The sequence below is a fragment of the Gavia stellata genome, chromosome 12 (assembly GCF_030936135.1).
Source record: "Gavia stellata isolate bGavSte3 chromosome 12, bGavSte3.hap2, whole genome shotgun sequence".
Lineage (NCBI taxonomy): Eukaryota > Metazoa > Chordata > Aves > Gaviiformes > Gaviidae > Gavia > Gavia stellata.
This window is the reverse complement of record NC_082605.1, coordinates 11,423,903-11,558,450: the sequence shown is the minus strand read 5'-3', so window position 1 is coordinate 11,558,450 and position 134,548 is coordinate 11,423,903. Positions and strand designations below refer to the sequence as shown.

Sequence of the window (134,548 nt, the reverse complement as noted above, 5' to 3'; positions counted from 1 at the left end):
TTCCTTCCTTCCTTTCCTTCCTTTCCTTCCTTCCCATTCACAGATGACCCTCCCAGCCGCGGTCTGAGCCAACATTTCTCCAGAGTGGGGGCAGCCCCTGCGTGCACCCCATCGCCTGCCTGGGTGTTTGAGATGAGGAGAGGCACCGTGTCTGGGAGCTGCCTGGCCACAAGAGTGGCACCCAGCTGTGGCAGCGACCGCTGTGCTGCGCAGCTCCTCTGGCATCAATGCCTTGTCCTCCTCCGCCGATGAGAGAGTCCCCCTGTGCTGCTCTGTGATCGGAATCTTCTTGGGGTCATGTTTGGCCTGAAAAACTGGATTTTCTTCGAAATGAAGTTGGAAGACGCTTTAACACAAGTGAACACATGTTTCAAGCTTCATCAGGAGGCAGAGAAGTAAAAACAAGCTAACCCATGAATCCGTACTTGCTGGAATACTGTCTTGGTACTGTGTATTATTACAAATGAACTAACGTGTGCCTTGCAGAAATACCTTGTGTGTATATTTATACAGGTAGATGTTTGTGTGGACATATGTCTATATGCAGAGAGGGAGGGAGATTTCAACACTACGCTCTGGGGCAGATACTTTTTTCTTTTGATTTGTCCTGTATGACGAGGATCTTTCCATCCCAGCTCTTCCTTTGCTCGCTAGATGCAGATATAAGGGAGGAGGAACAGTGTCATTGCTTTTTTGGTTCTCTCTAAGCAGTTGCAAAAACACAGCATTGAATTTTTTCCACTGTTTTAAAAATACTCTTCCTCCCTCTTTATAATAATTCACTGCAAGGCTGGACTTAAAAAGACCCTGTTTATTCAGCAGCAGAGGTCTTCCACTGCCACATACTTACTGTTTTATCATAGAACTGCTCAGAATATTTTGCATTTGAAAACGCAGCCTTGACAAATGGAATGAATTGTAATGGCATTTGGTTTCTCTATTTTTAGCAAAAAAGATGTTGAAGAATGTCTCTCCAACCAGAATATGGCATTAGGCTCCGTGAGTTTACAGGGAGTTGCTTTGTAGGCAGGAATAAAAACATTAGGAGCATAGTTTAAACTGTAAAGGTAAATAAAAGTTGGCTGGCCTTTACGGGTCTGATGCTGCTCTTGCTGGAATCCGTGATAATCCTTAATGGAAATTTAATCTCAGCACAGATTATTTATCACATCTTTCAGGGCCCTGGAAGCGTACTGTGGGACTCTGCAGTGGACACTTGCCGTTAGTTTTTTGGAGCATCCTAATAGTAGGGGGAAGCGGCAGCTCTGGCCACCGGCTGTTTCGCTCAGGAAAGGTCTGTTTAAGCCCAGCTTGCAAAAGCAGAAGGGTGTGGGGAGCGGTGGCGCGGGCCCTCGCTGACATCAGTGGACAGGCAGCGCATGATGGGGTGACTAATGAAATCTGAGGTCTGCTTTGGGGTAATCAACTTTATCATGGTCTCATGTGATGATATGTTCTTGGATTCCTCCAAATCACGGGCTATTTATGAGAGATCCTGGCCATTTGGGACACTGTACGTGTTCTCTGCTCGACGCATTATTCAGCAACGGCTTGCTTTGATGGTAAGAATCGGAATTAATATCAAATGTTTATCCAACATCTGCACAGTTTGCTTAGAGCAGGAATCGGCCATGGCTGAGCATTCAGCCATGCAGTCTTTGCAGGTGGAAGGGCTTTTCTCTACCACCGGCAGATTGTAGTTCAGTTATCACCTCTCCGAGGATCTGTGCAACCAGAAACACCATCTTTTAAAGATTTTAGTGGTGCTGCTAATACACGAGGAGCACTGATTTTTTCCCACACTACAACGAATCCCACACGAATGACTTTGAAGATGCATCACATCTCAGCAGAAACGTGTGGTGAAAAGCCAGCAAGATGCCTCCATCCTTTCCAAAGGCTTCTGTCAAAGCCGCAGCACCCTGAAGGTTTGTACCCCAGGGCTGTCAAAGCTTGGGAGTTGTCAGGGCAATGGCTTGGAAAAGGAATAACTGGGCCATGGACTATAGTACCCAGCTAGCTTTAGAAATTTATCAGGAGATTTTAAATATTTACAAGTTTTTGGCACATAATAGCCTTATCCAAACACAGGACAGCATTGTGCACTGCAACAAAAGCCATGTGCAACAAATGCCATAAAATAAATTATACCACATTCAAAACACTGTGCAGATGCTAATCCTCGCAGCGCCGCGGGGACACTCGTCCACTAATCCAGCACTCAGCCAGTAACGTTACAGCCAGAGAAGCTGAGGCTCAGAGTAGTTAAAGGTTTGGTTTTTCAGAAGCCACAGGCACCATAACTCGATGGGATTTCATGACTAAGTGACCACAAACGGCATTGCCGTGCAGCCGGCAGCACCGATCCTGGCACAGCAATCACAGCCAGGTCCCCGGGAGCAGCACCCGGTCTCCCACGTCAAAGGTTTCCAAACACACCACGCATTTTCTTCCCCTGGTACTCTATTTGCTGGGTTTTAAAAGACAATAGAAGTGTTTCTTCTCGATTGATGAAGTAGTCATCACGCCTCTCCTTTCATTACCATCATCTCTACCAAGCGAAGCAAAACCGAATCAAGTCATTCAAGTCAAAGCATGAATTCAATGGATTGCGTCATGGATTGCATTTTCCTTATTCAGCAGCTCTATGGAAGGCGAAGAAGTTCTGCATTATACAAATATTGGCTAGGACATTTGATACAACTTGTTCTGAGTTTTTCCATCTTCTTTTTCCTCTTACCTCTGTTATCCAGGGAAGAGAGCAATACAAGAGCACGCAGCAGCGGTTCAGTCCAAATCAGTCAGAGGGATGTCTTCAGGCAGAGAAATCTCTAGAAATACGCTGAAAAATACAAGACTTGTCCTGGAATTTGTATTGAAATTTATCATTAGACTTTATTAGTCTATTTAGACAACAGTTGCTTGTAGTAGCAGTTGTGCCTGGAAGAATATGATTTTTCTTCTGTATATAGAGGTCTTGCTGCATTATATATGTATATATATGTCTTCCTGCATTATATATGTATCCAGAAGCTGAAACTGGTGCCAAAAGCAGCCATCCATCTGGCAAACACAGTGCTTTGCCAGAACTTACAGTGCTGCTGTTGCTTTGGATCCTGGAGAGACTCGCAGCTGGAATTTAAAGCTCTGGTTTTGACACAGGCTGTAAATGGCCCAAGAGCAAGGCTGCTCGTGCTTTTTGCTATCCTGTGGCAGCTGAAATCAGGAGAGACAACCAAACTGGAATTCATTCAGCACATTCTGGAAGAGCAAGGACAGGGCATTCCCCGGGAGTGTGTCTCATTCAGGAATTCACCTCGTTTCTTTGTCCAAAATGCCCTCGCTGCTTGTTTCTATGGAAATGCTGCAAAGTTCATCTATTTTTCTGATTGATAAACTGCTGCAGGGTGTTTAATTTTACTTCTAATTTGTGAAGATGGTTTTAAGTGAAAAAATGTATACTCACAGCCATGGATAGGCATCTCTATCTTTGCAAAATGCAAATAAAAGTTGTGTTGGTACCTGAGGAGGATGCCTGGCGGTGCAAACATCCCCATAGCAGCGCCTGCTCCCAGCCAGAACCCCCACCGAGCACCAGGAATGCAGCGATGGCCGCGCTGTGGGTGTCCGAGCAAAACACAGCTTACCCAAATAAATGTGACTTGACATATCAAACACGAAGTTGAAAAATAATTTGAAATAGCAACTCATTTTTAAAATAACTCAGGATCTGATTTCATGACCTGGGAAGTCAGATCCTATACAAAACCACACAATGCTCCAGTGTGCAGCTAATCACAGCTTCCTGCCCCTATCAGATACCGCAGGCACAGGCCTCATTAGACATTTTCTCTGCTTACTTCCAGCTTTACCTACGGCTTGTGTTTGCATTCAGAGTAACCGGGGCTCTCTTCCTGAGATGGTACGCCCATTTTTCTCAGGGTTTGGGCTTCTTTTCTTGTGCTTTTACTCTATGAGTTGGAGGTCGCAGGAGTGATGGTGTAAAATCAGCATAAAACATCTCACATCTGCCAGATCTCGTGGACTCCATGAAATTCCAGGTGTTCCCTGGTTACCCTTCAGGAGTTGTTTTAACCTAGGCTACAGATGAATGGTTGTGTTTGACGGCAGAGGAGCGGCCAAGCTCCTCCTTGGGACAGCTGGATGAAGTGGAGGAAGGAATGCTTTCCAGGGGAACAGTGTATATTTTTTAAATAAACCAAAGCCCTTCTGCATGACATAAACAAAACTGTTGACCTACGTGCAGCCAAAGGGGGAGGTCGTTCGGCTCTCCTGGCGCACACCCCGGGATGCGGCAGCCGCACGGATGAGAATGCCAGTGCACGGAGTGAGTGAAAACACGCACATCCCGGCTATTTCAGAAGAAAGGCACAATGCTGCACAGCACTCGTATCTACCATCCCCATTGCAGTGTTCTCACGATGGTGAATAACCAACCGAAAAAACGCTTTAAGTGGATTTGCTTTCTGCAAAAGGCTGAAGTCACTCTCCTTTTTTTCTTTTAAACATTCCTCACAAAAATAATTCCCAGGCAGAAATCTTGCATAAGAAGCCTTAAGTCTACTGACTCATTTTGAAAGCTACTTTATTAGCCCCTACACGGGCTGATAAGCCTTGGCTGGCACGTAAGGACACAAGGGCCGTGCATTGTTCTGCTGCTCAGCCTGGTGCGGCACTGGCAGCCTGGTCTTGATCCAGCCAAGCAATTAGAGAATTTAACTTCCTCCATAAATGCTTGTATGTGTGAGGCCATGTATTTGGGGGTATTTCTCTGCCTGAAAGGGAGCTAACCCTTTAAACATGTTGCAGAACCAGAAGGAATGGCAGAGGCCTCTGTGGGCAGCATCACATTGATTTGGGTGAGAATTAGGAATAATAAAAGATGGAAGAAAGGCACTTGGGCCTCGCCAGCAATCAGCAGCTTCAGTCCACCATTTACCCCCCTGCAGTTGTTAGTCAGTTCTGCTGTTAATAGGCTGCAGCGTAGCAATGTCCCGCAGCTGAGCTCTGCCCAGCAACACCCCGCCAGGAGGAAAGGCAGAGGCGGGTGCGCGGGTGCAAGAAGCACCAGCTGGGGGGAAAGGGCAGGGTGTTGCTGCTGCCCCAGAAAATAATGGGAGACACCACCCTGGGGGTGGGTGGGAAGAAGGCGGCAGCTCGGGAAACCCTGGGCTGTGCATGCTGGCACAGCCCCCGGCACAACTGAGGGGCTGGGTGGCCAGGGATGGCTCTGCAGAGCTTGTCTGGAGAAACCAGAGATCCCAGATGGGAGAGAACAGGGCAGGAAGAAAGCTGAGCAGATCACCCATCCCCACGGCATGATCTGTGCCTTACCTATTCCCAGGAGCTTGTCTGGGAATAAGCTTTTCCTAAAAACTGTGAGATCCCCTCATGGGGACCCCTGCGCTGCTCTGGCTCTGCCCTTGTCTTGCAGGGCAAAACCTGCAATTCTCGTGATCCTGCTTGTGTCGCAACACTGATTCCTGGATTTTGCCAAGCAGCTCCAAAATCACCAACTAAAAAAAGTGTAATCGAAGGTACGCTACTGGGAGAAGATGGCATCAGAAAGGTGTTACTGGTGGAGCTAGCTGGGCAGCTGGTGCCTCTTGCTCCTTGTGTGCCTGACAGAGACCTGAAACAGGAGATTATATCAAGAATGAGCCTGGTCACACGCTGTCTGATTGAAAAGGACCAAAAAGTAAAAATAGATCCTTTTCAATCAAATAACAGTGCATTTCAATGGGCAATTCAGTCATACTGCTGTAGTTGGCACTGCACTTCACATCAGCCATCTGGTACAGTGCTCCCAGCGAGGAACCGGGTCTTTGTAAATGCATTTGGCTTCTCTGCAGGTTGAAACATCAGCAGCGAGGCTGGTACGACACAGAGGGGGAAAAAGAAGCCCTACCAAGCCCAGTCCTGCTAATCAGAGTAAGAGCAAAATGTAATGGGGGAACAGGGCTGAGGAATGGCTTGAGATCCTTTTTTGAGGGTGGTCGCCATGCCTTTGTCCCAGACCCCCCCATTGCTGCAATGGTGTTGTTAGAGAAGGAAGAGGGAAGACCAAGATACAGATACAGCAGCCTCAGGTAAGCAGTTTTATCTTTACAGCCACAGCATAACATGGGTTGCAGCAGGATGGAGGTGATCCAGCTGGGGCCAGTTGTGCTACCTGCGAGGCCCCTGGGGGCCTGGCAGCGGGGACCCCACCGGTGCCCGGGCAGGGCTGCAGGAGCCTTGCAGAGCTCTGGGTTATCAGCGCTGCCCTCTCAGAGGCACTGGCTGCTTGCACAGGCACAGCACGGCAGCCGCTCAGATGCCTCCGATGGCCCTTGTTTGCTTTTGGCCTCTCTGAGGCTCGAGCCCGGGGAGGGAGGTGGCAGCAGCTCCTCTGGGGACCAGAAACCCCCTGGTTTGCAACACATGCCAGCAGGGCCAGGCGCACCCACAAGAAGCGCCCTTCTGCTTTCCTCATGGCAATGGTCTTCCAGATACATGTCCTTCTTGTTGGACTTTGTATGTAAAACTTTTCCTCCGCTCTGCATAGACTTCGGTCCTTTTGGCACCAGCCATCGCTAGCTGGCAAGCTCCTGGCATGACTGTGTCTCAAAGCGTTGGGCTGAGCGGGGCGTGCGCCAGAACACCCACATTATCTCCGTCTCTCTGGGAGCAGGAGCTGGGAAGGCTCAGCAGCGAAAGCCTTCACTCCTGTGAGAAAAGCACAAACCTAACCATTAACACAGTGGTGCTGCCGGTGCCCGGCTGGCACGGGTTCCACGGTGCCACCACAGCCCAGGGCCTGGGAGCTCTGTACAGACGGATGAGCCATGCCCTGCCCCGTGACAGGCTGGTTTGGCCCCACAGGAGCCTTCCTCCTGCTCCTTCGCCAGCCTCAGCGGTGGCGTGCCTGCCCACATGCAAGCCTGGGGAGGCACTGGCTCACTGTGTTTTCTGTAGTCCTCACAGCAGCAGCGAATTTTCCTTCTGCAAAGCAAAACCCCTCTCCCTGGTTGCTTGACAGCAGCAAGTTTCCAGTAGCAAAGTGGGGGGCGTGATGAAGTGGTTGCAAACCGGTGAAGTGCAACTGGAAAACAGCTTTGTCATTTGTACTCCAGGCTGGAAGGCTCAAGGCGAGAGAGCGGTGGCGGGTGCAGTTTGCAGTTTCCCTTCCTGGCAAATCCCAACCCCTTTGACAGCTCTTAGAAACACTAACTAGCGCAAAGCCCGTTTAGCCGCTGGCCCTGGGGGGCGAAGGGGTGCGGTAAAGGCAGTCACTGCCCCCGAGGGCACTTCAACCCGGGGCAGGATAAAAGCCCGTAAGTGACCTGAGGGTTACAAACGAAGCCGCGCAGCACAGTTCTGCCGCGTGCGCGCAGCCGGGCGGGACACGGCGAGACAGCCACCACGAGTGGGTGCCCCAGGCAGGCCCGAGCCCGCGGATGCAGGGCTGAGCCGGGCACTGGCAGGGCGCCGGTGCCCGCCGCGTGCCCCCGGAGCGCGGCCGGCGGTGGGAAGGGGCAGCCCGGCTCCCACGCTCCACGCCCCGCGCCCGGGGCGGGCGACCCCCCCCCGCAAACATTTGACAATGCTGCCACCTACTGCCGCCGGCCCCGCCGGCCCCCGCGGCCCTGCCCGGGGCGGGGGGGGGGGGGCTCCCCGCGGGGCCCTGGCTGGCCCCCACCCCGCCCTCACGGCTGCTCCTCGCCCCGCTCGCGCGGGGCGCCGGCCAGCTCCCGCGCTCCCCGCGGGAGAGCAGCCCCCGCAAAACCGGGGAGAAGTTTGGGTTGACGAACATCCCCGCAAACCCGCAGCGGGGAAACCTCCTGCGCCCGGCGAAGGGCTCCCGGAGCCTCGAGAACTGCCGCGGCGTGGCTGGGTGGGAGGCAGGGAAGGGGATGCGGCCTGGGAATATCTCCTAATGCCGCAGGAATGCGGTTATGTCATGGCGAGTCCCCCACACGCCCTGCCACTGCCTCCCAGCCATCCGCCGGCACGGCGCGGCTCGCCGAAAGCTCTGGGAAGCATCGTCACCGCTGAACTGGAGGCATAAATTTCTGCTGGCAGGGCTCCTGGCTGCCAAAACTTGTAAGCCGTTAACAACTGCTTGCTGCGACAAAGTTCCTCCGACATTTCCCATGTACCTGTCCCATTTGTGAGAGCTGCGGGCCGGGGGGGAAATGGTTTTTAAAAACCGTCTCATTTTCCTTACGTAGTTGAGCATTACCGGGGCGGTATTTCTGACTGTGCGTGAATCCTTCCTGCCGAACTCACTGGGCATGACGCACCCACGGGAGGGGAAAGCATGCCCGAGACGAGGGCGGCTGAAGTCGTCTTCTGCTGAGCTGCTCTTTCTGAAGATTTATGTTTCTTTTTTCCAGCTGAGGAGCTTTATTATTACAGAAAGAACGTAAGATTTTTATGAGTGATTTTACAAATTAGTTTCTCAAATTGCTTGCAGCAGCACAAGGAATGTTGCAGTCATTACAGTTCATAGAAAGTATCAAATGCTCCTGTGCTGCAAAGTTCTTCCTTGTGCAATAGAAACGAAGCAGAGTTGCCCCTGATGCGTTTAGATGTCTGACCCTGAAACGCTCACTGTTCATCACCTCTGCACCGTAACCCTATGGCCACTCGTCCTGCCCTTGTGCACATCGGAGGAACGAGCCGGGAGCTGAACCAGCACAAACACAGCTACAAACATGATTTTATAAACAAATAACTAATTATTTCCATTCACTGCATTTAATTTGGGCTCACGCAGAAACGCTGTTCATCCAACGGTCCAAAATATGTCACGTATTAGGAGCTAAAGAGTCCAACCCAAGGAATGAGTCATCACCCAGTGGATGAAATCCCATATCTTCATGGCTGCTCATAAATAAGACAAGCTCAACTTTATAGTAAGTCATAAGTAAACAATGAACTATATGAAAATCAGAATCAGCTGTGTTATAACTGCACGGGCACGGTGCCCACGCAGAAATGAAAAGCGAATGTGATACCATCACCGTTTGGCTGTGGAGGCTGAATTTGGGTCTGAAACTCTTAACAGGGGTTTTGATGCGTGTAGCAGGGCGGTCGGACATCCAGACCTTCAAGGCCGCTGCAGATGCCTGTTTGCAATAAACAACACATTATCCCCACCATTACCACTTCTGAACGCAGCCTCAGATCCCGACGGGCAGATTTTCTGAAACTGACGTCTGGTATCTTCCCGCTACAGCCCAACATCTCCAGGCGGTGCTCCCACGTTCTCGCAGCCCGCTCCTGCACCGGCGCTCTCTCCTGGGCGGGAAAGAAGGGCAGCAAAAAGCTGCTCCTTCACCCTGCAATGAGCATCAGTGCATCCCGTGTATGCCAGATAACCGCTACCCCGCGCACTGGGCTGGATTCACAGAGCTGGCTGGGGGTTTTTTGCGGGGGTTGGTTTCTTAATAACAATTTAAACCAGTGCTGTGAGAGAAGGCAGGAAAAAGCAGAAAATACTGATTAACCTCCGCCTCGCTGTAAAATTAACAGCAAATAAAACTCAGCATTTAAAAAACTGCAAGCCTGGCTGCACCGCAGACAGCACGGCCGAAGGGCTGGGTGAGAGAAGACACGCTCCCGGCACGGGGAAATCCTCCGGCGAAGGGGCCACGAGCAGCAGGGACAGCTGAAGCCACCTCCAAGTTTGAGCTCCATTGTCCCCCCCGGGAGGGTCTCCCTGTCCACAAGCAGCTCGTGGGCTGCGAGCCAGCTTTGCAGGGGCATTTACTCCAGTAAAAGCATCTTTCTGCTCCTGAGGAAGAGAAGTGTTTTGCCATCTTGTAAAGACTTTGAGAAATGAATGTTTTTCTCGCCCCTCTTCTCATATCCTACTTGTGTTCGGGTTAATGGTGCAGGCGGGATACTCATCCCTGGAGCATCAGAGGAAGCAGATCCTTGTATTTTGGGGAAAACCAGGATGTGCTTGGGCAGTGCTGGAGGGGAAGCGGCAGGTAGACAAGATTGACCATCTCAGGGGATTTTCAGTTTTCATTAGCGTGGTACCGCGCAGGAAACCATTACCGGCAGAGGCATCCAGAACTGCTATTGCCCAAAGAGAGCGCTCCGGGGATAGATGCCGGAGAGAGGAGCAGCCTTTGAAGACTTCCAGGTCCGTGTGGGCTCGGTGGTGCACTGTGGAGACGTCCTGCTGCTCCTTCGCCCTAACCTTCTCCTCTTCAGTACAACAGAGCAGCTCAGGCTGCCATTAGAATAGCTATAGGGCCAAGACAGTAGCTGTCTGGCTATAGGAAAGGGAGAGACCAAAGCAGCTCTTCCCTGAGAGAGCAAAGCTCCAGCATCTGCCAAAATACACAAGGACACAGACTGCCTTGTGACTGCCCCTGCAGAGCAGGGGCTGGGGCAGATCGGGATATCCATTCTATCCATCCTGCTAGTGATGTGTCTAGAGATGGCGGGGGGGGACCTTTAAGATGCGTCAGAAGAATGAAAGCCCAGAAGAGACACAAGCCTGGTCGCCGTCGCTCAGTCCACCCCAGGGGATTCAGCATCTCGCGCTGGGGGACGGGGCCTGGCTCCCTCCCTCCCCCTGGGGCATCCCCACCACCCCGCCACCTCCGACTGCGTTTCTCTAAAACGCTGGGAACGGCGGGGCCCTCTCAGGACTCCACAGATGATTCCCAAGTCCTCTCAGGAGACCTTCAAAGAGCTCCTCTGGCTCCCTAGCTCCCTGACGGTGCTCAGCCCGAGCAGCTCCGGCAGTCAGCGGGACTGGGCAGCGCCACGACCCCGGTGCAGGCTCATCCCGCCCAGCACACACTGAATGGGAAAGGCATCTGATTTTCTCAACCCCATTATAGTTGCGATAGGGCAAAGCACACATGTAATCCAACCAGAGATGTGACTGCATAAGCCCAAGTACCTACCTTCTGTGCAAGCAGGGTCCTCCGCATACATTCTCTTTTTTTACACCGGAAAATTATTGTACCTTGTTAATAAAGTTCTGTAAATGGATGAATAATTTCCACAAAGGAAAGAATGTAAAACTTGCGTCCGCGCAATGTTCCTTTTAATCAAGTGATCTTCGTAATTCTCCAGAACAAACGGAACTTCATATTTTCCATATGTAACCATCTTTGTCACCCAAAGCACTTTGTATTCAATAAAAATACCAGCTTTCATTAGAGAAAAAAACCCTTCTGGTGCAGAGTTTTCCTGGCATTGCACATCTCTGGTTCCCTCACTCAACATGTTTAGAATTAAATCACAAAACCTTAACTCACCCTCTAATGATCTGTTTGTTTCCAGATTCATATTCCCACAATATGTTTGCTGACAGCAGTTGGGCTCTTTGACAAAAGACAAGGAATTTTTCCCAACGATGTATATTTGCTTCGTTCTGGTGCATTACAGGGGAAGGGTGCAGGCTGTATGAGCTGTCACCAATACCGTGACTGTAAGACCAAGTGTAATTTATGTAGTACAAACTAAATGTTTATACTAAGTGTTCTTTGTTCCGAACATTATCACTTCAACATTCAGCTTTTTATGAAGAGAGCTGTGAGAAAGGTTGAGCCCTATTTTGAAAGGATTTTTAAATTTAGTGTTGCTATGAGTTGGAGCCAAAATCCCGATGCATACGGCTCTCAGGAGGAGGATGGTAAACAGCTGCTCCCCTCAGTTTCAGGCACTTCAAAACCATTCTTTCTGACTTTGTATTATGTGTTAGAACAGAACAAAAGCAAACCAATTCTTGAAAGGATACGTTGTTTCAAAACAAATCTGAAGTGTTACACCCCAAATAATGCTGGATGCAGTATTTTGACATTATTGCGCCTTTCTTTCTCCCACCCTTAAAATAATCCCTTCAAATTCATACCGATTTCACAAAGCACTTTGGTATCAACAGAAACAAAACACGCTGGGATGAAATCCGGTCCCACCAGTATGTCGTCAGCCTTTCTCCCCCGCTCATTGATGGATGGGGCCAGGAAGGTGTCCCCACCTTGGTGCCCACACACAGCCACACTCAAGGCAGCAGCCACAACAGGGGATTATTTAATAAACTGGTGACACCCAAACACAAAGTAAACCTATGTCTGTAATATCTGGAGAGCCTTGGGAGTGATCTCTTTTAAAAGGTTTCTCTGCCAGAAGAATATTGGACTGTGTTAGTGGCATGAATAGTCTCATCCCATATCAACGTGCTGGAAACCTGCACCCGGGTGTGGTACCCACCACTCAGAAAAGACAACCAGAAAAGGGAGAGTGGCGAGGAGGATGGCTATGGCACAGGAAACCCACCTTGTAGCAAAGGGCTTCGGGAGTCCGATCTGACGCTGAGAAGGTCAAGGCCAGACGTGGTCATGGGCTGCAGCACCTGCACGGGGAAGAGCGGTGTCAGAGGCGAGGGGTCCTCCCTCCCCAGAGGGAAAAGTACTCGCGGGCAGAAAGCTGCAGCTAAACAAAGCCATGCGCTAGGGAAATGTATTTTCAAACAGGAGCAACTTGATGTTGTGAACGACTAACTGTACCCTCGTCCACATATTGTGGTGGATCCTCCACCACTGCATATGGAAAAATGAACGTCAGGTGTTTCTCTAAAACACACGTAATTCAAATAGGAACAATTTAAGGTGGTTGTCCCACCTGTTATATTGTACCTCATCACTGATTTCACAGTCCCTGTTTCCTTGGGGGTAATTTGTCCTACGAACAGCGATCATGAGTTTTACTCATAGAAAGAATTAATAGTACTTCCATTTTTACAGCAACTAGAATTATTCTTATTTGCTTATTGCAAAATCTTTTAGACGCAACAATTTGGTTTATGTGGAGAAAGGAAGTCCTTTCTGTGGACTCCCCTTTGCTCCCTGCTGAGATGATGACTCAGAAGACTGCAAAGTCCCGCAGCAGCGCGAGGGTGTTTCTCTGGGGTGTGAAGCTGACCCTCCTTTATTACAAATAAGAGCTTTATGGCACAGGCATTGTTCTGCTTTACCAGTGCCCTGTTTTCGCAAGGTATTTAATGACTAGGCTTTCAACTGCAAAAATACAGGCTGAGATCAGGAAGGCAAATGACCTTTGTGCTTGTGATTGCATGTTCACATTGTTGCGCTTATTCTCCTCACTAACGTATAGGTATCCCTTTTTTTGTTGACACGCTGTATTTAATTTTAATAGGCTTTTTATTGTATTTAGAAATGTAGAGGAAAATAAAAAAAACCCCAAACCATTGTTCTCCCACATGTTTGTTTTCACTACAACTACTAAGAGGAAAAGCCCTTTACAAAAACAGGATACAGCAGACTCCTCGGCACTGCCGCACTGTGCACCCCCGCACACTCGCACACTCCAGGCACGGTTGCAGTGGTAATCAAGAGTCCATAGAAAGTCATAAATAAACTAAAAACATCAATGGGAGTTTTATTATCCACTTGAATGGGAGTAGCATCAAGTCCCCGCTGAATAAACGCCACCAGCCTGGGCAGGTTCCGCTCCCCTTGGACGCATTACCATCTGCCTACAGGCATTTTTCCCTGCGACTTCGGTTATGGACAGCGAGGGGCAGACGGGGATGTCCGCAGGGCAAGCCCCACCATTGCGGGAAGGCGTCGAGCCAGCGAGCCACATGGCAAAAGCTGTAGCATCCAGCATCCCTTCCTGGCTGTCCTAAGAGACGAAACACCAGGGACCCATCCGCTATCACCTACATCAGATGCTGCCCGGCCACAGGAGATGCCCCAAATCCCCCGTCGGTCCTGCTGAGCAGCCGCAGGCTGTCTCTGGGGTGCCCTCAGATGCGGGGCTCCCCGCTGCCTTTCTACTAATGACTTTTCAGAGCTCCTTTCTTAATGTATCCCACAGCCTCCTTTCCCCCCGCTCGGATTATTGCTTCCCCTACTTGGTTTTCGGCCGGTCGGCAGAGGGGTCCCCGGCTGTGCCAGCAGCCCCTGGGAAAGGCGCCGGGGCCAAGGCAGGAGGACTCGCTGCAAAGCACATTCCTGTGGGCTGTTGTTAAGAAGATAATAAAAATTGCTGTTTTCTTTCTCCCCACATGTTAGCATTTGGAGGAGCTCATGCTTCCAAAGAATAACACTGACTTGTTCTCCATGATACAGAAGAATAAATCAAGCGCAGTTACCAGAAGATCTGCATTTCTGTAATCAAGAGCCTCATCTCTGGCCAGAAAGTACCTTGTGGGAATCGGGTTGTAGCGACTGGGAGGCCAGTAAAGAGCACTTTGAGCTTTTCCGACTCTGAAACACGGTGATTGCAATTCCATTTGCCTGGTCAGAAACTACCGCTTAGCAGCCGTCCGCCTGGCAACCTCCTTCAGACACCATCCCAAGATCATTTAAATTAAAAAAAAAAAGTGCCTCAGATTTTAAGAAAATATATTTTCTGGTTCCTTTCTAAGGAAAAACATTTAACACCATAAGGGCTGAGAGTATTCTTGGGGTGAGGGGAATGATATACTACTTCAGTTTCAATTTTACAGGGATGTGGTTCTACTTGTTTTTCTTTGAACTGAGTGTAATCCTTGTTTCTTTGCCAGAAATGTTCACGACTTTTGATTCAACCTTGATTTCTGAACAGAAATTATCATTATACTGTAAAACGATTACATTTTACAATTCAAATTATATGATAAAAGTTTATGCAAATCCTTAGGTAAGACTACACCACTTTATTACTGTAAAATAAACATCCAAATTACTGATACAATGTCTTTGAACCAGCGAGAGTTCGGTATCATTCAATAAACTGAAGAGCCAGGGAGACAACACAGACTTAGCACAATAGGCTATGCCTGATATTACTAAGAATCAGACCATGATGTTTTCAGCTCAAGGCAAAAAAACCAACTTCCATTTATACCGAGAAGATCTTTCATTATTTAGAAACTGTAAACTGATATCCCACGCATTTTCCATTTATTGGTAAATAGCTGCCCATCATCAGAGGATGGGGTTAAAGAATATGGCCATCATTCCTTCCTTGTCAGGGAGAAATAAACCCACAGCATCCTCCCTTGCTGCATGCAAGGAGTTCAGTTACAAACCCATGTTGCTCCCGAATCCTCAGGATCCACCGACTGGGTGTCCCAGAAGGCAAGAAATCTCACTTCCCCAGGGGTTGTTAGGAGCAGCTCCCTTTGAGCAACCCCTTTTCTGAAAGGGGATCAGGGACAACCCTCCCTGCGCTCCCTCCATCCCACGGACCATCGCACCATTGCACCCTGCCGTGTCCCGCCAGACCCAGCCCGGGGGGTCCCAGCGGGGCCAAGGGCAGTCCCGCATGGCGCCCAGCCGAGCACCCCTCGCACCTACCGGCTGCTGCTCCCCGCCGGCCGACCCGCGATGGATGGAAGTGACGGGCTTGGGCTGGGGAGCTGCTGCTGTCCCAGCAGCGGGAGGTCACCAGGCTGCTGGTTTGATCTTCAGCTCGTTTTCCATCTGAGAAGTTTAACTCCTTCACGCCCTGGAAGGTGAAATATCGGCAGGGCCAGCTGCACCGCCGCACTCGTCCCTTGCCAGGGACACCGAGCACACCTTGCGCCAGGCTGCCGAAGGCGAGGACGCGCACCTGAGCGAAACCAGGACGTGGGGGGGGTCGGCATGGGCGGTTTTGCTCTGAGACTTGGGGGTAAGTTTGCTGCAGAGAAGACCACGGTGAGATCTTCCTCTTAACAACTTGCACCCCTCAAGCTCTGTCCCGAAGCCTCCTATATTCCCACGCATTCCTGTGGCTGCCAAATCGCTGCCGGAGACCCCAGGGGCTTACACTTGGGAAGGGAAGGGGAAAATCTTTGACAGCAGTTTTTTCCCTTTCTCACCAAGCCCCTGGGAAATTGCAGGGGGTGGAAATTGCTTCTGGCAGAGGAGAAAACCAGATCTGCGAGGGCGCACTGGGAGGTGGCCCTAAAACATCCTAGCCCCAGACCTGCTGCCAGGAGCCCCCAGCCAGACCCAGCCTCGCCATGCCCACTCCTGGGCACCCACCTCCCTCCTGGCTTTGATCAGAGAGGGGTTCCTGGGGATGGGGACGGTGTTTGGTGGTCCAGCTCGAGATGAAAGGGCGTTTACTCGTGCAAGAGCAGAGGGAAGAAGATGCCTCTGCTTGGCCCTCGCAGCCCACTGGGTTGCCAGCTCCCTGTGCACTGGCACCGGCCCCGGCACATGGTACTACCACAGTGCATAGGACGGGGCAGGGCCGGCCACCAGGAACTCAAAATACTGCTATTTCCAGCAAGATGCATAAAACGGTTATGTGATGATGTCAGCCCTGACCTCCGTGTTCCTCTTGCACTTCTCTGCTGTACAACTGTTGAGTGATGGAAATGCTTTCTGCATTTTGAGCCTCTGCTTTCTGTCCCCCATCCCCTGCTGCAGGCTCGCTCCCACCTTCAGCCACCACACGTGCCCCATGCAGACTGTTCAGAGTTGGCAGATGGGAATTTTTAGGCTCCTGCCCCCCCAGGAAACTAAGCTAAATCTGGCCCCGGCAAAGGCTTCTTCAAGCACCAGGCATGAAATCATGGCTCAGTATGAATCCCAGCTCTCGGAGCTGCTGTCACACGTGGTCTGCCCTCTCGCCCGGCTGCGGTGGCAGTTGGAGGAAAGGGACAGGCGTGAAAACTTACCGGCCTCCTCCGCAGCAGGATGTGCTGGGTGGGCAGGCGGCAGGTCGTCACAGGGAAGGCCACGCGTGGCAGGGACAGGAGCATTTCACGGGGGCAGCAGGGCCAAGCTGTGGGGGAGGTTTTCTCATAGACTCGACGCACCCTGGGGTGTTGCAGTGCCCCGTGGACACCGTGCACGCTGGCCCGGGCACACTGGCTGTGCTGAGCCCAGCTGCTGCCCACCCCTGCTTAACCTCCGCACCCTTCCAGCACACGCATCCACAGGGGTCCGTACGGGTCCTCAGCACTGGCGACAAAGCGCTCAGAGCAAACAACAAACACGAGGCTCCTGCAACGCGGCTCTGACACCGGCATGTCACACCTCGCATCCTGCGGCTGGGCTTCACTTGCAAGGTCCCCAGGGCATGGGCTTTGCCTAGACCCTTGAATGAATCCAGGGCATTTTAGCCCCATATAAATAATATGAACCTCAGCCAGCTACTCCAGGGTGGATGCACTGTCAGTGTCTCTTCCTGCCCAGGTGATTCCCAAAGGACCATCGGCGCATGCCACGGCCACCCCCTTGAGCACCCAGATACCCTGAGTTACACAAATGGTGACTTTTGTTCCCAATAATAGGAGCCTCAATGAAAGAGGAGCCTGAGCAAGGGAGAAGGAGGGGAGAGGCACCTCCCTGCTCTTTTTCCCCAGAGCAGGAGGCTCTGACTGCACCGCTGTAGTTCCAGGTGACACACAACATCCCCAGGGCTTTGCTGTCGATGGCACGTGAGACGACGGCCAACACGTAATCCCCATGCAGACACCCTTATTGAACGGCTGCAGCAGCTTTTCATTCATCCCAGAGATCAGCCCTGCTATGTGACTTGACTTAAAGGCCAACATTTAAGATAATTTTTCAAACCTTGCTGTGGAGGGAGGGCAGCTTTGGGGCTTTGATTTCAAGTATGAACAATGTAATTATGGATAATGATGCCTCTCGCTGCAGCGCAAGCAAGAAACCTTTCTGTGTTTCATAGCTGGTGCCTGTGTCCTAAAGTAAAAGAGGGTTTCTGCTTTCATTACAAAACATATTTGTATTTCAGCCTAAAAGGCCTTCTCATCTGGGAGCTCTCTAGCGGCCAGCAGTCTCTCCTGCATCTGGTGTTACTTAGCCAGCAATTTTTCTTCTGCATTGCCTGGGGGCCAAAAGTACTCCCCAAAAGGCGAAACATGGGTTAAAATTGTTTAGAGAACAAAACTCTGTTAGAACGTTTTATTGGAGTCCAGGGAAATTACTTTTAAAATACATACACATAATATTAGCAGCAATAATATACTTTTTAGAAGTCCACTGTAAAAGTAATGATGTTTCAGAATGGAGCCAGCGTTTCAAACCCATCTGTACAGAGATCACATCAGATGCACGGCTTATGTTTCCAGTTTCCGCGGTGTGAAAGAAAATACGCTGCTAAACGTACTTACCTTTAGCTAATATGTTTGCTAAACTTGGATAGTTTGTGTAATTGCTTGAACTCAGAAAGCTTTACTTTCACAGAAAGCAAAAACCAGGGTTTTTTTCATTTACAGGCTTCTCAGCTTGCCTCAAAACCACCCTTCTCAGTCCTTACTGGGTTCTGCCACTATGATGCTTAAATCCACTGCTATTTTTAAATTATTATAAAGTGACAAATTAATCTAGGACACGAATAGTGAACGCGGGACCTGTCCCAGCAGCCATCTCACAGTGTTACACAGCAAACATTTAGGCTCACCTGGTTGACATCAACCTTCCATCTTCCCCTATGGTTAGGCGAGGGATGGAGGTGCCAGGGATGGTGCTGGGATGGGCAGTGTGGAGCCACGCCGGCCACCCTGTGGGACCCTGCCCTCCGCCAGGCACCGGCGAGATGGGGTTACCTCCACGTGCATCTCTTGTGAGCAGAAGCGAGGTCTCCTATTTTTCACCTCCCCACGAGGAGAGGCCCAGTGGGCTGTGGGCACTGGGGGGGCCGTTCAAGGAGGTGCAGTCCCAGCTGATTTGGACCGTGCCCAGGGTACACCAAGTCCAAGCACGTTATACATTGTTTTTGCTTACGGTTACCTGCCCTTGATGGCATTTTCTGGGGGGAACGGGAGCTCCAGGGCACTGTTCCCATCCGCAGAAAGATGCCATCAGTGGGGGTACAGAGACAAGCGGTGCGGTGGGGATCTGCTGGCATGCACACTCTTAAAGCTAGTCTGAGATTTCCACATCATCTTAAAAAAAAGGGTAAAAATATAAATTATAAGAATAGAACAATCAAATCTGAGCAAACAACACTAATGGATTTTTTTCCTCATTTCTTAAGCCACCTCCTATGTTTACAAATGAAAGAGAAACATCCAGAGGTTCCTAGTTCAAGATCTCATTTCCTTGTTAATCAGAAACGCCCTGAACACTTCTCATTCTCTGTTTTCAGATGTTGCCTTCTCACAGAAATTACCATCTAAAGCATTAATCTTTTTGTTAAAAATACACCTTTTCATTAAAAAAAGTTATGTTGGTTTTTCATTCTTATTACAGTCTTACGTTTTTCTTTTCTTTCTGATATGGGAACAAGCATTTTTCTAAGCGTAAAGAAACCCTTCTCAGAAGGGGTGGAGGTATGAAATATTTCTAAGATGCAGTTTTCTTTGATTTCCAAAGAATTTGATTCAAGTGCTACAAAGCTGTGGAAAATAATCCCAGTGAGAGAGGAGTAACAGAGAGTCGGGTTCTTCCTAAGCCTCCGATGCCCTTTCAAGTTGGCCTGAAAACCTCATTGTTAATCAAAATAATTGCATGAGAACCAATCAGGAAATCCTGAAACATTCAAAATGAAAACTTGTCATTACAAATTCACCATTGTGGCTGAAAAACAGATTATCTCTGTCAAAAGCTGTGGGAAAGTTTGCTTTGTAGCAGTAGGGGCAGAAATAAATATTTGCCCAATCTGTTTTGTTTATCCTAAAAACATATATACATGTGCAGCACTTGAGTTAAACACTATTTTCTTTTCCCCCATGTGCACATCATTTGAACTGCCCATGTGAGGAGCTTTGAAAGCGTCTCTCCCAGGAGTCAGGGAGATGGCTCGACGCCAGCGAGTTACTCAGACAGTTACGCCGCAGCGGGGCAGGTTGGGCTGCTTTGAATTTTAAGCCTCATTTCTTTGGTCCCACTTCTGAGTCCATTTAAACGTAGCTGACCCCTTGCTGTAATTTAAAGCAATTTAAAGCAGACGCACAAAGTACCACTGAAAACATACCTGTGCATGTGTTGCCGGTAAACATCGGGCACATCTGCGACCTCCCGGCACGCACGGGCAAGGCTGGCGCTTGCTGGGGTACAGGCGCAAGGTGAAGGGGTCCAGGGTCTGTTTCGCCAGGGCAGCATGCACGTTCCCCAAATTACAGTATTTAAACTGTTTATGAAACTGCGTGTTTTCTCGAGGAAGAGTGGTGCTGGGGATGACCGAGTTGGTGGAAGAGCTTGACCCCATGTGGGGACCGGCAGTGGAGACCTCCTCTGCAACAGGTGCCAGGGATGTTCCCGGTTATGCCAAGGTACCCAGCACCATGTGGCCACCCCATGTTGGCCCTCGCCACCCCGACTACCACCAGCGCTGCCAGCTCCTCTCCTGTGGATCCCCTTCCCCGCTAATAGGGATCCTGGGGGCTTCTCCCAAGGGGTCCTTCCCTCCCCAGGGGTTCAGCATTTTCACCAATTTCAAGTCAAGTGACTGCTCAAGCTAGGGCCCAGCTCGCTTGGTTCAAAACACAGTCGTTTATAGCCCTGTGGTGGTCATGAGCCTCTCCTGTACGTACCCTGAGAACAAAGTCCTCCGCGCCGACCGCCACTTTTGTAGGGACACGGTCAGAGTTACAGATGTGAAAGGTTTCCGGTCTGGGCTCTCTTTTGTAACAGCTGTTTGCAAAGTCAGTGGTGCACTTTGTTTTAAAAAAAGGGTCCATACTTATAAACATGTCATTTAAAAACGCAGTTATTTAAAAAAAAAAAATCAGAAAAATAAAAGGAAAAAAATTCCAGCCCAGTGGTCCAACCCTCCTGGTCTGCTCCCCTGTGGCAGCAATACTGAAACAGGTGAAGAGGAGAGAAAAACAAGGGCTAGAAAAAGAACGAATGGTCACCACATTTAAAAACACCTGCTGGAAGTGACCACAGCAGAAAATAGTTCAGAACATTTTGGAAAATACATGGATGATGCCCATAACCCACCACTGCTCCTGAGGGGGCTGGGGACCTCCAGGCACTTCACCCCAGGACCCCACCAGAGCATCCGCTGATCCCTCTGGCATCACATGAAAGTGCAACAATCCTCCGTGAGGTACAAAGATCCTTTCAAAATCTCTTCTTGCCTGAAACAACTCACAGCTAAACAAAAGTACGGCTTATTTTGTCCGGATTTAGCAAGTCTTGCCTCTTCGTCATCTCAGGAGATCGGGGTCTTGGTGCTTCTCCCACTCGAGTCATCGGGAATGTTGCCACAGGCTCCAGACGGAAACCAGACCTTACCCTACATGCTTCTCTGTCGAGCTGACACCTTTTAATTTCCTAGTGCCTATCGCAACAATACATTTGCCAGAGCTGAGCACTACTGGAAGTAGAACAGGAGAGACGGCAGCTTTCTGCTGCTGCGCAGGCAGGTGATGATGCTCAGTTGCGATTGCTGTGGGTCCCTCCGAGCTCAAACCCCCCACCCACAGCTAAAGAAACTGTGCTGGGACCCCCCGCGGTGGGGCCTGAGCTGGAGGGGCCACCTGGGACGCCCCCAGACCTCCAGCTCCGGACCTGTGGTTGGGGTTTCTCTTCCCTGGCCACAGGGCAGCACCGCAGGTGTGGTACGTGTTTTAGGAATAAGAAATTCTGGCATTTCACTCCAGCTCTCCCTCTCGGCCCTTGCAGCGCAGTGAAGGGCTGGCTCACCCCAAAGCGCTGCAGCCGGGACCGACCAGGCCTGCGAGAGACACAAGTTTGCACAGAAGCACCACCGCTTTCACGCGAGGAAGATGACTGGTTTGACACAACGCTCTGTTTCTGCGTAAGAAGCAGTGGCAGCTACACCTGATTCCCTGCATGGTTGAGTTTACTTTTCAACCCGTTTCTGTAGGGTGTAGCAGCGAATTTTTGTAAAACCATGGAAGCAGACGCATGCTGGGTGCATCCCCTCACAGGACCATCACTTCTGGTGTCGGAGACCAGGAGCACTTCCAGCCGTCCACCCTGCTGTGCTGCAGCTGGTGACCCATCAAAGCCAACCGACCGCTCTGACCAGCTATTTATGCCTCCACGTACACAGGTATGGGTCTGCCCCAGAAGAACAGGCAGAGAAGGCGCACTGCTACCAGCGGCAGGCACCTTCTTCTCACCCCTTGGAAGAAATGGAGAAATCCAAAGGGAGTCAAGGACACCTTAAGAGAGGAACAGAAACTGACGGGGAGCTGTGCTGGGAGGGAAAGAAGCCGAGGAGTAAGATAATAGATGAATAACATGTGCAGTGTAATTAATCTAGATTAGTTTTTATTTTATAGCATTAACAGCCCGCAGTCACAGCATGCGGCGATCTGGCCCTGCGAGTTCCCAGCCTTCGCAGTGCTGGGCCGGATCGCCCGGCGCTGGGAGAGCTCCAAGCACGGCGTCAGCGTGCAGGAAGCGGTGCTGGTGACTCACCGGCTGCATGCTTGCTTGGAGACTAATGAACTAATACCCAGCACTCTGGCCCTTTCCACGGCCCCCTTCCATTAATCTTCTGGTTAAAAAGCGCAGCAGTTGCTCATGGGGGAAATTCCCGCAGAGCAGAAGGATTTGTGCGGGCAGCCCCCCTGCGCCGACCTCCTCGGCAGCCCTCGTGGAGCCAAATGTCTGACTCCTCCGACGCAGCAGCCGCGCTCAGGAGCCGCTGGGATTTATGGCTCTTCCTCCCAACTGCACTTGGAGGCTGGGTCTCCCGCAACGCATGCCGGGTGATGGGGGTTCAGGCTGCAATTCGCATCTCGGGGATGAAACGCAGAAGCAGGGTCTTGCCCTGGTGTCAGGGAGCTCACGACGACATCTTTGCTCCCATAAAAGATTTATCTTGGCATTTTTTGGCAGATTCCACCTTCCGTAATAGCAACTGCCTATCTGAAGTGCTCGTAGCCATCCTCCCCACCCTCCCATCCTCCCCCTCATACAAACTCCGGAGATTCGGGGTTTCGCTTTCCCTAGATTAAAAGCTGCCGCATACTGTCCCATCACCAACATGTACTACCCCTAAAGAGCCCACATATCGTTGTGCCTGGAGCAGTAAGAGAGCTTTCCCAGCCTCAAAAAACTGAAGCACTGTTGCAAGTTGTTTGTTAAAACTCCTGAGACGCAAGAGCCGCACAGTGCCACGAACAGCAGGAAAACCCAAGATCCTGGAGACAGGCTCCATTGGTGAGCAACGTGTGACAGAATTTGATCAGTGCTTCCCTTTTCATCCAGCACAGACTGTATTCAACATCGTATCTTCATGGGGAAAACTCCTAAATCATGGAAAGGATGGCAGAGACCTGCAACTGCAGTCTTTGCCCCAGAGGCTTTGCAGCCTTGGGGAATGGGACAACCAGCGCAACCGGGGACTGGGGGTCCAGTTACCACACCTTACCAGTTACTCCATCCTTTGACTTTATTTTATATTCGTTATTTCTTCAATATAATAGAATACAATTTATTTTACATAATGTATACAAACTATATCACAATGCTTTACAGAGCAAAGCATGAATTACATGGTAAAAACTGGGAGAAAAACGATGAGGTCCTCTGCAGTGCCAAGCCCCGTTTTCTCCCTGTTTGGTGACCTCCCAGGACACCCTCGATCTACTGGGAAAAACTCCCACCTGACTAATGACTGGCCCCAAGGAGAACCTGGCCCATCACCAACGTGGTCGCTCCTCTCCAGAGCACGGGCAGGGCTGGAGCCCCGCTGCCGCTGCCGCCTGCCCTCGCTGCCGGGCCCTGCAGCCAGCCTGAGGACTTGTCGCATTTAACCTCCTCCGGTTCTTATCTCCATTTTTTCACAAACCATAAAAAGCAGCTCTTATTTTTTTTTAAGCAACATTAATTATTCCCAAAGTAATTACTGCAAACTCAGGGAAAAAAAACCCACCTCATTCTTTTCTCCGAGGATGAGCTATGTTTTGCGTAACACATGGGTGGCCCCAGATAAACCGCTGGGTTTGGCAGTGCCGTTTGCTGCCTTTGTGAAAGCAGTAAATCCATCACAGCTCCACAGTAACAGAGCTGGGGCAGGATGCAGACCTGTCTCCTCTGACAGTCTCTTTTTGTAGCTGCTTTATGAACACAGCTAGGAAAAGCACTCACAACCACCATTCATGACATTATGGGATATTGTAAGTGACACAGGTCTCTAAGACCTAGCAATGAGAGTACCGACAAGGGGGAAAGGGAGGGTTTTGGAGGCTGGGAGAGAGCGGGGTGGTGGACAGCAGGAGCTGCCAGGAGTTGGGGGGGTCACACACACACACACACACACCGGGGCAATTGCAAGGACAGACAGAGGAAGGCTGACCTTACTGCCAGAACAAAAGTTTTAAGTTGAATCCCTAAAGTGATCCCTGTAGAAATCCTGAATGAAACATACGCATCTATGCAAATACACACACACGTGGCAGCAAAAGGAAGGTACTGGCTACGGCTTCCCCCAACGCCTGCGTTACTGCAGAACATCCCGCTGCGAACAGGGCGCTATTTTAACAAATATTTTTAATGAGTAATAAGAATAATAAACCACCCATTTTCCATTCGCTAACCTAATGGAATAAATGTACAAATTCACAGCATCTGTACAACAATGTCACGTCCAGAAACTTCTCCAAATATGGAAAGATCACGATCCCGTCCTGAAAGAGCAAAATCGAACACACCCATGGCAGAACTGATGACAATGGGCAGAAAAAGAGCCAAGGAAGGCGTGTAGGAATAAGTTTCCCTACAACGCTTAAATTAGAAACATAGGTCAAATATACATTTGATGGGTAGGAAAAAAATGGTTAGTGGACAAGAAACCAGAGAGTTTTCCTAACTTCAGAGTCTACCTCCTCTCCTAATCCCTTTCATTCCAGTTCCACATCAATGAATCAGACTTTGACCTAAAACCTTTGCAGCAGCAGATTTAGCCAAATGCTTGAATTAAGTATTTCGTATAAAAATCTATTTCCTTTTCTTAACAGCAAAGTTTCCAACTGGGAAAAGAGTTTGAGGCCCACATGCTTTCTAAGTTTATAGAAATAGAAGTTTCTCTCTTGCATCCCATCCCTCATAATCTGGAAAAGATACAGCCTTACACATCAAATTCTTTTCCAGAAGCTCAGCAGGATATTTGCTTAACCAGGAGGAATCCTCTACATCTAAACAATCCTTGAATGATCTCTCCATTTTTGACCACGCTTCCTGTAGTTCTTGAAACCACTTCAAGGACGACAGGTCTCTGCTGACTCTGGTGGCTGCTGTTCAGCGTTCCAGGAATTCCTCCTCACCAGGACCCAGTGCATCGGCGGCGGCTCTCCTGGGCCCAGCAGCCAAGGGACGAACCTACCTTGGCTTGACTGCAAGGTCAAGTGCTACCGCGAGGTCATTCCAGCAGAAAAAATAAATAATCTCAGACCCTGCCTGCATAACTGCACTTACCAAGAAACCTCCAGAACAACCCAACCAAAAATCCCCCATGTCCCTCTCAATTTTATAATATATTTTATTATATAATCTCTGGAGCAGACCAGCCGTGGCTCATTGAGTACGCGCAAATTAAGCCTACGTAATGGCCTCACGAACAAAAGAAACGCATTGCCAGGTTACATGTGGCCACACTGGCAGATGTAGGTGAACTATGGCTTATGTTTTCAAGAACAGACTAAGACTTGGGGGATAGGAGCAGGTTCTGCCTGACTAATTTTCCTTTTAATCAATAGAGGTACATGAGCTTTTATCTCTCCTTAAGGTTTGGACATGATGCACAACTGATAAAGATGGTAACTGTAATCTCAAATACTGAAAGAGCGAAGTGTTTATTAAATAAGTACTGGCTAGTCCATACAAAGCTTCTCTTCCAGAGGAGACTATGATTAAAAACCATTTAAAGCCTAAATAGGACTTTGGTGACTGTGTTATGGTCCCATTTTCTTAGCCCATCAGTCATCACTCTTGGCTCAGCTTATGAGCAGCACCCATTTCTCAGACCACGGAAAGGAGGCCGTATCTTCCCTACAAGCAAGCAGAAGACCATCACGTTTAACTAACAATGGAAGCTTTGCCTGTGGAAAATATCATCATTTAAGTTTCCATATTGGTGGCATAACTGGAATATCTAAGTAATCGCGTGAGTGTTTTCTTGGACTAGTTTTAAGATTACTGCATAAAAGGAAACGCTTTGAAGTTCTGGCAAAAATGAGAACTGGAACTGGTGGCTTTATATCCTGCTGGGCCTTTCAGGGGCCATAGGCATACATTTAGAGCAGCAATTAGGTCAAGCTTTTCTGTTGTTCTCAAGAAATGTTTCTACAATTCTTCCTTAACAAGAGAGAAAAAGGAGGTAGCTCTCCCTGTTTCGCTCCTTGCAGAGGGCGGCTTTACATGATGCTCTGCAAATGCACAAGGAAGGGCTCGAGGAGCACAGGTAGGCCAGGCCCACTCCTACAAAGAAGCACGTGCCAACAAAACCTGGAAGCGTTGCGGAGTTGAAGTGAACGCATTGTGTGGTCTGCATACATGCAAAGACATCTTCCTGCCCTCTCCACCACGTAGGCATGCTCCAGCCACGGGGAAGATGTCCTGCAGACCTCGTCCCGGGAGTTCCTCTGAACCTCTGCCTGCGGCCTTACGTTCTTGCGGGAACATAGGGCCACAATCAAGGCGAAGTCACAACACAGACCCTCCTAAACTACCCCGATGCAGACGGCACTCTATCAGAACAGCTTTCGCTGCCCACAGGATCAATTCCTACCTGCCGTGTCCTGCTGCCTCCATAAAGCAGTTAAGACACATAGAGCAAAATCATACACAAATTATTTTGGTGGGTAAACAACAACTACTGGACAAGACACACAAAAAAAGGCAAACATTTAATACTCTAGTGTAGCACCAGTTAGCTTAGAATATTCTTTTTGCTTTACCCCCCCGCTTCAATTGGATCAGTACTTTTTAATACAATCTTTATCACATCTTATTAAAGAAAACATTACTCAATTCTGTTGAAGCAAAATAGATTGCATTGCAAAGTATAATTTCCTAGAATTTCATGCTCATGGCACACTATCACGCTGATTCCTGTGCAAATGGAGATGTGTCGAGTTTTGAAGGACACAGAAGATCCTGCTAAATACCCACCAAATAGCCTTTCTTCAGGAAGTGCTATACGTAGATATAAGGACCACTGAAATAGTCCGGAAAACATAGACCATATCCTAACGCAGTGATGCTTCAAACATGTGCTGAAGCCCATAAAAATAAGTTAAAGGCTGTGTTGACAGACAGGATGAAGGGAAAATCTGTTTCTGGGATTAGTAGTTACAAAAGGTCTTCCAGATTCTGGAGTAATCACAGGATGAGATTTCCAGATGGCTAACCAGGACCTTAGTAAGACCAGGGAAGAAACACGCATCCCTAAAGTTACCAGGCACAGCAAATCTTCTAGATAAAAGGGATCTCAAGGGTACTCCTGAGAATCGTCACATGAAGGCGGCACCCAAAATCCTCTCCAAAACTGGGCAAAATCTCCTCACCTTCCTGGAAGCAGGAGGAGTGAAAACTGCTTCTTGCCCCATGTCAGCCAGGACACCAGCCCTGGGCACACCCACGCCGATGGAGGGGCACGCTGAGCCCTCTGGGGAGGACTTGTTTGGGGCACTGCTGTAAGACAGACAACTGTGGACCCAGCGAGGAGCTGGCGTATGTTTGTGAGATGCCCCAAAGCATCTCACTTCTGCCCCCATGCCAGCTGGGCTCATCTGCTTTTATAAAAGCTGCTGTTTTGGGATGAGGGTGAAGACACTTGTACGCTCAAAATAAGACACGAGGTGCCATCAGGGAGTTACCCCTTCCACTGGGAGCTGAAAAGACAGAACATCTTCAGATGTGGTCTTCCTGAGGTTTTAGTGAGACTCAGGCATCAGAGCAAGCGAAACGTGACAGGAGCCATAAAAAGCAAGTTGGTGGCCTCCTCCAAACCACCTCGGCAGCACCGGAGCCCTTCACGGGGCCAGGCACCATGCTGACAGGTCAGCCCATGAGTGCTTCCCCCGCTCCGGCTGACAGCTAGGCAGCACTGCGAGCGGCAATGGGAAAAGGCAACAACCGGATGAGAGAAATCAGGAATCTGACCCAAAAGTTTGCTGAACCAGCCCTGGCTTAAAGCCAGGGAGAAGTGGCAACAGCCACTATGCAAGAAAGGTTTGGGAAATGCTGTTCTGCCCCTGGAATAATGCAACATTTGTCTTCATGTACTGAGAAAACAGTTCAGAGGGGACAGCAGGTACACAGGCTTAGGACACAGCTGGAGAATATTAGGACATGGCACCCCCCATTTGTGTGCCAGCACAGTTACGCTGCACAGCTTACCCGGCAGACAGGGCTCCTGCTCATTAACAGCATCAAGCAAAGTCCTCTGTCGACGAGGGGAAGGACCCCGAGGCTGGGCCACAGGGGGTGGCAGAAAAGCTTTCTCCTGAACTTCAGGAAGGGAAAAAGGTGAAGGCACGGGCTTACGGATAAATGAGCCTCACTCCAGGCTCTCCTGGCTCTGCCCTCCCCAGGAGTGCTGTAACACCGGCCGTTCGCATGGCATGAGGCCAGGCTTGAAAACAACTCACTGAAAACAATCACTAGTGTTTGCTAAACACTCTTCCACTTTTTAAAAACAAATAAACAAAAAAACCCAAACAACTTTCAGTCTTCTGTCCTCGCATGACTAGCACAAATGAAGTTGCTTACTGACAGCGAGAAGAGAGGCACACTGAGACCATGTCCTTGCACAAAGGCAGGTGCTAGGAAATGGGGAGCATGTGTTTACTTTCCTCATGGCAATTCACTACAGGACCAATTCTTTTCAGTAAATATGGCATAGAAAATCCAGGTGAGGAGAAAACAGGGTTTTCTCTCTCCAGCAAGCAGCGGGCAGATCAGTGTGTTGCTGCCAACGTGCAGCTTGCACAGAGGTGGAGCCTGCCAGTCTGCGGCTTTCCCCTTCGAGCAAGTTACCTCCCGTTCAGGTACAAAACCGGTGCAAGAACCCAGCCAGACCAGTGCTCTTGGCTGCCTACAGGACATCTTCAAAAGCTGAATGACAAGCTGTAAAGCAGATGTTCACCCTTGGCAGCAACTACAGCCATACTGTGGTGTATCATTTTGCTTTTTCAGCTCTGGCCAAAAAGGATGCACATTTCCTCCATGCTGTGTTATGTAGAAGAGACTGAACCTGAACGCGGCGATATTTTCTAATAGACATCAGCAAACTTCTCCAGTAGGAAACAAAGCGCTTTACTGGCAGTTCATCAGTACCCTGAACACCACCACTCGGAATGACTAACACATTGAATCCCAGAAATGAGACAGTCGTTACCGTTACTTTATGGTTCAGGCATCATTAACAAAAGGCTTTTGGAGGAGTGCAAAACCAGATTTCTGGAGAAAGCTGGAAGAGGACAAAAGAGCTGCCTGTGCTTCGCATAGCATTCCCCAGCAGGCTGCAAGCAACAGTTTTCACATAGTTTAAAAGAAAAAAGTAATGAATAATTTTTGCTAATAAATTTGAAATGGAGTAAAGTCAGATTCACAGAGCTGATTTGGCTCAGGACACAGCATCTTTCTTAAATATGCACACTTGAAGATCAATCACATATATCTGATAAGGACACTGTTCCTGAAATTTTTTCTCCCATAACTGTTTAAGGTTCCTGTTTTTCAATAAAAGATGACGTCATTATTTATATTAATAAAGGTAATAGTGCTCAGATCCAGGAAACCAGTCTCTTCCTTCTTAAAGTTTAGTAACCATGTTAACTTTCTTACCAGGTTGGAGAGTGTTAAGAACTGGCCAGGGGATAAATAGAAACATAGAAAGACGAGAAAGGTGCAAAAGTGACCCAAAACACATACTTGACACATATCTCTCTTGTTCTTAGAAAACTGGCTAAGTTAAAAGTGATGTAGTTCGCATTGCTCTCACTCTGTCCATATTAGGGAGATTAAACTTCCACACAGGAGAGCTGCAACTGAAAAACATTGCCATTATACTAAGCACAAATAGCTTTTTCTTGAATACCGAGCATGCACGTGGCCTCCCCTCTCCCCCCCCAGCTTACATTTTATGAGATACTGGACAGTCAGAGAAAACTCTCCTTCCATATGTTCAGGATGTTAAGATTTCAACCTCTTTGCAGCAGGAAAATAAAGTCATCTTCTTTGTAATGCCACAGCACTGAGCACACACACAGCACTTAAACAGTAATGCATGAACCGATCTCTGCCATTGCTGAAAACTGCAGGGATCCCGTAGCAGGTCTTGTTCCTGTCATGTCTGCAGATGCTCTGTTAAGGACTCCAGGGACATAGAGCAATTACTAGGGTTTGTTTCTGCTTTCCAGGAGCAGTTCTGTTTAGGAGAGAATAGAAAGGGATTATTTTTACCTTATAGTTTGGACTTAGAGGGTGTGAACTGACTTTTTCTGCCCACAGAGATACATCGTCGTAACAACTCAGTATTATAGTGCCTTGTAATGGGGGTTCCTTCTGAGCCGTGTACACAATCCCAAGGGCTAAGGCGGGTGCAAAGCAGGGCCCAATTAGCAGCCCAGCTGGGGGCCGCCCAGTCGAAAGGACTGCTGCATTTAGGCCACACACTGAGGGCTGCCTGAAGGTTTTTTTTCTTTTGTTTTGGGGGGCTTTGTTGGTTTGTGGGTTTTTTTTGAGTCTGCTATACTTGACATCTGCTTCTGGTAAAATTAACAAACTCTCTCATTTTATTTAACATCAAACATAGATTAAAACAGTACTGTGAACTGCATTGTCTGAATCCGCGGGATTGTAGGAAGTATCTATGAAGCATTTTCCACTTGCATGTGTATAGAGAACAAAACATTTAAGTGATGATAATTTTTTCCATATATATTACGTACATTATTATATACAAGAGAGACAAAACAAAACTAGAACAAAGATTCTTTGAAGTTTCAAAAGAATCTTTGTCTATCTTAGTCATAGGGATGGCTTAAGCAAAGCTCCACGGATGAGGCAATGAATGAGGCGACAGATGCATCAAAGGCATCTCACTCGTAATACACGATTTAGTCAAAGCAATACTAAGACCACGCAGAGGACGTGCCGACACCAACATCGTTCTTCTTACAGCAGACGATGTCCACATATCTTACCTTCTCCTGACGTAGTCAGGCACAGGTCTGCCCTTCGTTGTGCCCTACAACAAGTTCTGGCACTTTGACCAGCGGACCTGCTGTTACCAAGGGCTGTGCTCACACCTGCAGTGGCACAGTGCCATCACAGCAGCGTACACATCTCTGCTCTGCAAGATGATCTCCACCAAATCTTACCCCACAACATTTCCAGCAGCAGTGATTGCCAGGAGAAGAGTTTTTGCTAAGAGAAGAGTTTTTGCTTCCTGGAGACTTCAGTGACTAGAAGGGTGTCTCTAAATAAAACCCCCTGGACGTAACTGGCAGCTACTTTCTTTATTGTTCACCTGCTTAACGCTGCAAGCGAAGCTCCACGTCGTCTCTGTGTTGTTGCAAAAAGCAGCAGTCGCCTGTGCTCGGGGAGAGGGAGGCCCGCGGGCCGGCTCTCGCGGCGGTGGAAGGTGCTGGCCTCGCGCAGGCGAGAGGAAGCCGCGGGTCAAGCGGGCCCGCGGGTCAATGCCAGGAAGGGGAAAAGAATGGAGCAGGCTTCCCACGAGGTTCAGGCATAGGGCCGGAAGGCAGAGGTTGTCTCTAAGGCCCCTCTCTCGCGCAGCGCGTTAACCAGCGCCTTCCACCGCGCTGCAGGCCAAGTCGTGCAGGGCCAGCTCCTCCCTGCACAGGGCAGCTGGTGGCTCGCGGCTATCCACCGCCATGCCGGCTGCGGGTGGGGGCAGCAGGCAGGAACAGAGAAGACGGGGACGCTCTCTCAAGGCCTGAAGAGTACTTTTCTCCTCTGAGGTAAAACCCGCATCCTTCCCAGAGCTGCTCACTTTGCCCTTCCCTTCCCGATGCGCCCCTGCCCCATGCCTCTCCATTGCATCGTGTGGGAACTCTCCCCCAAACACACAGTTTCCCCCCCATTTCCTTCCTCTCGAGACACCTGGAACTTCCTCTGCAGGCTCCTGCCACCCCTCACGGTGACATGGGCCAGGCCACATCGCCCAGGGCAGCAGCTTATTGTCTACGAAACCAAAACAACCCCACATACAGCACAGGGCTGCTGGGGTGCTGCATTAGAGACAACACAACTATGGACACAAAGGCTTTTACACACTGGAGATGAGAAGTAACTTACTTCAGCAAAAATAGCCTGACATATTTGAGGAAAAACAGAAGCAGCAACCACCAGTGAGGAATCCCTCCAGAAGGCTGTAGGGGAAGTATTTTCCATCATGAAACGTGTGATGAAATGAATTTGAAATTTGTGTTTCGACATCTCAAGCTGTTAGTAGAAGCTCCTTGCTTAAAAGTCAGTTTTGCGTGCAATAAGCAATGCAGCACAGAAACAAAAGAAAAAAAATCCTTTCCAGCTTCAATGCCAGCTTAAAACTTACTGGGAGGCAGCCAATACATTTAGGGAAGCTTTTTAAACTCCCTCGTGCAAACTAAGAGACACCTCAAGGGAGACCTGCGTGCACAGCAAACACCACACGTCTCAGCTCCAACTTCACCCTTTCAACATGCTGAATTTTAAAAGCTCGAAATAGTTTTAGTTTTACCTGAACCTATCCCATTAAAACTGTATTGAGAAGCACAAAGCTTCATTCTGCTCAGAGACTGCATTGGTAAGTTGAGTTTTATGCAATGCTCTGCTACACCAGGCAGAGCTGCAGCACTGTTTCTGCTACAGTGTTTGCTGGATTCAAGAAGCCATGCGAACACACAGCTTTGCTGGCTCATGGGACATGTACTTGTAAAATAGAAAAAGTTTCATAAATACACTTAACGTAAATGCTGGACTCCAGCTGAAAGCCAGCCCCACAAGGCAGACCATAGTATATTGAGATGCAAGAGCAAGACAGCGCTTTCCACTGATGGGCAAGCGTTCAAAGCGTGGTGACGTGGGTACTGCTAACTCCTGGGGTTCAGTTCTCCCACTCTGGACACTTGCACATGCTGGAGTAGATGTAATCATGTTTAATGAAATCAACCCTAGATCCCACTTCTCCAAACCCACCAGAACCCACATCGCAGCGAATCATCATCTCGGCTTGTGCGAGTGCAGAGAGCTGGATGCAAGCAAGGCCATGATGTCTGCCTGAGTGTGCAGACAGCTGCCACTCCATGATGGGGCAGCAACAGCTACGACCAGTGGAAAGCGACCCACTTGACTCCAAGACCTCCATAAATGCAGCGCTGAGCTTGAGCTGCTTTTGAACAGGTAAGCTACCCGCATACAAGATTTGGATAGCCATAGATCTCTGAAGGACTGGCTTTCCCTTTTTCACATTTCAAGGGTCCTTTTTTTACTTCTTTTCAGCTTCATTAGTCAGAAGCAGGAAGGGTGAAGTGGTGGTGTCCCTAACCAGTGTTAACAGGATGTGACTCTACCCTGAGTCATCATCCTCTTCCTCATTTGGAGATGGCTGCTCGCACCTGGATCACTGGACACCTATGGTAATACTCCTCAGGACAGATAGACTGCTGTCCAAGCTTGCTCTTCAGAGGCTGCAGGAAGCAACCTTCACATTAAACATTTATAACTTTATATTTTCACAACATCTTCGCGACCAAAAGAACTGAAGATCTCCAATATGTGCTCAAATCTAAAGAGTAACATAGCAGTTTTCTGATGAAGTATCTGAGCCGGCAGATCTAGCCAAAGCCCTACTTACAGCCCAAGAAATTAAAAAGTTAACCCATACAACTGCAGAAGATGACTAAATACCCAATTATTGTTCTTTATTTTAGAATAAAAACTTACCGTGTTCTAATAATCTCCAGTGAAATGTTATTTCATGGAAACTGGAAACCATTCACGTTAAATGAACAGCACTGTTACATGAGTCCATGTGCATATGAGTAGAACTGAGGTGCCTCAGTTGAGAAAGATCTCTGCCAGCACAGCAGTCTCATCTTCCATCTTGGTATACATTACATCAAAGGCTTCACCGATGAATTCCCTTGCATGTCTAAGGGCGGTCAGTAGCAAAGATGCCCAGCAGACCCACATTCCAAGCAGATGCAACATTCTACATATCTGACAAAACAATTCAGTTCTGACCAAAGAAATATCCCAGAAGCACTCGTTCTGCTGGAATTATTCCAGTATTTGTTTCTTAATTACTGGGGGAAGCATCAGTTTGGGGCAAATAATTTTTTTACCACTCTCTCTAGATTTGAAATGAGAAACACCATGTAAGTCAACAAAGATTTTTTTGCTATTTGTCTAAGTCTCTTCCTGACCAGGGGCATGGATGTGCTAAGGAACACCCTCGCTCACTGCATAAGGAGTCTTTCACGTATAGTAAGGGAAATTGTTAATAATTTGTTATTGGCTGGGACATAATTAAGGAATGTATAAATATGATACTACCCTGCAGGTGCACCATGGCAGCAACTTCAAATTTACTATTTAAACAGATGGATGAGCGCCCTTTAAATTTGAAAGTATTGGCAGCTAAGGAAGAATGACAATTCAGAGAAGTCTGCAGAGGAAGGATGTACAATTGCTGCAACATGCAGCACAGACACACCAACACCTGGCCAACCCAAGTCTGCAAGTGCAATTAAAAAAATCACTGTGAAGTTGCTGGAGGCTACATTTTCACTTACATGCCATTACAATAACTATGAAGTGGAAAAAACTGAGCAATAAATGTCTATTACAATGCCCAGCTACAGCTGGATTACAGTCAAGGTCTGCAACAGAAAAACTGCTGATCAACTGTGACTGCTACACAAACAACAGAAAACAAACCACCTTTAATATCCCACCTAACCAGCCTGTAATACTGATACTGAATCTTTAAGAATGAGCAAACCTTTTTGCTCACCAGTTTTCACTTTTAGTATTACACAGAAATAAACTAATTCAGTGTTTGTCTCTCTGTCTAAGAGAAAGTGCTCTGTGCCAGTATTTGGAAGATGGAGACAGTAACTTCGAGACAAAGTTAATGGTAGATGTTAGGTGTGATCTCAGCTACCAACAGCATCCCATGAAGAGCAGCTAGACAGACGTATTTAACACTTTTGTCTTTTTTTTTTTTTCCCCTCTCCAAAAAACCCAAACATCTAATGCATCTGGTAGAATGTTTTAATGTTAACTCTGATTTTAACTTTCTAAACAGAGAAACAGAAGAGGCAAGTTACCTAGGCTCTGACACCAAGACTTACCACAGCCTAGAATGGAACCACGCTTACTTAAATTACACCCTGGGGTGGATCCAAACCACACAACAAACAGGGAGGACATTTCCCTTCCACAAACTGCTCGAACTTGCTGAAAACTACATAAGTGACTCAGTGAATGTCCTTCTCCTGAGTCAGCACTGAAGCAGAGCTCCAGAATTGTATCTGATTTACAGTGCAGGTTAAAGACTGTAGGATTGTTGGTCTTCTTAAAGGATGATCTGTGAATGATACCCTGAGGGTGTCTGGTCACTAGAAAACACGGAACTCTTGTACAAACCGAGGTTACGCTCATACCCCGTGTTCCCGCACTTCTCTCCCTGGGTTTGCATGCAGAGCTGTTGGAGCACTGCTTTATCACATCACACGGAGCAGGACAGGTCATTTGGTTGTGAACCCTATTTGTACAGAGTAAACAGGTAAATAGATTCCAATGTCAAAGTAAGTTTTAGTTGATTTCATTAACTAGTAACTTGTCTTCTACGGCAATAAAACAGAGTGTGGCAGGTTATTAGAATATTGAGGACCGCTGAAATTTGGAGTTAGGCTGAATAAAAGACTATGTACAATACAAATCAGCTTTCTGTTGTGTTGTAAATTTATTCTCGTAATTTTCACCATTTATTCATCCCAAAAGACATATTGCATATTTGGAACATTTTTAAATAGGAGCCACTATATTATTCAAGACAAGTAGTTTTGTCACATCAAAGCTGATGACATACCCATTAAAAGTATTTTCCAGAGCAAGAACTCCTTACAAGAACTATAAATAGAACATAAACTTCATAAATGATCTAGCATGAAAAAATTAAAACAATAAATCCATTCTATACTGAAGGCAGTACTTTACCACTCATAGTACGTGTGTGGTGTTTCAAAAAAAACCCACAAACCAATTTCCTAACAGAGGGTATCGAAACAAATCTGGGCTAGCCTTTGGATAAATTTTATTCCAGTAGAACAGAATGAATTGATCACTTAACCCTTTTCTCTCAAGTTACTGATTGATATGATCCGATAAGAAAAAGTTACTTTTAGTTTAAACTAAGCTTTGTCCATCATCATCAGATAAAATGAAGAGATTACATGCTTGGAAGCACATCCACATTTTCACTGTATCACTTGACACCATAAGAAAATGTATCTCCATACGAACATCTCCATTCCCATAGCTGAGAATTATTTAATTGAGAATCTCAATTACACCTCCATTCTCACGGTTGCTAAATGCCAAGTAATCATGATCTATTTTACCACATGCAAGCACAATCTCAGAACAGCAATGTATACACATGCACACACCCCCTCAGTGTGTTAGAAGTGTTACATTTCCAGCACTGGGAATAATGCTGACCCAAACTGAGTAGACTGAAAAATTTAAACATAGTCACATCAATAATTTAGAATCAGAAATGCCTTATAGAAGGAAGCGGCAGTAACAGGCAACAACATAATGGGGCTGAGGGAAGAGAGAAAAATGTATGGTCTTGGGAAAAGGCCTGGTTTTGCTTCACCTTAAGATCTAAGCAAATCACAGAGTAATCTATGGGAAGCAATCAGTACAGAATTCAACAATGTAGAATAATTCATGCCTGTAAAAGCATTTATAAAAGTGAAATTTTGAAGTTTTAAAAAAAATGTGAATAAGTATTGGTGCTATTAAACCAAGACTTCTGTAAATCATTTGACATTCCTATACAAGTGATCACTACACTACTATCATTGTAACTAATAATCCAGATGAAAAACTATCTGACAGATTGCAAAAACTAAGTGAAGGAATTATTCTATGAATGTTTTCCCTACTGTCCCGCAGGGATCTGGTTTTGGCTCACTACCATTCAGTGTATGATCAATAATCCAGAAAAGCTTCAGTAGTCATCCCTATTAAAACCTGAAGGGGAAAAAACCAAACCATTGATTAAGTGCTGAACAGTAATGGGAACAGGTTGCTGCCTTGGACTGCTTGCCTACAGTGGTTTATACTGAACAATATTGCAAAGTCAGATACCACGGGGCTGAGGTGATGTAAGGAATGCACAGATTTGACTCACAAGATTAAAATCCAAACGCTACAAGTCAGCAAGTCCCCAAAAGGGTTCTGGTAGACAGCCAAATAGGAATAGCAGAGCAGGATATAAAGCTTAATATCTATTTATATGATGTTAGTAAGATCATTACCGTAAGGACATGTTCTGTTCTGGCATCTACTCTTCAAAAAAGAACATTCAAAAAATTAGAAATAGTTTAAAAAGCTGACAACAAAAACTAGAGGGATGAAGAAAAAAATTAAGAAATTAAATCCATTCATATAAAGAAAGATTGGAAGGTATTACATATAAGGTAAGATTTGGAAGGTCAAATCCCTGGATCAGGACAACATTTGCAGTAGTAGAACATCCTCCAAGAGAGAGATACTGAAACCCAATGGTTGGGAGCCAAAGCGAGATGAACTCAAACACAGGGTTTTGTTTTGGGTTTTTTTTTTTTGAGAGGACAGTAGTTGCTCAAGTAACTTACCTACAGAGGTGACTGATTCTTTTTTTGAAGTTCTTAAAGCAAGACTTCTTTTTTTCCTAAAATACATGCTTAACTTCTTGACATTATGCTTCTGATGTTGAAATCAGTCGGTGAAGTTTTATGACAGTGATATCCAGGAAAGCAATCAGATAGGAGTTCCCTCTACCTTTACCAACAAATGGAAAGGTGAGCCTCTGATGGCCCTTACCACCGAAACCTTCGTTTCAGTTCCTAATTTGCCTTCTACTTCTGGGAGCCTTTAGTCCAATACTGGTAGCGCCCACCGTTTTTAAAGCAGTAGTGGTGCAACCCTCTCTCCAAGCAGAAGAACCTGGCTCTGGGGGCAAACCTTTGCTCACTAATTTGAATGAGTTGGCACAAACTAAAAACCCAGGAAGGCAGGAAGAGCTGGGAGACCCATACTGCAGGCCAGTTCCCCACCAGAGGAGAAAGAAAGGAATTCTGTGTCCAGAAGCACATGCAAAGAAGGACGGGGTGAGTAATCAGATGGATCTGAGGAATTCAACGCAGCTGTTTGCTGGAAGCAGTCACTCTTCAGATCTAGAGGTATATGCTTGAGAGACAGAGGGAGAGAATATTGCTTCTAATTCTTTCATATGCCCAACTGCTATACTAACAGAGACTCAGAATCTTGAGACACTTGCTAATGAAATACTGATGGTGGCTGAAAAGCCAAAGGGAAAAAAGGCCCCTGGTGGAAAGCAGCCAGCCCCAGTTGCAGAGCTAGTGCAAACTACAGTGGCTTCCCAAAAGCCATTGTGGCGACCTGGTCTTCTAAAGCACTCAGATGCTGCTGGTGGAATGAGTCTCAGCAGCGGATTTGTCACAGAGAAGATTCAAGCTGAAGAAATGATTCTTGCAAGTGGCAGAACCCTACAGATTATAGCAGGAAACATTCCAAATCTTATGTAAAGCACACTGAAAATTTGAACAGATAACATTTCAGAAAACTTGATTAGAAAAATAACTTAGGAATATACCCCCAAAATACGTGCACAGATGATCACCGTTGCTTCAGCCATCAGTCATTTGATACTACATCTCACCAAGACTGTTTTATGAGAAAACTTTGCAATGTTATCGCGCAGGCTCACAATTCCCTGTTTAGCACCGACAAATCCAGAGACTCTGCAAGAAGGATGAGGTTAAGACTCTGGAAGAACGCATTTAATTGAGCCACAAGCAACAGGAAAATTACACTATATTTTTTACTTATTGTATATTTATGTTTTTAAATAAAAGGCCTGCTGTTGTAGTCCCCATGTAGGCAGAATTCTTTTAGACTTTAAAGAAAAGGTGCCTCAGTCAGGACACCAGGACAAAACTGAAGAAGTGTTCAGATGTTTTATTATATTAAATCTTCCAAATTGCACTAGCAATTGATAAAACAAATCTCAGACTAATTTTTCTAGTATGTGGAACCTTTTTAAAACCTCAAACTCAGTGCAAGCTCAGAGCACTTATTTTAGAAGTAGACTTAGAGCATCTTACACATTTGTGAAAAGCTGCTCTTGTTACAGTAACTCCAAGGCTTAGCTAATCAAGCCTCACAACTAAAAAGAAAGAACCTCAATACGAATGTAAAAGAGCACACACATTTACTATAAACAAACACAACAAAAAACCAGAGAGGTCTGTGCATAGAGTGCTTGCAAAATAACTCCACTCGCTGCTTTAGTATCAAAGCACTGAAGAACAGCAATTTCCCAGTTATCCAATCCTTCTCCAGGGATTCTCACAACGAAAGAGTGAACTGTGCATTTTAGCTCATTCCTGATAATTTCGAACATGCAAATGTCAAGAACCCCTGGGAAAGGCACTGTTATTAGGGAACCACAGGTATACTTGTAAGCACAAACCCCCATGCAATGTGTACTATGCACCTGTGTATATAATATAATTATGCACACATGCACATAATTAAATTAAAAATCTTTCTCCTTTAACACAACCATGTTGGGTCTTGAAATTTCAGCTCTCTGATGCTCTAAAGATTTCTGAAAACACAGCATTTGTCTTTAATACAAGAACAAACTTGCCACAGGCAGCGTTGCTCAGTATGGGGCACCAACTGGCAGCGCAGACCCGCACCGAGGTTGGTCCCAGGGAGCTCAGCACCTTCCCCGCCCCAGCCAGGAGGGACCCCTGCTCCACCAGGCTCCACTCCACCTCCTCACACCATGTCTACATGCTACCCTCAGGAAGGAGGGAACAGAATCCATTGCAAAAGAAAACGGTAGCTGAAAGAGGGACAAACTGGGAGCTCAAGATGCTAAAGAAGAGAGGAGGCATCATCAGCCTCCTTCCCCCTAGAAGGGCTTTCCACTATTGCCCTGCTACCTGTGGCCACTGCTACTCCAATCTCACAACCCCTGCCACAGGCTCAATCCACCCTTCAGCTGTGACACTTGTCCCCCCCACACCATGGCAATATGCTCCCAAGCCTGCCACGGCTCTCTCCTCCCCCCGTTCTTTCCAAAAACCACGGAGAGGAGAGAGATCAGCCAGACAAAAACTTAAACCAGTGCCAATGTGAAATACAAGGTAAAAAAAAAGGTCTTCTGCTATTACTGGACATGCTGCAGACATTGTGCCTAGTAACTGTGGCAATATCTAGCGCAAAAGAAACTTAGCATGAATATTTTGTTTTCAAATGACATTCAACTCAAACATGCATAGGGAGAGTAAAGTTATTTTATTAAATCATGCACATCACGTGTGTTAGTGCAAATAGTTTAATCTGTACTCCAGAAATTCTATTGTATTTTTATATCTTTACAAAATAGATTTAAAACAATTATTTACTTTAAAAAATGTAATTCTGAAGTTAAGCATTTCAGAACAATATTTGCAATAACCTATATACAAGAGGTACTAAGTACCACTGGCATACGAGTGTTCTGTGGTTGGGTGGCTTCCTGCAACTGAAAAGGATGAAATGAATGAACTAAATGACAATATTTATTTTCTACAAGTCACTTGTGGACTATTTTTTCCAACTAATAATCCTCCCATTAGCAAATCCCATGTAATTTAAGATAGAACCTTTAATTAAAGGACAATGACCCTTAAAACCTCACAAAGTAAATTATATACTAAATTTCTATTTAAATACTTAAACTATCTGTCGATTGCCATAACATTCTTTAAAGCCAATTGAATTGCTGAGATTACCTCCCTATTTTGAAATTTCCTTTAGCAGAGCCATTTTACTTGACCATTGTTTAGCATATTATTTAAGTCTTTAATAAACTTTTTTGACAGAACTGTTGAGCTGAACAAGACAACTACAGTCTACATTTAATTCAGCACTAACTACAGTGATTCCCACCAAAAGTCAGCAAATAGCAATAGTTATAGTATTTAGATAAGGAAAATAAACTTTGTAATGGGGACCACTGCATCATACTTACAGCCATGTAATGAGGATGCATAAAATTTTACTACCAAATTAAAATCATCTTCACCTGACAATACTTCATCAGGTATATGATTCCAATTTTGTAGTATTTTACGTATCATAGATTTTTCAGCTAATCACAGACGTATTGTAGCAGTTCTCTTAATAAAGTTACATCAACAAAAGCTTATCTAAAGAGCTTCTCCAGCTCAAGTCAGAAAGTATCAAATGACTGAAAAAATAAATTGATAACATGTGATATGTGAAAAAGTATTCATACTTTTAAAGAACGCATCTCTTTAAATATATGAAATTTAATAAATTACATTCAAACTAAAGTTAACGTAAGTTAAGTTGAATCACTGCACTATGTCCATCAAATGACCAAGTACTTGCTCCCAGAAATACCTTAGTTCACTCAAGAACACACACATGCTTACACTCACACACGCGCACACTAAATACTCTAGGCTGATGTTCACCATCAATATCTCTATCTCTTTAAGGCTGGATATGAATTTTGTTTATTCCCAAAAATCATTAATAAAGCAATCCTTATCAAAGAAAAGATGCTTCCTTCAAAAGGCGTGGTAAGAGAAGTTTTCTTAGGTCTTGTTCCCAACAGCTCAGTGACTAACAGCAAGTAAAATGGTATACTAGTTTTTTGGGGTGTTTTTTTTGTTTCGTTTTGTTTTTTTTTTTTTTTTTTTTTAAAAAAGGGGGTACTGAAAGGCACTGAGCACACTGCATCTGTTTTCCAAGTATCTGCACGATTACTTGGCTTGGGTGTCCAAATCAGAAATGTGTTTTTATTTTAAATCTGGCAATCAGATTCTAAAGTAAGTGTCCACAACCCTAGCCATTATAAATAATTTGGTACCAAGAAGCCTACTTTAGGCCACCATTATAGTATTCAGAATCCCAACATACTAATTTAAAACTTGCATGAAATTGTAAGCAAAAGTATTGCTCACAGTATGATGAATCACAATTTTATTCCCTCTTTATAGACAGATACATTTTATACAGTTTAAAGCAAATGACCCTACTGCTGTTCTCACGCAGATCTGTGCTGTATTAAGAGGTAAAAAGGAAGAGAATTAATCTGTTTTCCCTCAGTATATGAATGTTGCCAGCTTCTAAAGGGAGGACGGTGTTTGGATTCAACAACAGTTCTCATGGAGAAGCTCTGGTTAGGCCTGGGTACAGCACCACGGCTGTTACAGCAACCAAAGCTGCCATCACAGGCATCCAAGGCCATTGTCTCTGTGTGGAGAGAAAAAAAAAATCAATATCATATTTGTTCTAATTCATACTAATCAGTTTACCCCGTGGTTCCTGAAAGTCTTGAGTACCTGTTGATAGGCATCACTAAAATGTTACCCATGAGCCCTACTGCAGACTAGTCCTGACTTAAAACACCACAGTAAACCGTGTTTCTCTAGCAAAGGGAACTCCACAACTCTTCGTGACTGAAGATCACCAGGAGAACTTTTGGCATTGCCGTATTTCCAGCTTCATTACCGCTTGCACCTCAAAGAAATCTGCTATTAAACATGCGAGGGCTTAAGATGTTCAAAATATTGCTTGTGCCAAGTAATCTCTAGACACAAGTTTATGCAGTACTGGCATCTTTAGCTTAGCTTTTGAATGTTTAAATCCAGTTCTATGACGTTAGTTTGCAGCAGATCCTAACAACATTGTTTCTAACGGACTGTCACAACTTTTCATGACAACAACAGCATTTTAAGAGGAGGACACACTGAGAGACATTAGAGAAAATGCAAGCTGAGAGTTCAGAATACAAACCAACCACCTATTTCTCATCTTGTCTTTTTTTCAGTCTTCTTCATAGCAATAGTGAGAAAAATCGAAGTGTTTAGAGCCAGAGAGGAATTTCTTAGTCCATAAATAGGAACCAAAGCTTGTTGATTTTTATTATTATTTAGAGGCAAACTCTTCATTTTTCACAGTTAATTAAGCAATTAAGTTTTCTTAGAGACCTTAGTATCGCAGCATTGTGCAAAAGGTAGCCCATTTGCTAAAGACAAACTGAGACCAAGTTAGAAGAGGCACATTCAGAACCACTTAGAATGAAATTTGTTGTTAGAATTAAAGAAATCACACAGATGTTAAATGATCAGTTGATTGCTTAGCTTGTCAGTATCAACAGAATGGCATATTAAATGAAGGGTTTGCTTCAGGTAAAGAAATACCTGTGAGCATTTCACCATGCATCTCATACAGAAATGGCACACACAGGTGAGAGGGACAAACATACATTGACTGAACAGTAGTGCTTGTACCTTTCGCTACCACAATGGGCCGTAACACCAATACAGGAAAGCCAGGATTAGGCCGATGAATACGGCTGGGACGGGTTGTAATATGGAAGGCTAAAGAAGGGAAGGGATATTAAAAATCACTTTGTGCTATAAATCAACCAGGTAAAGATGATTTAGAGAGGGGAAAATAAGTCAGTGAGTTCCGTTTTAATTGAATGTATTAAAGACATCTAACACAATACAGCATTATCTAATCTGGTATACAAAGTTAGTACACCATTCTACTCAAATGAACAGGGATGTTTAAAAATAAAGGGAAGTAAGCAGAAAATGTTCTAAGAAACCTCTTGTCACAACTTGGAATTTAGCACTTAAAACCAATACAAATCTTAAACTGATTTGCCTGTATCTTATTTATAGTTGGTTTTAGTTTTTTCAAGTCATAGGAAATCCCATCTGGATTTCTTAAGGCAGAAAGACTCACACCAGATAATGAATTTTTCAGCTGCTTCTTCGTTCCTTGCAAGTTAGCCTTTCCCATTTTCCATCACCAGCCTCCAGGAAATACAATCTTTTTCCTCCATTAGTGAATCAATTACAACTATGTCCACAGGCAAACCTGGTAGTTCAAACATTGCCATGAGATTGTAACATGACTGTCCAATCAATACTGTTACTACAAAGCAGGGAAGTACATTTCTTTTAGAGATACCGCAAAGATCAGCATCTCTGGCAGGCCATCAGCCTTGTGACCAAATGCAATTCTGAAAATCGGTCAAATGTTGCGGCTGGGCCAAACTACTAGCTGGCAAGATTGCAGGGTTCGTTTAGCTTATGGCCTCATTAGAACCACCTACACGTTTTCTCAGATACGTTCAACTAACCGTAAACTACTTTACTTCACATTCTGGAGGGACAGCCTCTATCCTTAATATGACAAATTAAAAGCAAAAAAGGACCTAATTTCTTTTTAAGCTGTCCTTGGAAGACACCTGCTTTTTCTGTATCCTAGCGTATATATTCGTGCACACACACAGACACACAGAGGTTAAGTTCAAACCATGCTAAATATTTCCTTAAGAACTTTTTTGTGCTGAAGCCACCTTGATTTTGTTCAGTCAAATAAATAATAAATTCATGTTTGAAGACTTTCTAAAACATTGTGATTCATAAATAAAATCTCATCCTGTTATGAATTCGTAGAAGTCACTTAAACATAGAACCTCCATATGGTTCAGAACAGGAATCTTAGAAGGTATTCTAGTCTCTGCCATTCAATTCAGTTTTTTTTTAATCAAGGCAAATATTTAATAGACAAATTATGTGTAACTATCAAAGTCATTTTCATGCAGGATTATTTTTGTGTCATTGGTGCCACAAATCAGAGTGTCACCTTCCCACAAAAAGCACGTTGGTAGAAATAATCACAGCAGTGTTCAAAAAAGTGCCAGAAGTTTAAGTCAACCAGAGCAGCTAATGTTCTCAAACCATTCACATAAACAAATCTGTCATATCAAGCGCATCAGGAAATAATCAGTGACTACAAGCATGCAAGCACAAGTAGTACACCACACTGCTAAGCGTTTCAGAACACAGCATATTTTTTTTTTAAAGCAAAACTTAAGTATAAAAACTTAATATTTAAATGATAGCCCAAATGGAGTACAGAAGCCTTGTCTTTTCTAACATTTGTTAGTTCACTGAGCAATTCTAGGGATTTTTTTTTTATAATTTAATATTTTTTTTTTAAAGTTATACGCATTCGTGGCTGTGGCATCTGGGCGAATGAAACAGATGATAAACATCCACCATGTTAAATGAAATTGCCTCCAAACAATTAAATTCCCCCCCTCACAAACTTATCAATCTATAACAAATCTCCTTATTGTTGACGAGCATTTAACTACGTGCTTCATTAAAAGTGTGCATCTTGTATTAGAATGCGAAGATATGCAAACTCAGATACAGATGGGCTGCAAAAAGGAACAAATCCCACAGTGGGAAGTCACTTTCTGTGGGGCACTGTCCTCAGAAATGAAGTAGCAGATAATGATTCCAGCATAAGGGGACAATGGTACTTGAAAAATTTGACCTTGGAACTCAGCCCAGTATCCGTGATGCTTCAAATAATCCACAAGATAAATATACTTCACATTCCTGATTGTGAGTAATGCTTGCTTGAAGAGCAAGCTTGCCCTGCAAGTCCTTATATGGTTGGATGCTCTTCATCATACCCTGACATCCAGGTTTCAACTGTCGTAACTAACTCCTTCTCTGGAAGCAGATTTTGGCAACTGCTGGGGTTCCTGATTTCATTTAAATACTCACCTCAAGTTCCTCCTAAAATTTCCCTTACCTTGCAAGCTTTTCCACTTTCATCAGGTGCTCCAATTCCCCTTAAAAGTATTTCTTCCCTCTACCATCCCCCTTTTTCCACTGATCATTTTAACCCTGAGATTAATATTTTTAACAAAGCAGAAAATATCACATTCACAATTATTTATTCAGTGTGTTATCTTCTACTAGAATGGGAATTTTTTGGTTGATTGTTTTTGAATTCTGCCTACTTTAGTAACTCAGTATTATCTGAGCATTGCAGAAGAATTCTAAGTGGGAAGCAGGTTCCACAAGAATTGTAACATCATATTCCTGAACATATGGCTGAAAAAAGTGAGAAGGGCTTTGAATTCTTTACATCTTTGACAGCTCTACTATGTTAGAGATTTACATTCAGTAATTGGCTATGGCAAGAGTATTCATATAAACTTTGGGCATCTACCAGCCAGCTGATTTTAAAGTATGGTACCTGTAAAACTTGCTTCATAGTCAGATAAACAGTTTTCTAAAAGGCTATTACACAGCATCCATTATGCTCCTGTTTTGTACTGTTCACTACAGGAGTTGTTCACCCTGCACTGATTACAGAAGCAGTACAGGAAGACAATAAACCAGCCATCCCAGGGCATTAAGGTATCCAAAATAAGGCTATGACCACCTTGTAACGTGTCTGCCACACCCTTACATCTGGAGGATTTCAGAAGTCTCAGTATAAAAAATAAAGTTGTCCCTAGCTGTAAACTCAATTCTAATGATACAATCGCTGAAATTAATTGCAATAGAAAAGCGTATTTTCATTAGTGAATAGAAAGGACAGTTCAACTGCACTGTGTAAAGCATGAGCCGATCAGGGATAACCACTGTTAAGAAGCATGAGCAAGAATAAGGAGGGAACATCCATTGTAATAAACACTAATAAAATAAAAGCATCTTGAAAAAGGTTGCTTAGTTCATTTGGATACAGGTTTCTCAGCTTTTACTCACATATCATTTCTCTGAAATTAAGAAGTTTTGCTTCTTAAGCAAAAAAGTTTGAAGTTCTGGTTCACTAGTATTTAAGCCAGATGTTGTCAAGAGAGCAGATATCTAAAGCTATATTTAAAACTGTCACACAACTGTAAATTTAACTTGCATGCATAATTGTAACAGTGTAATGACCTGCAAATTTGCACAGGTAGTACCAAAATGGAATTTTGCATATAATACGGTACACAGCTTTTTTTTTTTTTAAGTCCGTCCTTTTCTATTTGACACTTACATACTCCCTCAAAATTGCCACTGTCATAACCCTACTTCCCCACATGTTTTGTACAGACTTACGTTGTTTCCTTTTTCTTGTAGCAGCTTCAGATTTTCTTTACATTGTTTGAGCTCTTCTGTGAGTGACTGATTTTCTTGTTCAGCCATCTCATACTTCGCCTTCAGCTCTGAGAGCACAGTCTGTGTTCTTTCATACTAAAGACAAAGAGAGAACAGTCTGCAGACCCCTGGACACCCAATACATGCTTACATTTGCTTAGCACACAGTTTCCTTTCCTGTCACCTGCCTAGCGTAACTCGCCTTGGATCAGTACGCTCTCTTTTCATAAAAGCAGCGTAGAAAAATCTTAATTTAGATTTTCTTTTTTTCTAAATGAAGATTTTGTCCCTGACTTTGAAGGGCTAGGATTACTAAAACCAAGGAAATATGAAGTAAATGCAAGGCCTGAATTCATCTCTCCTACCAAACGATTACTCATTATCATACCAGAAAGGACTAAAAACTATGAAGACAAAACAAGAAACAGGGGAAACAAGGTGTCCTTTACATTTAAATAGTGGTCTTACATCTAGGCTGTAGTTTAAATACCTACACCAATCAAACAGGTGGAAAAATCAACATTCTGCATGAGGCAAAACAAACCCTCTTCCCACACAGCAAACTCAAACATGAGAAAGGCATTAAAAAAGTACTAGGCTTTATTACAATCATGCCATAATCCTCGGTGTGGGTCAAGTTCAAACAATACTGGGTGAATGTGTCTCATGTTCCTACATTATGGGCAGCTTCTCCTTTTTCAAATTCACATATCAATTTTTTTCTATAGGTCACAAGCTTTCTAGTAGTCCTCATGACAGGAATTAGTAAGGACAGAACCAAACACTTTCAGTACTGGCATTTTCCACAAATTTAAAAGATGAGGCAACTTTACAAATACCTCTGATTACAAAAACACAGACTAACAAGACTGGGTTTTTCAAATTCTGAAATGGTAAGCAATGTGATGTCGATGAATTAATGACAGGACAAAGCAAAGGACTGCAAAAGAAACTAAAAGCAATGACTGGGGAAAACTTCACTCAAAACTCTCATAAGAGAAACCAAGTAATTGCTGGAGGCTATGGCCTTCTTCCAGACATAATTTTTAGAGGCTAAGAAGATGAAATGCACGCTTAAAATGGTAGCTTTTCCTTATGCACTTGCTAATCATCTTCAGCAGCCTAGTGATCCAGCAAGATGAAAGGAGACCTTTGTAAAGAACGTGTAGTCCCACTGTCAAATAAAATAGTTTAAATCTAACTAGGAAGATGATACTGACTAAAAAGAATTAATTTTGACTCATAACAGCTAATGAAACTCTATACCATGATGTTCAGGAAGACTCTGAATAAGGGTTTACCTGCCTGAACAGCTTAAAATTAAATTCACTAAGGTAATGCACGAAAGTAAACTTCGTAAAGTTCCCAAAGCACACACAAGTAATTTTATCTGAAATGTTCCTTTTTAGATTTAACCCCCAGTTTATATATTATTATCTACCGTAAAAGCACTTGCAATAAAAGTATGAAAAATTTTCATTTCTAGAAATCTTATATTTTTCCTTTTCTTTTAGCTTAAAAGTCAAAGTCATTGGGCATTATATTCTCTCAAAACAGAAATAATGTTTCATGTTACCTCTTTCTGAACATCTTTTGCTTGACTCTCAGCTTCACTGAGTTGGCTTTTTAGACTAGCTGCATCCCGTTGATGTTTTTCTCTCAAAGATCCCATCTGATTTTCAAGTTCCTTTCGAGACATTTCAAGAACACTTATATCGCTGGTTAGCGCTAAACTCTGTTTCTGAGAGCTGAAAAAAAAAAATCCAATTTATTCCTTGTGCATTTTACATTTAAAGAAACAAGAGGTTTTTTAAAACACTTTTCATCCTCCAAAGCATCATAGATTATTTTATATGGAAATATCAGCTTAGAGCAATCATAGAAGTACAGATCACCATTGTGTCTCTATACAAAGTACTGAAACAAAAGGCTAGCCATAGTCTTGCTTTTAAATATACGTGCACAGCTTAGTGCATCTAATTAATTATAATCTAGACTTCAAATATTTTATCATTCATAATTTTTAGTTTCTTATTTTACTTTTTATTATTCACTAAGTATTTATTATATACTCCAAAGTATTTTGAAACATATCTGTAATGAGAAGTCTGTCCAAGGTTGTTAGAAGTATTTAACTTACTTACACACATGCTTCTTTGCTTAACTCTGGTTGTATAAGCTAATAGCTAGTATATTCTTCAAGTGTTTAGTACAATTGTGTAATAGTCATAGAAAGCTCTATATTAAGCCATTACAAAATTCAGTGTAATAACCAAGTAGTGTTAATTCATGCCTGCGCAAGACAAAGAAAAATGAGGGAGAGATCTTGCATATCTCCATTATGCAAATTCTGTATTTGCTCGTGTGACCTTCCGTATGAAAAAATACGAGTGGAAATCAGGGCATGGTGGAATGAAAAAGAAAAGTTTGATTCCTGTAAAATAACACATTACTTCTAGAAATGTTTGACTGTGGGAAATTTCCATTTTTTCAATTAGATCTTATAACAATGTGGAAGCCAGAAGAAAAAACCCAAAAAACATTATCTAAACATGATGGTAAAATTCAGATCCGCAATAAAACAAAGTTGCTGTCCCTTATTTACTTTGTGAATTAAATTCCAATATCTGAAACTGAAAAACAATGTAATAATAATGGCAGACGAAGGGATAAGAGGGGAAGTTACTTCCAGGCAGAAGATTTAGATAGCCTGTAGCAATGTCATGTGCTCAAATAGCAAAAAACCCAACCCATTAAAATACAGATACTCCCGCACTCTAAAATCCCTCCCAAAAGATATTACGGTGCTTGCAATAAAATGATTTGTATTTTTCTGTTAAGCAAAACATGATATAGAATACTGTTTCTGCCCATCATTACTATTTATGTGACAGGCTTCCATGAGACACCATACTACCTGAGAATCATTTTCCAGCCTGAACACTGAGAAAATTTTAGATTAGAAAATCTGTGTGGTTTATTATCTTTTAAGTAGAAGGATAACCATTAAGTCTAAATACTTCCACAATGCACGCTTCCAAGCCCTTACTAAAAGCAGTAAAATAAGTCAGGTTACCTTATCAGTCATATTATATCGCTGTAAGTAATACAGAAGCATATGCAAAACAAAAAAAATAGCTTGGTATAACAATTTGGCATGAAACTGCGTTCTGTCCAATACTATGATATAAATAAAATGTCAATATATTTATTGAAACACCATCAGACATTTAGTACCACTTCTGGGAAGAAAAAATAACAAACAACCCACTCTTCAGCTACTATGATACCCTCCTAGATAAATCCACTGCGCCCTTACCTAGAAAGCTCCTTCTCTTGTCGCTGAAGTTCAGATGTAAGCAAAGTATTCTCCTTCCTTAGTGTAACACATTCAGCTTCCAGAGCACTCCACTCTGCCTTCAACTTTTCAAGTTCACCTGCAATGAATAAAATTTAATTGAATTGAGTAAAATTATTTCATGACTGCTTCAAGTATCACCAGCTAATAAATGGAGGAAAAGCTGATATCAGTCATAAATCTCAAATATATTTGATTATAATCATGTCACGAATTCTCTCACAAGGACGTATAAAACATTACAGTATCTTCTACTGTTACAAAGTTTGTGAGCCATTAAACAAGCTAGTGCCTTTTTTTTTAGGTAAGCTTTTTCTATGACACAAAGGAGTAGAAAACAGTCTGTTTATGGGTCTACACTAGTATTTTGGAAACAGTGACAGAACAGTATATTTGAAGAAAATAATTTCCCAGGCTTGAAAATAGCAAACAACTAGAATCACTAGATACCATGCCTCTTCTACAAGGAATAGAATGTTTAAAGCAATAACTAAAGGGTGGAGATGAGACCTTCGAAATGAATCAGTCCCTGGTAAAATACATAAAAATCAACACTACGCACTTCTTAGTAATACAAGGTCAAAGACTGGAGTCTGAATGGGAAAAAGGCTTCTCTGGCAACTTCACAAAGATTAATCGATTCAGAATTTAAAGCATATTTTACATATGCCAGTTTCTCTTTGGCACGTACAAAGTTTCAGCATGAGCTTTTAGCAGATCCTCCCGAAGCTATAGGCCTGGAGTAGTGGCTCTCAAGCAGTCCTCACAAGATGTGGGTGCATTACAGGTAAAGTGAAATGCAAATGAATCAGCCTAAAAGAAGCCCTATGCTGGCTCAGCACAACATATTTGTATATCTCTACATCATGCATCCAAATAAAGCTTTGATTGATTTTAAGATTTTAACGTTAAAAGTGAGATGGTATCAACGGTTTTATTAAGCCATAAAATACAGTTATTTGTCTCGAGCGAAGCTTTGCTAGAAAAATTAAAAGGTCAGAAGTTACCCTTTTACAGGCTTGAATTATACAGAAGTTACACAAGTCCTTTTGGAAATCTGTGGCAGTATCAATCTGTCAAATAGTACAAGTTTTCCATCCCTTCTACGTGGAATTATACTTGATCTACTTTTGATATCAAAGGCCACCTACGCTAGTTTAGGTATAATTGACAATCACTAATGAAGTATACAAAACAGCTTTTGTAACACTGCAAGCCTTGACAGACATATATAAATACACACATATATGTGTATATATATAGACATAGTAAATGACTACAGAGAGACAGACAGGCAAATAGTGATCTGAATATTTGACATTCATCATATTGAGAAGAATGCTACTGTTAGCATTGGTCTGTGACATCCTTTTAAAGAAGTACCTTTTAAGCGAGTAGCCTCTTCCTTCTGCTGATCCTCACACTGCTGACATCGAAGCTGAAAACTGGCTTGCATACTGACAATTTCTTTTTCATAATCTGAGGCATCTTTCCGCCAACGTTCTAGTTCCGCTCGCACTGTTTGCAGCTCGTCTTGCAATGCAGAAATATCTGTATCTCGTTCTGATGCTGCCTTTTCTGCTACTTGTTGAAGTGACAGAATCTCATTTTGAGCACTGACTAGTTCATTTCGAGTGCTTGAAATTTCATTCTCCTTTTCCTCACGAAGATTCTCAATATCTTCTTGTAACTTTCGCAACTGAGCTGAAAAGCATACATTAATGTTAATATTTTTAAAAACTGTATTTACAGAAAGTCTAAAAAACATACCCCTTTCTCAGCTTGTTGATGTTTAATAGGACTAAAGAATCCTAACGCAATTGAAAAAGATACCAATCTTCTCAAATGCTGTACCCTCAAAGAGGCATGTATTACAGAGAGTCAAAAGAAAAAAAAATTATGGTTGGACAAAGCTTGCTTAGACAGGTTTCTGTTAGATGTGTAATACTAAAGCAACTCTCCAAAATCTGAAACCAAGATTTAGATCCAACGTCATCGTAAGCAAAACAAGTATTAAAGAACAAGGACACTGTGGGTTCAGGGATGAGGAAAAGCAAGAAACCTTCTGAGACAAATCAAACCGCTGCAAAGCTACACTGGAAGTGTTTGCCTGTTCAGCAGTTAACTTCTGATGTCTATAAATATGCATGAGGCACAGAGTCTAATTTCTACTCCAGTCTCAACACATAGTAAAGGAAATAAAAATTACTTTACTTCTTTGCAAAAAGCATTTTTCAAAGCGCAAGATTAATTTTGAATTAAAAAGGGACAGCTGCACTGAATATACTGAAAATAAGAAGTCCTTTAGCATTTAGAGTTTACCGTAAATGTGCAGCAGTCACATAAACGCTAGATTATTTTACATTTCTGCATGAAGGAGATCTTATAAATTATTCCCATTCAAAACTGTTTCATTACTGGACACATCTCTTCTCTGAGCACAACTATTTTTCATAAATACACATGTAAATAGAATCCAGTGCAAACAGTTGAAAAAAAAGGGTACAGTACAGAGGCAAGGAAGCATGAAAGAAAGAAAAACAAAATTATAGTTAAAACCCTGACTGATGGAAGCGAGTGTTTAATTTGCTCAGTGTTTTTGTTTTGCTTTTTAAAGAACACAAATCAGTTCACATGTACTTCATTGATTTTTAATATGGGAAAAAGCAATTACTAAATTAATGAAGAGTTGCTCTGAGAAGAAAAGGGCAAAGTTCTTAACATCACTTTAAAACCTAATGTAAGATGCTGTAGAGGGTCAGAATTGCACGTTTAAAGTTACATGTTTCAGAAGCAAAGGGCAAAAAAGGACAGTGGAAACCACGGGGAAGAGTACGGCTGAGTAACCTTCATAGATTTCTTGTGTTTATTTTTATTCTCTCAATCCATTACAGAAGATGACATGGAGAATGCGAGCAAGTTGTGCTGTAAACTGATACAGCATAAAAACTACTCAAGAGAGACTTGCACTTTCATGACAACTACACTTGATGTTTTTCAGTAGCTGCATATACCATAATATAGGTAGAATCCATATACAGGTACAAGCTAGAAACTTTGCTGTTAGTTGATGTACAGTGAAGAAGAAAAGCGCAACGTTTTTCCCCCTCCTCTAAACAGGCTCCAGCAAGACATTTAGTTCATTAGATAAACTAAAGAACCTATGTATTACCCAATTCCACACTCTGGAGGAAAAAACAGTATGAGAAAAAACATGATAGTTATTATATATTGAAAACATAAGAGCCATTATAAACAACAGTAAGTTAGACATGCAGAACTGCTGTGAAATCTATCTGTTCCGTAACAAAGACGTTTGCAGCATGACAGATTTTTAAATGTATGTGAGCAATATGAGGCTTACCACCACCTCACTTGTTTGGAAATAGTTTCTACAGGGTTATGCTAACAGAATAGCAAACGAAGTAGTACATGAGAACAACCCGACAGTAATACAAATACATTGCACGTTAACAATTGCGTTCCCATGTATCCTTAAACTAGGAAGCGCTGAACCTACCAAACCAATACGCTAGGAAACCACAGGTTTCTGTAGCACCAAGAATTACGACTTACTAACACAGCAGGTCCACATTGACGAACAAAGGAGTGATTTTTCAAACCATATCTTCCTGATAGCAATTTCTTGATCAAGCCAACCTAAATTCCTGCTTCTCAGTAATGGTAGTATTTCAAGTAAATTTGTTTCTTTTTCCTTCTGTCTGCATTGTTGATGAACAACTCTCCCAGTAAATGTTCAGACCTAATAACAAGCATGGTATGACTGAAAAGCCAAACACATACAAGTGTTTCTACTGTTTGGTGGAGTTGTAGAAATAACTTACACAGAAAAATTACTACCAAGAATATTGGAACAGTTTCTGAAGCACTGGATATAATCTGAAAGGGCAATTAGAAAGAAAACTTCCATTACATCTCTTATTTATGTAAGCCATTACCTCATCTAAACTGAACGCTTCATTTTTTTAAAAAAGTAATGACAAGTTACTTGAATTTCCTTGCTTTACCTATCTGTTCATCTAAAGAACTTCACACATAAAGACAGGATCTCAGCTGTTTCTGTGGCACCTCCTCTTCTTTATGACAAACATATAAAGCCATGTAGCACTGGCTGGCCTAAAACATTCATCCCATGAAAACACTTTAAGAAGTGTTACTGCATGAAGCTGCTAGGATTTTTTTCCCCCACTACAGTTTGTAGAGGCTGCCAAAAGAGAATCCTTTTCCCAAGTTGTGAGACATGTCGCATCTCAAAGTTTGGGAAGCAGCAAGCATACAATGAACATCAGACCACTTTGAACCACCGTGGAGAGAGAAGAGGAGGAAACATAAGATCTCAATTGAGAAGGGTTCAGGAGACAAAAAATGTACTGAACTGACAAGAGGCATCTTGCAGTTAAGTTTGGCTCTGTCAGGCTTCTACTTTGATTCTTTTTTTGAGAGGGGAAAAAAAAAAGATTTTTTTTCTGCATGGAAATAACTATCAAATCCTAATTTCTGACTTTTGCTACAGTATTTTTTACTTGGAGTATTTTCATTATTAGCAGGACAAGATTTAAAATTTAAAATTAAGATTTAAAATTGTTCTGAAGACAAGTATTATGTAAGTTCCTCCTTCCTACAGGAGCAATGGCAGAAAACGTAAATATTCCTTGCTAACATTCATATAAACTAGTGCTATTATATAACCTTCTCAGTGTAACTGGTATATGACAAGTACCACATTCCATAACAAACTACTGCTCATAAAGTAATTTGCTAAAGCTATTTTGATTTCCTAAGAAAGTGAGGATTGTCAGTCTATCTGGCTGTCTGCTCATCTGCCTTCCAACCATTTTTACATCCAAAACAAATGATATGCTGACAAAGATACCAAGGTATGAAGTTCCTACAAGCTTCATAACAATCAATGGCTGAGTAGATGTTCAAACTAATGCTTGCTCTAAGGAAGAGTCATAATAAAACCCTTATTGATTTTAAGGCTAGACAGCTTCTTGACCAATGAGCTCACTCACATGCACAGGCTGACAAGTTAACATGATACAGAATACATGACACAGAAGTTACATTCTGCTATAATAATTTTGGGCTGAAAAGAGCATGATTGGTCATACTGTTTTTTTCAAAAAGTGTAGACAGCCTCTCCGTTGCAGAAATTTTACTGCATGCTCTGAGGTTGGATGCAGATCTGGAGTGATTAAAAATTTATTTAAGAGGATTCTACCAACGAAATGAGGAGATTGAGTAGCACAAAAAAGACTAAACCTTCTGAGTGGTCTGAAGATAAAATAGTCACAGTAAGAATCCCTGGATCATTCAAAGCTGAGAAAGACTGGAGAGACAGGAAGGAGAAGAGGCATCTGCTACAGATTACATCTTTGTGTTTTCTAAGTTATGATTAGAACTGCAGGAATAGACAGGAAATATTTCACAGTAAAATTCAAAGATATGGTGAAAGAAATCAGATTTAAAACATACACTCAATTAACTTTTTCCTTTATTAGTGCTTATGATGCCACGGAAACAGCCAAAAGCTATATATTTTCCCTAAAAGAGTGGGAGAAGAAAGAAATAATTTCCTACCTTGCAGAACATTTATTTGCTTGTTCGATTCTTCAACTTGCACTCGATATGCTTTTCTCTCTTCTTCCAATAGCGCTATAAATGAAAGAGAAAATGTGCCCAAAAGTTTTTGTTAGTAAGAAGTATTTCAGGTCTGTAATTAGTTTTAGTCACAACTTCCCCTTAACTGAAAAGATTAAAACAATTGTATTATTTCAGTAAGTTATCAAAGCTAGTAATTGTGTAAGTAGTTTAATCAAAAGTTAGTATTAAGACATCATTCCATTATTGTGGTAGTATTACAATTAATTTGAAATTAATGTAATCTCTTGCCTGATCCTAAAACCCTACGTGTGCTAAATGCAAACTGGTGGGGGAGGAGAAAAAAAAGCTGTAAATATACACCATAAAGAACATTGAACAATACGCAATTAACCTGGACTGTACTATTTCCTGTCAAAAACAACCCACAGTTTGCTGACAATAATTATATAGCTACATATCTGATAGGATGATCTAAACAAAGAACTACCACTGAATGCATTAAATTATGTACATTATCTGACTGAAATACAGATGAATCAATACCTGCAGATTAATGTATTTTATAAGGATGAAATATATGGAGTTCAAGTCTGTATTCAATACTATGAAAAGATGTTTGTCTATCTTGAACCAAAAAGACAGAGGTCAGTCTGACTGTATACAGAGTTGAGAAAAAAAGCAGAAGTTTCTGGTATTCTGTGCAGCAGATGTGAATGCTATGAAGCAAATTTATTTAACAGTCAGCAAAACCGGACCCCCTTTTAAGACTACCCAATAAATACAATTTTAATGGATACCCTACACAACCAAGTTGATCTAGGTCTCACCTTGAAGTTCAAAGCATTTTTGTTTACTTGTCCTAGCTAGCTCTTGGGCTTCAATCAGTTCCTTGTGCAGTTGCTGAATTTCTTGCTTAGCCTCAGTCTCTGATTGTGCACCTTGCAATTCATCTGATAAAAAAACATTTTCTTTAAATCATAAATTTGTACAACAGTTTAATTTGCACTGCCATGTGACGACTGGTGACTTTTTATTCAAATCATCTGAAGTTAAAGTAAACTCAAAATTGGATTAGGTAAATATTAGCAAAAAATATTAATATATTTTTAAAAGGAGGAAAACATATGCAAACTTTAAAACATTCATTATATATAACATGCAGTATAAAACAAAAACGAGTAAGAATTAGAGCGTTTTTAAAAACACTGCATAGATTGGCAAGAATTCCTGGATTGACAAAAATGAAGGAACAACAAGCATAAGACAATCCTTGACTGTGTTTACAACTTGTCTATTTTTAAAAGGAAGCTACGCTACCCTAACCTTCTCTCCTAGCACATGCTTACCAGCAAAGATGCTGCATCCCCTGCCTCCCGAGCCCACCCTCCTGCAATCCTGCTCCTAACAGCACGTACCAGCCCTGGCAGGCAGCATACCAGCACACGTACAGACCATACAGACCCAGCCTCGAACTGAGGCTGGTTAATGCCAGTCAGCTGCAAGAGATTATGCAAAGAGTTCCTATTAAGTGCTTTGCTACTGCCAATCGGCTTGCTACCATGCAAGGCTGGGCTTCCCCCTCTTCCTCTGTGGACCATAACTACAAGGAAAGGAAAAAATTAGGGAAATTTTCTAAAACAAAATTCAGAAAGTGAAGAAAAGTCCACCCTCCTTATTTCATTCAGTGGCCTAGTGAATACTAAGCTAAATTTTGCCCTTAAAATTTTTTTCACTATGTCTTAAAATATTAGGTATATCTTTAACACGATCAAACATCTATGCATGTTATTTAAACTCTAAATAAAAACACTCGCTCTTCCCCACAAGTTTTGTATTAGCTAAAATGCTAAAATGCATATTAAATATCTCTTGGGCTTCTAAGAGATGACTTTCCGTCACAGACAAATTAAATACTTTTAAAGCTGAAGTTTTGAGGGAATTCAAAAGAGGAAAACTAAGTATTTGTAACTAATAGTAGTGTCCTCTAATGGGCACACACTAGAAACTAGACAGAGAAACAAAGAGGAAGACAAGACTCTAGCCTGCAGGCATCTGCAGTGCCAGGAACTGGGTGCAGGAAACTCTCATTCACTAAATTTTCCGTAAGTAGTGTCTGTGCAGAAACAGATCTTTCAATAGGCACAAACAGCACTAATAACTATATAGGTATACGGCTAAAACTTTATATAAAGCCAGTTAGGTGAGAAAGGTAAACAAGGGAAATCAGTGAAAAAAGTCCAGCTGCACATGGTGGGAGAGAGAGAACAAAAAGGTAAATGTGTTACACAGCTAACTGGTTCATAAACATCTACCACTATAGACCGTATGGATTTAAGATAAAGGCACTCTGCTTAGAAAAGAACCCTGAAAGATAAATCGCTTTGATTGTCTGGACCTTCCACTAATAAGAAAAAAATAAATACAAGCTATATACAAGCTAAACAAGTTTAGTTTGTCATTATACTTTTGAAATTCATATTTGACTGTATATGTCACCAATAAAGTAACTACAATTTTTTTTTCTGTTTTCGTCATTAAAATGTTTATCAAATCATGCTGAAGTATTCATACTGTATCCCTCCAAGAAAAGAGGCTGTTTTTCCTATTCTCACAGTAATGAATTAGTGGGATAGAGTAGAGCTAAGGGCACGTATGTGCTTTTAGACGTTTTCAGAACAAAATTATGAGAGCAGAAAGAACAAAAAGGACTATATATTTCATCCAAAAACTTTTATAGTTTATTAGAGTTCCAAACCCAAGTTTCTCTTTACTGAACATGTTTTGTTCTTAGCTTCTCATGGATAAAGACTTGGGGCAATTAGACTTTCAAACCTCCTTAATGAAGCTGTTCAGAAGAAAGGGGTAAGTTGACAAATTATGCTCAAATCATGCTTGATAAAGAAGCAGTGTCCCAAATCCAACAACAGACACCCTAAATGAACTTTCTGCTGGACAGTATTTTCCAGTCAACGAAAGCACACATCATAAAAGATAATACTGCTTCAAGTGAGATGAGGAACTCAGCTTATGGGACAACATAATCAGTTTAGCAAAAGGCACAATCAAGGTAAAAACTCTTTACTACTCAAATGCAATAGGATTTCCATATGCCTGACATGCTTCTAAATCAAAAGCCAAAAAATATAAGCATGAGAAAATAACAGCTTTTCAGTCTTAACGAAACTGAAAATTTCTTTAATGTCTTCCAGTTCAAAGCAAACACCATTTTTATGCTAACTGAGTTCCGAAAAAAATTCCTTAGTGAGTAGGATTGCTCTATTCATAACTAAAACTACTAAAAGGCTGCAATTAAAAAAGTATTTGAGCAATTTCCAGAAGTATTCAGCATTGGATTAACTGTTCTCAGAGAAGTCTAAAGAATTCTGTCATTAATTACAACAAGGTGCCAAAAAAAAAAAAAGTAGTCAAATACAACAGTTCGAAAACCCTCATTCATTATTCTAGCTCATGGAAAACTTTAGTCTGTGATCAGATTGTTTGCCATTTACAACAAAGGTTCTCAATTAACACCACTTTGTTTCACACACACACACACAAAATGAGGTTTTTCCCTAACATCAACTCTAGTGGTAGACTTAAAATTGTTTAAAAAAGTGTGATCTGTACAAATCATTCCCAAAGCACACGAAAATTTCTTCTCCTTTTATCTGGCCCAAGAAAAGGAGTCTAACCCACGGGTCAGTTTTGGGGAAAAATTACCATTTCCAAATCATTAAAGAATATGATGGCATGTGAAGGATTATTTTGCAATTTTAGGATCGATAAAATAAAATTTCAATAAAACCAAAAGAAAAACAAAGCTCAGATTAAATTAGTATTTACAAACATGAAGATATTAACAGAGCTCTGCTTATACGTTTGCCTTTACACTTTTGTTTTGATAACAGAGATGATACAGAACCACACATAGGCTGTGGTCTTAATTGATCTGTACGTGCCTGGCCTGTGGAGGCAACTTCATGAGCAGGCTGGTATTTCTCCAAGTCTCACAGTAGTTCACTTGGAGAATTTCGCAGAATTTCTCAGGTTATTCAGATGACTATTTTCAGAGTACTCAGGTGAAGTCAGATAAACAATTAAAACCCTGAGTTTTCTTCAGCTTCATAAGATCCACATAGAGTAAACTGTATCATATATTTAAAGTATTTGGCTATTGCAACATAAAACAATGGTTCCCAAACTTTCTGAATCAACAGACCATTGCCGATTTTCAAAATTTCTTACATAAACTACCACTATTCAGCAAACCCTCAACTGAAAACGTTTCCATGGATCAGCCTTGTAGTTCCTATGAAAATATAAGGAAGTCGATAAGAACAAGATAACTAACCTTCCAATGACATTTATTGCTTCTTTACATCTGTTTAACATTTACCTGTTTTTAACTTTGCAATAAGTAGTCACAAACAGCCTGTCTAAACAGAACCATCCAGGGAACTGTTATTAATGGCTAATAAAGTCGTTTACGTCGTGGGGAAAAAAAAAAGCAGTTCTTCTAATTTGTGACAGCTTTTCCGCTTCCCCTCTTTGCCAGATTCTGATTTGTAGAAAGTTGAAACAAATCCTGAATGCACTCAAAATTTATTGATTGAAAATACACTTGGAGGAAACTACAGCAATTAAAAGTCTGATCATTTTCTCGTTCCATTAATTTGTTTTGTAAATTCCAACAGTTAAACAAAAAGGAACACTGCCTTTTCCAACAGCCATTTCCGCATTCCAAATAGCTGCCAGATCAGAAATGTTCTCACTCTTCCTTAATTACATGGCTGCATAACAAATCCACTTGAAAGTCTTTCTGTGGCAAATAAGATACTTTTTAGGGCAAAGTCAGGCATATGAAGTAGCTCTCTGACAAAACCTCAAACAAAACTGCGGGTTTACAAGCTCTTCATAAAAATTCCGAGGGCACGTGATTCATTGTACAGATGTTTTTTAATGGATTCATGAGAGAAAAATAGGAATGCCCATAAATAGCCTCAAGAGAAAAAGAGTTATTCCAATTATTTTAGTTAATTGCAATATGCGATTCAATAGTAAAGTGGTCTATGCAAATAGGTTATTTTTCTACTTACTCACTTAAAAGTTCAGTAATGGTTATGGTTTAAATCTTCAACTGAGTAAAGACAGGTGAAGCAATGAAAACATCCACATTAGCAAAAGACTGCTTCCATGTTACTACAGAAAACTTGATTTTAGCCCTTTAAGAGTTCAATTAACCCTCCCTGCCAGTTTAATACAGCCTGGACAGAAAAAGTTTAACTACACCTGACCCTTGTCATGACATGAGAGTGTTCTAATCCAGGAAGCAGCATGCTCACAGCAGCCTTCTCTTGGTCTTGGGCTGTTAAATGAACCTTTCTGACAGAACTTAGGAAGACTTCACTTGCATATAAGGAGAATTCAGGAATCAGTGGTTTTCAGCCTGAGGTGTCCATGGACTACTTTTAATGTGTCTGCAGGAGATAACTAAAATCCAGCCAATTAGGAGTAGTCTTCAGTTGGCTATCTTAAAACTATACAAATCAGAATTGAAGTAATTTTGACGTCAGCTGAACTCAGTTTCTTTGCTGTACTGTTTACATACAAAGGGTTGTTCTGGCTGTGAATTCCACGCACGTGACAGTGCTCACAGGAAATGAACTCCTTAATGTGTATCCCATTCTGGACTTAAAAGTTCTGATACTTAAATGAACATCATGGTTTTCACACAGATTTTTTTTTCCAAACAAAACTGGCTGCCAAACCGAAATTTATTACCAAAAATAAGACTATCATAATCACTACGAACAACATGACCAGATTCTACCTTCAAACATAGGAAGTCACTGAATATACTTGTTATTAATTGCAGACATTAGAGCAAAACCCAAATGGAACGTGCTCTGTATCTCAAACACTCCTTTTTGAACTGATTTGCTAAACTGATATATACACTGAAAAATATCAAACTCAATTTTAGTTTTGCTGTTTGGAAACATATATTATACATGCAATTTTTGGAAGTCCTGTCATAAAATTAGAGAAGTGTAAACAATTACAGAAAAAAGCTCTTTTACAGGTGTCCTAAATTTCATTATGGTTTCCTGTCTTTCTGAACCATGAAGAACTGTGACATTCTTTTGATTTGTGATACCAACGTAAGCATCATTTTACAGATCTTATCAAATGTCTAATTGTACATAAAGCATAAAATTGATTTTGAGTATGCTAGATCTAACAACTAATTAATACCCCACAAAATATTTCAGCTCATAAATATGTAAATATTAGCTTGCTAATCAAGTTTTAAGTGCATGCCTTCAGTGAAAGAGCAGTAAACAATTTAATTTTATAGCCATGAAGCTCAAAGCTAAGGCTCAGCAATCATTCTAAATACAGTTACAACAGAAAATTCAAATCTTGAGTGTTAACCCTACTTCAATGCACTTTTGATAAAAAAAACAGGTAGACAAGAAGATACATATACAAATTATGCATCTAAAGTTATAAAAATAAATTTCTTTACCTTTTAGAAGAGCTACTTTAGCAATAGGTTCATTTAGATCTTGGTCATCCATTTGGGCATCTAAAAAAAAACCCCACACCTTTCAGAGAGCAGGTAGACTGCAGACGGTTTTCATATACACATTCTTTAAGCAAAGAGAAGCTTTTGCATTCTTCTCGCTTTACAACAGTTAATTATGAAGTTGCAAAACAGACAATACTGCTCTAAGCTTCTGTCTGGCTCCGCAAAATACACAGGTTCTCCACTCTTAAGAAAATGCTTGTGATTAAGTGATTTAATTCAAACTAATTAGATGTTACAGAAACCTCAGTTAAAACTTACCTGTAGTGTCGTCGCTGCTTTTTTCCTTGCTTGGACTAAGAGTGTCCGACAAATCAGATTCTTTGACTCTTGCTTGATTTTCTGTAAGAGACAAGGAAAATCAACTATAATCAGTAAATGCTTTGTTCAGTCTCTTAATCATAATTCCTTCTATGTATCTATTTATTTAACTACTGCTAAAAGTCAATAGAAAACAACATAGTCAAAGAAACACAAACCTGGTGGTTGCTTACTTCTTTGTAAGTCTGGGCTAAAATGGATTCAGCATCACTAAAATCATTAATCTAGTCTAGCATCTAATAGGGGATGCAACTGTCTCATGCACAGTTTGAACTTTTATTAAAGCTGTATTCTTGCCAGTTGGAACTCTGTGCAAAAGCTGATTCAATCAGGGAACAAATAAGAAAAGAAAACTAGAACAATGCAGATACTGTAACAAGAAAGAAAGAAACTGTTGTTAAGAATAAGACTGTGCTTCAGTATTTTGGACAAATAGCATAGCAGCAACAAGTCTTGTATATACTGTACTGTTAGAAAAGTGTGATATGAACCAGTAAAGAATCACAGTAATATAAATTAATATACTAATTCCTAGAAAGACTTTTCGGCTCAAATTGTATTAAGAGAAGGCAGTCTAGGTCCTTTCTGCCAAAAAATTCCTTCATGAAATATCTGTTCATACACAATTCGTCACATTATTACATGCAGCTTAGTGAAGCCACACAGTTTTCTTTTTTTTTTTCCCTACCAGTTCTAGATTTTTAATGGAGACCAGACATTTTCAAAAGGTGAGGGGACTTAATTATACTAGTGCATCCTTTTCCCACACAGAAGTATCCCTGACTCAGAGTCTAAACACTTTATGAGGCTGTAATTATTTTTTTTTTTAAATAACCATTCCAGTTTACTTCTGATGGGTCCATTAAAGAAAGGCACACCAGCTCTCATGTGGACAAACCCAGTAAGTCTATTGCCGAGGAACCATGTCACCAACATGCAGGTGAGGTTACACATAATGAAGTCTTTCTTGGCTGACTATGCAGAGCCTTGGTTTGACAGCATTGCTGCCGACCCACAGATTAACAGAATCATAGAATGGTTTAGGTTGGAAGGGACCTTAAAGATCATCTAGTTCCAACCCCCCTGCCATGGGCAAGGACACCCTCCACTAGACCAGGTTGCTCAAAGCCCTGTCCAACCTGGCCTTGAATACTTCCAGGGTTGGGGCATCCACAACTTCCCTGGGCAACCTGTTCCAGTGCCTCACCACCCTCTTTCAGTTTAAAGCCAGAGGTTTCCTCTGAGTCTCAAGTTCCAGGTAGAGAGAGATATATAAAAAGGCATCATTACAACGTTCCCAGTATATAGACTTTACTTCTACCATACATGCAGAAAAGCACGGTGAACACAAATAATTTCTTCACACATAGATGCTGTAGATGCAACAAAAAAGGACCAGGGCACAGGAAGAAAGATGCACAGCAACAAGTAGATCAAGTGTGTTATACCAATAGGGTTTAGTATATGAAAATGTGTATAAACAAAGGAGTAATGAGAAAGCTTGTGTGCATTGTTTTTTCAAATAATGCGACAACAAACAGAACTAAACACCCTCAAAATGAAAGAAGTTAAGTGGAAACTGAAGAAAACCTGTACATCTACACAGGGAAATTAGCAAGATGACAAAACACAGACAAGTTAATAGGAAAAAAAAGTTTTCTTCATCTAACACCAAAAATTTTCTATTTCTCTGCACCAGAATAACATCCTCTTGTACATGAAACAGAAAAAGGCAAGAACAAACAAAGCAGCTGATCAAAAGCCAGACTCTTCCTATTCTAACATAACTGAAATCACTGGAGGGGGAGAAGGGGAAAGCACATGTACACTTAAAGCACATTAGGGGTTCGGACCTGGCAGCTATTCCAAACATATCTCTCATGACTTCAGCAGACTTCAAAGCTCATAATGACTGGAGCAGTTAAAAACCTGATGTTTGGGGATGGTTCTTTGCTAAAACAAAAAGGGTACTTCCCTATTCTTAGGAGTAAGGTTTTTAACTAGTATCTAAAGATGTTACAATACAAACAACTTCACACATATCATATAGAATCAAGCTCACAAGATTGCCATTAAAACTGTAATAATCACTAAAGCAAGTAATGCATTCTTTTTAAAGTATTAAGAAAAGTATATCCTAAAAGCCTCACCCATGTCGTTTATATTAGTGACCAATCCAAAAGTGCTAAGCTGAACAGTATCTGTATCCAACTAACTTTACCATATCTGGTCATACATGGCAACACAGCTTTCTCGCTCTGTGAGAAACGGGAGGAACAGCGCAAGTTCCAACCGCTGATTTAGTTCTCTCTCCCCTCACCTCCCTCCCATACTCCCCTCCCACCCACCCTTGGGTACACCAGCTTTTTCATCCCTCCTATTCTCCTCCCCCTGAAACAAGGCACAAGATTAGGCACCTGAGGAAAGATGCATCAGTTTCTACATCTGAAACAGGAGAAGTCAGTAAGAAAAATGGTTTATAAACCTGCCTCCTATTCTGGAACCAGAGTCATAAGCACAAAACTCTTTCCTGTACCATATTATTTCACAGCAGTTGTCCCTATTTCCCATAATAAAACTGAGCTGAGTAAATATAGCCAAAATGAAGAAGTATATTAAAATGTGTTGACATCATACATACTTGATGAGTTAGAATATATTAACAAACACTAAAAATAGCTGACCGCTTTGCAAGATAACTGGCATGCAAGTGTTACGTTACAGTTATTATATGCATTCTTTTGCCAAATATGGCATGTTGTCTATAGCTTATTCACATACAGAAACAAATTAAAGGTGCAATTTCATACATTAAGGTAAGAGAAGATAAATTGAAAAGTCTCTAAAATACCAGAACTTTAACAAGCTAACATTTATTCAATGCAATAACACTCTGCAGAGGGACAAAGGGTAAAGAAATGAGTTAGTATGTCTAGACATTAATAAAAAGCTACAAAAGTGGAGTCAGCCTACAAGTCCAAACAATCTTACATTATTAGACACATAGGAAATATCGATCGACACACTTTCTAGCATTCATGATTTTGGCACTGCAAGATAAGGATGACTGTTCCTTGACAACATAAATCTTTTCTAATTAGATCCTTGTATTTCACTTGCTTTATACAGAAGAGAAAAGTGTTAGAAATGCACATTTATATTTTACTTGGAAAAGGCATGTTTAGGAGGTTAATAGTTATTTTAAAGTTATGAGGGTGTAAGTTAGGAAAAAGTCAAACTAAAATACACTTTTATTTAAAACTCAAAGTGAGACCAAACACTATTTCTATTTAGTCCTATAATAAAACCAAAAACCTGTTTGAAATTTATGCAGGCACTAAAGATTTAAATAAATTTACAAAAATTACTTTTTTTTTTTTTTTTTAAAAATACACATTCAGGCAGGACCTCAGTCAAAACTGAGACTAGCACTTCATGCACTCAATCTTCAAAAATGGTTTCCTTTAAATCTTTTTACCCTACAATAGTGTTTGGAGCAGAGTTCAGTAAGCAACATATCTACTCTTCATCCATTTTTTTTTTTCTCAAGTGACTATTCAACAAAACTCAAACTGCTAGTTTAAGACAGAACATGCACCAAAGTGACATAAAAGACATGCTTTAAAAACAGATAAACAATCCAGAAGTCTAACCTTTCAAAAGCTTTGTTTCTTCCACTTTGGTTAGATGTCCTTCATCTATGATCTTGTCTGCCAAACAAAATAAGTGTTACTTTCCAAGCTCAAATTAAGCAAGCTTTTCCCTGCTCACATCTACGTAGACTACATTCCATGACCAAATTAAAAGCTGATAATATTACTTCCTACTCGGGCTTGAACAAAAACTTTATTCTGGCATGGAATAATGAAACAGAGCACACAAGCCTATTGGAGCTTTGTGATAAAGTGCGTAATTATTTCTTCTACGATTTATTAGCTTACATTATTAATGCTTCAGTTCACTAATGAGAAGTTAGGAAAATTGATTTTTATGAAACTTGAAAAAAATCTAACTGGGAACAATACATTTTTCAAGTTATAGTTATCAAAAAAAGGAATTCTAAGAGCTGGTTGCCTGCAATAGATATCCACCAGACATAGCAGAAATCTAGAAACATGCCACAGTAAAACAGCAATTGAGAAGCCACCTCCACATCACAAGTGCTTTAACAGTGCCTATGAAAGGTACACAGAAATAGCCTTTCTTAGCTTAAAACTTTCAGAGGGCTGCACAAACTTCCAAAAAGTTGTGCATGCATCACATTCAGGTTCACAAAAGTTGAGTTTACATATAGCATTGACAGGGAAGTCTATTCATGTGTGTCAGGTGCATTAAAACCTAAAACATGGAATTTGAGACTAGATTGCTAACTTCATCCTAACTTCAGCTAGGACATGAAGGCAAACAGTAAGACCAAGGGAAGAACAGGTTTGGATTAATCAAAGACAGTAAAAGAACTATTGAACCAGTAATTAATTGATTTCTTTTTTGGAGGAGATTTCATTATTTCAAATTCCTTAACAACTGGCTAGTGATGCCAACATGCAAAATTATTGAGGGTCACATATCTTACAGATCACATAATCAATTTCTATGCAGTAGATCTTGCCATTTAGACAATGTTGAAAGCTGTTAACACCCACTGAAACATCAGGCTTGAAGCTGCCTCTGCCTCCACTCTGCACACTCCCTGCCGGATCCCTGACCATCAGGCAGGGAACCCAGTTTGCTGGCTACCCCATGTGATGTTAACAGGGAACCGAGATGCAGAGAAGACTGGACGAACAGCGCATACAGGAGAGTTCAGATTAAAGAAGCTGGATGACAGTGAATCCTTTTCAAATTTTGGATCAAAAAAATAGCGATCTTTATTCAGCATTTCCAGCTTCAAGTAGCTCTGAAGATTAGGAAGTCTCTGTACCCCTCCGATGGCATGTTGCTGTAACCATGACAATCTAGGGACAGAGGCAGGACATTTGCACAGAGGTATCTTTGTCAACCCTAGACCGTAGACAAGCTTTCAGACAAAAAAACCCTGAAGTGTGAAGTCCGGTTTGCATGGCCAAAAGTTTGTCCTGTCCCCTTCCCTCCCCCAGAGCCAGACAAACCAGTCTACAAGAGATACTCCCTTTTACCTACAAATATTGTCCTGTATTCCTGTAACATTCTACAAATACTGCTTCATAAATACACTGAACAGCACACTGGATTTTCAGGACTGGCTTCAGGACTCAAGCAGCTGTAGGAGATCACTCATCATCCAAGTTCAGAACAGTCTCCAGTTCAGAGCTGGAGAGTCACTGTGCCTAGACTGAGGAAGGCACCGCAGAGAGAATCAAGTTACTGCAGCCACAAGTGAAGAGTTACTGAGTGATATCATGAGCCCTCTTCCATTTAAAAAAAAAAACCACAACCCTAAATGAAAGTCTTCATATATGATTATTCCAGGACTCAGCTGAGGCTGGAAGAGGGGTGGGGAGGAAGGCAGCAAGAAAGCAGATGAATTTTGCCCATATGTCTGAAAAAATCAGCTGAATGCAAAAACCATACACTCAAAGTAGCTATCAGGTACTTCACCTGAAGGGGTAACACCTCCTCTGTGCTGGACTGTTAGCTTAAAATAGGCTTCCGTAATCAACACAAGAAAACTTAGCATTATGAATTGATGGATCTTGGAGTTTTCACAAGTCAGTAACTGTTAAAACCAGAATAATTATAGTACAAAACAAAGAAACTAGTTGTCCTGACCCAGATGTTTTTCCAAACTGAAACCGTTGCAGCAGCTCTTTACACTTTTAAGAATTCTCAATTCCCATGACTAAAAAAAATCTGCAGACTTAGTTTGTTTTTTTTTCTTTTCCATGATGGCTTACCATTTTCTAATGTCCATTACGAATTTCAACATTTGTACAAAAGTTTTCTTCTTGACACTACTTCTTCAGCAAGGAACTTCGGCAGTAACACCCAAGTCCCTTTGCCCAGTGTGACCCAATGCTGCTACAGCCAGTATTTTTCATGTGATGGCTGACATCTCCCCTAACTTACAGCACAAGTAAGCATTCTCTGTGTTTTAAGAATGCTAGCATTAGTATATTTCAAAGCCAACAAAAAATAGTTTATTTCAGCATGTCTGTGTATATTTAGATAACAAAAAGAAAATTGGATGTTGACATCACTGAACTACACAGAATCTTATTCTGCACTCCATTACCACCCTAGTCACTAAAACTAGCAGAATCCAGACAACAATCAGAAAGTAAAAGCAGACACAGCTGTATCTTTAAAACTTCCCTTTTTAAGATCTCTGCATCTTTTCGTATCACTATTTCAGAAAACTTCATAAACTTGAAAAAAAATTTTTTAAATCTTTTTTAAAATCAATCCACATTTTCCCTGAATCAAGATGTGCATTTTTGGCTACCAAAATATAAAGTAGGGTGAGGATCCTACCTTTAATTTCTGGCATAAATAATTTTTATCTTTCATGCTATCCAGTCACTACTTAACAGAAAGCAAAGAGTTACTGATACATATCATAAATAATAATATTTTTTACTGAAACAATCTGCTTTGAAGTTAAGCTTTCAGTTCATCTTTAAGATAGCGTATGTTTCCTTTCGCAGTTCAAAGGCAGCTTTCCTTTAGGTTTTTAGGCATTTCCTATCTTTTCAATTTAAGAACTCCCTTTTAGATTTAGGTTGCCTATCACTATGTGTATATAATGGTTAAGATCTGTTAACGTTACAATGATTACTTAAGTAACATACCCCCAACACATTAATGTTTTTGTATCAAATTCATCTTTGAAGGAGGCCAGTTTTGAAGACCAATGAAAGGAAACCTAGCCCTCAACACACAAATTTCAAACCATCTGAAAAAAGTGGTACAAAGAAGCTTTAACTTTACTTTCCACCTGCAGGTCATAAATTCATGGTTAAGTTGAAAACAGCCATTCAATCCATCCAAAACCCACTCCATTTTAGATAAAGAAAAAAACCCCAAAAACTTAGTAAAAAAAGCAAAAAATTTACTTGGATTTGAAATCATAAATGCAAAAATCACACGATAAGGAAAAAAAATAAGGACACAAATAAAGAAGAGTTAGATTGGAGTGAAAGTCAGGAAGCTAGCAGGGCACCAAATCTCTCTTTTGCCTATACATCATCACCATTTTTGGTAAAAATTCATATTGTGTACTAATCAAAGAAGGACCATGACTTTTGCTGTCAATGTCACTGGTTTACATCAGCGGTTACTAAAAAAAAAGTTATGAAATGAGCAACAAGTGAACTGGATGTAATGATCAGAAAGTAACAGACTTCCCAGATCATTCAGAGCAGGATTTCATAACATTCTATAGATGATGTAGATCAGGATGATATCGTGAGCCATATTCTGCTTAAAAAATGAAAATAAATAAAAAATATCTTTAAAAACATACAGAAGCCAGATTTTACAAACAATGCTACCCAAGTTAAGCAGTTGCAATGCAGCTTGAGTAAGTTTTTAGTGTCCTGTTGTTCCTCCCCCACCAAAAAAGTTTAGCTTTAGTACCCTGAGAGGTCTTGATTACTCTTAACTGATAAGCACTTTCAATTGCCTTATACCTCTGTAGCAATTGTTTGTATAGAATACTAGATTGTTTAACCACCTAATTTTCCTTCTTGTGCTATCTTACATACTCCACTTCCTTGACTCAAGGTGTTTTTCCTCATTTCTCCGCTTGTGCTTTCCCAATTTAAGTGCTTCTTCCCCAGGACTATGGAGATGTGCACTTTCCCCGCTTGCACCAGCACAAGTCAGAACCTTCTCTTCTAGACAAACTGCATGGTTGTCTCAATTCTCCTTTCTTTTTAGATTTCTATTACGGTTTGCAGATCCTATAGTTTTAATTCCTCTGCTTCTATTACAGAACAGCAAAACCTACATAACACAACTTCAATGAGGGATTCCTATTTCTGGGATTTTTATCATATTATTATTTTTTAAATAATAAACCTGCTTCTTTCCCAATACCTAAGCCTCTGGGCAAAAAAAGCGTAGTATCGTATGATGAACTATATATTCTTCCTCAATATTGCCACTCTTTGTGACATTGTTCTACACTTAAGTATTTGCTGCATGTCTTAAAACTCCAGTTCCCGTCAAGCTCCGAAACCGCAATTTTTCTCCCCACTAGTTCCCAACCCTCGCTGCTGCACAGAGCAAAGAGCAGGAGAAGGAGAGAAGGGTAGTGCTTACATACAAAATGAAAATAATAAATCCCACAGTTTGCAGTTTAACCTCATGATTTTGTGGGACCTGACTAAACATATTTGAATTTGGCAAAGGCAGACTTTCAGTCCAGATATAAATACATGAACTGCTGACTTGGAATCTTTTTTGTTCTCGATTAGATAGTAAAAACTTACACTGTTGCAAAAAATGCAGAATACTGAACCCTTTGAACTTGTATTCATTCTTTTAAAAATGAGGCAGTCGAGGCCTTACAGTTTCTTTAATCTAGCTTTCAATCTCTCAAGAAAGGGGAGGCATAAGTAAACTGATCTTTATTTTATTCTCTCATTACTACTTCAATTGCACGTTAGAAGAATCTTTTACTAGATCCCGATGGTCACTTTTGCTTCTCAGCAGTGACGAGACCAGTCAGATTTAGTTTGCAGAGATGATACTAATACAAGTTTTGCTACAATAGGTTAAGATAACATCCAAACAATGAACAAAGGCAACCAGTTTGTATTTGAACATCACCCAGTGTGCTCTTCATTTTCACTCTAGACAAAAAAAAAATTTTTACTCAAACATTTAACTTTATTCAATACATAAAAATGAACTGAAGCGGATTCATACAAGATCATTGCAAAATTTAAAATTGTTTTCAATGTCAGCCTGACAGAAGACAGTTACCACTCATTCACTTTTAAAAATAAACATTTTTCAAATAAATAAAATTTAAATTTTCTTAGACAAACATTAGCAGTATCCTGCCATTCAGTTTATAGCACTGCAATCCATGACACAAGGAGTAAAGTCAAACAAGTCTGTTATACTTCCTTATTGAAATTTAAAAGGGAAAAGAAGAGTCCAATGGGCATGATGTAAAAAATGATACCGTCTTATTTCTGCTTATAAATACTTCCCTCTGCTCAACTTTAGGTACATAATTTCTGTAAACTCTTAAGTAAAAAAAAAATTCTTTATGCTACAAAGGAGTTTTCTTTGAAATTTAATAGCACTTTTCTCTCTTCATCCCAATGGTATTTTTCTCTCAGTGGACAAAAAGTGTAACATCTTAAGTTTTTCTTTAATTATAGATATGCAGGCTGCGCTGTTCTATTACTCATTTTCAAAAGCCATTTGCTTTGAAAAACATGTTTCTCTTTCCAGAATAAGACATCTTTCTAAAGATTGGTATTGCATATTTATGTTTTATTTTTCTTAAAAGAATCTTAGATTTCCACATAAAAATTAAGGTATTGTTTTCCTTTTTGTTCTTTGTAAAAACTGTTTTGAAGAATGTGTAAGACCTTTAATTATCAGATAAATTATAGATACATGACATGAAGAAAAGGCATCGTTACCTTATCTCTGTCCTACCACTGATTGTGATGTTTACTTAAACTGATAGTGTTAGGCTTTCAACTTCTTAATTCATAACAAGTGAAAAATTACACTCAGTTTTAAACATCATGTGGCAACATAACCACCCTTTTATTGGTCAGAGGACAATAACAGATTAAATGCTAAGAAGAGACAACGTGATCATCGCTTTGCAAGAGCAAAGATACCCTCTTACTACTTAAGCATCTGCTTAATATCACAATGCCACAATTCTATGCTCAGAAAATTTCTGCTACTACAGAAATATTAAATAGTAGTGACAAATTCTGGGTTTTTATCCACCTTTTCTGGGTTTTCTGTTGTTTTTAAAGCAAATGTGATGAACACTCTTGTACTCACTCTGACATTCTATGAACTGATGAATAAAAGTGCAGTCCCCTCCACTCTTTGAAAGAAAGTGCTCTAGTAAAGAAAGAAACACTTAAGTTTACATCTTCTTATCATTTTCAAATTGATGCAACAAAAAATTTGAAAGGTATATTAACAATATTTGTAATTGTGTATTTACAGTGAACTTTCAAAATCTGAGTTAATATGCAAGCAGACAAGACATAACTGAAATGATGTCTGAGAGAGATTAGAAAATAGATTACTCTTTGGAATGGATCAAAAGTTCTTCAACTGCATTTTCAAAGGGTACTTTTAAATACTAAAATCTAATAGCAGTTCTGAAGCATAATAAAAAGCCCCTTACCACAATAGAAGCTATTTTTAAAAAACACCCTTAATTTAACAAATTTAGTAAGAACCAATTATCAGAACTCCAAACATTCTGCATTTGGCATTTGCTGTATTGCTCTTTCAGGTTAGGTGGTGTCAAATGACTTCCACTACATTTCCATTGACAATGTCATATTTTTGGCAAAAAGATTAATGCACATAAGTGATATTTAAATCACAATAAATTTAGAATACATAAGATGATGCACTACTGAAACATGCAACTCCACAGCACTGATGTGTCTAGTTCCTCCCATTTGTTAATTCAAAGTCAGACATGGATAATTGCAAATACCAAATCCAAGCATTGAAGAAATAAGAAACATGTAATTAACCTATATTCTTCAGCATTTTTAATTAGCTTTAAAAGGGCATTTAATAAGTTTTTCTTTAGTCTTCATGCTTATTCTTCATATCTAGTACCCCCTTGAAATGAAAAACATCTCTTAAAAGTGTTGCTAAGTATCTCCCTTTACTTTTTAAACAAAGTTTCACTGCAAAGAAACAAGAATTTTTTTGAAGGGACAGTTCTAAGGTAGAGATCCTAAAACTGAGCTCAATTCCCAGGTTTACCCAGGTTCCCAGGTTTACCCAGGTCCTTCTATGTGACCTTGTTCAGCTCCCAACTCTATCAGAATTTTGCATCTCTTTGGGGGGGGGGGCGGGGGGGAAGGTTCTAACGCTTCCTTTCTAAAGAACCTCAAAAATCCCTTGACCTCAAGAATCTAGCAATCTGAAAAAGCTGCTTTTTAGTACAAACAGACGAAATGTGTTACATTCTAACAAAATTGTTCAATCGTTAGCTTCTGATATCAGAAGCTTAGCTGTTAATATCCAATATTTAATACTAAGCTTTACTATATTTCAAAGTTATTCTAAAAAGTAAACTTCTTTCTAACCCACAAGGACAGGGCTTTTAAAAGACAGCACCGTGGCTATTACATTTATTTTCCATATTATTTTTTTTTTTAGCCTTTTTACATGATCCTCTAAGTGACTGTGTACAAGTTACTCATATCTTTCTTTATATAATATATGGCTCACAAAACTTAAATATGAAAGCCAGGTGTAGTGCAACTCACTGAGAAACATACCACTTACTGAAATAAATCAGCTCTACACAACCTTTATCAGTGTCTTGATGTACAAGCAAGTTACTCTCTTCTGCACCAGAATATTCATATGTGCAATGCGAGAAAATTAATGCCTAACCATCATCATCTTAATACACTTTGTTATAAAAAGCCTCTGGAGAGACTATAACGTGAGTTCTTAGTTCCTCTACTCAGAGTACAGCTCTTCTAATGTCATGGATACCCACAGAAAAAAGTTAATGTAAAATCCTTGTTCTTGCAATGGCTAGGTAGTATGCCTATAAACATACCTTGAGGACTTGACCTGAAGTTTTGAGAGATAGATAGATAGACAAAAGGAATCTTAAAAAGCATACTGATTTTACATGGTTTTACCATTTTCCTCTGACAGGAGCGTGGAGGGGAAGGTATGTGTAACTTAGTATATAAATAGAGGAAACATTTTTTTATTCCCTTACAGGCTATTTAGCACCAAAACAAAGAATTTCTGACTTCTGCCTTCAACTGTGACGTATTTTCATTATGCAAAATACCTACAACCTCTTTCACCACCAAAGCTGCTGATTCTACATAATAAAACCTAAATTCTTCGCTCTTCTAAAATAATGCAAGATGATTCAGGGGGAAGAAAAAAAAAAAAATCAGTAACTGCCTCCTGCTGCTTTCAAGAGAACAAAATCCAAAATCTGGCAGTGAAAATTACTGCCCATCTGCTGTTATACGAGGCCTAGATAAAGGACAGGAAGATACAGAAAGGCACAGACTGTCATCATGAGAACACAGGCCAGCAAGCTGTAAAACGCCAGAGAAATGTGAATGGACCAGGTATGGCAGAGATGCAGAAGAATGTGGTACAACAGACAGAATAATGGAAAACTACACTAAAATACAGAATAATAAAACAGCATGGTAGATGCATAACAAAAAAGGTGGTAGACTATATAAACATACAGAAAGACAACTTGAATGAGCAGTTTTATGTTGTCTATATTCATAAAGAAAAAGAAATTGGCAGACAGCTTCCTAGAAGTCCCAGGTTTAAGCACAAGTTCTACTGTTACTCATAGGATGGAGGAATCTGTATTTTCATGCATCCATCCAGATGACATTTTGACTCTTACAGAATCCAAAACAAGTCAACAAGGGATTGCGTCTTCAACTTTGACAAAAAAGTGAGTATCAGTGATCCAATGATATTTGTTATAATCACATAATAATTAATCCAATTTTGAAATAATATTTCAGACAATTTTTAAAAACTAAGACTCATACGAGGTAGCAGTATATAAAAACTAACAAGACATTCCTACCAACAGTTTTTAAATAAGCAAAAAAGTTTGTTAAAAAAAATCATATTTAGTGTGATGTTATCAATTATTTTTCTATAAAACTATGTATTTGCACTCAAAGCTTGAAAGTGTTTACTAACGTTTCAATTCAGCTCTAGGCTACTTTTGTTCACAGTATTGTATGTTTTTCTAATAACCTCCAACAACCTAACTTTCAAAGTATTTTTACGGTTCACATGATTAGAATGAAGAATCACTGTCCCTATATAGTACCTCAGTTCTGCTTTGTAAAGAACTTAACTATTTTCTGGGGTGGAAGATTTAAAAAAATTAAAAGCAAATTTATTTCTTAACCATTCTATCAAGCATTAAGAGTATTATCAACCTAAAATTATGCATCAGCAAGACAGATCAATCTAAAAAAAGTATGGCAGTCCAGAGAACTGGAAACAGACCTTAAGTCTCCTGCTTGCTAATCTCCACGTGCATCATAGCTAGGTGCCTAAAATGCTAAGACATTAAGGGATAACTAGCACTTAGATTAAGGGGAGGTTTTTGTACCATTTCTGTCAGTGTTTAACAGGTCTCTCCCTCCCGCTCCAAGGAAGAAACAGACATGAGGTTATGCCTCTTATTTTGCTATTAGTCTCCCTAGTTAAGAAGCTCTTCATTTATAATACAATAAAAAGATAAGAATTAGCATAGAGAGTTTTAAAATTTTTTTCAAAGAGTGTATATGCTAATCCTTAAACATTGTGAGTATCAGTTAAACCCATGTGTTCTCTATGTAAGTGCCACATCCTTCGAAGTAATACTACCACCATTTCTCAGAGCTTTCGCTATACAGCAAGACACAGCAAATGCTGAAGAAAGCTACCTCAAAGAAAAATTTTTAATTAACATAAGGGGACAAATATATCTTCGCCAATGGAACAATTTAGTGAATTTAGAATCATAACTGGAATAATCTTTGCTATATGTGATATTGGGCATATTCTTACCAGACAATTTTATTCAAAAAACGTCAAGTGTATGTTAAGACATATTAGTTAAAATACTTAACTTGAACTAACTGGGCTTTAAAAAAAGACCATCAGTTAGGAATGAAAACAGATTGAACTGTTTTACATAAATACACTCCTGAGTTTCAACAAGTTAATTTTCACTATTTATATATTTCATATACTCACATTCTTCATACATTAGAAAAAAAAATACATTTTGCTGACTTCACTTACCATACCCAACTTAGTAGAAAAATGATATATGTCTGTGTTGCAAGGGAAAATAAAATTAAGAGCAAAAAAGTCAATGAGTTTTCCACTTTCTTGTGTCACAAGCCTAACATCATTCAGTAGACTCCTACTGATTCCAGTGAGAGCCCATCAAAAACAAGCAAAAAAAAGAGACGACTTCCAAGTTGGCTCATTACGTTTTACAGAACTTTCTAAAAACACCTAGACTGAAAGTCTAAGCAAAAAAAAAAAGCTGGTCAGAAGAGTGGACAAATTCAATTTCATTTTTTTAAGAGAGTACTATTCAAAGTAAAACTTTAGAGAACATTTTGAATTTGTTCAACTTCAAACATCAACCACAAAACAAAAGGTAGCCTTAAGATACACTACCTTTCTCTGTGCTCCCATTAATTTTAGGTATGAAGTCGTCAACTTGTATGCCTAGGATTAAGAAAGGGTATTATTTCTGGAACCAAGCAAGATGTTTTGGGTTTTGTTTCTTTATAAATACAGCATTGTGAAATGCATCTGGCTTTTCATACTACCTCCTCCTTCTAAGTATCTAATCTAATCAAACAGAACAGGCAAAATTTAATGTGTTTTTCTGAACTACAGATCACGTTCCTGTTTGTTCAAACGTATAAGAGGTTACTCTCATCCAAAGAACTACTGCCTATTACATATACATATCAAAAATTCTTTTATATATATTTGTATATAAAACCCTTCAAAATCGTGGAGCTGAGGGGCACAAACAGAGCTCCAAATTGAGCAATGACAGAAGTCTGAACACTCACAACAGCAGTGCCCTCTACTGGCATTCTGTTGTGGCCACATGTCTTTCCATGTTAACAAATGATAACCAAGAAGAATACACTATTGGGATAACTGGAAAACATTATTCTTTTGCCAGGCCCCTAGACTACAAGATTGTATTATAATAAAGTAATTGAACAGAAAATCCGGAAACCAGCTTGAAACAAGAAACTGATCACACCTACCTAAGCTGTTGTGTTCTTTAAGAGTTTTCTCTTGAAGATGTTCTAACCGTACTGTAAACAGAAGTCCAAGAAAAAGGTATTTCACAGATTAAAAGAAAAACAAATAATCAAAGTTTCTTCCCCACGAGTGACTAACCTTGTAAAGCAGTTAGCCGCTCATTGGTGAAGTCATTATCAGCCTGCAAGGCTTCTATTTTTGCTTGAAGCTCTTGCTCTCTCTCTTCCATTTCATCTATTTTATGCTGCAATTCTTTTTTCTCAGCCAGTCCTTTCTGTTGGATTTCTTCTTGTCTTCCTTCTGCTACCTGCTCAAAAAAGATTAAAAAATCCCCAAACAAATCAAAATTAACATGTAAAGGAATAGATTTCCTTGATTTTTGTGTAACTAAATGTACGCAAGTAACTTTTTTGCTAGTCAGATAAAGAAAATGGAAATAATGCAGAATTTTTCTACTGTTATATTTCTACAAATTTCACTTCAAGCACAGTAACAGACAGAAAAAATCTCAATAATATCTTCACGAACTTTTTGCCTGAGGAACCTAAATTTTACAGGAACAGCACCAGGGCCCAAGAACTAAGAAACACCCAAAGTCTCCCAGCATCTCAAATCAATCAAAACCCAAGAATTGTACATTGCACAGGCCAACTTGATGGAAAGCCACATCTATTTCCTTGCTGGATTTCATGATAATAAGTTTCAGAGACTCTCCTCCCTCAAAGCTTGGTAGTAAGTTTCAATTTTGATCCTTCTGTGTATACTCATCATCCTCAGTGATTAACTCATAATAGGGAAACCAACTGCCTTAAGACCAGCAATTTAACATTTTAATTTGGAAAGAAAAATCTTCTGTCTGAGGTGCTGAACTAGAACTCGAAGAACTTAAGTTCAAATTCCAGTATTTATCCAAGACAAATGCAACAACTGTCTCAGGTCTACAAAGAGAACACTACTACCTTCCTCCTCCACATCTTCTATTTATTTGGCTTGGAGACTCTTTGGGAACAGGCTTCATCATACTGTGATTGTTTTGTTCTCCAGCACAAAGGACCTTTAAATATTAATATACTTAGACATTTAGTTTAACAACAAACCTGACAGCATGCTCTTTCCCCCGGAAGCTGAGTCATATTATTACTATGTGGTAGGCTAGTTATGTTTGTAACTGCACAAAGAGGCAACATGAAATGCAAATTTATTTCTAATTCTAGTTTTCATTCCCATTAACTGTAATATGTTTAGGTTGAAAGCTATTTGCCTACATAAAAGCAGCTGAATATAAAGTTTTATACCATACATAATTTTCCATTAAAATATACTGCAGCTCCAAAAATACGGTAGCTTTCAAAGTGAACGAAAAGGGAACCTTTTTAGCAATTTACTTAACTGATGACACTTTCAGGCACATTAAACGTAAACCAAAAGAATATGTAAAAGATGATGTGCATCTTTCTTTCATTTACCTGTTGTTTAAAAAGTTTCTTAACCTTTATTTGATTGCTGCATTAGAAATTAAATTGTATTTATTTTTTCCATGCATTATAGTATCATCATAAGTCAGATGAAGTTCTGTCATTACCTTTAACTTGTCAGAAAGATCTTTAATTTCATTTACAGCTCCATTGTACTTATTAGCTAATTCTCTTAATTCTTCCTGAGTCCGCTCATTCATTTCTTTCAGGTGAGTACATTCATCTTCTGTATTACTTAAACTCCGCTGTAAGATAGAATTATTATGCAATAAATAAAGAGACTAGTAATTTACCAAACGCTGAAGTTGATCTATTTTTTCCAAACATTATATGTAACTAATCATATTTAACTGCTTTGTTCCTAATCATTAAGGCTAAACAAACAGATCAAGTCCTGGCAAAAACGTTATCTATACAAACCTTTGTAATGTTCTACTTAAAGAGCAGATTATGTGAAAATACGTTAGTTTCATGCATGCGTAAAAAAAACCCAAACCAAAAAACCCACAGTAGGTTATACAATGAGTTGTGATTGATAGGAATAAAGAACTGAAACATATGATCCATCTCCCCTATTCTCTTCTGGTTTATGATAAACTGAAAGTTTTACAATATTTGGCAGGACAAGAGGAAATGGCCTCAAGTTGCACCAGGGAAGGTTCAGGCTGGATATTAGGAAAAATTTCTTTACTGAGAGAGTGGTGAAACACTGGAATAAGCTGCCCAGGGAAGTGGTGGAGTCACCATCACTGGAGGTGTTCAAGGAACGTGTGGATGAGGCATTGTGGGACATGGTTTAGTGGGCATGGCGGTGTTAGTTGATGGTTGGACTTGATCATCTTACAGATCTTTTCCAACCTTAGTGATTCTGTGATTTTTGATTCAATGTAATCAATAGATTTCATCACACCTTTCACCCCACAAAAGAAGATTTAACACATTATATAAGCCACATGGCTCCCAGGAAGTGTTCTAAATCTTTTTCTGAACTCCGTAACGTGGAGAGGCATCTAAACCAAGATCCCCTTACTCAAGAGGCAGCTGGGTCTTCAGGAGGCAACTAATGCTCCAGCAGTTTGCATCAGCTGGCAACAGCAGCACAACTACATGGTTTATAGAGTTTCCTCCTCATAGCTCATGATTTGTCTCTTCGTTCATATATTTTTTTTTTTTTGTAACAAGCTCTTAGTTCTTCACCACCAAAACATCTTTAAACAAAAGTGTGTTCAAAACTGCATTATATAGTAATTATTGAAGGACAACTTTCAAGCAGGAGCCAGTAATTCTTCTGTGTGGAGAGAAAGAGTATGTGACAGGAAGCACTCAAGCAAATGTCTCAAGTTAAATTAATTACTCCCCCAAGACTCTAAGTAAACAGGAAAAAGTATAATAAATAAGTCAGAAGATTCTTCTCTTAGTATAGGATTGGAAGGGAAAAGAAAGCTAGAAGTAAACATAAAACTCCAACCATTAACAAACCTGTCAAGAACTATTACAATATAAAAAGGGGTATTTAACTGAAATCTCATAAGGTTATTTGTTACAGCACTATATGCATCGCATTCTCTAAAAAGCATGAGGAGGGTAGACACTTTGAGCACTTTATTTTAAGTCTTAACGATATTTCTTGACCTAAGGGAACATGGCAAATAACAATAACGGAAAGAGAAAATAAAGGAAGAAATAGTAATGAGAGATATTATAGGAGCAGAAGTCTTGTTTGAAGAAAGTGTCCAACACTTTGTAATCTGAAAAGCTCATTAAGTGTAATTTGTACGAGTGGTTAAGCTTACGTTTCCAAAAATTTTACAGTTTAAACTAGGACTAACAGCATTTTTTCTAATGCATGTATGTCATTTTCCCCTCACTTTTTTCCCCATGTATACTAACTTTTGTGAGACATCTTCATGAATTTTGAAATCTGGCAGAAAAAGAAGGAGGAGTTTAAAGAATAGTTTCTCATTAACTGTTTAAAAATTCAAGTATTGTCCAATAGGAGAAATAAACACTACTACTTAATATACTGCAAGTGCCACAATACAACAAATATGGGTGTATTACAGGCAACAAAACAGGGAATCTCAGTAGCAGCAGTTATAACTATTTCAGCGTTTCCAGAAGACTAGGCATGAAACTTCAATACCTCCACTTCAGAGAGTTTTCTGACCACTTCAATTTTCTCCTGAAGGACCCGCCTCAGGGACTCTTTGGCTGTTGTCTCATAGTTGTGTTTGTCTTCTTGTAATGCTATAAGCTCTTTTCGTATACTATCTTCTGTTTGATTCTGCACGTATACAAATACAAAGATAGAATATAAATTAGTATTTTGCCAATTAAATATATGAGATTGTGATAAGACCTGTTCTGTCCCAAAATGTTTAGCAATTTCTGGTAGATGGGAAAACGTTATGGACAAATCAGTGATCAAAGACTCTTGACATGACTGGGTGTATGTATGGCAGCAAACATTCTATGATCAGCTTTGATTATAGGAAAAGCATGGGGTTTTTTTGGACACTGCTAATAGCAAACCTACAATCTAACAAACCAGAAACCTACAAGGTCCCATCTGAAAGACCTCAAACAGGACCAGCAAAAAAAGTTCTTATAATGTAGGTAGTTGAGAGGAATTAAAAATAAAATAAAATAAATATTTAAGGCAGGCATAGGTGGCCTAAACAACAATCAAGGCAGGGCATACTTGTTTACTCTGTCTCTGAATATCAGACAACACATTGACAATACCTTTTTTCAAATTCCTATTTGGAAAGAAACACCCATAGGAAACAGGACAGAATGGTTGCTTCTCACTGATGACAGAGATTCCTTTTCTGCATTTCACTACATACATGTTTATATGAATATACAAAAGAAATCAGTTCGGGCTAAAAAAAATGCTGAAAAACAGCCGTTTATCTAGATTTAAAGTGATTCCATGAAATACCGAACAGATCTACAGTTTTCATGCTATTCAGATTATCAAAATTGCACAGGGTCATTTCAGCAAGTTTATGTTCCAACTGCTTTGCTACAACTAGCTAATTTCAAAACCCTTCAAAAGAGCTATCTTTCAGCATTCTTAGCATTCAACTTCAAGTTAACTACTTACCTTTGAACATGCCTGTAACTGATTTCCCATAACCTCTAATCTTGATAGCAGCCTGTCTTCATCTATTAAAGCCTAGCAGAAAAGAAGGATCACCTTAGTATTAACATGTGCTTTATGTAGTTCCAGTAGCGTTCTGCTTTAAAGACTTGAGTTTTGTTGGACTCCTTACTACTAACAGTTATTTCAAACTGGTACATAATCATGAAATTTATTAAACATTATCTTTTGCACAGTTTAAGAGAACCATCATAAGCTTTTTATTCTTTCTACTCCTTTTTCCCCCCACTGTTTGTAAATTAATAGCTAAAATTTATATGCCACTGCATATTTCAGTCCATAAAGGAAAAGAATGCCTGCAGATACCTGCCAACTAGTATCTGAAGCCTCTTGTGTGACAGCAAGTAGTCGCTGAAGGGTTGCCAGCTTTTGTTCCAACATTTGTTCCCTATGTAAGGCTTCCTGTGAAGAGAGCAGAGTGCCAGTCAGTTCAGCTAGAACTCAGAAAAACAGAAGCAACAGAAAAGATAGCCCATCCCATTTTATCCATCCACACATTTATTTGGATATTTTAATTAGGAAATGTTATCCTATAACCTCAGGTTCCTGAAAACCTTCCATTTTTCATGCATATGTTGCACATGCCGAGTACACATCGTAACAAGTTAATCTTTCCAAGACTTAAAAACACTTTGACTTATGTCAATAATTTGAGTAATAAAACTGTAAACACCAAAAGGCAGCTTAGCATTTCCCATGCAATTAACTGTTCATCCTCAAATCAGGTCACAAAAGAAAAATGCCAATCAAGAACTTTTGCTTGATTTTTGGTTTATGACAGTAAGACAGAAGAACATCTTCGTTAACAATTCCAGGATACAGAGAGTGAACAGATTGATGAGCGAGTTTGTATTTGTCCTCCCAAGAAAGAGCATGTCTGAGCTGCTTCCTGCTATGTCAGCAAATACATGTGGAGTTAGCATCTGCCTCAAAAACCTCATCATTGATGTGAACAAATAAAAATTGCCATTACCAAACAAAACCAGGCAAAATAAATCAGTAGAACTATACATAAATTAAACCTAGTTAGAATTTACCAGGACGAATGTTTACATATCTTTTCCAGAAAGCTGATTTTATGATCCTTTCTAAAGAGTTTATTTATATATATTAGCACACACTTTAACATGTTGCCATTTTGCAGTCTAACCCTTTTGTTACATAACATCTTAGGAAAAAACACACCTATTAAAACTGACACAGAGTTAGGCACAGAAAGGCTGGTGATGCCAATGAGGAAGAAGAGCTGCCAGCACTGTCCCCTCCTTTATACTTTCCGGTAGATACAGGGACAGAAGTATTCACACTAAGAAATTATATTCACAGAAACAAACTAGTTCTTGATATATGAAATGACCTCCTGTTTTGCCTTACTTTTGTTCTACCAAAACTTTTATACACATACAAGGTACATCCACAGCAGTGGATGATGACAAAAATATTGTGAGCAAAAGAAAATTGGGGACAGCGAGGTAGGAGAGGAGAAAGGCCAGGGAAAGCAGGTATTCAGGGAGCCTTCTATAAAACAGGGAGCTTCCATGTTTCTTTTATAAAAGCCACAGTTTATACTGCTCATGCAAACCCTCATACGTTTACATCGACCTATACTATGCCCAATTACAACATGGTTTACATTATTTCACTACAGAAAAGGTAGTTAAATGCTTATCACGTTCTAGTTTACAAAAATGCAAGCCAAACAAAGACATACAGAGCATCAGATTTGTGTTTTGAACAAAGATTAAGTAATTAGCCAAACTAAATGCTGTCAGGAGAAAACCTACCTGCAGATACTGTGAAAGCTGAAACAATTCCTGAGAATACATACTGGGAGTGTTAGCAGCAACCTGAAAAATAAGAGACTTTACGAATCAAAATGCTTTTGTATTTTTCATTAAACTCAATTAATTCAAAATTCATTATTTAAATCTAGTAATGAAGGTAAACTTAAGATTATCTAACAATGGCATTTTCAATCATTTATTGTTCTGCTACTATTTCTTCTTTGTTTTATCACAGAACTTCCCAACTCTGGACTGAGGCCCCACTGTGTTAACGTCTTTACAAATTATTCAACCACCAACACACCAAAGAGTTTAAGGCTTTTGTTTCAGTTGAGATTAAACTGACAAAAAAGAAATAAGGTGCACAAAGGTGAAACCATTCAACCCAAGGACAAACGGAAATCAGGGCCTTCTCTCACATTCCAATTCAATGTCATCATCATCACACACACACTTTTCAATCGCACATTTCCTGTTGACGTACTAGCCATCATCTTCTTCGTTGCTGTTTATAAGTATCTATTTCAGAGTTGAGGAATACCTATATTATCTTTAATCATAACTGAAACTGTTCTGGACTTGGGATGAAGAGAGGGGTTGTTTTGTGGGGTCTTTTGGGGCAAATTTATTTATTTACTAATTCTTGTAGGCTTTTCCTACACTGACATAATTTTTATGTTTTTCACAGAGTTGTACCTGCAGTCCCTCCTCAGAATTTCTGCCCTTGCCCTGGATTCAAGCTACATATGCTGTTTTGAAACCTCAATTTAAATGCAAAGTCTATTAACTCCTCAGGCTGCTGACTTCACAAATAAGCTTCCTCAGTTTCTCGAAATTTTGTTCTTCACGTTTAAAACTCTGATTTTAACCTATTTAAATTAATCCTTCTTTTTAGAGGCTAGAGAGACAATTGTTTCAAGGGTGTATCTATTAACAGCTTTTCTACAAGTCCCCCACATTATCAAATTTGAATTTAAAAATTACACTAGACATTACTGACTCCATGATGCTACAGAAAGCAATTCTGGCTATACAAGAGGAGCAGAGAGGTCTGGTCTCAGTCTTCCTTTGGAACATGCCAGAGGACTTTCCAGCCTGTGCAGTGCAGCTTCTCCTCCATAAAAAACAAGATAAAAGAACAACAGACTTCATCCAAACACCAAATCATGAGCTACTCTTGGGTCCCACAGAACAACAAATAAAGTATCAAATTATGCAATACCCAAGACCTGTTAGTCAGTCAACCTGTACCTGGAAATTTAACCATCTTAACATCGGTGTGATTTTTTTTAAGACACATTTCAGATGCATACCGTAAGAAGTCAAGCTACCTTAAAATATACACTACGATACTGCATTACCTTCTCTACCTTAAATGTCACTCAAAATATTAAACTAGGTAAAAATAGGAAGTGGAAAACATCTCCAAATGTAACTGGACTTCACCATTTCTTCATCTTTATAACAAGTCAGAAAACAGCACGTGGCTGAGTAAGGCAGAAACCAGCAAATTACTGAATTACCTTGTCAACAGGACTTGGTAATGGAGCATGGATAACACTAAAAAAAAAAATTTAAAAGTGAACACAAAGTACAGAATAGCAGTTCAAAAATCTAGAAGATCCCTAGTACTGTGCATTTAATCAAGATGCTTTGTATTTTTATGTTTATTCTTCCGATAAAAATGAAGAGTTAATATACAAACATGCAAAACAGTTAATACTATGCTGCGTGATGTTTTCAGTTACAGAACTATTTACAAATTATAAATCCAAGGTCTATTCTAAAAACTCTCTTTAACAACTTTTATTTCAGTAGTGACATAACATTTGATTTTTTTTAAAACTGATTTATTAAGATTTAAACCAATTTACATGCACAAAGCAATAGATATGAAAAGACAGTGGATATACTACTCTCCGTTTACAACTTCAACAAACTGAGCAAAGTAATATTTGGTAACTTAAAGAATTTTGTACACTTTCACTAGAGCAAATCTTATTTTTGCACATTTTCATCAGAACTGAAAATTTAACACCATACATTTCTACTATTTCCTATTATGACATGCAATTACATGGAAAATTTCCCATAATAATTTATTTTGACTTATCTTCCCAGAAGCAAAGACCCTAAAGCTTCATGCACATATTTCTGGATACTAATGATAAAAGAATATTTAAATAAACAATCAAAACCATACAATTGCTGAGGATGAAAGATGATTAAAATTATGTCATTTGTAATTGGCACTCAGTTACTGCAAACAAAATGTTTACATTTTTTGTTTCTACAGCTCTTTGCAAAACGTGCACATATACACAGAAAACCCTCTCAATATTCATCTGAGTTTCCAAACGTTATTCCATCCAACATATTTTATGATTTCCCCCCCCCCTCATGCCAGGCAAAGCTTTCTTTCATTGTGATACCAAATAACTGCACCACAAAGACACATTACTGTATTACTGAATATGAAGAGTGTTATGTGTACACGTGTACGCACACAGAGACACCATTAACCTCACTTTAGTAGAGTCTATGTGCTTTTAAAGGAGCAAAAATAATAATCTCAAATAAGAGGGAAGGAGAACGCTCATTTGCTTTCTTTTGTCCTATATTGTTCTTTTTTAAATACTCATTCCAGTACACTAAACCACAGCTAGTCAGAAAAGCCCAACTTGATAAGAACTTTTTTATTCTTTTATAGAACTTTATTCTTTCATAGTTGTCTTAATTTCTAAAAGCAACAAGCAAACGAGATTTCTTTTTCATAACGCCTGCAAAAGAACCATGCTCTCAGTTATTTTCTTTGCATGATCACAGGAAAAGAAACTGTTCCTACACTGATTTGAAACATAACATCCATCAAATCCTCATTATACAGTAGTTTAATTTTGCTACACGTGAATAGATACTTATTCTTACTCTGATCGCAATCGAGCTTCCATTCCATCTGGAAGAAACAGTTTGATTGTGGAGACTATACAGCCATGGGTAACTGAAAAGAAACAAATACTAAGTCATCATGATTCGTTACTATTTAATTGTAAGTTCAATGGTTAATGTTATAGTAACCAAGCGAACTGTTTTAAAAAATCCTGAGGCAGGCAAACAAGAGGAGGCATGAACGCCTTTAAGCACCAGTGCCTGGGTCTGCCTTCTCGGACCTCCTCTGGAGACAGAAAACTTTATGATTAGAAACTTGAAGAGGTTATGCTGTGCACTTAGTCCTGGCTGTGAAGCAGTTGCAGTTCCAATTCTTCCACATGCAGCAATGCCTGCAAGATGTCTTCACTGCAGCAAGTTAAAAAAGGTAACTCTATGTTTTGATCGTAAAATGAGGAAAAAGGAATGCATCTTACCTGCGCTAGGTAACAGGAATGCAGAATTATAAACAAAATCATGAGCTACCTTTTTGACAAGATTCCTACGAGCATATCCAGGGACGTAAAAGGTAACACATCCAATCTGTGTTGCCAGATACTCACTTCAACATCTGGAACTTGCCAAATGATTGTTATTTACAAACACAAGGATCAAAAAGGGAACGCAGAGGAAGAACATAGGAACCACTGAGACGTACATCCTCTTGAATGCTATGAGCAGCATCATTCAAGACAATACATCTCTATTTCGCTATGACTGTAGTACACGTCTAATGCACAGCCCTAGACAAGTGGCCTCTCATTTCAGAAGGAGGAAGCTTGCTTCTCCAGGACTAAATTCAAGATTCTTTGAACTCAAGAAAGATCTTAAGGAATAAGAGAGGCAAATGCAATATTTGATTCTTGCATCACGTTCAACCTCTCTTCACAGTGTCTCCCAAAAATGTTACTGATACCATTTTCAATGACACTGCAAACAGTCAAATCACATCCGGCGTTTTTTTGGGGTTTTTTTCTTGTATGGTTCTATGATTTGGGAAGTAAAAATTCTTTCCAGTTACATGGAAAGATAGACAGATGCTGTTCCCAAAAATACTACTGCAAGCTAGATACAAATAAGTATACGGTCATCTGTCACCTACCACTATACGTAAAGCACCCACCAACATACAAAGACAAATAGCTGCTCTACTTTCATGGTTATTAATATCATCAAAACAGTTAATCTGGCTTTGGAAAAAAAAAGGGCAATGGGTGTTTTAGGACAACGGCAATACTCCAGGGAAACGAGACAGGTCTTTGAGGAAGCTACCTCAATAGAATCTAAAAATACAGGAGAAATGATCCAACTAAACAGAGTCGTTCTTAATCTTTATTCAGTGCTAAAAGCCAATGCTTTGGAGAAGTATCCCCTTGGCTACAGCATCTTGTTTTTTCAAGCTGACCTGGTAAAGTATTAAATTTACATGCCAGGGAAGAACAGCCAGGACTCCATTCTCAAAACAGATTAAGCCATGGGTATGGGGGTCTTTTTTGGCTTTAGACTTGGGACCCCAGAATTCACAATTCTATGCTTGCAAAAACATAAAAAAACCACATTAGCAATATTAGCTGTAGCATGTAATACTCACACAGCTTTCATAATGAAGAATCTTTCCTTTAAGGCATAAAGGGGAAATTAGCAATTTCAAGAAAAAAGTATTGGGGTATCTGAAATTAAAGACCAACAGACAGCTTTTCCTTTGGGTCATATATCAGGTGGGTCTGCTGTGAGATTATATAATTCTGAAGTTTTTCCATCGACTGGAAAAAAAAATCCTAAAAGCTGCAGGAGCTTCATTTTTGGAAAAAAAAAAGAGAGATAAAGGGGATGTAGCAGAGGGTCACAAATAGACAGTGACTGTGAAAAGGTATACACATTTTGATACGTTTATAAAATAAAAATAATTTAAAAAAAGAAAAAACCCTGCACTCTGTCCTTTCGCTATCAGTTCATTATAATTGAAAGAATAGAGAGAAAGCCTAAGGGAAGATAAAGAAACATATAAAACATTATTATAGTGATGGCTGGACAGGACAGTTGTTTAAATTCACGTCTATATGATTCCTTTTGGGGAAGAAAAAAACCAAAAGCAATAAGCAGCCTCTGCTTGCCAAACGGGACTGAGAAAATTCTTCTCAAACTAAAACAGATCCCCTCCGCTCCCCATGTCCCAGGTGACACGCCACGCACTCACCTCCCGGGCGGCTGGCAAGGGGGTCACGAAGCGCTGCCGGGGGGCTGGCACGGCCCCGGCGTCACCTCGCCCCGGAGCGGGGACGGGCGCCGGGGCAGGGAGCGAAGCTGCGGCGCAGGGCGGCGGCGCCAGAGGGCGCCCCGGGCCGGCAGCCGCCTGCGGGGGCACGGCAGCGCCAGCGGAGCGGGGCCCAGCGCCCCGGCCTCCGGCTTCCCGGCCACCTCCCCGCAGCGCAGCACAGGCGGAGAGAAAAACCCTGCTCCGGCTCGATTTGCCCTGCGACACCTCAGTCACAAACTTGCTGCATCATTCTGAAACACCTAACTGTCACACGCTTCAGCACGCAACTCCAAAAACCCACCGAGAGCTGCCCTGAACCCTGATGCGGGGTTTATGCGGCCAAGGAGCACGAAAACGGGACTAAAGAAGTAATTTTTGTCTCGAAATTTTTGCTTCATAGAGAGGCAATTTGCAACTGATGCTCTCGTTTCTATTTGCACTTGCTAACGTGGTAACAGCAGCCGTGGCGACAATCAAACCAGCACCCCTTTGAGAGCTCCATGTATTTGACAAGCAGCATGCGCTGGGTTTCCTCATCCACGCAGGCTTTTTCAAACATCCCATGAGAGAAAAAATGTATTAAAAAGAACAGCCCAAATTTGACCAGAAAAAAGTGCATGAACTGTATTTGAACGAAGTCATCTGGTACTATTTGACCCTACTTGAACGCCTGCTGCTCCTTTCCGCGCGGGGAAGTCACCACCAGTTAACTCCTGGAATGCTCTGGCACTGACTGCGAAATTTAGGAAGTGCTGAAGAATATAAACCCCACTAACACAGAGAAAAGCACAGCAAGATGATTAATAGGCAAGTATTGTGTTAAGGAGAGGGAAAGGAGCAGGCCGGTACGCTTCTTAGTAATACAACAAGTGGACAAATAAGGAAGCGGGAGGGTTGGAAACATTTCTCTCGGGCCCATTAATGACTTCAGCTCCGCAGCAGAAAGCAGAGGAATTGTGCTCATATAAGATACCCTGAAAAAAAAAAAAATCACACACTGAATGTGCCATTATTTTAACAGAACCAAATCAAGATCATATTTGCAAGGAAATGACTTACTGAAAAACAGCCTGAACAATAAAATAAGAAATGCATTCCAGCAATATTTACACAATTCAGAATTTACATCGGCAAGTAAACTCTGCCTATCCTGTCATTACCTTGTAATTATACACAGCAAAATGCTGAACTGTCTTGTGCAAGTAAGGCATTATGTAAATACCAGAATGCAAAATGGTTTTAAAGGGAATCACTTAATTTACAAACTACTTTCATGTCTGTTTATTACTAGATTAGGTTAACAGTAACATCTAAGATTACTGAAATGAACTGGTAAAAAAATGTGTTTATATGCATTCCAATTGCATTAATGAGTAAACACTAACTGTGATGCAGCTGTTTCATGCCTCAGCATGATGATACGATCTTCATTCATTGCTTGGGGGAGCATGAAGAGGGAGGAAAGCAAAAAACTTGTATGCTCTTCCCCATTAGCTAGCTCAACACATTCATGAGTAACATGAGCACAGTTCCTATGTTCAGAGCTAGAGAAGAGAAAAAGGAAGGCGGCACAAAGTGATCGCTCATTACACGAATGTCAGGTTGCTGGGATCGTATTTTGTAAAACCGTTGGGAAGAACTACTACTGGCAAGAATTTACTTACGATTAACTTTCCACAAACTTTCACATAAACTAATTGCAAATAATTGCTGATAAAAACAAGTAAACTTCCATTTTTCATCCAACTCAATCTTAAAATAAAAATTGTTTTAAATCTAAATACACATGAAGAAATTCAGCTTCTTTTAGCTAGGACAGCATCTCATCAAATCAATAGTTCCAGGTTCATTAGATGCAATGTATTCCTTTAATTTATTCTATGTATACTGCTAGTATTCATAAATATTTGCAATCACTTCACATGAAATAACATTTTAAGAAACTCCCAGACAATTCCAACTAGACATCCAAGAGTTAAATCTTCGCAACAGCATTTTTGAGACAAGTGAAACAATGTAATGTGACCTTCCCTACCATGAATCACTCAAAAATACTATAGCTCCAGCAGCTCTCCATGACAAAATACTTAACCACCTCCACTGCTTAACAATGTTTTCTTTGAAGATATATTAATTATCTTTCCTCTGATACTTCAGACTTTGAGAACTTCAACCTACCTGGCTAAAGACAGAATTTGTGAGTAACAGATGGAGCAAGCTTCGTATTTCTGTTTTGTTCAATTAATGCCCTTTAAAAATTCTACTTTTACTACGGGTTGGTTCGTTGGGTTTTAGGGGGTTTGTTTTGATTTGGTTTGTGAAGGGGGGGTTGGTTGGTTGTTTGGGGGTTTTTGTTTGGTTGGTTTTGGGTGTGGTTTTTTTTTTAAAAAAAACCTTACCATCAGCATTTAAATTTAATATTATTCTTTCATTTCATTCTTTCCTAAAATACCCCTCTTTAAGGACAAGCTGTATGAAGGTCTTATTCAGAAAAGTAGTAAACTGGAAGAGCAGTGATGGCAGTTCTGATATTTTATTGCCAAATATGTGTGTTACTAGATTAGGATTCTTCAAACACGGCCAGAGCTTCGATACTGACAGAAAGTAACAGACCCATTAGGTAACTTTAAAAAGTCTTGACAATATTGATTACAATCTAATAAGTCACATACAGACCAGTCTTCAGAAAGAAAGAGATTACTCCTGAAACACTGTACATAAATGCAAAAGAAAAGAGACAGAGGCTGCCTTTTTATTGATTAACAGAGATATATAGCTATTACCATAATACAAGATCTCTAGAGCATGCACACTGGGAAGAGGACAGCAAGAAAATGAAACCTAACCAAAATCCCATCACCTCATTTTTCAGCTAGCAACGTTTTTCTATCCTCATTTTAAAGTACCTGCAGAAACCAAAATCAGTAGTGGCCACGGAAAGAAAAAGTAGGGATCTTGACAAGAATTACATTAGCCTGTTTCAAACTTAATGCTGAGTACTTTATCAAGATATGCAGTTTCATACTTCTGCCACATTATTAGCTGAAACTTTAGGGTTCATAGGCTTGACAGAAAGGTAGTTACAAAAATAAAATTAAAAAAAACACAAAACCACCCCACACAGCACTATGTACACATGCCCATGCTGCACTTCTAAAATTGCTGTAGTCAATTTTAGTGAGGCAACAGCTAAACACGTGGTTGCAGCTGAGCCTCCTTTTCTGGATCTGCATTTCCACTACACACACTAGCACCCATACAGCCACAGAAGAAGATGGGCCGTGGAAGCAACCCAGTTAAAATCTAGTTGGCAGGTGGGGGTTCCATAGAGTCAGTGTTTTCAGCACATCAGTTTCTTGATCCAGTTTACTGTGTGGCCACAGGACTCACTGCCAGCACAAAGGAGGGAAGAGGTAACCAAAAAAAAGACCCTACTATTTTCTTACAACAGGAATACCATTTACTCTTAAAGATCGGATTGTAATAAGATGTTCTAAATAAATACACTTGGGGGAAAAAAAAAAAAAAGATCCATACCCTTACCTTTCCGCGTGTTCTCCGTCACATCTACACCAAACTGGATGATGTCACCTGACATAATTTCACATGGTGGGCTTTCCTCAGACCCTCTACTCAGTCTCTGACTATTAATAAAGGTACCATTACTACTTTTAGTGTCTTGAAGATAGAACTGTAAAAACAAACAAAAAGAATAGTAAAGTGTCTGGAAAAAACAAAACGAGTATGATGAAATATAAGCTCCAGTAAAGTTTTATTTCCTATAAAATATAGCTTGACCTCCCAATGTAGAAGAGGACAAATGTAGCAAACTCACAACACCCTCCTCAGGATGCAACATCTTCGCATTATCAAAAAGTATTTGTATTTGATTTTCAGTTGTTTAACATATAATTGAATTCTAGCACACAGACTATGCAAATAATTGCTACAAACTGTACTTAACCTACTACCTGCATGAAAAGGATCAGACATTGTTAGCAACAACACCTTTTGCCACCCATATGTAAGAATTTCTATTTATGTTGGTCAACACACAAAAATTCTAACTGCTCATACATTTAAGATACCACTGTTCATGACAGAAACATGCTGTAGGGAAGACTAGCACTAAGGGCACAAAGAAAAGCTTTGGCAGAAAACAGAATTCAGGAATTGTAATACAAGAACACGGTGAAACTAAGGGAAAAAAATTAGGATGCTTTTACCTCTCAGCGATACTAGTTCACAGCATTAAGTTAATCTCAAGATTGCTGCATCATCAAGTACCTTTGTAAATATCCATTTGTAGAGTTAATTAAATATTAATAGCAACTTATTGAATCTGAAACTGCTTATGACACAAGACTTCTAGTCAAAACTGCTGCATCTGAGAAGAGGTTACAAGTGAGTCACCTGGCAGAAGACCAGAGGCACTGGCTGAGACCTGATCATCAGGTGGCATGAAAGAGGGGACTGGAATGTTACTAACCAGCCAGGTGTAACTACTGAAATGAGTCACTTTCAGCAGTTCAAGATGACAATAGTTATTACAGGAACCTGATGGGATGGTAGAAATCCCTGCCTTCCTGCAGTCATAAGGAATCTCATCAAGTCCCAAAGCAAGCATAAGGCTGGGGGAGAGATGCTGCCTTCAGAGAAATGAACATATTCCCATGTTTTTCCTATAAAAGCAATTGACAAACCTTTTCAGGATTCCATGCAGACTTTTCCATGCTTTTATTTGTCTCTATTACCACGCTCCTCAAAAAGGTGATATATAGCTCAAAATAATAGTGTTGAAGGAAAAGGTGGGTTTAAAATGGAGTGAGAGACCAGCACTAGGGCTCTTCAGATCTCATATTGGAAAATGACACCAGGCATGCGTATCTTACATGCTCGTCCTGACTAGTGCAAAGCAGTGTCCCTAACCTGAGCGCTTAAGTGCCACTGGGTCCAGAAAATGGGACTCAATACAGTAATCAAGGGGAATGCCAGCACAGGAAAGCTCAGCTACGTGTACGTAATGACAGAATGAAAAGCAGCACATGAAAGATTTTTTTCTCAATAGATATGCCTTTGATCTTAAATTGAAGAAAAAGAAAATAATAATCAGTCATATGTTCATAAAGATGAAGGCTAAACACAAATTATGGCTAGATGAAGAAATTATAGCTGCATTCACTGCATTAACAATGAGACCCACTCTACTTTAAATAATACTCTATATATTATGAAATACTATATATTACTACATAATAATATAATAGTATATAATATAGCTTTTATAACAGTTACAAGTTTAAAAGCTAATCAAATTAATTAGGTCTTTAATTTACTCATCTGAAAGTACTGAACCCTCTCATGGTTCAGTGCACAGATAATTTTTTTTACTTCCTGTTTGTTCTCAATTAGCATTCTGCTCCAGTTAAAAATCCTTCTGTTACGAAGAAGTGAGTCACAAGCAAGGAGAAACAAACATGCTTGGCATTATTTGGTTTTCCCCACCCTTCTCTGTCCTATGCATAATATCTGCCTTTAATCCCTCCAACATTTTCATTAATCACTGCCCCTTGTAAACACACTTCTGCAGAATCTGCAGATGGGGCACAGACAAAATAGCACAGGAAAATACAAGAGAGTGACTACAGCAAAGGAAGTGCAACAGAGCATCAGCAACACAGAACTTACAGAGTAGTAGACTCAAAATTCAAACTGCAAAAAAAAAATCTGTAGACAAATGGCCATAGAAAATACACATTAAATTTCATATTATTACATTGATGTCCATGATGCTACTGAATTTCATTATGTAAATTTTAGAAAAGTGATGCTCTTAAAGTCTTTACAAACAGCATTAAAATACTCTCCTCTTCCCGCATCTAGTAAAGAAATAAGTAAAACCAACAACATGTTAATAAGCTGATGTCTAAGTAGAAATGCACTGCCTTCAAGACTTAATAAAAAGGATTCAGTCATCTTGTCTTTCATGTAGTAACCCACAGCACTGGTCCCTTTCATGTAGCAAATTCAAATGTTATTTCCGTACTAGTTTTCACTAATTCAAATTATCTTAAAGGTCTATCCCTTCATCACTTTTGTATCATTAGTAAAAGTTATCTTTAGAAAACAAAATGAAGTGCAAGCCCTGAAACAAAGACGTGTATACGATAACTAGTATTTATAGTAGTGTACTGATATTTAATATACTATTAATTATGCAGTATCCTTGGTGGGTCTCCAATTCCCAAAACAACGCCTTTTACACAGCAGCTACGTAACACAGGGCCTTCTGTGAAACCAGCACCATTTGTTCTTCCCACCTTCCAGTGCAAACCAACAAACTTCAGCAGCAGTGCCAGCTTAAAGAGGAACTATAAATCTTTGTCTTCCCTGATGCTCATTGTGAGTTGCACCACCACCTCTTTAGTTGTACTGGCTCAAGCATTTGTTTAGTCACTGCAAACCAGTTTTGAGAGCTGATGCAAGTTATATGCAGAGGTGCTTAAGCCGGTATTGCCAGAAAAAAGGGGAGCACATACTTACCTAATTACACTTGCTTTTATAATTCACACTTCCCTTCAGATCAAACTAAAGTCCCAGCCCTTTTGTGCCTCATTTTAACAACTAGTCCAATTTAGAGTGGAAAAGATCGCTCATTAACATTCAAAACACCTCAGCTTTTGAGGACTGTTAAAGAATTATCACATCCTTAATTCAGATCACAAATATATATAAGTATGATTTGAGGGATAGTTTTCCCTCTTTCTTAAAATACAAGGTAACATACAACTATTTAAGAAACTTACTCTCCAGTATTGTAACACCTTCTCAGACAGAAAAAGACATCCCAGCCCACATTTCCTCCTTCGTAGTTTATGCTATCATGATAGTTTGCATCGTCTCTCATTTATACCTCATTAACAAACTCAGTTAACTGCAGACATCCTACCATGCTGCTTCCACAAAATTTATGGAGACTTTATTCTAAAGTCAAACTTGCAGTTCATCAGTACACTCAATCTTCTCTACTATAGTCCATCTTCTTTAGAAACAGCATTAAGGAAGTTTCAAAAAATTACCTATTTTTGTTTCCATGTTTTACAAGGAATTATGTATTAACTTTAAAATTTTAGTATTTATCATATTTCAAGTTAATGTTCAGTTTTGCAAATTGAACAAAAGAAGCTCCTCTGCTTTGACCTGTGGTGTATAAAAATCTCATGCCATTTAAATTCCATTGCTTTCTAGGTCAATGACTCAGAAGAGTGTCACAACTTGCTAAATCACATTCTACATTTTACTTTCATGCAGTTAGATAGGACTACAATTTTTCCTCCTGTAACAAATTCCTAATATTGCCTGATTAATGAAATAGAAAAATTCTTCCATAGAGATCCCAGATTATAATACATTAAACTTATGCACATACAATATATGAATCCTAGCTGATATTAGGAAGTTACAAAACTGCTATGCTCCAGGACAGATTTCAACTTTACATATGAAAAGTAGGCAGACTGTTTTCTTCAAAGAAAGAAAAACAAACAACAGCAACAACAGAAAACGTTCTGCTTAACGATTACTACTCGAACATCTTCCAAGAGGTAGGCTGAAGGTAACTCCTTACTTAGCCTGGCAAGTGAGAAAGTCATGAAGTGTTTTGTTTCCCAAGCCATATACAGTTCTGGTATAGGATGAGACACTTCTGAAGGATCTCAGAGAAGACAAAGGATGGGCTCAGAGATACACAGAAAAATCCTGAAAAGAAAGCAGCACACTTTTCCAGTGATTTAATTATTTGGATTTAATTACAGTACAACACAAGGGTAGAACAAACAACTGATGAGCTTTTGTTTTAATATCTTACTACAAGACTTGCTTTTAGCACTGCTTTTTTCATCTTCATCTTGATGATATACAGCATCCCTCAATATACAGCATTATTTCACTGAGGCTTAAACTAGAAATTTAACATGAAGTTCTAGAATTAGCCTAAAATGTAGCCAAATGCATCATCGAAAATGAACTTTTAACTTGCTAGTTTAAGATTTTAGCTTTCTCAGAACAAAATTAAAATCTCAAAATAACAGCAGTGCATAATAATCAATCACACACTCAAAAGCCAAAGATATCGGAGATCTTTCTGTTGCATAACCGTTCATTACAAGGTAAAGTGAGTAAGTGCTGCTCATACAGGACAACAGAAAAAAAATAAATGTTTAAAGAATAAGTCCTCTGTTAATGAGTTCTTGACTGTTTAGTGTTTTTTTCAAAAACTCTTATGGCCTAACTACCCCAAGTACAATACAATGGACAAAAGAACCTCGTGTCTCTTCTAGGGTAGAACTGTAGCAGTACTGCAGTAAGGCAGTAAATCAAGAATGGTGATCAAGACAGACTTACGTAACATTTGCTATCACTATGTATAGCCATTCTTTTCCATTTTAAGAGCACATTACTGCTACTCCATCTAACCCAGCTTGAAACTGCAGTTCAGGACAATTATGCTGAGAGTTACAGTGAGGAGAATTACCGGAGAACTGATACAGTTTGTCTGCAGAGATGCGAGATTCACTCCATGAAGAGGAACAAATTCTACATCTAGAAATGCAGACATAGACCACAGCCTCGTTCCATAGCTGAATTAATAATTAAGTAAATAATAAGCAACAAAGTGTAGGCCGTTGCCTCTTTAACAGAAAGTCAATCATTAATATATTTTATCCATTCAATATATTTTCACTGCCTGGACAACTAATGTAGAAAGAGAATCCCAATTTCAGGACAACTCATCTCTTATATTCTGTGTGAAAGAAGTATACACAACACTTACGTGCTTCAAAGCCCTGTTATACACGTTTTGAGGCATTAGTTCAAACCATAATAATTTAAACTAATTTGTCAAATTCTAAACTATAGCCACTAAGGAGATGACAACTTCATTTTTGCCATGTTTACTACCACAAAGGGGCAGCAAGGCTGTCAGCTAGAGCAGTTAAGCCATAAAAAGCTACAATTAAAATGACAGATTCTTCCCCTACTCATGCTACAAACTAAATGATCAATCATTAAACAATTAATGCTGGCATTACAAATGCAGCCCCTGAGAACTAAAGCTAATATTCAAAGGGAGCAAGTAAATGCGGATTTTAAAATTGCAATATTTGCCCTAGAGCAATACGTTAGTCCAAAATTGGACTGAGTAGTACAACTGTGTTTGTTTACTTGTTTCACACGGCATATTCTACTAGGAGATGAAGTACATTGGCTTTGCACAATCTGCACTGTCCACAAAGATTTCAGAACAATACATAATGGGGTCAAACAAATATGGCCAACATTTATCACACTGCAGCCAGAAAGCTTTTTCTCCCATACAATTAAAAGATCACTTTATCTTCCTTCAAGTGTTAACACCCAATATTTTCTCATTTTGGAAGCAGCACTTCTGCTACCAGAGTACGCTGTGCAAACCACACTGAATTCCAGGTCACTCCTTTGGCTGTAAGATAGAGAAGGTCAAATGCTAAATTATCTCCCGGTCCAATTGATTGAGTTCCTCATTCTGGTCTGCTTAGACACATCCTAAATTCCTTTCCTCTCACTTGCCTAGCTCCACCCACCTATCAAGGAAGTAGAAGTATTTGTCTCCATAAACAAGCATAATTCACAGGGTGGGGTACATCAAGAAAAATTGCTTTTCTATTTAGTCTTATATTTCTTAAACACATGGATCTAATAGCTCTTTGCTTGCTAAACACTAGCTCCTTCAACTTGGAAACAAAACAAGTGCATTAACTTTTGAGTTCTTATCAAATCTCTTCTTAAAAATTATTCTAACTACCTGAGGCAGGCACAGGCTGTGAAACTAAAAGTGACCAGCTGTGAAGGGATTTTCCAGTCAGACTGAACAAACCAAAGGAGTGGCAGACAACTATTCAGGGACCATAAGTATTGAAGGTCCCCCAGAGGGAAGCACAACTTGCTAGTAATTTTCAGTAACTTCTTTGGAAAATAAACTTAACGACTCTTCTATGCAATAAATAATAAAAAAAGAAAAAGTGAACCATCGTTGACCCAGCACTGGACAAAAAAATATTCACCCTGAACTTAGATTGAAAATGTAAGCTTAATCTAAATCCAGCTACTCTGATGAAAAAGTTCTAACCTTTTTCATCCTCAGCTACACCCAGGAATTCAGTGCTATCCTTCCAAACCTGCCAGTAGCTCCAAGGGGCAAAAGGGAGACGATAGCAGGGAGTATGCACTTCTGCTGACCAAGTCATTTGGTGTCTGTTTACACCTTGAAGATTTGTTGACTGTACTGCCAGGACAACCCTGGTGGTTGCTCATACCTGTTGTCAAGCAAAATAAACTGTGGCAGTAAAAGCAGTTTTGTGCCAGCATAACTGAGTCTGGGTATAAACAGAGTTCACCTTTTCTGGATGTATTTGAAGTGCTGTAAAGTATTTACCCCTCTGCTGCTTGCCATGTCCTGATAGTCCAAGCGCTTTGAAGTTCACTACAGGCCCTGTCATTCAGCTTAACTTTTGTCTGAGCTAACTCAGCAGGCTTTGCCTGAAAAAGGGGCTGTGACGGGGAAGGGAAGACAGGCTGGATTTGTGGGAAGGAGGAACCACCTTAGGTAGAAGGGCAATGCCGAACATTGAGAGGCACTAACAGCTTAAACTATGCACAAAACATACGCTTGCCTACAGCCTGGAGTTGCTCTAGTGTGTTCCTTAGTAGCAAAATGTCACCTTCCTCAACAAAACAGAGCAAACATTTCCAGGTGCGTTGTACCTGCAAACATTTCAGCACAGACCTTTCTTTTGACAACGCTTATTTTAACCGGTGAGTTCTACAGATAGACCTCAGACCTATCAGAATCTTAAATTACGGCATATTAAAAGCATTCGCAAAAAAACCCCCATGACAGCACGTTCGCAGAGCTAATACCATCTCCTACCTGTTGCGCCCATTAGGCAAAAGCATTTACTTTCTAAACCACTCCTCAAACCCCACATTTGCTAGTAGTTGTAACTGAACTTACTGGTCTGAAGGTGAAAAGCTCAGGACTCAAGGTTACTCTTAGTCAATAGCTCTATACTATTCTTCAATATTTGCAGTTATCCACATAATCTACTTTACATCAGGAAAATTCAGAAACAGGATGTCAGACATTTATTTTAAAAGGATTTTTTGATTCGTATTAGGAAGTGGTCATTATTAACAGAAAAGCTATTAAAAAGATTAAGCAATACTTTTTAATTATTCAGTTTTAGAACTAGCTATGCGGAGCTTAAAAACATTCTATTTAAATGGTTTGGGCTATTTATTATCAAATAAAATTCTCGAGCAGTATTGTTGCATTTTTCAAAGTAATTAATATTAAAGAGATTGGCAGACAATGGCTAAAAGTTTAGGACCTCAAACTATATCACAATCCAACTTCTCTAGTTTAAAACAAAAGCAAAAACCCACGCTTGCAAGTCAAAAGCTTGTGGATTTATATAAAAGAATGAGGATGAAGATCTCTACTGCTTGTCTCCAAAAAGTTGGCTGTAATTAGGTGTTGCTGCCCTCAACTTCAAACCATAGTCCCACACATCTTTCACAATCACTATACCATTCAAGACTGAGGTCTTCAACTCCCATGTGGTAATGGACAAAAGAAATGATGCAACTGAACCCACCACCATCCTAGTTAGCTGCTCCTTACCCATCACAGAAAGCAGCAAAATTGGCTCGATGGCAGGGACAGCTGAACACCTTCAGCGTAGTTTCAGAATTCCTATCATTTTCAGTTTACTTAATTTGGTTGGTATGTAACAATGACCTGGGCTAAAAATGAGCATAGTTTAGAAGCTGGTTCCTGACCCATATACTCACACCTCCCGCCACAACATTCACGAAGAGAACAGCAGAGAGCAGGCTGTATTTACGACGACAACCATCTGATTCCTGTCAATTGCTATATGACAGAATCTTAACACCTTAAAGCACACTTCATAACCAGAATTTGGAGTTCTCTGTGTTAGATAGCTGTCTGAAGTTGGAGTAAATAAAGAAAGCCATGATGACCTGCATCATCTTCGCTTTCATAAAATGTAAGTAAACAAACTGCATTACAATTCCTGGAACCCCCAACGTCCCAATGGTCAGTACAGAACTGTATGAACATCACTAACCCACTTTCAGATTTCTTTTATTTACTTTAGCTCTAAAAGGAACTATCAGCACTCCAAACACCTAGGACAACAAAACTTCCAGAAAAATACAGTAGTATTATGGTGATGGTAATTTATATGGCCAAAAATTCTTTCATAGGAAATGATCATCATAGGATACCAACATTAAAGTGATAGCTGATACCAAAAACAGTGCTTTTACTCTATGATTGTGCACTCATGCAAAACTTTGCACAAAAGGTGCCCAAGTCCTGTCTTTTCACTTTATTATTTAAAAAAAAAATAAAAAAAATGGAACCAACCAACACGATTAGAAACATCACCAGAAAGCATGGTGTCCCTTGCTAATCTATTTGCCCTCACTCTCCTCTGGCAGAACTAGTGACATTCAAGTAACCTCACAAACTCTATTTTCTAGAAACAACAATTTGTAACCTAACTTGACAGTTGTGAAGTTAACGCCTTCCAGTAATCACATTCTGTAATTGCAAAATGCAGTAAAATGCCTGCAAAATGCAGAACAAGTCCCGACCACTCTCTACTACACAGTAACACCTCACTCCTCAAAATTCTGTAATAAGTACCTTCAAGTAGAAGATTCACACTGAAGGATGTGATCTGAAGCAATCCTAGGCATAATATACAACACTCATTCCTCTTATCGAATAAAGTTTTCTGTGGTAAACAGAAGGTGTGGAATAAAGTAGTTCAAAAAGGTGAAAGTTACTCATGAGCACGGATCTGTAGATGATTCAAACAATCCAGAAATGCATTCACCATTAACAGGAGCAGGATGACAAGAAACTCCCCCAAAACCCCAAGATAAAATGTTTTACCACAAAATGTGACACCACCATACAAAAATAGACCTCTCCACATCAATGTCACTAGTTTTGATGCAAAAGGCTATTTTTAAAACAAAGATATCTAGAGGAAGAGTTCTAATTTACAAATAATTTCATTTATACATAGCTGACTGACTTGCTACAATAAGACATCTGTCACCATAGTTACTAATAACTACTTTTTAGAATACCTCTTATACTTAACTTTCATCCTCACAGTTCACAAGAATTCCTAAAAATCAGCCTTCTGCTACAAATGCTGGATGGTTTCAGGATAAATAGAAAAATTTTTGATTCAACTGTGAACAGAATAAATATAAGTCTGCCCCTTCATACATAGCACACTTGAAAACTTCCTTTTGTAAGTAAATCACAAAATAGATTAAGGACATGAACAGCCACAGAAAAGGAGATGCAAATCCATTCTGAACATAGACAAAGCAGAAACATTTCCTACAATAAAATTCCCCAACTCAGTACTAATTATATACAATTCTCAAGGAAAACAAAAAATTTGAATTTTCAGCCTACATGAAAATTCTCAAGTAGAATTTTCATTCTATGTGAAATTCTCATCCTGAAGATGCTGAAAAATTTAAGGTATATTGCTGCTTTAAGTGCTAAGCTAAAATATTTTAACAATGAAGCGCAATCAAGGGAAAGATTCCTGAGAAATTATTACTCACACACGGTCCCAGGATGCTCAAATTGTCTCATTAGAATACAAAGCAATATAATCAAGAGACTTGTTTTGTATTACTGCTGTCATAGATGCCCCAATATCTTACACAACATAGAGACTTGAAAAAAATTTTCCTGCTCCATATTAAAAACCTGACCGGTGTAATGGACTCATAAAAACAGTAAAAATTACATAAAAAAAACAGGTTTCCAGAAGGTTATTGTATTTGTTGCAAAGAAGCTGTTCTGCTCTATTTCATTAAGGAAGCTCAGTCTCTTGTTACGCAAGACATTTATACAGCTATGTATCATGCATCACTGATACCAGTGATAACTTTGTATAATTTACATCAACTTCTATCACCACATCAAACATTTACCCTGGGGAAAACATAAGGACAAGGTGACTTTCTGAGGTTTCTCTTAATGCTACTGTGTTCTCTACATTAATCAATTACGGAAATATCCTGCAACTTAATATGGCTTTAAAATAAAGAAAAGAAACAAAACACCTTAATAGGCCATTACCCAGAAATCCAGGTTTCTGCAGGATAATCACTTAAGATAGTAACTTCTAAGTGTAAAATATTGCTGAAATACTCATCAATCCTGACGCCCTTACATGAATACTTTCCTCCAAAACTAGACTGAAAGGTAAGTAATATTGTATACTGTAATTAAATTTAATGAGTTTGCCAACATGACTTGCTCAAACTTTGCAATAACGAAAGTAAACATTATCTTGAAGTGTACAAAGTCCCAAAGACTGTATTTGTAGGATTCATGCATCCAGATAAAATAAAGAATTATGAGCTCTGCAAAGAACAGGTTCCCATACAAAACTCTGATTTCTTCTCAAATGTATGTTCCTAAAGGTTTGCAATTTATCATCATAATTTACTCTTACCTTCAAGTGGTAAAACCACCTGTACTAAAATTCTGCACTAGGGAAAAATGCTAAGACTATTCACGATCAAGAAGCAGCGGTTAAACTTGACAGTTACATTCTTTGACCAACTTGATAAAGTTCAAGATCAAAATAAACTGTGGTCTTGTCTCTGACTATAGCAATGAAAAGTATGACATTAAAAGGGAGATTTGTCATGTTTGGACATAGCCTTGCCCTAATTTAAGGCCAGACTTAAGGCATAAATCTTCCCTGGTCTTTCAATTTTAAGAGACTGATCTTATTAAAACCTTACATAAGTAAAAACTAAACCCAAAAGATCTACAACAACTGCTAAAATAAACACTACATTGTTTTAGTGGGAAAACATGGGAGAATAGGCAGAATTGACAGAAAAAGCAGAAGACAAATGAAAAACAAATGTTTAAAACTAAAGGAAATCTTGAAATACTATCAGGATCTGGCACAATAAATACTTAGAAGGAAAAATCCAACGCTAACATTATCCATTGTTTCTGCTTCCTCAAAATTTGATTTAGTGAGATAACCAAGTGATGAGCAAAAAGTTAACTGAAATGGAAATCTTAAGAAATTTGCATTATTAAACTTGTATCAGCAAATAAATGCATTTTTCATTTGCAAGCAAATTGGAGAAAAACCACAACAGAAGCCAAGATTACCAGATAGTCTACCAGATGAAGAGCCAGAAGGGAAGATCTACTTATATGAAAGCAAAAAGTGTAACACAGCTCGTTAATTTATCCGGAAACTCCAACTCTCGACCATAATCCCAGACTTTTCTAGGCAGGTGCCGTACTGCAAAAACTGCTTAACGATCTTGCTACGCACTCTAAGTTTCTCCAATTAGTTAATCATTACATCAAAGCTCCTCTACTCCTTGCAATGAAGAATATCTTCTCACGTGTTCACTTTTCAACTGTATAGAGAATAGATGCAGAAATTGTTGAAACTATTTCAACCTTTCCTCATTTCTACTCCTGCCACATAAGGTACTGTGTTTACCTTCTATCATTAACTCCATACTACTGCTGTTTTATGACAAAGAAAACTCCCAGTGATCACACATTCAGATAAAGAAAAAACATCAGATCTCACAAACACCTCCAAATGCAAGTGGTTTGGTATTGTCACACTACATAAAAACTCTAAAAATATCCTGAAAAATTTATGAAGAAGTCATCTCCCTTCCTTTTAGCAAGGGACATATTCCTTCTTAAAGGGCTTTGTAATGTGACCACAGTATTTTTATTTTTTTTAAACAAACACCTGCAGCAGGCCCAGTTAATTCATCTCTCCTTTGAACAAAGCAAAGATTTCTTGCTTTCTGACATCATCTGTTCTTGAACTATTTATTAACAGATGACAGTATCAAAGAAAATAATGTTCAGCACATTTCTAAGCTACAGCCAAAATGACCATACTGAGGGTGAGCTTAAAGCTATGGTGATATAAATTCAATGCAGCCAATAAAGATGCAGAAGTACAAGTGCTAACTTGAAAGAATTGCCTAAGTACAAAGGACACTGTACTAATTTTCATCACGTCAAACTAGGTATTTTTGTAACAGGTCCAAACCACAAATACTACCAAAATATAATACAGTGAGAGTTCACTGCACACTTCCTCATACTGAAGACAAGGGGTCGTCAGAGCAATATGCTCCTCCATGTTTTTCTGAAGACTTCTCTGAATCATGTAAGGACCAAAATTTTTTTAAAAAAAAAAACACTAATTTCTTTTCATTCTGTGTTTTGAGCTTCAGCATTCCGTACAGAAAACAAATGCAATTAACTGGAAAGCAAACACCATCAGAGAAGGGTGCGGCTCCATCCAAAGATGGAAAATTCATTTTCCAGCACAGAGGAGAAATTGAGCAATTGGGAGTTTAATATTTGTACTCAAGGCACTGCCAAGCCATACCTCCAGCAAAGGGAGAGCGCAAATAGCCTGGGACAAGGCTGTATTTATTTGCAACTCATTCTTGGGTCAAGACTTTCAAGCAAGCAGCAATTGAATGATGGCATTCATGAAGAAAGGCAGATTATTCTGGTGTTCCCTTGAGATGAACATTTTTACAACAAAAAAGATGAAATTTTTTTCAGCTTAAGGAAAGAAATACCTATAGCATACATCCACATACTGAGGTGGGTCTGCCAGCAATGTGAGAGATTGTATGAGTTGATTTTTGATAGGGGATCTTAGAGAATATTAGTCAGCCATTTCTTTAGCTGTGTCCTACTGGCTTCAGAGCAAGGGGCAGGTGCTGCAGCCTTCTCACCGGTTCGGAACATCAGAACAACCCCAGCAGACACAGAGGAACAGGCAGAGCACAGATAAGGTGTTCAAGGATATGGTAATTACAATTTCAAACACAGTGACTAATGATTCATACCAGTCTTAGTTGAGGGCAAAAATCACATATATGGTACCTTGGGTTTACAGACTAAAAGGTTTGCTAATGTGGCAAAACTTGCCAAGGTAATTATTCCAGTACAGCTTTCCATACAGACAAAAGTATGTCAATGCCTTTTTTCTAGCTATTTTCCTTCATATCCACAAAGTCATCAGGGACATTACACTGATAACACTGTGCCCATCAATTTTATTCTTCAGACAAGCTAAAAAAACCAAACCTGAATGCCTTTTCAAAAATCTTCGTCAATAAAAACATACTTAGAACACATGGTAAGTGCCCATGACCAATTTGCCAGTGGGCAGGAGGAGCAAGGGAATTGCTAAGTACCGCTGGCAGTCTCACACCCTTTCAACTGCAAAGCCTGAGAGAGTAGTTGTCCACAACTCTCAGAAAAACATTACCAAGTCTTGCAATTTTTTGGACTAAATGTGCCAGTATTTCCCTCTAAAACATGGAAAACATTTTTCAAAGTACAAAAAGAACCTCTTTCTAGCACCAATGGTTCTAGGTTGTCAGTGTAAGAAGAAATACTCTCCATCATAAATCTCATAAAGGGAAACTGATGTTTTAATTCTTTAAACAGCCATCAAGTCATTTTCAAAATGGCAAATCCTTCCAGGTGTGAAAACCAGAGACACCTCCAACCATCTATATGCAGATTTCAGGTCACACTGTCCAACTGACAAAACAACATTCTTCTTACCAAGAAGATACTATGTACATTGAATCACTTAGGTCATTTTTTTGTACTCCAGTATCATAATCAGAAAAGTTATTCCCCTCCCCCCCCCTTTTTTTTTTTTTTTTACAAAGCAGTTAGGATAAGCTTGACAGTTTTTTAATCCAAATTGATTTAATTAAAAAAAGGAAGGGGAATGAGATGGAGAGAGAGAGGGAGAGATGACATAAGTACAGATAGTTTCAATCCTGAAACACATATGCAAAATTATAGAAAGATGACTAGTCCCTCTGACTACCAAGCTTTTCCATGCAGCTACCAATTCAGGGAACTTGTCCCACTCAATGTAGAAAGCTAGTATAATGTTCGCCCATGAATGAAGGGTCATCAAGGGATTTTTCTTATTAACTCAGTTGTGATGCTTTGAACCGGACAAAAAAAGGGGCAGTTGTAGAGAAAATACGAAGGGGAAAAAAAAAAAAATCATTCTGCTTACCAAGAATCACAAAAAAGCAAATTAACATAGGTGGCTGGAAGAACCTGAATACTTTTTTTTAAACATCCACTCACCTGAAAGTTGAATCCAAAGCCTTATCAAAAGGTTGCAAGTGCCACTATATTCTTCCCATGCAGTAGCCAAAGGCACATCCCCAAACATTGCAACCAGCACACCAATAAGGCACTAATGATAATCTCACAAGATTAGAAAAAAAATCAACTTATACCATAAATCCATCAAGATTTTTTAATTTCCATCATAATAATTATGGGTGGTATTTTCTGCTATCAAATTACACAATAGCATGTTATGTTTTCTCTGTACTATCCTGGTGTTTTTCAGTTGTCATGCCGTTCCACAGACAATGCACACATTGCTACTGTAAAAAAAACACAACACACCTAATCGGCTGCAAGCAAGAATCTCTGAACCCCTTCCCTAAGCGTGAAAAAGCCTTTTCTTCTCACTATTTAAATCTGAGTTGCAACCACTAGAGGGCAACATAATTATACACACTCTCGCCCAGACTGGGTAAAGCAAACCAATTCAGTAAAAAAGCACGCATCAGAAACTAAAGTCAAAGACTGCTTATATTATGAAGGCGGGTTTTTTAAATACTGAAATGGCCATTAATTATAGCACATATACTGTGCATTGCCTAAACTATTAATCCCATCTTTACAGTCTAGAGCCTCAAACACAAGCTACTTTTAAGCTACAACATCCACATGAACAATTCTCCTACTTGTCAGATTTTAAAATTAGGTTTCTCAACTTCAATGTTCCTGCTACTGAAATTACGCAAGTTACTGAAATTCTACCCAGAATAAGCAAGCATGTGCAAAATCAGAATGCTGTCAAAGCCTTTCCACATTAAATATAGAAACTGAACTTCCTAATCAATGGTAAAAAATACCTAGCTAGAAATTGGCCATATGCTGCAAAGGAATTGGAATTAACATGCACATTTTTTCCATGTCTAATCAGCAGTTCAGAAGTATTGCTGTTCTGAGAACAGTTAGGCTTCTTCTTTCCAAAGGCAGCACTTACTTGAAATGTGTTCTTGACATTTAACACATTAAGTTCTGCTATAATTCATTATCTAGGCTCTTAGAAGAACAGAAGTCCAGAAACTAAAGCAAACCAGGAGAACGAGTCATTTACTGAAAGAACAAAAACAGCTGGCAGAAGGATGTGCACTGGTAACTCAAAGCAAAAACATTTAAATAATTATTTAAAAATCTACAGTCCCAACAGAACACAGAAGAAAGCTTAGCAAGCTTGGTTTCTCCAGTCATTAAAAATTATAATGACATTTAATAAGAGTGGCAATGCACTGGTACTGTGCATCAAATCAGTCACATCTACACTGGCCCATCTACTCTATGAAAAAACAAAATCTGTACTGTGTATCACCAAAAGAGATGAACTCTCACATTAAGTTCTCATAAAATTCAATCTGCACTCCCAGTACAAACACAGCTTTCCCACAAAAAACATGTTTGCTGTTAAGTAATAAAAGCTTTGACATACCAAGAGGTTTGTCATCCAAGCTTAAATTCCATATGGCTGTAGACAAGGCTATACTTTGATTAAAGAAAAAAATCGCTACCTATAATTAGTCTAGTATTAGTATGAAGTTTTAATAAACTTTAATTAGGATTAGATGCTATCCATAGCTTGTTTCAAAGGAAACTAGGTTGGGCCACTGGGAATTGGCAGCATTAAGAGCAACATGGTTAAATACAAATTCAAGAGAAACATTGTGTGTGTCCCCATTGCTTCTTCTACACTTTTTTGGAAAATAGTTTTCTTTTGCAGCCAAGTAATATACTGAGGTCCTATGCAAATACCAGGCATATCAAACCCTATAGAATATGCAGGCTGACAGAATGTTTCATTGGATTATCACAACTTTGCATTATTTCAACCCTGTCCTTAAAAAAAAAAATTGTGACACTGTTGCTGGAACAATTTTGAAGTGTTCACCACTCAAAACCAGGAAAAATGCATCAAAGTCTGCCCAGCCAATCTTAAAACAATTAAGGCATTACTGTTATAATAAAAACAAAATAAGAAATTCATATAGAGATCAATAACAGCTCTCCTGATTGCTTATGCACAGATGCATCTGAACATCCAATGAAGCTACATAACCTAGAAGATACAGGTAAAAAGTAAAGGGTAAGACCCTCTTACATGAAAGCACCTTTTCACACTGCTGCTGCTAGTAGGTAGGAATTAGTCTGTCTACCACGGACTTCAAAAGAAGGAAGCAAGTCCTTCTCCTACTTGATCTTAAAAATTACCTCCTTCCTCTGTTGCCACCTGACAGGGGTTGAAGAAGCAGCTGTATTTTAGATATTCTTAAATGAGAGACTCTGCGGTAGTTCATGTAATGTACACACAACCTCAGATTTTATTTATCTCTTGGCTCTACGGGCTAGCATATTCCTCGATGGCACTCAGTATCTCCCATCTAAGTTCTCAGGGAAGTGTCAGGAGTCAGCTCTCTGCTTTCTTCTCTACGTATTTCAAACATCTTTCATCCCAACAAGTTCCTTCTTCTGCACCAGGTCTATGCTGCGAAGCAGTAACATTTCACAGTGCACCCAACTGCAGGAAAGACATGTTGTGCAGTGCACACAGCTGTTCTACTCTCCCAAACATCTGCTTTAAGAGTTGAACCTCAGCACATCTCCAGCTTCCTTGTTTATATGCTCTGGTTTCTTTTGGAAAACAAAAAAACCCCAGACATGTGGAGGAATTGGGTGTAGACTGGTCCCCTCCCATCATGCAACTGCAACATGTGCAAAGTACGTAAGCGACCGGAACCGCACCACAGAACATCCTATACTGTAGGTTCATCCTTCAACAGAAGGTACCTTAAAAACAAAGGGATGCTGCATTTCTGAACATAAACACAAATACATAATTTAATTCTTAATAAGTTCTCATGGGATAAACAAACTGTGTTTTTACTATATTTGTTTATTCCATGGCTTGCTTTTCCTCATCTCTTAAAAGTTCTGTTAACCAAGGTCCCTCACTTACCCAGTTAAATTGCACTTTTCACACTTGATTCTAAGCCGGACAACTTGAGCAGCGTATCTACCTATTGACTGCACAAACTGGATGGCCTGACAACTTCCACACTCAGCAGCTGAATGTCTCTAGGCTTCCAATACCATCCACTCAAGCAGCGCCAACAAGCACTAATTCAAAGCATGACACACATTATCATCAACCACCACCCAGCAGCATTCGCCTTCTCTGTTTCTCAACAGTTTTATAACCTCAGTGTTTCTTAATCAGGAACCTTGATGTTTTCTTCACTTCCCTTTGAAAGGTTTAGCTTGAAAATTTAAATACCAGAAACAGTAAACTAGTAAACAAAAATGCGTAAACCATATCAATAGTTCAGCGTAACAAAGTAGAGGAGAAGAATCCCAAGACAACTTGCTCAGATACTATTCTGAAAGAAAAATGCTAGGCATTTGAAGCCAAATGAACGTAACACTTTATTCCCAACTATTCTACCAATACCTAAATTATTTTGTACAACATAATTTACAAACATAAATAGTTACAATTTCAGGAAGTCCCTCTGGATTTTATCAGTCATTCATATATACAATAACCAATGTGCAAATTATTAATCCAGTTTTCACTTACTACCTTATGAGAAAACTATAATCATTTACGCAAAACAAGTCACTCAACAGTAATACTCTATGATAAGTTACAATAGATGTATTCTTACACTGGACCTTATGATACAATACGACATATTTACTTCTTTGCCAGTTAGACAATAATCATTCTAAAACTTAACTCAGGAACATCTATCACCTTTTATTCTTTCATTCCCCTCTTTCTAAAGGTTTACCAACTGTGAGTGCTTTACAAACATTCTGCTCTGCAACCCAGAAAGAAATGTGCCCACGATGAGTCAATCTATCAGCTGGAACCTCAACACCACTTAAACTGCAACAGATTACTGCTTATCTTCTCTCAGATTTACATGCAGCCATAATTTCAACTGAAAATTCGATGCGTATTAGAAGAATTCAGTCCCTAAACCATTGCCAGAAAAAAACCAGAAATAAAATTAAAAAAACCACAAAAAGAAACCCACCAACTTGATTCAACCAAATAATGACTTTATTAAAGAGCTGCTAAGACTGCTCATTTTGGAAAACAGAAAATTTCTTTTCAAGCAGTACTTACTCCTCCTTACACTATGTTAAGAGTCACTCTGCAAATACCTGACTATCAGAGCAAATAAAGACTTTTTACTTAAAGGGACCATATTTGTACTATTTACACTTTAACTGAATTTTTTTCATTCACTTCAGATTCTGTATTACAGAGAGGTTCAGATTGTTAGCAGATAAAAAAAATCAACATTTACTGTGACAGTCTCAGAAAAAAACAGTTACTATTGATTTTTAAAGAAAGCTGCTAGAACTTTTACATTCTGCAGATATGAAGAGTAATCATTGTGTCAGTTCGAGGATACATTCATCTCTACTTAACTACAATGCAAAACTGAATTATTAAATTTCTTCATGAAGCAACACATTCAAGACTACATTAAGTATGAAATAAACTATTTTAGCTGTGACAGAACCATGTAAATGAACATAAGCAACTCCATGCTGCTATTTAAAACATAAACCAAAACCACTGAAGCAAACTCTTAACATCCAATTCTCTCATTAGCTAGTCACAATATAAACCTTCAAAAAAAAAAAAACCTATTTAAAAGCTATCTAAACAGGTGCGGTGGTAAACAGTAAGTCTCCATAGAACAAATAGTTCAAATAAGGCAGAGAGACAGCATACTCCTCACTAGGAACAGTCTTATATAGAGATGACATGAATTTTCCCTAAAATCTTTCATGGAAGATGACCTATCTTCCAACTGTATAAGTAGTTAAATGAAAAAAAGATTTATCTGATCAAGAAATATTTATTTTGCTATATATGAAGCTCATTGCAACCATTATTTCTGCATTGTTCATGATGATGGCTCTTTTTAACATGTTAAGAATATTTTGATAGAGCTTAAGAAATTAAGCTGAGATAAATAGGCATTTTTAAAAATGAAACATTCGAACAGCAGACTTAACATAGAAAATTTTCAAGCAAAAGATTTGTTACCTTAAATGATAATTTTAACCTTTACGATGATTTTTTCCAACAGCACAGAACTCTGCTCTTCTAGCACCTATGTTTAATGGTACAAGTAAATTTAAAAAGGAGAAGTGGTAATACATGTTTCCTGTTGGGTTTTCTTTTTTTTAAAAAGAGCAACTTGCAATCTAAACTGTGTAATCGTGACTTCAATTGTTCTTAAGTTTCAATATTCCTTTTTGCATCACTTGAACCACTTGCAACATCAATCATCTTGTCTCTATCCCATCCTCATAGAATTTCCAATGCAATCAAACTCCATGGTATCTTCACTGCTCAGTGCTATTCTCACTTGATTGTTTATCCCTAATACCAAAAAGTGATTTTTGCCTCAGTTCTGATATGAAGCTTACCTCTATAGTTCTCCAACCTGATCATACAGATGTGCTTCCTGCCCCCTGTAGTACCTAAGCACCGGCAGACCACCTTTTGATATGGCTAGCAGGCTCAAATCAGAGGAAGTGACCTCAAGAACTGGTTGCTTGTATTTAGAAGGAATGAGACACAGAACCAGAGAAGTTACTTCCAGCTTTTCATCTCACTCCTCTTTCCCCTCGTTTTCCTCTCTGCAGCCCCTAAAATCACTTATGCCTGACTGCCCCATCACCACATGACACTTACCTTGAACCCACTTGGACAAAAGAGGAGAGGAATCAAAGGTGCAGCGGAGATAGGATGCTACCACAGATTGTTGGGAAGCTGTCTTCCTTACTTTGCAAAAAGAGACAATAGCAAGAGCAAGGTGGCAGCTAGGATAACAATGACTTTCAGGAAGACAGCCTTGTAGACTCCAATGGGGAAGCGGTACTCAAAACCAGACAGGGTAAATAAGGCAGCTCTTTACGAAAGCTTGGGATTCTTTTCTTCCCAATGAGTGGAAAGATGACATGACCAACAGTATAGAGCATAGACAAGGGAGCTGAAGTCTAAGGTCTAGCTGTTTTGAGAGTGGCCCAAGTGCAAGAGGTAGCACGCGGAGGATAGGATGGATGAAGGACCAGTTATGCAGAAGGGCTCATTTGACATTTGAGAGCGGGTTTCAGAAAATTCTGTGCACCCACAATGTTTTCTGCCACAGATTTGTTCTCATGTCTTCAGTTTTGTCATATACCTTGCTAAGAATCACACAACACTAAGAGAGGCACTCGCTGGTTCAGTGACTTTGCATTTTCTAAAGGTATTTTCACTGGCCAATGCAGAACAAGTTTACAAGATTTTGTTTCATGCTATTTGCTTTAGTTGTTTTGTCAAGGGAACTAGAAAGCACAGAGGAACATAGACATCAATACTGAAAAAAGTACCTTATGAATTGGAATGAAATCCTGTAAAAGAGTAGAATCAGAAGCGAACAAGCATGATTCCTCTCTGAATTGCAGCACCGAGCTTTGCAGAAAGTTAACGAAGACTCCATATTCTACCACAGTTTTCATAATGCAATTTCTAATTAGCATTGTGGGAAGACGCAAGACAAATGTCCCATAGCAGGAAGCTTTTAAGAGTTTTACCCAAGCATAATATCAACATGCTTGAAAAAAATTGTTAATACTTTTCGTTATAAAGAACAGTCATCCATGTCTATTTTCCAGAACGTGAAGCTGTAATACTTGAGAAAAACATACAACTCAAGTATTTAAATTAGAATGTTTTCAAAACTTGTAAGTTTGACTTAATACACTATTAGCATGTTAAACAAGTATGTTAATTATTATAATTCATACATTTAAATGTTAATACCCTTACTCTGCCTCAAGTGTAAACAGATAAAATAAATATACAAGACATTCCTCCCATCATAATTTGTCTTCATGCAGAGTCATACAGTTCTTTCTAAAGGCTTGTTTATCAAAGCAGATAAACTTTCTCCTCCCTCTTTTAAGATGCCAGCAAACAAAGCTCAGACTTCAAAGGCTACATTAAAAAAGTAAGCCCTAGTACAGCTAATACTCTTTCAATGGCTCAAAAATACAATGCATCAGGAAAATAAGGAGCTCATCTCCACCAACCTAAGTCCATATAGCATATGCATAAACTAAAAAAAAAACCTTGCTAAGTAGTTAAAAAGGCCCTCAGACCTACTCATGGACACAACTAAAGGAATCTGCACTCCTGGCCAGCTGTATGAGCAAATGTTATGCATCTAATGCCTATCTGATTTTGTGGTAATTTACTACTGGTGTTCTTTTCTTCCACTGAAATGGGACATTTCATCAAGAGTTATAAAAAGCACAAACAGTGAGAAATTCTACTGCAGTCAGAAATTTTGTTAACAACTGTTCTAGTATTTGAATGAGTGCAATGAAGTTAAAAAAGACCATAAAAGGAGCAATGATGGGGAAAAAAAAGCCCCGGAAGATCAATAGCAGCTTGGTTCCCTCTATCCACTGTAGTATCTCTAGCCTTATGGAAAGGAAACCCCAATAAGGGTCAAAAAATCCTAAGAGCAAAGACTGAATTGGCCCATTTTTCATACTTGACTTAGTACACTCACTAAAATCCTTTTTAATGTCTTAGCAATTACACAGCCACTGGCAATATTAAAATTGCAAAAAGCTAGCCCCTTCCTATGTTCCAAAATATTTGTTTTGCCTGTGTGTTCTTTTCAACCATGTTATTTGTTAGTTCAGACTTCAACCAGAACTTTCCAAAAGTTGCAACTTCTCTTCAGATTGAAGAGACTATTCCTAGAAAGCGGATTTGATATTTTTTTTTTTTTTTGGCTTTTTACTCATGTTTCCACTCTCCCATCCATTAAATATAACCAGTTTTAAAATAAAAACGCAAGTTGGCTGTGTCTGTAAATGCAATACTTAAGTCCTAACATAAAAAGCATTTTCTGACCATATATAATCACAGATTCTCATTCTAAAACCATATCATAAAAGCTCCTTACTCTAATACAATTCCCCACTAAAACAGCATTTACTGTTTTGTTAGTAAATGCTAGCAGTACAGCTCCCAAATGGGTTGTGCTGTCATATTACGAATTCTAATCAACAGCTTGGGACTCAGATACAGAATAGCTACCTGTATATGCATGCTTAGCTTTCAGCTACAGACTTAGCCAAAGTACTTAGTGTTTGCCATGGACACAAACATTCACATAAAAGCAGCTACTGTCGCGCCAAGTCACTTCTTAAGCCAGTGAATCTTTATCAGCTGTAAGAATGCTTAGTTCCTGCATGATCCAGGAACAGAAATTTCAGATGAAAAAACACAACAGTTATTTTGTCAACAAAAAAAAATTCAGATGCAAATGCCTCAAATCTGGAAGGTCAGTTGTTCCATTTCCTTTTCTTCTTTTTTAATACGCCATCAAGCAGATGTTCATGACACAATTTCTCAGGTTTTATTCCAGCTTAAGAAGAGGCAAGAGAGATTCAGATCACCAAATATTTATTCTATAATTGCAAAGTAACTTGTACTTTTAGCACTAAAGGAGAAGTCACAGTTGTATTGTGTCTCGGCAAACAGCTTTAACCCTGATGGTGTCAAAAAAAGTATCTTTATTACGAATAAAAATTACCTCATTAAACATCACCAGGCAAGAGCTCCCTTTTGGATGCAGGTAATGGACCTCTCTATTTTAGATCACTAAAATTATCCAAATTACCAACTTTGAACACTGCCAACAATTAAACAACACTTTCATGTAGCACTTTCATGTAGCTTGGTCCACAACTACAACTGTCCCATGAAAAAGAATACTTGGGACACCTCAGCATGAACGCAGCAGTCAAATAAAATTATTACCTTTTCCAAATGTCCACAAGTATAAGCAAGCACTTACTCACCCGTATAAAAACTGTTCAAAGCAACATTTAAAGCAGAACTATATAACATACTTTCTAGACTTAATTTGAGGCATGACACCAGCAAGCAGATACAGTCGCTGAAATAGTGTTACAAGATTACAGGTACCCTAACATTAGACTCAAAAGTACATCTTCATAAAAGGTTTTTAAAGGATGCTACAAAGCAATTATTTTTGTAAATCTTTTGGAAATACAAAACTGCAATTATAAAGGAAGATGTGTACAGTAAGTTTAAGCTATAAAACACATCAAAGAGAGTACAAGTTACAGATCTCAAAAGAAAGACTAATGATCAAGATCCTTTAACATTAGTTTATAAAACTTATGTCATCATCTAAAATTCATCCAGCAACACCTATGCTGGGAAGGCTCAACATAAAGCTACGTGGGAAAGGGAAGAAGAAAATGGAGCACATTTTCATTTGATCAACCAGGGGAGACCAAAAAACCCACCTATCTGCACATATGCATATAAAATTGTTCAACTGCAGGCACATTTACATCAGGCTGCGATGCAGGCAAAATCCCCGAACAGGATGACCTAAAGAGCCCACAGGAATGCAATCTGGATGTCCAAGAACGGATCAAAGAAAGCAGGACAGTGTGTTGGTGCAGTGTTTTGCCAAACTAACCCTTCCCACACCCACTTCTGGAACACAGGGTCAGAGCAAGTCAAACAGCAGCTAAAATGTAGATCTGTATGAAATTTATCAGGAGGCAATATTCTGCAGCGGGATGTATGTATAACCTGTAGTGATTTCAGTAGGTGAGGTAGCATGTGTACACAGATTCCAAAACAAAAAACGAATTTTGAGAGAAAGTTGTCCATGTGTGTCAATGCAATGCATTCGTTCAAGTACAAAACCCACCAAAACCAATTTTCCCTCTGTTTACGTGAAAGTTAAAAGTTATCCAAACACAGCATACATACTCTTAACTTTCTATTTAACAGTCAGATTCATAAATTTAACTAAAAATCTGGATGACACAATGGGTAAAGAGCATTCAAATAGATTTAGAATATCCACATGCCTTTCTACGTTATAGGTAACATATTAATAGCAGTCTATCAGTTCTTCCTTTAATTACATAGGAAGGCCTCTGTGCATAGACCAAATCATTGGCTTATTGTCACAGGCAATATTTATATACCAACCAAAAGCCCTGCTTAAACAGCACAACCAGCAGCTTTACCTAATGTCAACTAGTTACACAGATAGCAAAAACAAATGTGCCCTTTCTATGACAATTTGTATTCCTAGCTTTCTCTTACAAATGCTGGAATATGAAGTCTAGGAAAAGTTCTCAAAAAGGAAGATTGAAAAAAAAACATTAGTTTCCCCTTTGAGTTCTTAAAAAGGAAGTAGTGGTTGAGAGCTGCAAGTGAAAGTGTTGTATTATTTCCACCCTTTTGGAATTAGGGGTGGAACTAGAAACATTATGACTTTCATTTAGTCCTTCTTTTCCTCCAAGTAAATTTTAAGAGAATTTCTATCTGACACATTTTGGTGGGAATTCTAAGTCAGAGAACAGAATAGAATTCGGCTGTCCTTGTTCACAGTATTGTAATTTCTCCTAAAGTAAATACCACCCTAACTATACATAGTGACTTACAGTTCTGGAATCCATAGAAACAAACGAAACTTCAAACTTATACTTTGTCCCTTAATAATATGTGATTATATTGACTCCACATAGCCTTAAAAATCCTCTGGCATTCAGCAAGAGGAATCCCTGTAATGATAGCAAGAAAACAACAAAGGGTTGCGATTACCTACCGAGATCAAAGACCCAAAAAAATAGTTTGGCTGCAGAATGGATTCTTTCACAACCAGATATAAAAAACAAAGCTTTTTTTTAAACAAAAAAATTTAAAATGTGAAGAATTACAAATAATTCTTTATGCCTCCTGAAAGCTTTCAGATTCTTCAAGCACCTGGAAACAGTAAGTGTAAGTGCAGAAAACAGCAATGCCAGGATAAAATTACAAGTAATAATACCACCAAAACTGATTTGCAATGCTATTGCCCATAAGTCCGTTCAACCATTACAGCTAACAACCAAAACAAGAGAAGAATCACAATTAATTGTGCTAGGAATTACTGGGAAAGGTCACCAGAAATTTAAAAAGCAAACAGGTAAGCAGGCTAAAAGCCCAGCTTTGCAAAACCAAGAGATCTGGCTTCTACCCTACAGAGTTAAGTATTACACTTTAAGAAAAGCAATTAAAAAATAGAAAGCAAAGCAGAGTCATCAAAATCTGCTAGGGGGAAGAGGTGTTAAAGAAGCAAAAAACCTCTTACAGAACATTAATAATATTGCATCAAAGACATCAAAGTTTTAGAAAGAAAATCTATGTTTAAACTTAATCTTGCTCAACATCCAGGAAAGGAAGAACTCTGAAAAAGTGCCAGTTAAGAGCAAAAACTGCCGTATCAGATAAGACTAATGGCATATGCAAACAGCAGCAGCCAGTACCGAATGTCTTCAAAAGAACTTGCTGTACAAATACCTATTTGGCTTGTAACAGAGCTTTTCTTCTTTGATTTGAAATATAAAAATTTCCATTCCTTCCTTTAAAAAGGTTATTACTCAATACACAGTTACAAGCATCCACAACTCTTGTATCTTAAGCTCTGGCATTAATTTTATTTTTATGGGAGAACTATTACAACTGTAATTATGAGAATATACAGCATTAATAACTTGTTCTTAGGTTTTTTTAATAGTCTCTTAATATAAGAGCAAAAGATGACTTGTCTGTTCTTATATAGCTTCTATATCTATCTCAGATGTTGCATCTTTCCTCTATTGAAGCCTTTCTGTCAATAAGTATTTTTAACACATTTCAATTATCATATGAAAACCAGAACTGAACAAGATGTTCCAACTGGGGACAAACTTTAACATCAGCACAATACCGTCAATGTATTTGTATTTAGTTACAAGTTCTCATTTTTGACTGAGCCTATCTCATCATCCATTCTTCAGTCTTTTCAATAGTTGGTTACGTTATTTCACAACCCAAAAAGATCTAAGAATAGCATATATTTTCCTCCAGTATGCACCATAGTTCAACTATCAATACTGAACTGTTCCTTAGCTTTGCAAAGATACTGTAAATTCCTCATGCCTTTAACTACCCTTGACTAAACCCAGTACTTCTTGTATTTGCTTTTTACATGTTTACAAAAGTAAAAAAAACAAACAAACAAAAAACCCCCAAAAACTGAACTGCTGCTAGTGTTCTCTGTGTTTTTCCACTCAACTACAGTGTTACTATTGGATTTTGGACTTTCTATTATAAGCCTGCTGGAAGTTCATCATTTATTTATACTTTCTCAAGATTGAAATAAACTCTAAGACATTGCTCAGACATGTGTGTCTGGTACAACATAACACAAAAATTGTATCTGATTAAATGACTGGCTCCAGCACAATTATTTTTCTTTTCAAAAAAGGAAACTGTTCTGAGTCTCTGGCAGAGAAAGATGTATTCTTGCAGGGACTTAAGATGGTACAGTCCAATCCATCTCTCTGCCTGAGGTTCCCACTCCTAAAGCAGACTGAAATAACACTTGTCTATACTCAACAAAAACATGACAATACTGCAAGCCTTCTTCCACTAATTCTGCTACAAGCAGAAATGCTTGTGGAAAGACAGACAAGTTGGGAACGTTAATTCATTGTCATAGCAATATTTAACTAAACTTGGAGCTCTTAGATAATCCAAACTCTCAGCAAGTGAGCAACATTAACAGGAAGCAATTATTGATGTGACTCAAAAGAAAATCCAGAGACAACAAACAATCATATAATTTAGTAGCAACAGCCTGTAAAATTGCTAGCTTTAAGGATGGAGACAGCATTCTTCCTTCCCTTTCACTTGCCAGCTTCCACAAACAATAATAATTTTCACTTTATATTACCACAAAAAACAAAATGCAACAAATCAGATGACTATTTGCCTACACATTTTGCCAGAGTTTTAGCTAGATCAGATTCAAATCATTATAACCAAAGTAGCACACTGACACAGTTAGACAATACTAACCCACAAGGCCCTTTACAGCATACATAAATTCAGTAACTTTAATTAGATAACAAAGCAACCAAAACTGTTCAAATTCAGCATGAAAAATAAGAGGGCAAAGCCAAATCAAAAATATTTCTCCAGTATAATGTAAATCCACCTGTAAATGATCAATGGATTGCTGCAATTAACACGTGAAAAAGTCAAAGAAAAACTCAAAAATAATTTTATATAATGAAAGTATATTAGGGAAGCGAGGTTTTACATTTATAAGCATGGGACCAGGAGCAAACTCAGACCATCCCGTTAGAGACATAAGGACAACACATTTACTAGCCTTCATTACTGCTAAGTAACCAGATTCATTTGAGGTTTGTAAAAATTCATTGCAAATACGAAAGGGATTTTTGTTTGTTTTTAAAACCTAGTCAATGTGTTGGTGTTCCTGGCTCAGGATAGATGCATCATGACTGCAATGGATCAGTTCCAAGAATTACAGTATTAGCTCTGCAGCAGTGGCTCTAGATGGTATCTCTGCAGGGAAATCCTTGTCAGCAGTAACTTACCTCTAATATAAATGGCCACCAGCACTCCTACACTGAGTTCTAAAAGTATGGTGGTGAAGTTTGCCGAAACCAAGAACTCCCTACCCCATACTACTCTTATGATCATATCAGCATAAAATTGGGTAGTTTATTCAGGGTGAAAATCACTTACATAAAAATATTAACAGGTGTATCTAAAGGCTGGCTGACACCACCCTCTTACTGAAAGCATCTAGGCACTGAAATTTCACCTTAATGCACTACAGCAGATCTCAGGTCAATCTCCCAGGGCACTTGGAACAAACATTCAATGTTTGTAAGATAAAGTGTCTCCTCTACAGACACTGCAGACTGTAAGCATACACCAACATCAAAAGTACTGAAAAACAAAACATTTATTCAGCTCTCAAAGACAACAATTGTAACAGAAAGCTGAGAAGATGTAATAGAGGAAAAATAAATAAGAGACATGGTATCGAACAAAAGAAATGCTACCAATACATGAGAAATTAAACACCCCTTACAGAGATCAGCACCAAATAGCCCAGAGTATCACACAGGAATCTCTGTAAGAAGCAGCAGAAAAAAAAGAATCTCCCATTAAAATCCTGCAACCCCAAATACCATTCTTCATATGCCACTAAATTTTGTAAGATAGATTTACTAATATACTTCGGAACAAACAGGATGTCCAAAGGAGATGTCCTATGCTTCTTGAATCATGCCAAATTCTTGTTCTCCACAAAACATTCTATGTAATGTTAAGCGAACAACATATTTCCTTTTCTCTTCTTTCTTTTGTGGTCAATATACTTTTATCCCTAGCACAATACAGCAAAAAAAGAGAGCATCTATCCTTTCAACTCCTGTTTATCAATCTATTTCTTGCATTGGTGGTCCAAAATTAGATGCAGTATCCTAGACATGGTCTAACAAGCTGCAAGAGGTTCTTCCTTTCCAAGAGCCAGACTTCACATTTGTCCGTGTTCAGACTCCTGAGGTTCCTGCCTGCCCGTTTGTTCAGCAAGGTCAGGTCCCTCTGGATGGCAGCCCTGCCCTTGAGCATATCAACTCATTCCCCACCACACCAACACTCCCAGATTTGGTGTCGTCTTCAAACTTGACTAGAGTGTACTTCACCATGTCCTTCAGGTCATTGATAAAAAACGTTAAATGGGACAGGTCATAATATAGACTCCTGCAGTATTCTGCTTGTTACCGACATCCAGGTAGAGCACCACCTATTAACCACAACTGAGCTTGATCCTCAAACCAGTTTTATTTACAAAATCCATACTGACCATTATAAAATCATCATCATCTTCATATGCTCAGAAGAGCGTTACAAAACTTGTTCCAAGATTTTCCCAGGGACTCAAACAAAGCTAGCCAGTCTGTAATTCCCTGGCTGAACCTTTGGGGTTGTTGTTTTGGGGTGTTGGTTTTTGGTTTGTTGTTTGGAGTGCTTTTGTTGGGTTGGAGGTTTTTTTGGGGGGGGGGCAGGGTTGGTTGGTTTGTTTGTTTTATTTAAAGAGCATGCTCCCTGCAGGAAGTGTTCTGTAACATTTTTACCTCACATATTTTAAGCCTAGAAGCCATAAAGCACAGCCTTAATAGATTTCATTCGCTATTATGTGGCTTTCCATTTACTAGTTAGCATTTCTGTAACCAAGATACTATGAACGTGCTCAATCCAATTCATACCTGCTTTGAATTAAATTAAAACAGTAGTATTAGCTACCACCGTAACACAAACTTATGCCTACACATTTTTTTTTCAGTTGTTAAAAATGACCAGTTATTTGGAGCCCTTTTGGTCTAAGAAAATACTTTATTTCTCACACAGTTTCTCAGCACCTTTGGTAAACTGTGGCAATGCATTCTCTTTAAAAGGTACTTACAATAGCCACTCACAACAATCTAAGGCACTGAATAATTCCAATTTTTGAAAGCCTGGATATCTGTCGGAAACTTCAGGTTTCTAATAAAAGCTTCCACCACATCTGCCAGAAGCATTTCAGCCTGGGAGAAGTCACATACAAATTCTCAAGGGTTTTCAAAATGCTTATTTTTAAAAACAAACAAACAAAAACCCCAAAACAACAACAAAAAAGTTTAAGACTATTTAAATTAAGCCATTTTTACAGAGTTTCCATCCATATGCAGTGATAGAAGCTGAACAATCATATTCAGATTTTCTGAACTATAGCCCACTTTTTCTTTTGCTTTGATTCACACTTTTTGGAACACTCCATGCTCAGCACAACATCCACTGCCTACATATCTAGTGACTCACTTTCTCAGGCATCTCTTTAAAAGATTCATTAACTTGTAATTACTCAAAAAAAAAAATCAAAATCCATCTTAAGCATAAGCTTCTAATGTTATTGCTGTATGAAAAATCCACAAGGAGATACTACACTGTTTCTGCAAACACAAGCAAAAAGAGGCATTGCACTGGTTGTCTATAAAAGTATTACTAAGCACAGAAAAATCCGAGTATAGATATTCCCCCCAACACCTCCTTCCACATTTTTAGGCTTACATGTTACATTAAAAATATTTTAAAAAGCAAACCCAGCTTCAAATATCTGCTTTTAATTGCTATTTTCCGGTGATCTTGAAAACTCACCCTACTTTTATCCTTAATAATGCTGGTGTTACATAGACATTATCTCCTTTGGGCACGTAACTTTTTCCATGCATAATTAAAGCGCCTTTATACAAAGTAAACAGTCACATCTTTCTACTCTAAGTAACATGTCATCTTCAACTTGGTCTACTTATGTGACATACTTTAGCATAAGCCTACCTCTGCCTCAAAAAACCCCCTGCATACTAGTTTCCTTGACACTGCTTACTGATGCTCCCTCTCTTCTGTTCCTACCCTTCTTTACAGATAATGCTAATACAATTGTTTACAGACTACATAGTAATCAGGATCACTCAGATGATTCACTAAAACAAAACAAACAAAACTCCAAACCCTCAAGAAAAAAAAATTATTAGAGTATTTCAAGGTCTTTCACCTTTCATAAAGCCCAGAATTAATACAAGTCCTATATATAAGCTTCTAAGAGATGTTTACAAACATTGTGGCAAGAAGAATTTATGCAGTTTTAAATATAGGTCATTGATAGAATAATGAAATATTCTTGAACGAGATGTACTTACAGTAAGTTCTGTAAACAATGATAATAAACGTTCCTGCATGCAAATGTTCTGGCATAATTTTACAGTTTTGTTTGTACTTTGAAAACACCACAGAATTCTTTAAACTAGTATTTGCAATTCAAGACTAAGACTGTATTTATCAACGTCTTCCACCTGCCTTTTCACAACTGCATTTCATATCTAACGATGCATTTTTCTCTGTCCTCCAACTGTCTCACAATTTACCATTCAGATACTCAACCAGATGAAAAAACAGACCTTATTGCCAAGAAACAAATACAGAATCCAAAATTCTCCACACTGCTGTATCAATGTTTTAAACCTTTTACAGTACCACAAGATCTAACATGTAAAATTTACAGCAATATATTCCTATGCATGATTTTAAAATCCCTCTTCAACTGATCACTATGGCTACTGATCCAGATATCCACCTGGCCAATTTTCCTTAAGACCCCCATCAAATCCTCACATGACTGTCTCTCAACAACTATCACATGCCATCCACTTATCTACTACTACGAGATGCTATTTTAGATCAGCTAGATAAAAATGAGTAAGTGTATAATTTTCACCTGTATTAGAAAAGCCAAAGCTAACTGCAATTCAAAAACAAACCAAAAAACCCACAGATGACTGTCTTCTAAGCTTGTTTATTAGTTAGCAGACTTGCTCAACGCTCAATGCTTTGTCAAATTAACCATCTTTAATACGGCTAGACTATTTGTAACCATAAAAGAGCACATGGGGGGCTTAAAATCTTTATAAATCACAAGAAATGTTGATAAAAAGCTATATGCATAGTACTTTTTAATTTAAAAATAGTACAATAAATTGGAACATTTTACTTTGTTGAGTCAAACAAAGGATAAAAACTAAGCTTAAACTGAAAATATTTCATGCACGTAAGTTTTCTGAAGTCTCCAAAAATGCACATCACATACACAACAGAGCAAAACCAACATGCTTAATGAAACACTAATACAGATAGCAGTTTGCACAATTACATGCAGGTAACTTGAAAGCCATGCCATAACCCAGCCTTAAGAAATTAAACGCTTGTCTTGTCCCATCATGCCCAGGTATTGCATAACATAGGATAGTTAACAATGGAAGGTTTGAGAACTTTGACTGCGTTGTACTGTTCCTCATGCTGTGTCATACTACTAAAAAATACTGCATTAATTACAGACCGTGTTATTCTTAAAATCAAGAGCTACACTGACCACATTTCATAGAAGGGCATGCTGCGAAGCTAAGACACAGAGCTGATTTAGAGCATATGAAGTTCTAGGGCATAACATCAATATATTTTTTTAAAAGTACACTAGCACACTACTGAGCAACTGAAATCTGCACTTTGTTCATTTCTTGCTGGATATTTAAAACCAACTTGACAGTCATTAAGTAAAATAACTTTACTTGTCCCAGTTCAATCCCTAGTGGACAAAAAATGCACTACAGAACCCCAAAACTTAACACTTAACAAGATAGTTAGCCTTCTGAGAGGAACAGTTAAGACAACACAGGATATACTTTAAAGCCATTTTCACTATCAATGAGAAAGTTATCTTGCATGCCATTTGCTACACTCCTGCTGCCAGCAACAAACCTTTTATCAGACCCAAACAACAAAATACTCTTTATAAAACTTCAAGAGGGCAAGTAGGAAGAGTGCCAAACAAACCCAGTATTTTTTTAAAATGTTTTTTGATACTCCTCGAAACGAGATTTATTTACATGCTCAGCTAAAATAGTAATTTCTCAGCATTTAAAAAAATACTATTACACCATTATATTCATACAAGCCTGTGCTTTCAGATTTGTATTACTCACCTCAAAATCACCTACTTTCAGCAATGAATAATATGCTTGCAAATTCTTCAGTACTTATCATTTTCAACTGTTAGTTTTATGTACTTTTAATAATATTTAAAGTTTCTGCTTCGTAAGAAATTATCAACTTACCTGAAAATGAATCATTTTAACTATAACACAAATCTTACTCCTTCCACATGAAACCATATTTATTACAGCAAAACCAAAGTGATCTGCAATCTACAGGGACGTGCTAAAACAAACGTGCAGTTCATTATTTTTAAATAAAGAAAACATCTTACCTTGCCTGTCTTGTGATCAAACCAGACAAGAGCATGGTTCCTGGACAGCACCTTACAGTCAAAAGTTGCATTATTCTGAGCTGGCCGGCAGCGAGCCACTGAGCGGCCAATCTTGACGGGCTCGTCCAGGTAGACATGACGCTCCTGAAACGGATGAGAGTTCGGGCGGCAAGTGAAGATGGCCAAGGCTGAAGGCATCGAGGACAGATTGGAGTTGCCACACCGACCAGAGATGAAGAGAGCCTCTTCTGATGCAGACTGTCCTCCACAATTTTTAACCCAAACCTCCACAGCAACTTTATATTAAAGCAGGACAAACATTATCGTATGAGAGGCCTAACAACTCATTGTTTCAGTGTGTAAACTAATTCTGGCAATAATCCAGTGAAAAAAACCCATTATGTCTTTTAATAGTATCAGCGGTGGCCCAAAAAATGTCTAAAATGCGCAACTTTTAATCCATTCTCCTCTGGAAGAATAGGAACGAGCATCTGATTCCTTCAAAGAGAAGCAAAGGCTCCTTGAAAGAAGGGTAGAATGTCTTAAATCCAAGTAGATGAGTCATACAAGTACTTTGTTTGTAACCTCAACTGCCTTCTTTTCCCCCACCTCCCGTAAACAACACTGACCAAAATTCTGACCAATGAAACATGGAAGCAAGGAAAGGTTTAGGGAAGGGGGATGAGCAAGAAGGATTAGCGTCCCCTCTCAAAACGCACAGATCAGGAGTTGGAAGGTGAATACGAAGCCCTCACTCCACAACAGGGATCTAGTCACTTCACATGGCAATCCACGTTTCACCATCTTCATATACTAAACCAAAGCAGAATAGGTGGTCCTCGATTTAGGATGGGCTATGAGAGCTATACTGTTTTCCTCCCCTACACCCCAAATAAAGCCTAACTGGTCTACAGTTTCAGGCAGCCACTCAGATAAGGAACTTGATAAGGCATGGAGAGAGCTTCAAACTCTCCTTCTCTCGGGGACAAACCAACGCGTGGGAAGGGTCCTTCGGGGACGGCCTACGAGGTGCACTGACAGGTTGCTCCCAGGCGGTGCCCGCGATGGCTCTGGCTGGCAGCAGTGGGCAAGCGTCCCTCCGCGGCGGGTCTGCTGGCGGCGGGCCGGCGGGCGGGCGGGGGCGCGGGGGCCGGCGGAGGAGGGAGGCGAGCAGGGGGCTGCTCCAGGAAGTCTCCGCCAGAAGCCCCCGGCGCGGGGAGCGGCGGGCCGGGAGGCGGCGTCCCCTCCGCTCCGCTCAGCCCCTCCGCAGGTGGCTGCGCATGAGGAGGGCCCGCTCCTCAGCCCCCCGCGCTCTCCGCCCGCCGAGCGCGGCTCCACTAGCCCGGCGGCGGCGGCCGGCCCTGCGGCGGCGGGAGAGGCCTGGCGGCCGGGCCCGGACGCCTCCCGCTCGGTAGCTCTGCCTCTCAGGCAGCCGCCGACCACGAAAACTTTCCTCCGACCTGCAGAGCCGAAAACAAACCGGGTCAGACGCGTCCCTCGCCCGGCTCGGTCCCGCGCCTCCCCCGGCCTAGCGCTGCCCGGCCCCGAGGGAGGCACGGGGCGCACCAGGGCTCCACTCCCTCCCTTACCTTCAGCGCAGCGGCCGCCATAGTGACTGGAAACCTACCCGGTGTAGCAGCGGCGCCGCTGCCGGGGAGGGGCGGGGGTCGGCGGGGGGAGGGCAGGCGGTGGCGGAGGGAGGAGCCGTCCTCAGCGGGGCCTGACCAAAGGGAAGACGCCGCGGCCGCCTCCAGCCTCCGCGCGGGCGACTGCGCAGGCGCGGGAACCGGGTCTGCGCCGGCGCGCTGCGCCCAGTGAAGCTGCGGCGGCGGCCGAGGCCCCGCCCCGTTGCTGCTACAGCCCTCTTCCGGGTGCGCGGGGCGGGGGGGGAGCAGCGCCGGGGGGGTGGGGGCGATGCGCCGCTGAGGGGCGGTGGGCTGAGCGGTGAGGGGCGAACGGTTATGCGGGGGGCCGAGCGGCCTCCTGTGAAGCGGGAAAAGGGGTGAAGGGCTGCTGTGCAAAGGCACAGCTAGGACGTGTTAGCAGGTGGGAGCGGGGGCAGGTCTCTGAAGGTGAGTGAGCCCCCGGGGCCGGGTGCCGACTCTTTCCCCTCCCCTGTTCTCCTCAGCTCTGCCCTTGGCGGGGAGGGAGGGAGGAAAGGAGCGAGCGAGCCAGCGGGGCTCGTCTGCCGTTAAGTAGGGGAGCCCTGAGGAGAAACTGGGGTCACAGTTTATCAGCAGAGCTTTCATGAGAGAGTGCAGGAGTCTCCACGACATCCTCCTGCCTTCCCTGTGCTCTTCTTGTCGTTTTATGATCCCAGGTGGAAAATTTTGGAAGCCGCAGTGTCATTTGACGTGTCTTGGGGAGGGAGAAATGCTTGGCCGTGTTTTGTCGTCTCTAGTTACAGGTTGGCCGCTGCGGGGGTGAACCCCTGAAGTGGTAACTGTCGGCACAAGGCCCAGTGACAGGGAAGGGTCAGGGCAGGACAGAGGTGGGGTCACTGGTGCAGTGTTCTCCCTTGGTAGGTCTTGGAGCATCATCCAAGGTCATATTTATCCCCGTTTTCTAGACGCCAAGGGGAGGTTGTTCCTTTTTCAAGGTCGTATGGTAGGCTAGTGCCAAACAGGTTTCTCCGGTCTGAATTAATTTTTAAGTCCATCATTCCCTATAAAGCAAACAAGCGGAGATTGGTTGATATAAGATAGATGTCGGAGTCGTGCCAGCACTATAATTACCCTGTGACAAGGTGTTAGGATTAGGGATATGGGAGGGTTCTCTGATGCCAGAAAGGCCAGGCAGCGGTGGAGGAGAGAAGTGGAGCTGGGCCAGGCAGTTCAGCCAGCAATATATGAGGGAAATAAGCAACAACTGAGGTAAGGCAGTGCAGTGTATGAGAGAAAGCATGATTGCTGTGCTGTTACTTACAGCACAGTAAAATCTCAGGTTGTCTTCATTTTTTTTTATCCTTTCTTTTTGACTGCATTGTGATTTTGGGGGGTATGTGATTCATTTCAGCCTATTTTTCTTCTGTTTTCTTCCAATGATCCAGTGAGAAAAAGACAGCAAAAACAGACTGTAACATCTGCGTTTGAAGCAAAGAAATGAAATCCAAGATGAGAGACAAGTCTGATTTTTGAAGACAAAAAAAGAAAGACTAATAGGTGGAATCTTTAGGACTGTATGTCCATAGTTTTCAGTTCTTCTGACAGGAGAAAAACAAATATCTGGCACACCACTTCATGGCTTTAATCGGCTTGTTTATGAGATTATACTACTGTCATAAATATATTCCTAATGTACTAATTTTTTAAATAAATGGAAATTCAGTATGACTATTGCTCATAGCACACAAGGGGCCATAAGTAATCAAAAGGGGGAAGGCAAGGGGTATAAAAACAGGATGGGGAAGATGGGGAATAAATTTAAGTCCATCAGGAGTTAGATTTGAGGGAAAGAGTTGTAAAAGTAGAAATAATTGAGAACGTTTTGGAGTTGCAAAGGCATAAAAAGTGTGAACAAAGAATACTACAGGTGTTGGAATGAAAAGGATGTTTATGAGAGCGTTTTTTATATTTTTGTATGCATGTTTAATGGAGAAAGGAGTCTGAAAGTAAACTCAAAGATGAAGAAGAACCATAACCATCTATAGAGCCTAAGAGAATCAAGTAAAAAACATAGGCTGAGCAGTGGATATCTTTTTCTGGTGTTCTCTGTAAGTATTTATATTTTTTAGTTATTGTTACTGAGATTCAAACAAATTTCCTACTGTGTTGTCTGTACAGTATCTTTCTCAAGTCTTCTTGCGACCGGTAGAAACTAATACCCTAAGTATCTGTGTCTTTTAAACTGTAAGCCACTGCCATATTGTGGTATCCTGAACCCTTCTCCATCCCCTGTAGAAATCCCATTTTGACAGTCCCATGGGGGAAGCGATGGTACAAGCCAGCTGCCTTTCTAATACTTCTTGGCGCTGCCAAGTGGCTCATGTAACAACGGAGTTCTACCTACTTTTCAGTGAGGGCATTAATTTGAGCCTGCCTTTTCGGCATGAGTGCCAGCTTTCAAAGAAGTTGGATGAGTTTAGTTATCTCTCAGACTTTTTTACTCCTGTTTCAAATTGCCTAATGAGTTCAGAAGTTCCTGGGCCAGACTTACAGACTAAGTTAAAAATACAGAAAGTGGTTGCATTCTGAAATGAGGATACAACTATTGTATAGGTATTTTATGATGTATTCAATGCTTATCAGAAAATGTCCAACTTAGAACTGTGGAAAGCAACAGGTGGATGAAAAGAGTTCAGTATAAAATGCTCAACCGCCGTACTGTGCTCAGCAGGAGCAAGGAGGACGTGTAAGCTCATGCCTCGTTTCTGCGAACCGCAGTTTGCCACACAACCAAAAGAGGCAGTGAGATTTGGCAGCCATGTTAGGTAAGGGCAACAAGATGCCACTTAGGTGGCCATTCTTTTTCTGGGCAGGAAGGCCATAAAAATTTTATGATAGCCATCATTGCTGAGGGCAGAAACAGCCCACTCTATAGCCATCTTGGATAAGGGAAATGAAAAGGAGGTTGCTGTCACATTTGTCCCCTAAAGAGCTAGTTTCTGTTTCAGGACGATGAAATGCAGCAGAGGTAGAGTTTATGTACATACCTGCCAAACATCTGGATTTTGGCTTGAGTGTGTCAAAGTGCAGGAGAGATTCTGTGGTCTTAATGACTTGATGAAAAATAAGATCTTTTGCTGAAGAAAGCCTGCTGTGAATTCTAAGTTAACTGACTAGAGTAGAAAAACACTGAGCATCATTATAGGCAACTCAGTGCAAGGTTTCTGAGTATTGTGCAGTGATGGTCTAAAAGGCTACCAAAATATTAATATACATCAGATTAAAATTGTCAGTGGGGAGGTGCTGTGAACCAGTTGCTTAGTGGGAGATACTGACTCAAGAGAGATTGTTACATTTGGAATGAAAGAGGTATACTGTATAGCAGAAGTTCAGTTTCTAGTATAAAAATTAAGATGCAAACTGATAATGAAAACAGAATAAACAGGTAAGGAGAAAGTTGGAGATGCACAGTTTTCTGCTGAGTTCTCATGCCTGAAACTCATTCATCAGCAATTTACTAGATCAATTTCTCATTGATTTTCAGTAATACAACAAATTCTATGTATAATTGCACTCTTTTAAGCCATAGCAAATTTTAAAATATGACCGGCAATAAAAGCATTTGCTGCTACATATAGCAATATGGAAACATATAGCCAAGTTTCAACTGTTATTCACATCCTAATGTTGTATCTTTTGCAAAACAAACTTGCCTCAAAAGTCGCTTTGGAGACATTCAGAATCAAGATGAACTGGCAAAAAGTAAGGAATTGTTTCAGAGCAATAGATTCATTTTCCTGAAACTATAGATGTGTCAATTTGAATGTTAACACTACAAAAATGTAGTTCACGGTCATCAGTTCGTGTCCACTAGAGGACTGTGGGGAGGTCTAGCTGCATGGCATGTCAGACTAACTGGCTCAGACCAATATTTGCTGATCTATAGTTGCTTATAAGATGCAGTGGCTGAAAATGTAATCCCTTTTTTCTTAAGTAAGAAAAGTGGTCTCACAAAGTAAGTTAAACAAAGATTGGCAAGATTATTGTGACATGGTGGTGATTATACAATTTGTTGAAAAATTCTGGTTGCAATTCTTGATAAAATTCACAATATTCTGTGCATGCATGATAGTGTGTATCACTGGACAGTGACAGGAGTAAATGGTGTAGTTACAGTTTATGTCAAGGCAGCAACAATCCAATTTGGATACCTGTTTGTTTTAGGAGTTGCTGAATGCACATTCTACAAATGTGTTCTCTAGCAGTGTGTTTCTGTCCATGCTCGTGTATCATGAGAAGTAAATGGAGCAAGATCATGTCCTCAGAATGATGATCATTACTGGAAAACAAAACCAGGTATTTGCTAATAGGTTATTTGCTGGTTTCATGATCACATTGAAAAAGAGCCAAATTATCCTAGATTAATAAAGATCATAGATAACACGAAGCCTGTAATTCATCTGAGAGATGATTTACACTTCAGTTTTAACTATGAACTTTGCTACCCAGTGTTTCAACCACTGTACGTAAACCACTTTGTAGAAGATTCTGTACGGATACAGATGCTGGTATGTACGTGTCTGACCACCGAGCTCCTCTGCTTCCAGTGGCAGTGATCACACAAAATCCTTTTTATAAGCTCACCAAGCTCCTCAAAACTTACTAGAACTTTACTCCCCACTACTGTTGTTGGAAAACTTCATTCAAAAACTTATTTCTCCAGTGATTAGAAAATTTATGCTAATTACCAGCCAGGATTTATTCAAGGGTGGTCACACTTTTTTTATTATAGCACTATCATTGTTATTTAGTTTCAGACTTATTTTCTCTTTTGGATCTTTTAACTCTCTGAATGATTATATAAAGAACAATTGTGTTATCTTTCAGCATTAATTTTGAAAGAATAAGCAACTCAGTTCATTCAATCCTCTCTTGTCAGGTAAATTCTCCATTTATCTCGTTTGCATTCAGATACTTCCCTGCTCCTATTTCTAGTTTACGTTAAGCTTATTAAAAGATACTTGTGCCCAGTATCTTGCTTACATAACAGACAATTATATTAATGTAATCTACATAGTAAGCATACATAGACTATACTATTTAATTTATATATTAAATATATGCATATCAACATTTATACAATTATATATAAAATCTTTATAAATATAGTCTATATAGCCTATCTATTTACATATACAATATATATTGTATAGTGTGTTGATAATATATGCATATGGTGTATATATAAATAAGTATAATGTAACATGCATACTATTAATTCAGTATTATGCTAATATATAACTAATTTTACATACAATGTTTCTTAATTTCTAATGAAATTAGGTAAGTTGGTGTATCTGGCATTTTCATTGCTTTATCGTTTTAGTAGAACATAGTCATCATGTAACCCGCTCCTAGTTGCTTTTCTATTAATATGAGGTTGACTTTTTGAAGTGTTTAATGTTTCTGTGGATGTCTGAAAAATAAGGAAAAGTGTTTTAAAAATAAGTATGATATTTCCATTGTTTGTTTGTTTGTTTTAAATAAATGTATTTATTAGACTAGATCTAATTTTCAGAGACAAAGTATTGCTTTAAATTGAAATCTCAACGCGGGGGGTGGAGGGGGGAAGGTGAGATGAGCAGAAGATGTTTATCCAGTTCTTTGGTGTTACTCAGTGGATATGAACAGTGTGCACAGTCACTTCCTACGGAAGGTGATGGAAACGGGCCAGCCAGCAGCCAACACAACATTTGCTGCTACCTGATAGAAAGCATCCTGCTGAGAGAGGCGGGATAGAACATTAGAGATAGCAGCTGTAGGAGAAAGATAGAGGGTGGAAGAAAGCAAGATAGGCTGAAGTGCTGAACAGTTTCGGCTCTTCAGAAGCCAACTGTCCGACGTAGGCCTATATTAATTTTTATTCCAGCAACTGACATCACAGGGGATGCTTTTTTAGAAGATAATCTTGGCCAAACCCTGCTGAATATTTATATGAAGAGTTGCTGTCTTTCTGCAAAATAAGACAGAGTTCATAGAGCTTTGTAAGGGCAAATTCCACATGCAGAGCCCTATTTCATGAGACTGAATTGCAATTTGTGGCAAAGCGTTCTTTAATAGAATCCCAACCTTGAAGGCTGTATTTTGTCCTGCACTGATATGCTTCTTGAAGGAGAAAGCGG

General features: G+C 40.0%; 1 protein-coding gene across 18 annotated transcripts; it reads right to left on the bottom strand.

The window, feature by feature from the left end:
- Positions 1–35,826: 35,826 nt before the first annotated feature.
- SLMAP (sarcolemma associated protein) lies at positions 35,827–127,844 on the bottom strand. 18 transcript variants are annotated; one of them, XM_059823323.1, is made up of 24 exons: positions 126,763–127,844; positions 93,184–93,331; positions 87,384–87,456; positions 85,979–86,015; positions 84,456–84,518; positions 82,978–83,073; positions 82,615–82,686; positions 81,649–81,789; positions 79,613–79,750; positions 78,169–78,337; positions 78,033–78,083; positions 77,422–77,472; positions 73,033–73,095; positions 66,726–66,782; positions 63,013–63,093; positions 62,692–62,751; positions 56,990–57,112; positions 56,139–56,213; positions 51,918–52,238; positions 50,496–50,613; positions 48,753–48,924; positions 47,138–47,272; positions 43,502–43,591; positions 42,424–42,461 (listed from the first exon to the last, which is right to left on the bottom strand). In XM_059823323.1, exons 1-23 carry the CDS (start codon positions 126,958–126,960, stop codon positions 43,508–43,510), a joined length of 2,526 nt encoding a protein of 841 aa, XP_059679306.1. In that variant the 5' UTR covers positions 126,961–127,844; the 3' UTR covers positions 42,424–42,461; positions 43,502–43,507. The 18 variants fall into 18 exon arrangements, with proteins under 18 accessions (XP_059679307.1, XP_059679304.1, XP_059679305.1 ...); XM_059823324.1 differs by lacking the exon at positions 43,502–43,591 and having other exon boundaries at positions 35,827–42,461; positions 93,178–93,331; XM_059823321.1 differs by lacking the exon at positions 43,502–43,591 and having other exon boundaries at positions 35,827–42,461; positions 56,139–56,225; positions 56,981–57,112.
- Between the last annotated feature and the right edge of the window lie 6,704 nt (positions 127,845–134,548).

Coding starts and splice junctions, on each gene's coding strand:
- SLMAP (XM_059823321.1), bottom strand. CDS start 126,960: ATGCCTTCAGCCTTGGCCATCTTCACTTGCCGCCCGAACTCTCATCCG. Junction 83,074..84,455: donor AGCTTTCACAGTATCTGCAG/GTAGGTTTTCTC, acceptor CTCTCTTCACAG/GAAGCCTTACATAGGGAACA. Junction 47,273..48,752: donor CAAAAGATGTTCAGAAAGAG/GTAACATGAAAC, acceptor CTTTGTCTTTAG/TATGAAAGAACACAGACTGT.